Consider the following 144179-nt stretch of genomic DNA (forward strand, 5'->3'; position numbering starts at 1 on the left):
TCAATCGCGTTTTCCGTATAAATACAGTCAGCGTGGCTCCAGGTGACGAGGAGAGAACATCGAAGAGGAGGGCGCCACTTTGTTTTCATTAACTGTAAATTAAATGGCATTTCCCCTGCAGGCTGGAACTTCAATCTGTCCTGATTTATTAGCTTTGGAAACAAACTCTGGGAGCCATGCAACAGATGACCAACCGATCCCCTGGGCCAGGTCCTTCATTTGAAGCGAGCAGCTGTAGCAGCGCTGCGCCGCTGTGTGTCCAATCCGAACGGGTCTTATCTGTCAGGAGAATATTGACTGCATTACTCATTATCAGCCGAGAGTGTCTCTGCTGGTAAACTCACGCTCAATGAAGTCAGCTATCAAAAGCAATACTCAAGAGGGTGTCTGGCCAAAAAGGAGATGATCCCAGCGCAATCATACATCACTCTCCGTCTTCCTCTGTCTTAAATAATCAGTCTCCGTCTCTCTGTCTGTCTCTCCCTCTGTTGCTTTATAGCTTTTTAATCAACTCTTCCCACCGCTGCTCTTCTAGAGGGAGAGGACGAGGGGAAAACACAATGAGGACATCAACTTTATAGCCGTCAGAAATCAAGTTATCACTCAGTCACTCCAATAAAGATGACTCTAAGGAAGAGAAATAATAAACACCTGAAGCAGGTCTATACATGTAATCTACTTTCACAGCAAGAAAAAAATGATTTAGCATTGACAAGGTAGGTAATAGGTTGAAGCTCCGTTATGAACAAAGACAACCTTTCTGGGACAACCAGCATTCTGGGAAATACATTTATTCATTTTCTTGCGGAGAGTTAGGTAAGAGGATCGATACCGCTGTCATGTTTATGGGCTAACTGCAGCGCTACAGCCAGCAGCCGGTTAGCTCCACTTAGCATAAAGACTGGAAACAGAGAAAAAAATGCTCACCTTGTTCTCAGGTAACAAAAGGACTCCTTTGGATAGAGCTAGGTTAACTGTATCTCCCTATTTCCAGTCTTTGTACTAAGCTGTATCCTTATACTTACTGTACAAACGAGTGTCATCAACCTTCTCATCTAACTCTAGTAATTTTCTCACCTTTGGATACAGCTAGGTTAACTGTATCCGGTCTTTGTGCTAAGCTAAGCCTACTAGTTGTAGTTGTGTTTAGTTACAGTAGAACCTTAATATTTACATCCTGGGTTATACATTTATTCATTTTCTTGCAGAGAGTTAGGTGAGAATATCTTTACCTTTCTCATGTTTGTATGCTAAGTATAGCGCTACAGCCAGCAGCCAGTTAGCTCAGCTTAGCACAGAAAAAATGCTAACCTGGTTGAATGCCAGGAAGGGGGCCCTCTTGGATGCCCCTTGTAGATAAAACATGATAAAGTGCCTTCTAGGGTGCCTTTTCTGCTTGCGGTGCCCTTTTTATTTGTTTTGCCCTCGCCCCTTAAACATCCTGAGTCCACCACTGCCAACCGTACACATGCAAGACTGTTATCAACCTTCTCGTTTAACTCTTAACGTGTCCCCAAACTGTTGCACTGTTTTCTTATATATGATGACAGTTTGCAAAAACTTTCTTTATAGCCTCCCTGGGATCTAAAATACCTTTTATTCCAGTACTGTATGGTAAACTTTTCTCTGCCTTTCAAACGTCTTTCCCCTTATTTAAATTTTAATAAAAACACGACAAATTTAGAATCTGAGGCTTAATGGGATGTAATACATCTGTTGTCTGTATTTATAACCTGATTTCCCCACAGAAATGATTGAACATTTATCTTGTCTTGTCTCATCTTTTACCTTTTTAAACTAAATAAGCAGGCAACGTCTGGGAAGTGTGCCACGAAGCGCTCGCAGGAACTTCACGAAAACAAAAGCAGGGTAACATTTTCTTTCATCCTGTTTGTTTTCTGTCTCATGACTGTGCCTATCTGACGTCTTTGTTTACACTGACAAAGTTTGATTTATTTGTGCTGCCTATCCACCAAGGTATCATTGCCTTCTAAACAACAGCGAGGAAGAACAAAGAAAAGGCTTGCGATACACAAATAAAAAAAGGGCGAAGGCAGTAATTACCTTGGCTGTCAAATGAGTCTTAAAATATTTTTTTTTGTCAAAGCCTAAACTTCAAAGAATGATCAGATCCCGGTGTCTCTGTACTAGATGCAAAGTCGCCATGAATAGCATCCTCCAAATGTCACAGAGGAGGGTGCACATACGTACGAAGCTGCAGAGAGCATCAAAAGAGAAGCGAGGCACTTGAATGGTAAAAGAGTCTATTGTTACAATCTGAGCTACAATTCAGGCCGTCACAATGCCTCCTGATGAGTAAACCAAACAACCAAAAGGAAAAAGAAGAATGTGTGAATGATAAGCAGGAGAATCCCTTTCCTCATCCATCACACAAAGCCTTCGCTTTCGTAAGAGTTTGGAAGAGAAAGAGTTTGAAATTGTTCCCTTCCTCCTCCACTTAAAGTGACGCTCTCTGCTATTCAAGTCAGGATTTTGGCTTAAAGGTCCAATTTGTAGGAAAGATGATTTTTGAGTCTCATTCTCAGCTCGTCAAATACTGACGCTTTGGGATTGAAGGTCAGGGTTGACCGTCATCCCATTGGACAGTCTTACTAATTGGTAAGAAAACAATACACTATGATATAACATACAGTATTATTATACAATACATGTATCACGACACAATGTGTTACATAATGATACAATATGTTACGATACATTGTGGAACAATACGATACGATACAATAAATGATAAATGACACGTTACAATACATTATGATTTTTAAAGATAACTGAATGTGATATCACACGTTACAATCTAATGTAACATTACAGTATGCTACAATATATTATGATATAATTCAATACATGATAACATCATATACATATAACTGTCCATTAATATGCAATATATTACGTTTTAATATGATATGTTACAAAACAATTGTTTGATATATGACAGTACGATGCGTTACATTAATATATATTACGATACATTTCAATACATTATTATACAATATCTCATGATACATTGTGAAATAATTTGAAATGATATATCATGACACAGTGTAATAAATTATGATACTGCATGATACAATACACCATGACTCCATGCACATTATATTTATGTGACATGATGTGTATCATATTGTGTCGGATTATATTGTGCAAGAGGCAAAACAACACATTGAAACTCTTTGGATGACCTGGTGCTTCAGTGGTTGTAGGAAAATGGTCCTGCGTCTGAAGCCCACCAATGTCCACTGTGTGTCTAGCGTGTTAGCTGTGTTTCCTCCCTCCTTGAAAACATGTAAGCTAGGCACGGGGAATATGGCTGCCATCGCCCTTGACAAAGTCAATGTTAGATCTTTGGGACCGACTTTTAGGAAGAGTTGTATGTCAAGTGCTGCAATATAGCTGCCCACTGATCCTTAAATATGACACAGTGATATTGTACATGTAGTGTATTTGACCTACTGTAACAATTTAGTATGCTAACTACAAGTCTCCCAGCTGTTACATTCAAAAACTTCATTTTATCAATTTCATTTTAAATAATTAACTTTGTCTCATTTATGTGATTCCAGGAAAAATGTCTTTCAAATGATGTTAATAATAATTGCAGGTTTCTGCTGTGTTATATAAGCATATATGATAATCACCCTTTTCCAATTACCTTAAGTAAGTACAGGTCCGGACGAAGACAAACATCAATCACTAAATCATTACCATTATGCCCAATGTTAATGTGCATTGTGAACGTAACAGAGGCCGTACAATACATTCAATCACTACGACATCCTTGTAAATCCTTGAGCGTTAAGGGTGCTGATTCAAGGACATATTTCTGTCCAAATTGGCTACAATTGATTCATCAGTCGTTGCATGTAGCCACTGAGGAAACACGCAGTGAACAATAGGTACATATTCAGCCAAACCTCACAGATAAATTGCAGGCAACGTCACCAAAAATATTAGTTTAACAAGTAAGCCAAAAGTTTGGTGTGCTGCATGGAAACTATTTGACACAATTGCACCTGAAAACCCCTCAAACGCCTCTGATGGAGATTTAGAAAACATAGTTCATCAACCTCTTAGAGAAGAGGTAGGCTCCAAATTCAAGAGACACTTGAATATTTCACCCCTCTCTCAATTGGTCCAGTCAGTAGAAATTGACTGACGTTAGGTAACCACAGCATGTTTTACCTAAATTGTTTGAACTCCAGCTGTGGAGCACTGAAGGACATGATGAAGCCGTTTGTACGATGCAGAATGGCAACAGCTAGAAAGACTTTTAGTGGAGGAAATAGCTAAAAATGTCAGCCCAACCTTTCACTGCAGAGTTCTGAATATGAAAAATACTTGAAAAATATAAATGCTTCAGGTTTTTAATTAACTGCTCACATAACACTCAGAAAGGACTTGCCATCTTTCAATTATATGCTTGATTACTTTCTCAAAATACAAGAGAGCATAGTTAGACCTAAGTCATGTCTATAGTCTGTACACTGTGTCTGCAGTCGGTATTTAAATGTTGCCTGTGAACTCACTGCAAGCTTCATACAGCTTTTTCCAAAGAGGTATTTATATCTTCATGAACCTGAAGGTGTCTCTGAATGAAAAATAACCAAGGACATGTGTACTTTGTTTTGTGACCGTCTGCTTTAATGATGGTTTAATGCACCTCTTCGTATGCTCTGAATAGACCATCTCTGGCTGCTAAAAGAAAACTGGACAATAACCTGGATTCTGAACTGAAATTAGGTCTGCTCTTTCACTTTCAGGTGGTGGGACCTGGGCGGGGCACGGAGGTAAATTGATCCCAGATTTGATGGAAAAGTCCTCTGTTGCTCAAGGGGATCAATCCAATGTCGCCTTTTGAAGACATAGCAACACTGTTTAGCATTCGAAAGGCAGCTCCCTCCGAGAGAACAGAGGAGTGCAAATAGGAGAATGCTTCATTTCTATGCCCCCATGGTAACACAAATGCACCCTATCAAAAATACCAGACAAAGGCACAGCGAGAGTGCCTGGGGCGTCAATACCTGTCCCAAAACCTGAACCAAGAGAGTTCTGCCTGCCTATCTAATTGGCAATCAATCTACACGCTAAGAAATCTTGAAAATCGAAGGCCTTCCTTTTTCCTTCTTTCCTCGCTCCTACATCTGATTGTATTTGGATGGCAGAGGTAAATACAGGCACTGCATGAGCTTTGAGGGCATTATCAAAACGGACGATCGTTAGCGTCTTAAATTTGTAACCTAAACTAGTCAATCAACAACACATCCTTGTACCAAAACAACAGAATAAGTCAATTGCAAGTGACGCCCAACACCGTGACCAAAACACAATGACGGCCTTCGCCAGGTTTGGTTAGTTTCAGACAACAAAACTTGGTTAGGTTTAGGAAAACATTGTGGTTTGGGTTAAAATAAATATGTAATTTATGTATCTTAACGCAGCTTTTCAATTTTCCCCCCTCCTAGCGTTCCCCTGTGGTATTACTGTTGGCAAGACAGTGTTAGCAGCATGGCTACTGCTAGCCAGTCTGCCTACCACTAGACTGCTTACTGCAACCGTAGGCAGAGTAAAAGCACCCAGTTGTATTAATAAGTCAGCAGATTTTGATACTTCCTGATGTAGTTCCTGGTGGTCAGGAGAAACATATCAGCAGGGGAACAGACTTTGACACAACACCGACGCTCTCCATTGAGTGAATGCCCATCTGTTCAACCTCGGTTTCTGTCACTCTCCCTATTCTCGTTCTTTGTCATCATAGAAATGCATTATCATGAGGGGACGACTTCCCTGTCTCTTCCTCTCTCGTGAAACACTAACTTCTTCTACAGCGTCGGTAGCTGGAGTTTCTCGACTTTTTCGAGGGGCTGCAGAGAGCATCATCTCACGAACACGATGGATGTGCATGAACTCAAGCGAATGGGAAAGTAAACAGCCGCGGGTGGTGAGAGTATTAGAGGAGATTATACAGGTGGTGGGCTGCGGGGCTGCCCCATTAGCATCAATACCGTCTTGGCTTTAGAGGCAGAGGCGACATGCCGCTGCTAAGCCCTGCTTCTAGGGCCCCTCACTCAACTCCAGGTGTTTGGCTCTGCTAAGCTCCTCTACATCCAGTGAGAGGGGATAGAGGCATAGCATCCCACTTTTAATGCTGGCAGTGGGGGATTATGAGTGTGTGTGTGCTACCACCATCGTAAATTCAGAGGTGAGTGTTTATCTCTCATTTCATCAGGTGTCCTCGAGGGAAATGCACATTCGCTGTCGAGTATGTGGATGAAATTTGGTGTTTTCACCAATTTTCATCAGCCTCTCCTGGAACCCCACGCTTAATTTCTTGTATAACACTGCGGCACCAGATGAATACCAAATGTAACACGAGCGTTTGCCACAGCATGTAACAATCTGTGCCGTTTTCTTTTGATTTGACTCACAAAGTGCAGCCCTGGCATGTTATATTGAAACCTGTCCTCATCGGAAAAATAACACTGTAGGCCAGCTGTGCAAGCAGCTTAAAATAAACTATATTAACTTCTCTTGTAAGGCAGCAACCTCTTGAGCAAATTGATGTGAAACCGGTAAATTGGTCATATAAAACAAGCAATTTAAAGGTGCTATTTGTAAAATTGACCACCTGTTGTGTTGCTACTCAAAACAAATAGGGGGCAGCAAATCAACAGAAAGTTGTGGTGGAAATGCACCGTCTCCTATAGGTCTTTCTTTCTCTCATCAAACAATAAACTTAGCAATATTTATGCTAACAGTGATGTTATACTGCTACCTTACAAGCTACCGCTACATAGCCAACGTTAGCATCAACAGCTGTTTACTTACCAGTCCAGAAGAAACGTGTCGAGTTGTTCATCCAGCGCCATCCCTCTCCAGCATTGGAAAGCCAACACCAATGCTAACTCTTGTTTTGCTTCCGTTTCTGTCTTCTGTGCTGCTGAATGTGGTATCTTGGCTGTAGCAGGTATTAAAATACACCCTGCCTCATCCGGTTATGTTGGATTGAGAGCAGACTGAACGCTGCAGTGACTCTTTAGCACCTCTTGAAAAACAAGGTGGTATTGCGGGACTGGACAGACCGAGGCTAGCTGGTTAGCATGCGATCTCCACAACACAATATATAGACTTAAATCTTAAATATAATGTCAATTTTCATTTTTGCATCCTTTAAACTAAAATTCCTACATATATTGTAACTCCTTTAAGGATGTTTCATTGGGCTGGCTTTGAGAAATGATATTGGGCATTTTTCACCAACAATCAGCTGATTAATTCATAAAGAAAAATGTAGTTTTTGTGCCTAAATGTTGTCTCCTGTCTATGGCGGCTGTAGGTGCCAGGAGAATGATCTGAAGAGAGTGAAATGAGCCAGATACTGTTTATTACCGAATGGGCAGTCCAGGAGCAGCTCCCCACTCCAAGGTCCACTGTTATTGTGCTCTGTTGTTTAACAGTCAATAGAGCAGGTAAGTGGCAGTGACTTGATGTTGTGGCACAAGCTACATTCAGCTCCCAGATGAGCTACACAACGGCCAATATCCTCCACACACTCCTCTCCTGGCTGAGCCTGTGCCCATATGTGTGGCACACTCTTGTGGCAATAACCCAGACAAGGATGCGCTCACAAGTGAGTTGAAAGAATTTCTCTCTACAATAACTCAAGACTTGGCTGTCGACACATCGACCTGCAGACTCCAGGAAAAGTCTGCAACTGAGCCAAGGAGAGGAAACTGTAAAACTTAATGCAGTAATGAGACACTGGTGGAGCTGGTGGAGTTTGGCTAACTTGTTTGGTTAGTAGACCACCAAGCAAGTATTTTAATATTATATATATAAGTGTTGTTTTGTAATGAAAGTTGTGGCTGTGCTATCTGCCAGTGTCTGTGTTGATATATCTGAGGTAGGAGCCACAACTTGATCCTTTTTAGTTTGGGTTTTCACATACTTTCACTCCATCTCCGTTGTTCCCTGCTTCCACACCTCCACCGACCCTGTTGTTAGGCAAGCTTTCAAACTGCTGCTGGAGACTCAGTGTGAGAGAAGCATTGAGACAGAATAGCCTCCCCAGCTAAAATAGGTTTCTCTCATCTTCATCAAAGGATCAGCACATCTAAAGTTGGATTTTTTACAGCAATCCAAAGGACACATTGCTTTTATATAAAAAAAGGCCTGCTGGCACAGGGCACAGCAGTGTTTGGAGAAAGGGCTTGGTCTTAAGGGCAGGATCATTGTCTGCTGCAGTGTTTGGGCAGTCTGTTATACTTCTGTTGGCGGGTATATTGGACGTTCTGAGCCCAGCTGCAGAATATACTGTACATATCACATCACCAGGACAAAGCTGGAGGAGGACCTCTACACCCAGTGGTGCAGGAAGAAGGAAATGCCGTTTTTCCACCACCATTTTTGTTCACGCCGAGTCAGTGAGCTGCGCCGATGTGCTTTTCCAGCTTCACCAGTTTTACTGCGCTGACTTGAGCTGCTCTGAGTCTGTGGTGGACCTTTACCAGAAACTTGGTTGTTGTTTAGTCATAAACCAAACCTAAAGGATCTCCTGATGCTGGTAAATAAAAAGGGATCACAAACGCTAATTCATCCTGAGAGCAGTCATGAATGTGTGCACCAAGTTGCATGGCAAACCGTCCTCTAGTTACTGAGACATTTCCCTGAACGCCACAACAGCGTACCTCATGGTGGGGCTAGTGGAAAGGTCAGAGGATCGCCAAATTGATTCTCTGTACCAAGTTTCAAGGCAGTCGATCCAATAATTGAGATATTTGTACGATATATGGTGACGTCTTTTAACAAATAACATAATACTGTCTTTGAGTACGACTGTGTGTGTGAACATCTGTTCGACAGCAGTAAAATAGCATGTTAAAGGTGTTGGTGTATCTTATGAAGAAATTTACTAAGCAATGATGCCGGTGCTACCAACTTAATCCCTCCATGTGCCTGACAGGCCCTTTACACCACATGTGGAGGTAGCAGCCCCGCTGGGATTATGATGCCTGCATTTTTTGATTATGGTTTAATGACATTATAATTACATTTTCGTGTCAATGTGTCTCGGCAATTGTCCCAGTGGCTTTCAAAGTATATGGGCTTCAGTGAGCGCTCAGAGAGAAGGGGGAGCTATGCTGACTAATCCGAATTATAATAAGTGAGAAGAGAAATTGAATACAGAAGGTTATTTACTGCAGGTAGTCCTCTCTGTATTATCATAAATAGAATTAATCCTATTGCCGTCATCAGTTTAAGAAGAGCACTCAAAAAGTTTAAACAGGTAGAAAACTAATAATTTGCCTCTATGAGCAATCAAGTGTTTGTTTGGGGGTTATCGGGGGAAATCTGCATCTTGAATTCATTCACCAAAAACTGAGTCAGCTAATTACTTGACATGCGCTACCATTCTGAAATAACCTTTGCCACCACTCTTTGTATCAATGCCGGTTGATTAAAAGCAATTAAATGTACCTGTCACGTCGACCAACGCGCCTTCCGAGAAGTGGGAGTAAAGTGAAAAACACAAACAGGAGCAGCTCCTCAGAGAAACTGCCAGCTAGTTATCATTTGCGATGCTGTGGCCGGCTGCTAACTACCACCTGCAACACAGCAGCATAACATTATCCCAGTATTCAAGCTTCCCACCCTGATGTCAGAGGATAATGGCCGTCGTGTGAATAGGGTCAGTGGTGCATCGCTGCCCTTTACTGCTTGTTATTAATGTTTCTTTTGACAGTTATATGATATCACTTTCTGCATTGAAGTCCAGTTATCCAGGTTGAGTAACTGTTTCTCCAGCTGCCCTCTGGTCTGTGAACAGCTTCCTACTTTGAAGCAATGGTGGTCAAATTTGACGACTTATCTTTTACAGCTGAAATGACATTTTTGTTATTAAAGAGAGTAAAGTAGCGAAAAAAAGGTACAGTTGGGTTTCGGCACCGATTTCCAGGCACTTGTTCAGTTTCAATCGTGAACGGTACCCAGCATAGTCACCGCTGACGGACTAAAAACAACGCGGCTGGTGTCCCGCTGAGGTCCAGGTCATCCATCACATGTTGAGAGTTGTGTGTGGATGGAGTGGTTGTTGACCTTTCGACTCGCGCACCAAATCCATGGCCGAGATTACTGCCTTCCGATATCAGCCCCCGCTGAGCCACAGTGGAAGATTGCACATAAATCTCTGTGAGAAAATAATAAAGGGCTTGTTCCTCTCATCTCAAAGCTTTTCATCTTAGCCCTGCAAAACACCCACACAATCACACAGCTGCACTGCCACGCACGCATATTTACGTGGACAGACTCGAGCACCATATGTATCCAGACACGCCTACGGTCACATATACACACTGCTCGAGAGGAAGCTATCGATCGCACATTTAATAAATTGAAGAATACTGAATGTGAGTGGACAAGTAAAACCTGACCACACATCTATGCAGAGATGAAAAACCTATGATTTTTTCTTTAGGCGTTGCAGAAAATTGTAACACTTTTAATCCTAAAGGGCCCTAGAGGCGTCATTTCAGCGCTGTTGAGTGCACAGATGACAAGTGGCTCTGAAGATGAGCTGGTTACCAAGGCGCATCCTCACAAATGACTGTAGGATCTTCCAACTGTGGGGATGATGTATGAATAGCCTGGGCTGAACTTGCTGCTGAGTGTAGAGCCATATCACAGCTGCGCTCAGGATCACAGGCTCACACACACATATACACACACGCAAAAAGCTGGCCAATATGTGCCACCTGCACCCACACGGACAAACACAACATCACAGCTGCACCCGTAACACATGCACACAAGCACACATGTGCAGCGTTCACACATGGCTGCACTTAAATACAAACACACGCATTTATGTAAATCTGGGATTTGGCAACCAGATGAATGAATATTGAATTACACCTTTTTCTTTCTCTGCACTTGGTCACAGCATGGCGGCCAAATGAGGCGCTCAGAAGCATAAAAACATGGTATATGTTGACCCGCAGAAATATATACATGTCGTTTTCAGTGGTAACATGCGCTCCTCTCTCCAGCAGTGCCTGACAAGCCTCGAACTGACCAATCAGAGCAGACTGGGTATCCAGGAGGAGGGTGATATGTCTCCTTTAATGGCTATTTGGGGCAGCAGAAACACTGTAAACACACAGTTATCACCTGTTAAGTTAATGTGGCTAACATGTTAGCAAACATGCTTTTTTACACTTTCAGAAGACACATGGCACCATGTTTCTGGCCACCTTGCAAACACGTTTTCTCTCTTTCAGCTCCGCTTTGGTCTCCACCGACTCCTGAGGGAAATGTGGTAATTTAGCTTTTAAATGCGCCTCCGTGTTCACCAGCTTGTCGCCAATTGTGTCTGCCTACCATTTGGTTCTGAGCAGCGAGCGAACAGAGAGTTTTTAGAGCTATTTTGCTGGGAACCACTGCCAAAACAACGGGGCTATGAGAGCAGTGAGTGTGACCCAAAACAATAACGCTGCAGATGGGAAAATCAAAACAATGAGCTGGAAGCTGCTCTGTGAGCTGAGAAGCACTCAGGTGTTCATTCACTGTGGGTCTGCTCTATGAGCAACGCCTCTAATATTACATTAGACATTTGATCCGTTGTAGAAATTATCCTTTCAAGTTTAAATGTTTAAGTAGATTTTGTAATACATCGCTCAGTAGATCTGCATTGCAAAAATAGTGCTTAAACTAAATAAAATCAATTTGCTGAATAAAATGTCAGAAAATAGAAACCCATTTAAATTCTTTACAACATTACTTTCCGAAAGCGCAAGATGGCATGGCAATGGCTTAGTTTGTTCAAGCAACAGTCTAAAACCCAGAGATGATCAGATAAAGAAGAGGAACGAGTCCTCACAATCGAGCTTTCTCATTAAGCCTTAAGCTCCCACTACGATCATGTAAAGGCAGTGGAGGCATACGCTTAATACATATTTTCCTCTTTGTCACACAAATGCTGTGATAATGTGTGTTTAATTCCAACACACACCGCGTGTTGAGAGTTTTTACTGCGCTTCATGTAGGTGGGAGTCAATCTGCTTTTCAGGGAGGGCATGAGAAATGTGACACCGTGCTACTTCTAAAAATTAAGGGAGCCTATTATAACGGCAGTACATCCAAATGAAATGCAGTGTGTGCGCTCGCACAGGCGCTAATAAATACAAGTAGGTATTAACATTTGTCTGCGCGCGAGTGTGTGTAGGCCCGATCTGTCGACATATCGGCATGTGTATGTTTTCACACTTCGACAGCCGCCTCCCTGCCACCCTTTGGCCTCCTTATATATGTGCACAGAGTCTGTTGGGATCCCACAGAGTCAACAGAACCAGACAGACCTCCATGCTGTGTGTCTGTCTGGCTAATCCTCGCACTTCTCATCCCTTATTCCGAGTTAGATAGCAAGCAAATGAAATGAACACACGTTCCCCAGTCGATTGGCTTCCATTTGAAAGCGCGAGGCATTAATGCGAGGCCCCGCTGCACTCCTCCCACACTGTAAAGCTGAGGAGAGAGAACGAGGGTGGGGGGGAAGAAAATGACAAGGCGTAACACCCATGGGCTGCTACTCAAACGATAGATTTGTAGCGAAAGCGCTTCATGCTAGGCGGACGCATAAGGATACGTTTCATCACCAAAGAAATGTGTCAAAATGCTTTATGCCCAAAAAATGAACCCTGCTGTTTCTTAAATAATACAAGATCTCCGCGAGGCTTGAATTCCCCCTTTATAATGAAGCATGACAGAATGCTCAACTGCAATTATTTGGACACGGCATCGGCTTCACAGTGACTGGAAACATAAAAACAAAATGTGGCCAATGGTATCCAGCAACACTGGGCCTTTTCACTGTTTGACATGTTTTTATGTACTGCAAGTAGCATGGGAAGTTTGGTCCCTTCATGTTACATAACAGAAAAAAAGATAAAGAAACAATTTTATACAGTGGAGTGCAGAGCATGATCCCTCATATCCTGAGGGAAGAAGCTGCTCCGTAATCTGGTGGCGCGACAACAGATACTTCTGTATGAAGTATGAAGACTGAGAGGAGGGCAGTGGATATGACAACCTCTGTGGATCTGCAGGGATGATGTTGTTGGACCAGACACAGCAGACTTTTTAGGTATGAGGACGGGGAACAATCTCCGTTGCCACATATATTCACTCTCAGCAGGATATTTCTCACATCATCTGTGGTTACTGACAGTGGCCAGTCCTCTGGCAACAGAGGAGACTGTATGGCTTTCAATGACCTTTTGCCAAAATGCCATGTTCACTTGAATATGTCTTCTTACACTGCCTGCAAACCTGGCGGGTACTGAATCGAATTCTCTAAACCTTTTCTACAAAGATTTGGCTAAGTCAAGTATGGAGACTTGCCAAACGGAGAGGAGTGGCGGCTTCCATCGGCAAATTACTTTGGTCCTTGCAATTTAAAATGTCATGGCACATCATGCAGCACAATGGCAGGATGTAGCCAAATGCAAATCATGTGCCTATTAGCTGAATTCACATATGCTGAAATAGCGAAAGTCCACTCACATGTTTTTTATGCTTAATGGTGCACGATCCCTCTTTTCCTTCCAATTAATGGATCGTCTGCATGCTTCCCTGCCGGGCAGTAGCAGGTTCGCCGCTCAAGCAATGAACGTGGTACGTCCTTTATCCTTTTCTGCCGTCTCTGCTGCCACCATTTTCTAGTGCTATTCTCACAGGCCAAGTTCATTCTGGCCGAAAGGAAACAATCATGCTGTAAGAGCAGTTTTGCTTTAGCCAAGTTGCTTGTTAATTAATCCAGGCTGATTAAACAAACAAACCCATCATACGAGCCAAAGAGCATCAGGTTATAATTTTATTGAGTCATGTGTTGGTAATTGCCGCTGCAGGAAGTAATGCGTCCTCTATGGATGGATGGAGGTTTGCGGGAAGTCTAACTTTATACAGACCTTAAAGGAAAAGTTCACCCAAAAAATAAAAATTCAGTCATTATCTACTCACCTCCATGCCGATGTAAAGTCATGTGAAGTTTTGTAGTCCACAAATATTTTCTGGAGCTTCACAGAAACAGTGTTGCAGCGTTCTCCTGAACAATTGACGTAGACAGGGACTTGTTTTAAGGCGCAAACTTTTCTGTTGTTCTTTAACAATTAAAAACAGCTCTCCATCTCCTTCAGCTTTTCATCTTTGGGTGGACTTTTGTTTGAAATGAACCTTTGTTATGAACTGTAGCTGCACTTCTTTTCACAACCTTCACATAGTTTTTGTTGTTCTTTTTTTTTCTAAGGTTTTCTAACCTTCACCATTACCTTAGTGGCCACGCTCTGATATATATTGAAAGTGAGATCTGGAGAAAACATTGGATGCAAACAACCTTGAAGACGAATAATAATCAGGGTGTTGCAGAATTGTCCAATATCAATGTTCTTGTCTGACAATAGGATTATGCACCTCTGTGCCTTTTCCCCCACCCACTCGCGCTGGATGCAATGCATCACTTTTGTCTCGTGTGTACTTTGGCGTATTATGTAGAATATACCGCATCCCTGGGACGCTCACAGCAGCTGTTCACCTATCCAAACAACAGCTCGTACGTTGGCTATGTGGAGGCCTCGCAGCCAGGAGGGAGGGCTTTGTGCCAAGAGTACTGCAACTTTAGGGGCTCTGTTCAATGCAGCAGCATTAAACAGTAGACATCTGTGTGGCCAGATCTTGGTCTTTGTCTTCCTCTGTAATCTCCTACTATCCGTTGAAATTTAATGAGTCTTTCCAAGGTCCATTATACATTACGACACTGCGGGCATTACAGATAAGAGGATATGTCTCAGCTGCTCGATTGCCCCTGCTTTGCTCCAATTAGCTGGGGGTAGAATATCAGGTGTGGTGGTTAATCTGTGATTGGAAATGAGGTCGCTTTCAGTCCGTGTGGATTTCAAGAGTTGTCATATTTAGAGAGCCTGTGTAATGAAGGATCAAGCTTTACCCATAATGCCTCTAGTTGTATGATGACAGGCGCTGTGTGTATAGAGAGTGGTGGCCATGAGCTCTTTAGGAAAAGACTTGTGCGTGTGCCTGCAGTGGGAAAGCCAACAGAGCTGATGATCACAGGACTGTCCATTGTCCATTGCTGCTGCATCGCTATTTACTCTCTTTCTGAGCTCGCTATTATAGTGCCTGTCTCTTTAAGGCTCCCTAGTCAGCTCTGATTGGTCAGCTCTCACCTCTGCAGGTGTTTTCACAAGCTTGGCTGAGCTGGGGCTGGTGACTGAATAGTTGTGACATCACATCCTTACAGTATTCCCGACGGCTTGTTTAATGGCACAGTTTCTGAATTTGCAGGCTGCTCTCACTCCCAAGTTTGACACTGTAGTAAACCTCTAGCATCACTTCTTGTATGTTAACATGCATAAATTACATGCAACATAAGTGACGTAAGATACACTATGTCAATACACTGACTGAATGTTACATTAAACCCAAAGTATGATCTTCTCCTAAACCTAACAGCAGTTTTTGTGTCTAAACCTGACCAAACATAACACTCCTACAGTCATAATATGTCACCTGTTGACTCAGCAGGCTTCATTTTAAGAAGTCTAACCAGACGTTACATGTTATGTGTTACTGCTAACTTGAGCCCTTTGTGTGCAATACGGATGCCAGAGGAGTTGATAGAGTTTGAAGCCTGAGGCCACTGACCGAGCTGCTAAATTTGACGAGTTGGAAGTGAGAACATGTTGGAAAACAGGCTGTGTGACTTACCCTGTGGATTTAGTGTGTTGATACATCCACAGTATTAATATAACAGCTAGACCTGCTTCATAAAAAAAACAAAAAAACAATACTCTTTCTACATTCTGGGACTTTTAGGCACATAGCTCGTGGCTCAAAGCAATCTCTCTATCGTGTCTCACAGTGTACACCATATGCTACACATAATATCAGGTTGGAAAATATAACCTCTGACGGTCAGCGTAACATAAAACCATCAAACGTATCACATTTTGCCATAAAAAGGAGCACGCCCTCGATTTAATTAATCATCTCATCACATCTGCTTGTTGATATTATAATAAAAGCACCAAGGTTGATTATATCTCGGCTGTTTCAAGGATGTGCTGTGTGTATATTTCCGTCATAATGTTGCTCTTTATTCGATCTGTGTACCAATATGATACTGAGCCAGCTCCAGCGTCACTGCTCAACAACGTTCAGTCGCTTTCCATTAAAAAACTTCCCGGGGCATTAATAGATGAAATTCCTTGATTGTATCAAAGCAATTATTTGAACACAGTCTGATGTTCTTCAAACAAATAAATTGAGTCATTCTGCATTCAAACGAGTGTGAGGTGCTGCGGGGCAGCCGGCAGACACGTACTGTAAGCATAAAAACAGAACCGCGGCGGCGCTGTGAGGAGAAGACATAGGATTAGGCGTGTAGAAACAAAGCCTCTTAACTCGGGAAACACTCAAAGTGTTTCTCCGCCACCTCTCCGGGTTCACGTCTCTCTGTTCCAGAAAAGGCTCGCGGAGCACCGCGAGAAGAGTTGGTGTTTGAAAGAAAATGAAAAGCAACTGAAAGAGAGCGAGAAAGAAAGAAAGGCAAATCCCATCCCTCCCTTCATACCCCTGATTAATTAGTTCCAAGTTATCCATGAAAGTAATACACTGATAAGGCCAGGAACAAACAGAAGCCAATTACTCGCGTTTCCCTGTGAGCTCAGAGCTCCTGAACACCAGCAGCACTGATGGAAAACATTTAAGGCTCGTGGGCTGATTGGACAGGTGTTGGGGGGGGTGTTGGCGGCCGCTCTCTTTGCCTGGCAGCACATCCTTTCATTTCCCGACCAAGTACACAAGCCTTATCAAGCCGTTTCATCGATGATGGGAGATGAGACCTCACATAAAAAAAAAAAGCCATTGACAACAACAGCTGTGAATGAAGGAAACCTTGGGACTGGAGCTGAGTCTCAAGGACCACAAGACGACGCACATAAAAATCACACTCACACACTCAGCCTCACTAATATCTAGCGTGCTTTACCTTGCTGTGATCCCGCTGCTGCAACATCATCAATACATTGATCCGGTCGCCACCGTGCCTCACAAGCACCCTTTGACCCGGGGATAAGAGTTTTTCTACAATGAACCGAACAGCTGGATCCCTCTGCCCACAGCATAATTAAGAATTGATCAGCGGCCCACTGGTCTGCTAATGCATCACACTCGAAACCAAAGCTTTCAGCACGTCTCCATCTGTGTCTCTCAGAGCCTCCGGACTCTAAGAGCGTCTACCTTTTTATTTAGAGATGACGCAAATGTAAAGTCCAACCCAACGCAGCTGGATGGTCCTTAAAGAGCACATCGATTCTCGCCCTCGCCGTGATCATTATCCAATCTCGTAAAACATAACAATCAAGCGCAATCACCCAGCCTGCAATCAGCCTCTTTCACTCGGTTTAAAAGCACCTTTCCACCCTCTTCCTGCAGCGTAGGTTGCGGGTGTCCTCCCTGTGCACGTCCACAATGAGCCTTTTTCCTCATTCTCGTGGCGGACGGGAGACAACGACATGCAGGATTGATTTGTCGCCTGAGTCGAGCCTCGTAAATGCGGTCGCGCCCCCGTGGATGTCAACAAAGCCTTCACGCAGACCGGCTCGCCATTGGACGGGACTGTCATCGGGAGATAATTGACTGTCAATTAGGGACAGAGACGACAACGTGAGAGTGAGCAGGAAGTCAGTAAATCACTACCTGTCTGTCAGACGGCCTTGGCTGCACTCTGCTCTCCTTCTCTATTTCTCTCCTCTACCACCGTCCTGCTCTTTCACGTTCCCCCAGCACTTCCTCCTGCTGCTCCCCCTGATGGTATTTACAGTATGTGCAGCTCCGTTGTGTTTCTCCTCGCGACCTTTTCCGAGGAGTGATCGCCCCATTCACCGCGTCAAGACAGCTGAGTGAGCGGTCCCCCCGTTTTAAAGGTCTCCCACCGCCAACAGGTGATTGTTGCCACTCACGTCTTGCTTTGCTTAAAGGCCAAACAGTCTCAGCAACGTTCCCCAGGTTAGACGCATTGACTCGTGTACACGGCTGACCCCCTTTTATCTCGTCATTGCGGGATCCTGGCAAGCTTGTGGCACTGAAGCGGCATTTATCCTGGTAAGCTCTATTGAGTCACTGGGTTTTTGTCTGCGCTCACAAGCACAAACACAATGCTGTGAGGCAGTCGATACATTCAAGAGCTATTCAAATAGACAAGTTTACCTCCTGGTTCACTGGATCACAGCGGCGAGTGAGCCCCCCGGTCCTCAGGCCCCCAGTACTCTACCCTCCTCTGACGGGGAGGTTGAGGTTACAGCTCCAGACTCTAGCTGTGCACCGTCTTTACCTTCAGCGCTGACTTCCAGGAAAGTTTGCGGTGGCATTTTCTGTTCGACAAAGCTCGTCTTTCGTGTAAGTTTATTTCAAGCATCTGCAGATGAATCAACATCTTCAGGAGAAGACAAAAGAGCCATCCAAGCCCTCTTATCTCCTCTTCAGCTGTGACAGGCCCGGCGTACAGTACGCCTCACAAAGTTTGACAAGAAATTGAGTTCTCTTCTTGTGCACATGGCAGCAAATTCCTTCAATTTTTGTGTGTCGTTGGAGTCCTCATTTGTTTCGAATGGAGCGCCGCCGCTCATCAAAGAGGCTTTACCGCTGTAGCAATTAGCCAGGCTCATAATCATACTGTTGGTGCCAGCTGGAAAAATTCAGAGTGTTAAGCGCAGCCTCCTGCAACAAAAAATCCCCATGTTTCTTGAGCTATAAGCTCCGAGAACGCAGCGAGTCCATATTAATAAAAAGGGACGAACTCCTCGCACCAGTTCACCGTCCGAACCTTCCCGACGCTGCAGGGAGAAACAGTGAGGAGCAGGAGAAGAAGCGAGTGGCGGCTACGGGGCTTATTGTCAAAGATAATGACAGGAACGAGCGTGTGCGGGGTTATTTCCATTTCATGTTGCCTTTAGCTGCGCGCCACTGTAGGCCTCATCTACTCCGAGGAGAGAAGCTCCCGCCGAGATGCCGTTAACTCAATCAAGCGTGAGCGCGATGAAGACGAGGAGGTCCAGATGTCATCCGTCTGAGATGCTGTAATCTTTTAAGAATCATTAATGTGACAGGTAGTGGGCAGATTTATTACTTGAGAGCTCTGCATGTCTTCGTCCTAACCATTTACTGTCTGGCTTTATTATAGAGACGAGGCTATCTCGCATGATCTCTTATCTAATTGGCTCACACGCGCCACGGTGGACATTTAACGACCACATACATGTGCAGATCTTAGAAAAGTCATGTGAGAAAGGAACAGAGTAATTGACTCGTTCTCACTCGGCTGGGAGTCGTATTCTTGCAACCTTGACATTCGAAAGTCAGTTTTGCCTCGTAGACATCCAATCGCTCTCAATTAACACGTGCAGAATCGGCACTACACAGTCATAAAGGCAATGGATGCCCGTATTACCCCTGCAGTGTATCACCGCTTGAGGCAAACTGCTGGTTTGATTAGCAGCAGCTCTGTCACACCTCTGCCGGTGTGAAAGGTCTGAGCCCCTTTAACTGCCGCGCTGATTCCTTTTTAATGTTTCGGTTAATGAAATAACATTTCAATCCAACCTGCGACACGTCGAGACAGGTGCGTCTGACGCCCACGCCGGCATTAAAGGCGTTCGTGTTGTGGACAGAAGGGCCGAGTTACGTCCTTTTTTATCGCCAATATGGAAGAAAAAGCGCGTGCTTTTGAAGGCTGCTGCTCAGGACCGGCATCTGTCACCAGACTACCCGCAGCAGGTTGCTTTGACTCGCTCGGTTTATTACGTTTCATCCACATCCTGCTCCTCTTTTGTCCTGAGGTAGATAGCTTTTGAATTTCATAGTCAGTCGTGACTGCTTGGAAATGTTTATTAGCCAGACGACCCTGAACACACACAAAAGCCAATACTGGGGGAAAACAAAATGAGTTTTCTGTACTGCTAAAATATGGACTGATGTGATTTTGCCACAGGCAACAGATTTTAATGGCTGTGTGTGTTTTTTTCTTGGGGTCAGAATGTTAATCAGTTGTATTTGGGACATGAATTTTCTAATGATCTTAAGTCTGTGCTCATGTGCTCTGGCGTCTTTGGCCTTCGTTTTATATTTTTCATGTTGTAGAGGAAGGCGACGTCTAAGCTGGGCTAAAACTAAACTGTATATTTTGATGACTGCAGACTTTATTTAGTTAATGACTGAATGAATGAAAAACAGAAGATCAATACCACTCTCATGCGTGGTACAGTGGATGTGAAGCTACAGCCAGCAGCTTGTTAGTCGAGCTCAGTACAAAGACTGGAAACGGGGGAAACCGCTAGCCTGGCTCTGTCCATCCGCCTACCAGTGCCACAGAAAGGTCGCTCATTAACAAGTCACATCTCATTTTGTTTTTTTTAATGATACAAAACCCGCAGCTGAGACTTGTGAAACAAACAAGATATAACGTGTTAATTAGTGAGCTTCAAACATGCTGCTCCCTCCGTCCACTCTTTACTCTGGGTTAAGAGAACCAGTGGGTGGCTGTAAAGATTCACAGTTAACAGACAAAGAAAGGGAATAAACATGATTCCTTAAAATGTCACACAAAATTTGGCACGCCAGGTATTAGGTTAAGCATTATAATACGAAAGGCTTTGTCTGTGGATACCACCTCTTATTTAAAAAGGTGCAATATGTAAGAATTGGCCACCTGTCGAATTTATACTTATACTTATACTGTGCTGCTCCAGCTACAGTCAACATGACAGTACATAAACGTAAAGATATCTACTGAAGTTAGCATGCTAACAAGCTAGCTCTGGCCCATCTCGGTCCAAATCCCCTATGCTAGCAGTGTAATATAGACACTCCCTAGCTAATGGGTGCTACGGGAAGCAGCAGATAATGGTTATTACAAAACCAAAGTGTAAAAACAACAAGTTGTAGTTTGAGTTTTACATGGATTTTGTTCCTAAGCTAAGCTAACAGGCTGCTGGCTGTAGCGTCACACTTAGCACACGAGCACAAGAGTGGCTACGGTCATCAAACTGTCAGCAATAAAGCGAATAAGATAAGCTGTAGCTTCATTAAGAAGAAGCATGTTTCCCAAATGTTGAACTATTCATAAGCGAAGCTTCACTTACATTCAGTTTTTATCAGTTTGCAGGCCCGTAACGCTGAATAACATAAGTCGTAGCATGAATCTGTTATCCACAGTGAGAACTGCTTTGTCGCCTTTTTTACTTTATCTTATCTCCCAGAATAAAAAAGATACAGCGTGTTCCCCTCAGCCGCTGCCTCTGACCAACTTTGAAAAGCTTGTACGTACATAGATTCCTCTGTACAATCTCGTGTTCCCCTCCTCTCTGCCTCCCCTTGCTGGCTTTTGAGTTGATAAATAAATCTTTACAGGAGGTATCTGGCTCTCGCTCTCCCGAGGGCTTCAAAAATCCATAAAATTAGTTCCATCTCGAGCCCCGGCCCTCGCCTCTTCCCCCCTTTTGCTTACAGACAAATCGACAAGTGCAGAAGCGAGATAAAAACCCGGAGTTATGTGAAAACATTATTATGTGAAAACACTTTCATAGCATTTGAAAGGGCTTTCCTGGAAACGCACCGCCTATACTCTTTGAGAGGGTGTGCAGAGTCATGGATGAGAGAGTTTTTTTCTCTGCGTGAGAGGTTCTCAGCCAGACCTGCATTATTCACCGGCTTTTTCAACAGTCTGGGTATCCGCATGTTAGAAAGTAAGTGCTGCCGCTGCTGCAAGGTAAACAACGATCCCGACGCTGCACCGAGAAAAACACAGCGCAAACAATCGCTCGATTTAATTCAAAAGGCTCTTTGCACATTACTGTGCAGGCAGAGAAAAGTTCCAGTTAATTATCATGCAGGACATCAAACTTAAAGGTGTCATTTATTTATTTTTTTTACTCTAATGATGATTAGATTCCTCTTTGTGTGTGCACATATGAAATACAAACAAAATAATCACCACAATTCCCACATTTGCATGACTGCCAAATTAAGTAGGGGGGTTTTGGTGCACATCTCTCAGTCTGGTGTGGGTGTTTCAAGCTATTCCTCATGAATAGCTGACAAAATCATGAATAACTGACAAATGCAGCACAGCCTACTAATCAGTGTTATTCATCAGGGAAACAATTTGTCTTTTGTCCACTGAGGATTTCTCGCTCAAAGAGATAACTTAAAACAAATATACCCACGAAGTCTAAATATAGAGGCTGGATATGGGGGGATAGGTAAACCTTTACAGCAGTGTTCAGGCTTTTTCTTCATGACCAGAATACTTTTGTGATCTATAGCGCAGCCGCGGGGATTTGCTGTGAAAAATGGAGCCGAAACAGCCCGAGGCCCGGCTAGTGCATTTAGAAAAACATCTGCGTGCGCCTTTTTGTTTTTGTTTGCAGCTTTTGAGACGTCCTCTCAGTGGGAAAAAGGCAGATCCACCTCCTCTGAATTCCTCTTTGCATTACAAATCCACAAGGTAAGTTTGAAAAGCAGCACCTGTTCATGGAGCTATTTTTATAAAGTGCCTGAGTCACATAAGCTAAATGAGCCTCTTTATCCGAGGTTGCAATCTGTCCAAAAAAAAAAAAACGCTTTAATGCCACGAGCAATTCCATTAAACCTAAAATTAGCATATTTTTCCTATTTTTTCTTGTATCCAGATCGATGACACACTGAGGCAGCGTCATTAACCACGCCAAGTCTAATAGACGAACTACGTATGGATGTTTGAAGAAGGGTTTTGTTTTATTATTCTACAGCTGTAGGGACTGACCTCAGTGGGAGGAGGCTATACTCTCTCTGTTTTTCATAATCCATTTTCCTCAGCTTCCTCGCCCGTATGAAATCCTCATATAGGGGCGCCTTGAAGGCTCTTCATCTCCCAAGACAAACCTCAGAAAGATTTAAGACGAGTTGACGAACCAGGCGTTGTAACCTATCTTCTGGCAGGTAAGGAAAACTAAGCAAACATTCTGCCGTGACTGCTTACTGCAGCTGTAAGGAAAGAATCACTCAGTCAAACAATCACTGAGAGACACATGCATCGCAAGCTTTAATTAAAAATCACAAATGGTACCACCGTGCTGAAGCTGTCTCGCTGCTCTTTTTTTTTTTCCTCGCCTGGTCCACCTGTGAACAATTTGACTGACGCTGTAAAAACTCCTCTGACTCGCAGTTCCTGTCATGTGTGGGCAAAGTGTGAGGGCTCACGAAGGTGGAGGTTTCCAGGGTATTGCACCATCCCCGAGTGAAATACAAAAACCCAATCTCAAGAAAGCGCGCTCGCAGGACGAGACCGTGGTTAAGTGCCGTGGCTTCCGGGGGAGAGAGCGAATGCAGCCAGGCCTCGTGGCTTCTCCCACGTTAATCTTTGGCATGATCCACTAAACGCAGGCGAGAAACGGCTGCTGAAATAATGAAAACTGACTCATCCGCGGTTGATCAGGAGCTGGAGGAGTCAGATGCTCAGCGCAGCTTTCTTTTTAAGTCAAACCTAAAAACAGTCGGCTGACAGCTTGTGATGATTATATTTGTAAGTTAATATAATAACAGGCCCGTTTCCTGAAGAACCCAGAACTTCACAAATTATTTTCAAAAGGAGCAAATGAAATCCCTCTTTCACAAATCAGACAGGACGCCAGAGGACGAGCAAAATATTTTTCTTGTTTGTTCAGGCAAACTCGCAGAACGCAGGGAAACACAACATCCTCCTTTGATCTATAGTGCTTATTAATTCAATCTTCCTGCGAGTCTGCCGTTGAGCATAACCTGTTTATCGTATACTGCTGCAATAAAAAAAGTGGAGCGTGCTCTTTGTTCGGCTTTATTTGAGCATTTCTCACCCCTGATGACTAGCCAAGCATCTCGGCATTGTCTGTGGTGTCGCAGCGTGTTCACTGACAAAGACATCAGCCTGTGACTCACTCCTCACTCACTCCTGTAATGAGAGCTCTTCCCCAGCTGGTGCTGCAGTCACACCCACTGTTGTTGCATGAACACTGGCACAACGCGGCCACGTTAAACCTCTCAAACCTCCAAATCAGCTCTCACACAGAGGGATTTGCTGCATGTAGGGTTTAGTACCTACATGGGATGATTTTGTTATATCACAGTTGGATCAGCATTGGTCAAATACTGTTAGAGATGATGGATAAACAGTTGAAATATATATGTATATATATATATATATATATATATGTGTGTATACCATTTGTATATCCTTTGAAATAGATATACAAAAGTAATACATAAACAGTTAATATAGCTATAAGTAGCCTAATGTACTAGCCTAGCTAGTGGTTGAAATAGAGACCTAAAAGTGATGTATTAATAGCTGAAGTACTACAGGCTATTGTTGAAAGTGATGGATAAAAATATTTAGCTAAAAGGAGGCTAACCTTTGAAATACAGAGCTAAAGGTAATGATTACATAGCTCAAATAGTTCACTAAAATTAAAAAACACTCCGCTGAAATAGTAAGCTGAAAGTAATGGGGAAACATTTATGGAAAAAAAGCTCAAATATATAAAGAAGTAATGGATAAATGTTAAAATATTTTAAGTGATGGATAAAAAGTTGGCTAAAAACAGGCTAATGAAGGAGGCTGGGCTAACTGTTGAGATACAGCACTATAGTGTTAAAATAATGGATAACCAGGTTTGAAATAGTTAACAGCAGTTCATTAACAGAATAACCATTAAAATAGTCACGGATAAGCATTTTAAATTCTTAACTAGAAGTAATAACTGTAGATATTCATGTATCCTTCATGTTGATCGAGAGAGCGGCTACTTGACCTCATCTGAATAGCTGCTAACAAAAAGTTTAGAAACCACTCCTGTAGATAATATGTGACATACCGAGCAGCGAACGCATTTTAGTGGATAGGGATTGTCAGTATGTGGACGTAAGGCTGCAGTAATGTAACTATCACAATGACACAAAGGCGCACTGTATAATGCCGGTTCGTCCTGTATTGTTCAGCCTGTGAAGTGCAGCCCTGCATTTATGTTCAATAACCGTGATGGTGACAGCTCAAAGAAAGCTGCTCTCTTCCTCCACAGCAGCTACGAGAACGCTGCAGCTACACATTTCAGAGCTGCCTTTCCGTCTCTGGCAAAACCCACCTACACTCCATGACTCAATCTGTGTTTGCCTTTGCTTTAAGGACAACTCAAGCATCTCAATTACTCAGCCAGTTCTCTCAGGTTGTGGAGGGTTTTTTCGGATATGAATCCGGCTGCAGAGCTTCACGTTATATAAACCACAGAGAGAAAAACACCTCTTTTTTTTTTTGCTTTTGAGAAAGGCCATCCTTCCTTTCTGATTTATTTGTCATTACATTTGAACATTTCTTTATTTGCACTATGTACATGTTGCCTTCACACAAGATAGGAAAAACAAAAACAAACAAAAAAAAATCCCCAAACAGAAATCGAATAAAAAAAATGTCATCTTCTCGAACTTCGGCTTAAGAGCACGACACAAAAGAGAAACACCATCACCCGGGCATCGAGGAAACGCATTCAGCAAAACGTGTGTACATCAGCTCGTCACAATGAGAAGAAAATAATCGTTTTAAAACACACTGCACAATTACCAGGTTGCCGAAAAGAAGCCAGATAAAAACACATCATTTGAGTGACACGCTACATAACACAAAGCATGTTCATCATCACCAGCAATTTGAGACTTTCTCCGAGAGACGTGAGCAGAAAACGTACAGAGTCTTTCAGTATAGTTACAGTGATGGTCGTGACGTGTGGCTCGTTAGTCACCACTGGAGCACGTGTTAAGAAGGGTGGGGGGGTCAGAGGTCATACGGCCAAACATCTGCAGTGTAATGACCAGCTATTACTCAACCAGGTGGACCCTCAGGGGGCTTGCAAACGAATCAATCAGCGCTCAGCTCTCCTGAATCAAGGTGGCCAAAAATAAAACTCAAAGGAAAAAAACAGCTCCGGAGCCTTCGCTGCAGTTTCTATTTATGCAGAGCACACAGGAGAGTACGGGGCGACGTTCGCTTTTCATTTGCACAACAGAACTGACTTGCATGTTTATTTTAAAAGCGTTCGCGGAGCCGAGGACGTGTAAATGGATTGTTTACTTGCACGCTTTGACAGCGAACCGGCGACGACGGCAAAAGTGGCTTATTAGTGAAATTAATGTGCTCGTGCTATTTTAGGACTATGCTCCAGAGAGTACACATTCCTTCAGAAAAAGCCATTACGGTGAGCTAATTGTGCACCATAAATGTCAGGTATGACTAATGCGGGACCTGTGCAGAGAAACTAAGTGTATAATGTCACCTCTCGAGGCTTCGCTGCTTGAACTAGCGTCTACCTGTCTGCATAACAAAAAACGCAAACTAAAACATCTTTGATTAATAAGCCCTTCAGACAGAGAGGATCAGTAATTTTGTCTGTGTTCTTTTAAACTTGAGGGAGAATTCTTACTTTGTGAATGAACAAATTGAAATATCTCAATGCTTTATGACTTTAAAGGGGCAATATGGAAGAATTCGGGCTGAAAACGTTCAAATTAACTGAGGTGCTGGAGCTATAAGACATCAGATTGAGCATCCAAGGTTAAAAGCGCATCACTTGATTAGCTTGCATGCAGAACACACTGGTTAAACATCAAGGGAGTTGTAGTCCTGACTGAAAGCTTGTGCACATTAAACAGATTTTGGCACAGAGTGAGTGTGCGGATGCTTTTTTTTCTGTTCCAGCTGAAAAAAATCAACAAAAATTACCAACAGATTGTGAAAAAAATGGCAATTTTGACGTCTATGTACTGTTTCGCTGAGATAGCTACTGAAGTTAGCATGCTAACCAGCTTTCCTCTGCCCTTTCCGGTCCAAAGCTCCAATAAGTCCCAGTCCAAACCGCTAGCTGCACAGCTAATCGTGCTAACTAGCTAATGGAAGCTTGAGTTAGCAGCAGTTCGATGCTACCGGTGATACGCTGCCCCCTGTTTGTTTTGAATATGAATTTGACTTTAACAGGTGGCCAACTCTCACATACTGCACCTTTAAAATGCCCTCTGAGCTGAATGGGGAGTCTGTCGGTTAAAGTACTGCAGAAAATATGAGCCCCGTCACAGCCTGATCAATTTCAATTTAAGCTTTTTTTATGATCTGACAAAAACAAGCACTGAATCCGATCAATCATGCGTAGCAGCGTACTGCTGGCATAGCTAGAGTCATGCAAAGAATAATTGATCACAGCTATATTCAAAGCTGTCAGACCGCCGCACTGTGTTTGTGTATGTGCAGCGGCCCCGGAGGATAAGTAAGGCCTGCCTTTTAATGACATTATCCTACCTGATTTATAAACTTCCTCGCCCATTGTGAGGGGCTGATGTTTCACTTCACGTTGTGTTACCGGATTCAGCGGGAGACGCTGTGCACCGCTTTCCCCCTGAATTCCTGACCATCTGGCCGCCTCACTTTCTGTGCTTTACTTTTCGAAGGCTATAAATAAACATTCCTTAAGGTGAGATTAATCAAGGTGCCTTTAGACAGCAGGGAACACAAAGGAAAAACATTAAAACCAAGCACATTTGCATGTATGGAGGCAAACCATATCTGGCGCGAACAGATTTTGGTAGATTTCAGGGCACGTCTTTGATAGATGGACACCTTCTCCGAGGTAAAAACACAAGCCCGAGGCTCCGTTCACATTCGATTCATGCCAGTGCATAATGTTCAATGAAAAAAGAAATGGCCTCTGATTGTATTTGATCATGTTTTTTTCTACTCGGAGCTTTATTCTTCAATCAGTGGTGCTGTGTTTTGTTTTTTTCTCTCTTAAGTTTCATGAGAATCTGAGATCGTGGTCATCCGGAGACGAACGCAGTCTCGGTGTTTCGAGTCGATGAGGGAAGCTCAGTCCTGGGTGGCGAACTGCAATGACAGGAGGAGACAGGACTCCAGAGAGGCTACACTTTTAACTGCAGCTCAAATAACAACAACATAGAGTTGGCTTAAGAGTGGTTTTTGTGTTGACTTCTAACCTTCCTCAACCTCTAATTGCTCAAGTTCAAGCAGGCTCAGTCCGTCCTCCTCAGTGTTTCTGACGGGGTCTTGGCAGTTAGAAAAAAGAGGATGATGCCAACAGGGGTTTAAGTCAATGGGATGAACTCCAACATGGAATATTTCCATTACTCAAACTCTGCTCTGTCTCAACAAAAAAACCTTTGTCTATCCCGAATTCCCTCTCTTCTCACCCTCCAGCTTGACCTCTCTCCAGTCACTGTGGATAATCTGGGCTGACAGAGGGCCTGTAGGGAGAGAAAGCTGGAAAGAAAGGAAGGTGGAGGGGGAAGAAAAAAAACAAAACAACTGTACATCCCCCAGAAGAAAAACTTTACTCGAAGTTTTCAGGAGCACTGCCGTTCCCAAGGGTGTGGGGAAGGGGGTCGTTCTCCACCTGGGCTCCCCGGGGGGTGTGGTGTGGAGGGAGGGTGCGGCTGCTATATGTGTCCTGGTTTAGAAAGGTAGGCGATGAGAGCTACCACTACCCCGACGTACACGCCGGTGCCTATAGTGATGGAGAGGGCGGCGAGGAACAAAGCCCGTCGGGACGCGATGTTGGCCAGCGGGAAGTCACCTTTGTTCACGGCCTTGGTGGTCTGGAAGAGAGGAAATGCAAAGGGGAAGAAGAAAGTCAGATACAGTTTTGAAGGGACCTCGTGAGAGAGACTGACCCATTTTTCAAAAGAGGCGTAATTACAGAAGCTGTCCAGCGTTTCTGCGGTGCTGTGAAAAAAATTTGAATGATGGGCCCATTGGTGGAACGACTCGCCGTGACCCGGGAGAGCTAATCATGCACGGCGGGACTAAAAAAAAAAATGGCAATTAGTGCGAAAATGTCAAGGACGGGAGGTTATGGTCATATCAGCTGCTGGTACTGAATGATAAAAGTTAAGAAAAGCAGGTTTAATCTTAATTTCTCATAGAAATAAAGTAAAAAACAAGATTAAAGCTGTAAGAGATCAAGTCATAGAGCTGCTGTGATTTTGGTTTTTTGGTTATTCATTTCCTGTTTTATTTTGTAGTTGTCACTTCCTGCATCGTGCTCACCTGTGTTCCCAGTTTTCTGTCCCGCCCCCGACACACACACCTGTTTCACATCCGCCTCGTTAGTCTCCGCCTGCGCCTCGTCCCCTCGTTAGTTTAGTTTGTATTTAATCCTGTGTTTTCCCCTCAGTCCTTGTTGATTTATCTGTTCTCGTCCTCACATCAGTACGGTGTCTCCTGTGCTCCTGTGCTCCTGTGCCTGTTCCCCGGCACTTGTGTGGTCCCTGTGCTCCTGATTTGTTCCCTGTGGTTTCCTGGTTTGTCCTCAGCTTTCATATTAATCCTGTATTTTCCTTTGGCTGCCTTTTTATTGTTCACACCTTCAGATTTTGGACATTGCATTTCTTACTTTGGACATCAGCTCGTTACTGCCTGTGTGTCTTGCATTTGGGTCCTTTTATGTAAGTACTCACAATGTATGGACATGAAGGTGAAAACACTGAACGCCTATATCGGGTAATTAAAAAGCTGCTTCCTTGTGTGTCCGCACTGCTCCGGCATCGTTGCATGAGTGTTGCCTACTTATGTTTTCAGTAAACAACTCCCATCTGCGTGACCCAGTTAGCGTATATATAAAGGTTATAGTGCATTTTTACAGCCCACTATAGGCACATATAGATCCTCTGGGTGGTGTTGTGTTAAGCAGCCTGCTTAAATAACAGTTGCTTTTGAAGAAGCGCGAGCCGGTCGAAGGCTTCGTCTGCACTCATGTTAACACACAAAACTCAACAAATCCCAAAAGTTGCTGTTGTTTTTTAAATCATCTGAGCTTAAAACAACACATCAGAACAGCAGCAGAAACAGGCTTGTGTCGAGGGCAGCGGTGGAGCTATGTTTTCTGTCCGGGCTCATTATGTAACTGGCCCTTTGCCCTGCCGTCTCCCTCCTCTGATGAGCCTCTCTCCGGGCTTCAAACAGGCGCAGAGACACACCTGCACACGCTCCCAACATACGGCTCAGCCACTACGCTGAATAACAATCACTACTTAATGAGGACTTGGCTATTAAGAGCATTTAATACCATATTAAATCACGTCATAGGTAATTTACAATTAATGAATGCATTTTTAATAGAGGTATGACAAGAATTAAACTAGTTTTGCAAACTGCCCTTTTTACTAATCATACAGCAGAAACAGGTTTTTGACACTGAGAGCAGAGGGAAAACAAAAACAGTTAACTGAAAACCTTTCGAAACTGTAGAGCTGAGGGGTGGAGGACTGAAACTGTCAGTAGTGGTGTATTACGGTCAATCTATGCAGTCTGATGTCGACCCAACAATGGGTGAAAAGTTCACACTTTGAATAACAGACCCCTCTTTTGCATAATAAAACAGAAATGCATTACAAAATGCAGAGAAAATACAGAAATAAAAACATCCATAAATAGATTTAAACATGCATAAATTAAGAAAATTAAATGGGAAATAAATACAGAAGCAAATTAAAACAGAAATATTAATTAATTTTTATTAATTTTTTAATATTTTAGGTGCATTTCATGGCATATAAGTAAAAATATTTATAACAGCAGCTTTAAATAATTTTCTACGTAAAGCAACACTATGTAGAAATTGGCATTTTGTGCGGTCCGGCGCCCCCCACAGTTTGTGAGTGCAACATGTAGTGCTAACTACAAACACAACTCTACGTCATAACTATGTTAAGTGTTGGAAACATGTATGTTGAAGTAAACGTGTGTAACGCTGTGATCCGACCCTCTCACTGAGGTAACATAGTGCAGAAACAAGTGACAGAGACAGCGTTTACCCTATTACAAGACACTGTAGCATGTTTCTTTAAGTTATAAACTTAAAGACGTCCTCTGAAGTCTTTCCTTCTTTCTTTCATTCAGCATTAATCACAATACAACTGTTTAAATATTCATGAATACAAGTTTTTATAATACAAGTTGTTAAGTTGGACCTGGAGTTTATATTGCATCAAAAAACATGACAATGCTTTGTCCATATTCAAAAGTAAGAAGTGTTTAATGCTTCTTTTCAAACCCATCAGTGGGAGTCACAAAGAAAACTCTCTCCTGCTGAGTCAACGCAGCCTGATCAGCTGTGTAACTGCTGCTGAAAGATGTTCCCGCTTCTTGTATAATTCGATACTGAATCTGAATGACGGATATGAACACTTCTCTTTAAAACACAACAGAGAAAAGTAGCTGAATGATGGTTCCTGCCCATTGTTGATACAGCGCCGGCTTGTCCTCTAGCTATCCGAATGAACTCGCTTTCCGTGAGGGAATCGAGGCGAAGAGAGACGCCAATTTTGATTTCTTGTTTTCATTTATGGAGCTGAATGGAGGTCAGCGCTGAAGCAGAAAACACACACAACCAGACAGACAAACAGTAGAAAAGCATTACAGTGAATCTGTTTGGACTTTTTCCATTTTCCATCTCCATTGTCCTCCCCCGAGCTAATTTCTGTCCTATTTTATTCCGAATGCCGCCACATATTATTCCATTAATTTGTTTTCTAGTTAATGGATGTAAACAGTTTAGCGTGCTGCTGAATCACAATCATAACTCAGTGTACCTAAAACCAAATACACACATTAAACGTGTCGAACTGCACACTTAGCTTGTGAGTGTGTGAAATGACCTTTGTTACTCCGTTGGATTCAGTCTAGTGATAATGGAGCTGATGTGTGATGAAGCTGGTATCGGGGTCGCTCCCTTGAGCTCGGAGGTCACGATCATCTCTTACAAAAAATCCAATTCAGAGAGGAAGTGAGCTCCAAGCAGGCGAGGTTAGGTTTCATATTCCTGACACAGGTTGAGAGGGATTGTGACTGTTGGATGCAGCTCCTGCAGTGATGTGGATTTCATATCTGGCAGTGGCAGTGTATAGAAAACTAAAACACTGAGGCGAGGCTCTTCATAAATCCTTGTTTTTAACCTTCGACTTAGCTCAAAAAGCTCTCAGACTGTGGATAAAAGCGGCCAAAATGAGATTTTCTTTTCAAGATGCCTAACCTTCCTCATCCCAGCAGAATGAGAGGCTCAAAAAAAAAAATCTGGGAGGAAATTGGAAATGAGCCACTGCTTTTCTCACTGAGAGGAGCCAGCTGGTTCCTGTACCTGGCTCTGTGGCTCCTAGTTGTGCTCTGCGTAGTGTACTGCAGGGAGGGCTTAATGTAAAAAGCGCTGGAGAGTCTTAAACTCCCACATTTATCCCGGTCCCGACAGTCCCCACTTGTACTCACCATCCACCTTAAAATGTCTAATTGTTTTCATCGAAATCCACTCATTATTCCCTGGGAAATGAATGAAAATGTCGAACAACGCCCTGTCTTGCAATGTTAAAAAAAATCCCTGGATCCTTTATCCAGATCTGCACCAAAAGTCAAAGGGGTCTATTCTGGGCTGAGACCCAACCTCCATCCAAGTTTTGTGGAAATGCATTCAGTAGTTTTCATGTAATCCTGCTGACAAACCAACAAACAGACACAGGAGAAAACATAACCCCCTCACACGCAGCATACGTTTCAACCTTTAATTTATGCCGCAGCGTTTTGTTATCTATACATACTGTATGTTTCCTAATGAATATTTAACGTGAACTGTTGCCTTCTCATCAACACATTGCACCTTAAATCCTGAGAACTACTGTATTATTCATTACCCTCTTCCCGTTTGCTCTACAGTCATGCAAACAGACCAGGAGCAGCTGCCGAAGACCACGTTCTCCTATCTGCTCCCCGCTTGGCACGACATTCTGGATCTTTCTGTCTGCATTTTCTCAGCAAGTTAATTCAGCGAGAACGATGCAAATTAGATCTGACACAAAGTGCGCTGTGTTAGGCTGTATTCAGACCAAATCGGGTCACTGGGGCGATAAGCGCAGGGTTCTGCAGCTTGTGGGAGAGCCTGGATAGCTCCTGGTCTCCAGTTTCCAGGTTCCCAGCCCTTCTCCATCTCCAACAGGTCTGCAGAGTATTTCTCCTGCCCCGCTGGTGCAGCAGCATGTTGTTTGAGGCATGCGAGCAACATAACAGGAACTCAGGAGACCCTTCAGGACCCTCAAATGTCATTGATGTTGACGTTTCCAATATGCCGTCATCAGCTGCGGTGACCATGGCAATCCTGGTATTATCACAATGCCATTTACCACAGTCACTATTTGCTCACAACTTCACGCTATCAGTTAAAAAGGTGCGATATGTAAGAATTGGCCACCTGTCAAATTCATACACAAAACATATACCGCTAACTGCTGCTAAGAGCTAGTTAGCTTGGTTAGCTATGCATCTAGTGGTCTAAAATAGGAGCTTGGCGCAGCAGGGAGTGTTGTTTACACCACGAGCACAGGGTGGTTTGCACCGGTAGGGGCCGAGGCTAGCTGGTTAGCATGCTAACTTCAGCAGCACAATACACAGACATCATAACATTACTTCTTCACATTCTGTTGATATCTTTAGTTACATTTTCTATGTGTTCAACTTAAAGTCTCACATATTGCACCTTTAAGCGATCTTTAGCTTTATAGGCTAACATTAGCAGTAAAAAGTTGAAGTACTGCTGGACTGTAGTCACATTTCGGGCAGTGATGACAATGTAATGCTAGCTAGCTAATTAGCCAGACATCAGCAAACTAGGAGTGATTGTTTTATGCTTGTTATTAAGAAAAGGGGCATCGTAGGGTTAAGCGGTCGGGAGAAGGGGTGTATTGGGATTGGTCTGAGAAGAAAAGTGAGAAACTGACTGCCACAGACTCGCTGCAACTGTATCGTGCACCGCCAATTACTTCTGTGGTTGAATTGTTTCTCCTCCTGAAGCAGCCACCTTCACCTGCACAATAATAAATAAAGAAAATGGACAAAAAGACTCAATTTACCATCTATCAGTGATGGTTGTTAGGACCGAAAAAAAAACTGCACATGGGGTCTTTCCCCGCTGTGTTTCATTAGCGCTAAGGAGCTTTTAGAAGACAATGCCTAATAGTCCACGACAAAGACAGCCAGACGAGAGCTGCAGGGAAAGACTCTTCTAACAAACGCCTCGAAAGGTCAGGAAGCACATCCAGACAAAAGGATGCGTAGTCAAGGCCGCTTCCATGTCAATACTGTAATTATTGAAAACAAAAGCACTGTTATGGAGGCCTTGTGGGAAATTAGATTTGAGTTTGCTTTCAGAGTTAGACAGAGCACATTCTTCTCCTACTGAGGATGAATTACACCTCCCAGCAAGGTCTTTCAGAAAGAGAGAAATCCTGAAGAGCGTCACAACGTGAAGGTGGACGGCTAGGTTCTCTCCGACGCCGGCAGGAAACGCGGTTCAAGGGCACCGGCCTGTTATTGCATTTCTCCGGTGAAAGCATTCGTGAAAACCCTGTAATTGATTTATCAGTCTTTTCCTCCACTTCACGACAAATAATTGCATCATAGCGTCTCCCTGGGGACCATGACTCTGAAGGACTAAACATAAAAGAAACGCCGTAACGTGGACAAAAGAGACGAGAACAGTAAAAAAGGTGAAAGTGTGTACGTGCGCTCGCTTCTCTGTGTTTAACGTATCATATGGTAATGTGAGGATTTTACCTTGAATCCCCTTGAAAGGGAAATGGTTAGAAGCATTAAGGCTTTATCTCCACAACCTTGACAAAATGATTGAAATGTGGTGTCATAGAAAAAAAGATAACATCTCAGACGCCGCCGTGTGGAGACTTGTATCGCGATGCGCTCTCGGAAGTCAATTCGGCGCCCTTTACAGGTTTGTCTTCAGAATAAACAAAACACAAGGCCCCGAACCGTCCCCCCCGTCTCCCTCCCTCCGTCTGTCTGCGTCTGCCTCTCGACCTCCCCCGCGCAAACACGTATGCAAATGCATAAACTGTTCCACAATAATTAGATCATTCATTTTCACCCATTATGATGAATTGTACGCTGTAAGATAACTTCAGGGGAGTCGTATTTGCATAATCGTGAAAGGAATTGCCGCGGCGCCTCAACTCTGCACTCTCCTAGTGCAGATGTCTCCGAGCATGAGAGAAACATTTATCAGCATCTCCAAACAAAACACTCACCCCATTAGTGGCAATAATTGAAACTCAATTCCGCTTCCCAATCAAATGCTCCGAGCTAATTCTCCCCAGATATTCATAGCATTTTAGTCATTATCAGGCGCGCGTGTGGGCGGTTAACGCTGAATCCTAGAACTGTAAAGCGCTATTTACCATAAAGACGTTACACAGAATTAACAAGGAAGTCTTTGGCAAATTGGATATACGCAATTTAAAAAGCAGCGGATGAATGCATGTCTGTTCCTGTACGCTTGTGTGTCCTTGCTGCAGCTCTCTCTGTCTGACGAGGCCTGACCTTCCAGTGGGACAAAAACACTATTGATCCGCCGTCCACAGACTCTATTACAGTCGCTAACCTGTTTGTTTGTAAATGTCCTCGGAGTAAGTGACAAAGCTGATGCGCTATCATTTTCCAAACTCTCCTCCCCGGCTCATTCTGCTGCCCTTGAGTAATCGTAAAATGCATCTGCTCACGCTGCCGTACAAAGGCAGAGTGCAGGGACGATAAAAACTGTGAAGTTGAGGAAGAAAATGGCAGGAAGTTTTGACATTTAATCAAGATGTACGCAGGAACTGAGGCGGCTGCAGCAAACCCCCTCAAACAAGGCGTTGTGAAAAGCATTAACTGTGCAGCAGCATGCCAACAAGTAAGAAAGAGAGACTGAGAAGAAGAGATAGAAAAACTTTCTCTGATCACGAAGGCTAAAGCTGCTCTACAGTTCTGTGGTTTATCAATCAACTGTAGGAACTACACTGCAGACCAGAGTCTCTGTAAACAGACCGATCCGTGTTATATAGCCTTGTCTCCTCTGTGAAACGTCTGTATCCTCACTGCACTGCATTATTATAAACTATGAGGCTCTTTATCCCCGCGCCTACGGTGATCTGATCACAAGGAGACAACTTGTCAGTTCGCACCTGGCATTAAAATGCTTCTCGACAGGCGTCTCGAGACGGATAAACAGGTACATCGCTGGGACAAACGGACACGATGTTTTAAACACAAAGAAAAGAGGAACTTATGTATAGCATATGCCGAATTTACAAGAAGGCCTGAATAATTAAGAATTTGTCATTGACAGACCTTCACAAAGTTTATCAAGCTTCTCCTGTCTCAACAACTCACAAAATTGAACGTTTTTATAAGGGAGCCTGGCGGATTTATCTCCCTCCTCATCTCCTTGCTGTTGTTGACTGCAGTTGATGTGGCTGTCTACTGCAGTGCAGAACATTTTCAAACAGTATGACTTTCAAGTAGTCTAATTCATTCTGGCCATTTGAATTAATACAAAAACCATGAATGTCTCACACTATTTACTATTACATCATCATATAGACTGACCCCTTCCCACGTCCCTGTCCCAGACCTCAAACAAATCTAGACACTCCACTAGACACTCATCTATTATGCAGTTATGTGCTGACGTTGTCCACTTTGTTTGTATCTGCTTTCATTTGTTAGCAAGCTGCTATGAATAAAGATCACAAGAAAAGTATGCAACTGTATTTGGTGTGGCTATAAAGGCAGCGCTTTGAATAAGTTAAATTAAATTATACGCTCCCAAATCAGACTAATGACCACCTGATCGTCCTGTTCTACCAACATTGCATGAATGCAGCGAGAGGCTGTGACAGTAACTAAGCTAGTCTAGTTAGCCTACCTGTAGCAGGACAAGTTTAACTGCTGTTGCTTCTTTCCACCATCATGAAGGGATTTAGCTACTGCCTTAGTTATGTGGGGTAACACACTACTAACATATCACATTTATGTCTACTGTGTACTTATGGAGCACAGGGAGGAGCAATGTTTTGTTATTTCCTGTTTTATTTTGAAGTTCTGTCCTCATGTGTCATGTCTTGCTTTTGATTTCCTCCCTTTGTCTGCTTTCCTGCCCTGTTTGCTCCTTACCTAGTGTCCTTTAAGTCCTTGCCCGCTGCTCTCTCTTTGTCAGTGTCTCCCTGTCCCATCTTCCCATTGTGTGTTTCCTACTTTTGTTTATTGGTATTCTCCTGTTTTGTTATCTGCCTTTAGTTGCCATATTTTGGATTTTGGATCATGATTTTCAACTTTAGTGATTAAAGCTCATTCAAGTTACTCGCCTGCTTGTGTATCTGTGTTTGGGTCCCCTCTGGGTAACACCAAATAGGTGGGCTTCTGTATTTTGATCAGCACATATCCCTAAAGTCTTCTCTACAGAGGCACGGACGGGCACACACATAATCAAATTCCACTGTGTTCTCCTAAAAACTTACAATATCCTCACGCTAACTCCTGCAGAATTAATTCATTTAGTGAGGTGGTTCCCTGAACGACTGAATAAAATGAAGACCAGTGAAGTGGGTTATTGAGCTATAAAATGAAGCGATCCCAGACTCCCACCGTATCTTTTCCTGACAGCTCTTTCTGGACGGCACCTTCTGAAGGAGGGAGATTGGCAGAAAAGCCAACCATCCCTAAACACAGCCATCACTTCCCCATAATTACCCAGGAAGAATCAAATTAGCCCCTGACAAGATAATTCACTGACTGCCTTAATCTGCCTTGGACCTACGCGCGCCCACAGATAAGGCAGCTAAACGCTCGAGCTTTTGATAAGAGTTTATAGTCGAAGGCGGAACAATTTGTCCATCCTTAGCATGTGTTTGTTTACATGTGCTTTTAAATATAGGTTGCGTGTTTGTGTGTGTGCTATGGCCTTTTTGGCCTTTTATCTCGTTGATGACGCAGGCGAGAGAATTGATTAGCAGCAGGACGAGTAGCGATCCCTTTGCTCTTTTGTTTGACTGACACATCACCACCGGAGTTGTTTCCTACAGAATCGAAAAGAGGAAGTGCAGAAATCAATTAGACAGCCATTATGTGCAGTTTTCCGATGAGGAGATATTGGCAAAAGCTTCAAAATAAAACCGTCCTACTGTACGTCGTCCTAAAATCACATGGTCTTTGGATGTAACTGCTGTCTGTCTCTTTCTTCTGTCTCTAGTTAATAATAGTGGCTTCATCTTTACATCAAAGTTAATACATTTGGCGAGGCGATATTATATTCAAGAGCCTTTTCTTTGTAAAATGTATCATGTTGAATGCCAATTTGTTTCCCATTAAGCTATTTAACACCCAAGCTCTGGATAGACGGGCTGCTCCAACGTTCAAAAACAGTTTATTTGTTCAGGAAGCGAGACAGATAAATAAACCCAGAGCTAGTTTTAGCAAAACTTTCCCAAAGAAAATCAAAATAGACATCTTCTGAAGGTCTTTACAGTGTTTTTTGTGAGTTTTCTTCCATTTCTTCCCACGATTTCTGCTTTCCGAACCGCAGCTCAAACAAGGCTCTCGAATGTGTCTGAGAGCTCAGCAACCTTTAATATGTTGGCACACCTGTAATTGGGTTCATCTTCAATCCTCTTGACACCGGCACTAGTTCAAAGGCCGTCTCTCATCCAAAGTATTTTGAACACCTCCTTTCTTGGCGTTTACAGATAGTGCCTTGAAAGTGATTTATGTGCTCTCCCTAAAGGAGGCTTTCAACCTGTTTACAGAGCATCAAGCAGCCATTACAAATTGGCCTTGAGTTATTGATGGCTAGCTCTGTAAGAAGTGGCCTTGCGTTGGCAGTAAGAGAGTCATCTGTCAGTCCTTCTTTTTATTTTTATTTGTGCTAGCCCTTCTTAACATTTTGGCGATGAGTCCCTGGAGCTGGGGATGTGCATGTATTTTTTTTGGTGCTCGTATGTCAGGGAATTCAGGAAAATATGTTTTTTGACAGGCGCACCTGTTTCATGTTAGATCTCAACAAAACGGAGGCTGCATCACTCAGGTGTGTGCACTTCATGTGTTACTGTGTGTGTGTGTGTGTGTGTGTGTGTGTGTGCGTCCTCACCCCCTGTGAGAAGTAAAATGCTGCGATTCCCAGAGGCCAGAAGCAGCAGAGCATGGAGAAGATGGCCAGGCCCAGGTGGTCTCGCGGAGGGACGACGATGAAGTTGTCCTCGCTCTCGCTGTCGCTGGAGCAGTCCGTCTGCACAGACACAACAGGAAGTCGGGTCAGAACACAAACACATTTCGTGAGCCCTGTACACGGACAATCGGTGCAGTGACATGAAGCGGGAGAGAAATAAGCGCCGGTACTTCCCTTCACACGACAGGTTTTTTTAACGCCATAAACTGTAAAGTGTAGAAAGTAACAAATAGCCTTTGTGTTGCGTTCAAATGATTGTCACAAAAATAAGCCCAGCACTCGACAGGCTCATGTGTCTTCTGTGAGCTCGCTTTGTTCTCTAGTTTGTCTTCCATTTTGTATTTCTCTTTAGTTTTTTCCTTTGACTTTCCTTTGCCTGATTTTTGTATTTGCTTTTTTTTGCGATCATGTGGTACAAGACTTCCTTCTATGTGAACTAATCTGTTAAATCAGCTGCTGTCGCTCAGAGATTTGCTATACAAACATCAGCCTGCTGCTGCTGCTAGTGTCCACGGTTTCCCGATCAGATGCGCTGGGACACACTTAGATCGGAAAAAATCAGCTTCTGACTCGCAGTGGATTCCAGCATCAGACACCGGTGAAGTGTTTGCTGAGACAGACGGATGGATTGAGGAACATTTCACCGTAAAAGATGAAAAAGTTTGATTTCGCAGAGGACAACAATCTCTGTACAGGTGGAGGAGATTTATGTGTCAGCTGCGAGGGAGAAATAATCTGCAGCCAGTGAAAGAAAATGCATTTGTTTACCGGGAGACAAAACAGACGAGTCACCGCATGCAGGATCATTTGCTTCCACGTAATGTCACAGCTCGCATTCATGGACTTTTTGTGTCGGCCCATTAGTTTCTCATTAGTTTGGAGCTATGCAGATTCCTACGTTTCGGCGTCTAAACAGCAGATGGCATAAAGAAGCGCCACGGTTGAAAGTGCACTTCATATCAGATGTGGAATAGTTATGAATCAAACACACCTCTTCCCTCAAGCTTTATGAAACCATTTCACGCTCCGTGCAACATTCCTCACATGGAGCCGAGATGACTTTCAGCAAAAAGACGTCCGTACATCTGCATACTGTTGAGGAAATAACAGATTCTCAGTCCTGATCCACGGCACAAAGCGTCAGCGCTTGTTCTAATTTTGAAGTTTCGTCATGACCACATTTGGCCAAACAACCTTTAAAACACACATGCAACACACAGCGTGTCCTCCCCCACAACAAAGGCAGGACTAAGAACAGAGATTTATTTTCCATGGTGCCTGTAATGAAAAGAAATCGCAGATTGAGGCCACGGTTTCTATATGAGCCATTAAGCTGCATCCTTCACACATCATCCTGTTTGAAGGATGATCCAGCATGAGGGTGGAACATGAAAAATAAATGAGAGAAATCAAGGCTAACAATATATTGCTGCGTCAAAGAAATTTTGTTTAATATATCGAGCTGAGTATTTCGATTAGAGATGAGAGGAACCGGGCAAAGCATGAGGCGTCGCGAGCCGTTCTCTGAAGTCAAATCACCACATTTAAGATAATCATCTTCAGTTTTATTGAGCAATTCTGTCACCATGTAATCTTTATTTCTGTTTGTGTTTCCAGTGGGTTAATCCCTGCGTTTATCTTTCTGTTGTGGTGCTCCTGATGAGTTTGGACTTTTATTTCAAAAACACTAAGATTACAGTGTTTTATCCTTCACCAGAGATTGATATCATACTCCTTAGAGTATGTTGAGCTGGAGCCTACCCTAAATTATTTTGGGTTTGGCCGCAAGCCTGGACTTGGATTGCCAGTGTCAATGTAAGATAGAGTTGTTCTTTTAAACTGCTGCTGTTGCTCTGAAAAAGTATTTTTGCCCGACTTTCATTTTGCTGATGAATCCCTTGACTCGTGAATAAACAGCATGTGACATAAGAAATGTTTTTACTGTTTGAATTGGTACTTTTTGGGCATTTTATTCTTTCATGACAGAGCCTACAGTAAAGAGGTGAAAGGGAAGAGACGTTAGCATGAACATTACTTTGTTATAGCTGATTTGTGTCTGGGGGTCCAACATTTTGACGTATTTCATTTAAGGGTGTCACGATATACAGAGACAATAAATTAATATTGTGTAAATAATCCAGCAGATTTTAAGTCAATTCTCAGTTAATACACATGTTGACGCTGATTGCCACCAGCTATAAAATAAAAAAAGCTAGCTATCACCACACGTGTGGCTACTACTAATAATAATGCCTGAAATTTAACATAAAACATTGGTTTTGATTTAACCGAGGGTTAACCCCAACCCTGCAGGACTGATGACTTGCATGACAGCGTGAAGTTGTGAATGATTTGTCTACATCAGACACATGGCAAATGGCACTGTGATAATACCAGGGCTGCCACATTAACACAAGATAAATCACCAGCTGAAGACGTCATATTGGAAATGTCTGGTTGTGTTCATTTATGTAAACACCATTGACAACTACCGATGATGTATGGAGGTCTTGAAGGGTTGTGTCCCATTTCAAAGGGCGAGATTTCAACCACTACTCCTTATTACTCCGTCCTGAGGGGCACTTGAAAACAAGGGGTAGGGGGAAAACATTGAAAATAGGATAGGGCCGCCGCTGCATTCAGAGCTATTATCTTGTTAAATCTGAAAATGTATTTCTGAAAAAACACTTAAAGAAATTGCATTATGGTCAGCTTCATACAAAAGGTGTGTTTTTGTGGATGAATAATTGAAATAGTTCTTTTTAAAATCGTAATGTTATTTCCATACAGTGTGAGCATTTTATTTCAATAAGCACGAGGGCAGCGCAGTAGTGTTTGTTTCGTATTAAAAGTTAAATTACTGTAAATGGGCGAGAGTGTTGGGAATACATTTGCTTTGAGGGGTGAAACAGTTTTCAATTAGTTTTAATAACATGCAGCCCTTACAGTCGTGTTGCCTGACTGATGGTGGGGATTAGTGGGTGGGTGGTTGAGATGTGTGGGGGGCCCTGCCCACTAATGGTGGGGGCACCACCGGATTAATTTAATCCAAAAATAGACCTCTGGAAGACAAAACAAGTGTAATAAACTCAGTGTTGTCGAGCTCCGCTTATGAATATGTATAAAAGCTGAGAGCACAGATGATCAATACATTTTCATTGTTTTCATAATGCAGTGCTGAAGGGAGAAAAGGTCATAACACATGAGCATAACGCAGCCTACATTCTGCATAATGTCATTCTGCCTTCATGGCCTTAAGCGAAGCGCTATGGTGCAATCTCTGCAGAGCCAGCCCCGCTCTGCTCCGTGCCTCAGAGCTCACTGACAATATCTGCACAGCCTCCTGGCTGTTTGGAGAATGAAAACACACATCATTCAGGGATCCTGGCTGTTTGGTCGGCTTAGGTTACCGGGGAGGACGAAGGGGAAAAGGAAAAGGAGCCGAGGAAGTCAGTCAAGAAGCACGGCAGCAGTGAGATTGGTTGGAGTCGGTACAGGCTGTACTGGAAGCTACGTGTAGACCGGTCTGGATATCCAAGAAGGTCGTTAAAAACCTGTTAAGCTCCGCGGTCAGCCCGCCCACTGTTTTCCCTTTTTGCCAAATGTCCAGTAGATCCATTTTAGGAACAAATCAGTCCAAAACACAGTAATCCATGATTAAGTGATGACAAAATGGTGAAAAAAAACTGCAATCGCGGATGCTCTTTCATGTTTTTCTGTAAAAAGACAGTTCATTTCACAGCAGTCGCCATCATCCCTCTACACGTGAGATCCTGAGACGGCAGCCGTTTGATTGACAGCTCATTTGAGCAGATAGGAGCTTCTATGCCCGCCATAGAGCCTACTGTACAACAGCCAACAACTGCACTTGTTTTTGACCATTTAATAGTCACAAAGTTAGTGTAAATACGAAAAATAAGCACTCACAGAGCTTCTGACAGCTCGGGGCTGGAAAAAATCAGCTTATAACTTTTCAAAAAGAGCCTAAACCCATGGCTACGGTTCAACAGCAGCTTTGAATTTACCTTGGGCTAGACTTACATTTCCAGGAATGGTAACAGGTAAATCATAAACCTTTCCATCCAAAGCAGATGAAAAACAGGTCACTAATCCTTTTGCAAAGCTGTCCCACGGAGAAATTATTAGAGAGCGATCACAACATCATCTTTTTTCCTTTCCTCGTGTCATCCAGGAATTCATATCACACTCTCGAGAAGCGGCTTCGGGTTTACTGACAATCTGTATTTGATTTAAAGTAAACAGAATTTTGTTTACCGATTTTCCCACCTGACTTTTAATGAGCGTGTGTGTGCGTGCGTCGTCGTTCGCTCACCACTTTCTCCTACACTAGAAAAGTCCTAATGACTATGCATGCCGGTGCTGGATCTGCTAGCTGCGCTCAGATATGTCTCGCAGGGCGTAAATCCTGTCAACATGAGGCAACAGGCTGACAGGTAATGAAGAGCTAATGGATGGTTTCGCCACTCCGCCACGACAGAATAACCAAGAGGAGGGCTCGAGTAATTTATTTGAAGCCAAATTGCCTCCACAACATAAAGGAAACGCTGCTCCGTCCACTTATTTTACCCCTTGCTCTCCACTGGCCTCGGAGATTTGTCTTTGTACCTCAGCTGTTTATTTTTGTCAAGTGAATATCTCATATCATAACTCCTGTGTGAGCTCAGAAGGCAGGTAATCACATGAAGATGGTGTGAGGGGTGAACATGAATTTTAATGCATCTCTGAGTTGGATGACTCTCCTGTGCACAAAGCGTCTCACCGGATGTCAGATTCATCTGATGTTCTTGTTATTTGTGATGTGCTCACATGTCTCATATCAAACTGTGCACGGGGAGATTATACTGGTTCATGATTCGCTCATGAGTAGAGGAATACATGAGTACATATTGGCTCAGAAACCATAGTCCACGTTGTGACTGCAAAGAGCCACTGTATCCGGCTGGTGCACTGTTATGTTTGTATTTTATACACCGTCATTGTTCGATTCTGATTCATGGGTGTCCCAGTTGATTCTCAGCTTTAAATTATATAAATAGAAAAGAAGGCACTATTTTTAGTCTCTGTTTCCAGTATACTGTGTGCCAAACCATTCACTGGTGTCCTTAATCTGCTGAAAGACAATATGAAAGACGACTGGACTTTTTTTTAGATAAACGATCTGCAGCCTTTAAACGTTGACGTTATAAATGTTGTTTAATGCTGCGGTGTGTGTTGGTCAGTGTTTTTTGAAGAGGATCTTCATGGTAACTCTGCTGTATATTGTCTGGATGCTGCACTACCCTCACATTTCAGTGCAGTCCAGCCTTTTTCATCCCATCAACATCTCTCTGTTAATTAACATTTAGAAAATCTATTTTTGACATTTGTGAATTGAATCGTAGGAGATAAGATGCGATTCTTATGCAAATCGATTTTTTTTTTCAATCTACTCCTACTTCATAGCTTATTTTGGATATTTTAGCAGAAGAATCCTCCCTATTCTTGGCTCCTGTCACCATTATGTTTCTGTTCCTGAAATAAAACAATAAAAAAAAAATGTATCTGAAGCTCATCGTCCTTGAGGACACGTCTAAATCAGTTGCAGTTCTCTTTATATGTATGTCTTTGATATGCTTATGAAGGTAGAGTCGTGTTATGAGAGCTGACTTCTTCATTTGGATGTCACGAGCCTCAATAGGGGAAAAAAAGTGAATATATTACCAGTATTTCCCGTCGCCATGCTGTACAAAACATCCAACACAGTCAGTGTGGGTCCATAACAACCGCACAATCAAAAAGTTGTTTGCTGGAAAAAAAAGACAGGTTTCTGGATCTGAGCACTGCAGCTGCCTGCACGAAAGTCTGAGAGAGGCGAAAGGAAACTGCGCGCCACAAACTCATCACTAATTAAAAAGCCAGTGACCACACTGAATCACATTAAAGCACCCACAGAAATTAATGTTGTCTTTCCAACCATTTTATAAAGCAAAAGCCAGCGGTTGTGATTACATGAATTAATAGCCTTGCTGTGCGGCTACGCAAAAAAGGTGAAAGTATAGACAAGAGGTCTGGATGCAGACAGGAACTTGTTCACAACCAAAGGGAATTCAATTACGTGGCTGAATGCATAAGTAAAGTTAATGAGCAAATGCCATTAAATATGCAGCATGGCACATAATTACATTTTCAGCACATTTAAATGCTGATACATACAGCAGGTATAGAATAAGTGTTCCCGGGAAATAACACAAACTTTGTACGATATTATCTTGTGAGCGCTCGAGCAATTCTGTGTGTGTAAGAGGACATGATATTTGAAAAGCGAGCAGACACAAGTCATTAGGATCTGTGCCCTCTGAATAGTCTCCTCTCATTACGCTACGTTTCTACAAATGATGGTGAATGTTCTCTTTGCATAAGAGTCATCTGCGGGTCATCTGGACTGATGAGGCGGTTCGAGCCGTGGCAAGTTTCAGTCGCGCCCTCCGCCTCTTGTTACAGTTCAGTCCGCTCGGTCTGCATCCAGATGGTTGTGTTAAGTTATTCCGTGTAAGGAGCCCCCGCCCCGGAGATGTGACGAGGGTGTTGTCTTAAGGGTTTTTAATTTGTCAGGCAGTGTGATAGAGTGCTACCAAAGGAAACAAATGCAAGCCTTACAGCGGAGTTAATAAGACCTCGTGATTTACAAAGTGCCCGGGGGTCAGCAGCACTACGAGGTCGAGCACTCAGAAGGAACCTCGGAGGGACACTCAGTCACCGAGCATGTGATGGCAATGATAAAAAGCCTCGTCACGATGCAGTCCTCTCAAACATGTATAACAGTTGCTGGGGGGGTGGGGGGTGTGTGATACCTGTGGGGAATTAATGAACGATATGTTTGTTGTTTTTCTTTGCATTGCCCCAGTGGCCTGTTGTTGACAGGTGTGCAATTTAGGCTGGTGTAATGAGGCTACAACGCGACACATCACGCTCAGTATTCACATCACGCTCTGTAAACAGGTTGGAACGCACGAGCTAAACCGTGTTGTGCAGTAAAGAAATCACTGATTAATGAGACAAGGTGACAACAGATTCTCGTGTGATATAACCGTTTATATTTCCGTATCGGCAAACCATGGACTTGTTGGAACATTTCATTTCTTGATGTTGCAACTATTGTGACAGTGCTTTGATTGCGGCCTGGTTAGGTTTTAGGCACAAAAACCACTTGGTTAGTGTTCGGAGAAGATCATGTTTTACCTTAAAATACCTGTTTTGGCCACCCTGGTTGGAAATTGTCCAGAGGTTTCTAATATTCAGTGGTGTCACTCTTACAAATGTTGAAACACAGTCTCAAACAGCGGTCAACGGCGGCTTGACAACCTTATTGCTTATAACTCAGGCCGGTGACATTTTTTGCATGTAACTCGCTTCCTCTTTCTCCCCTCGTTTCCGATCACATCTTTACTGTGTACCCCTTATAAACTCAGGCGCAAACATATGTATAATATACTTAGTACAAAATCAAATAAATGCACAAAATATAGTATACACAACGAAACACAACACTTGCTCCCAAAGCTGCAGATGGAAGTGGACGTAAATATCATCTTCAGGACCGTAAACTGTGATTTCAGCCTCAGTAGAACCAAAACCAACACCTTGCTACATGTTTTAAGTGCCCCTCTGACTGAGACAGCAGCGAGTCAAGCAGCCAGCAGCTATAATTTATCAGGTCATCGATCAGCTTGTGCCTATAGACATTTAACATGCGATATGACAGGGCTGTATTACATATTCACACTCGATGAGAAGGTGACCTGACTAATGGAGAGCGGCGGAGTGGATGCGAAGCTGACAGGCCCACAGATTATACATACAACGCAAAAAAAAAAGAGCCTCGTCTCCCTTTGGTTTGTTTTTGAATAAGAAATCTTAATCCATCTAAATCCAACAGACTGCTGGGACAATCATTACACGTCTGTCCTCCACACCCCCGCCCCCCCCAAAAAATGTGTAATCATCCCCAAAGGGCTGATATTACTCAAAACTCATTGCATTACAGAAGCATCGTTCTCATTATTCAAGTTTTAATACTCCGGGCTGCCATTCAGGAAAGGATTAAAGAAAAAAAACAGGGAAGTTTGGCAGAGTAACAATACTGTGCTACTTCATTTCTTTTTCCAGGAACTTCATTCAAAACCAAGAATGAAGAGGATGTATCTTATTTTCTAAATTGACTGATACAAGCGCGTCTAATATTTCATCAGGGTTCTTGCGGCATTCAATTTTACATTTCACCTTCAAATGTTCACAGGCTGATCAAATATATAATACTTAAAAGATTTTCCTCTCTAACCAGAAAAAACCTGGAGATGATACATTACTACAGAGTTAATGCAGCAATCCAAAAATCAAGAGCATTTATTTTGCAGGTGGATTTCATGACACTGCATTACGAATTTCTTGTATATAAAACTGTACAAGAGCCTCTTGAACAATATCAAAACATTTTCAGGCAGCATCAGAGCAGTTTAATAACTTAAGACTGAGTCATTGTCGAATATTACTCCATGTACTGCAGTTAATCACTTTGAGAGAGAGTTTGTGTATCCAGAATGTACTTTTAAGTTTTTAATATTTTATTAGCCAACTTTTTAAGTGCACAGACTGAGCTACCATCTGCTGGATGATAATTCACCTAATTCTGCAGATAAACCATGATTCCAGCGAAGTCTTACAGGGTAACTCCACCAGTTTAATACATTAAGTTTGTTTACAGGTCTTCTGGTCTAAACTATGGTTTTCTGCATCTTCCTGATGCACCGGCTGTATCCTAAGCACTGATGGTGCAGTGTAACGTTCAGAACAACAGGGAGGTTATGGTCTTGGTGGTGGACTTCCTGTTTAAAAGGTGAGATATGATCTAAATGCAGACTGACATTTTGTCTCAGGAAAGACGATGTTTGCAGTATTCCTGTGCATTCTGTGCATCCGGCTTTGGTTTTCCATGTTTTTATGTGGTTCACTGCATCACTGTTGTTTTTCCACTTCCTATCTGAGTAGTACACACTCTCTGTGTTCCTTCATACTGAACAATGACAAAAAAGTTGAATAGAATTGAGTGCTAGTTGTGAGTTTTGTTTCCGGATGAACAAGGACACCTCGTATCAGAGGCGATAAAAAGCGGCAGCTGTGAGAAAAAAGTGCTAAGCGGAGACTCATCACATGTGGGAACAGAGCAGATGTTCGCTGCGTATTTTCCACATCTGAGCATAACACCACCCCATTGTTGGCGAGGTCTGTGCCTTATGCAGGGTTTGACCTTCAAAGTTCTGGTTTCAGCTCCCATAGGAGTTTTCTTTTGTGTGAAATGCAGTATGTAGTTGTTTGGCACTGCCGATTACAACTACCTGTTGTTTAGCTGAAGATATTGCTCTATTCCTCTACTCAGAGACGGTTCTACCCTACACAATCCACAACATGTGAGAAAAAGACAGAAAAGTGAAGACCAGCTGAATTTACAGTCAATTATGGTGTCGTGTGTTGCTGTTCTTCCAGACGTACAACAGGTAGTAATATGGAGATCATGCATAAGTCGTTTTTTTAACCTGTTTGACAAGGCGGTCTGTGTTTGCATTTGATTTTGTCGATCGTAACCTCAATTGTCATATTTTACTTTACACTTTTCCTGCTCACATTTGGCTTGTACATCTCTGATTTGGGGATTTTAGACTTGCAACATCACCTGACCATTAAAGCTTGCTTTGCCTCTTACCTCCCTGCCTCGTTTTGTCTTGCATTTGGGTCCCGTTTTGCAAAACTTAACATCTTGAATTCCTTATGCATTTGACTGTAAAACGATTTTGTGACCCGTGTCCTGAACTAGAGCTGGGTTAATGCATTCAAGAAGGATGACGGAGGGTGCCGATCCTCACAAACAACGCAGCTGAGACAAAATGAAACATCAAACACTCATATCTGACGGGCTGAAAGAAGAGCAGTGTCAGTGACACCATCACTGTTTTGCAGGATTTCCTGCCACAATCTTGTCAAAAAGGTAAAACCACAGACAGCATCAACTAACCAAAATAAATGTAAAACATAAATGTAGTGTTGGCTTCTGTTACTGCATCTTACATCATGCGCATGTTGCTTGCATCTCCCTGATCCCCTTGTTGTACAATTAAATAAATGTACTGATGTAATGATTACACTGTCATGTTGCCACATATACATATTTGGACTCCGACACACTGTTTATTTCTGTGGTCCTCATGCATATAAATACAAATCATACTGTGGCGGTGCTGGCAGTAAAATGCTTACAAACCAGCCCCAACCTACATACAAATATGAACAAAAAATATGTATAGCTACAGGGAATGCCAAATACACTTGCACAAATAAGGACGACCCTGATGCAGCTGACTGGTGACTTTTGTGGTCACTCAACTTGGCAGATAAATCTCAATAGGGGCCTAAACGGACCAGAGTTTCTGGCTGGCAATCTATCAGGACGAGGTCTGCAGTGTGTCTGGGACAGATTCAGAATTAGTGTGAGTCAAACCTGAGTGCCATTCCCCACCTCCCCTAAGCCTTTGCAAAAGGGCTTTGTCACACCCTGATTGACTGGGAGGGGAATGCCCCAAGCTGCTTCCACTCATTAATTAGGAGTCAGTCTCCCCACCCTGCGCACAGGTGATCTGAATCCACTGCAATCAATCCAGAGGGATTTTGAAATCCAGCCCAAATCAAATTTGCTGGAGGACAGACACAAACTAACTAACCATCATCAATCATTTTCCAAATACATTTGGACCTAAAATACATTTGGACCAGACTGGTGACACCTTGATGGAAAGACCTAAATGAAAACGTAGAGAAACACAGATGATAATGAGAATGTAAATGATGTGAATTAATTGAACACGTATGGGAGAATGGAGCGGGGTCCGGAGACCGGGAGGTTTGTGATGCTTTTTCATTTCAATTGTCCCCACCCATCTGTATAATGTGGTAGGAAGTAATTCAGTCTTTTTTTGTGGACAGAGATACATTGAATTAAACAGCAAATGTTCAAGTGGCTGCCGGGTGTACAGCCAAAATTCTGCCACCGAGACAAACCGATAGTGTTGGCAGAGCACGTGGTGACAAGCCACCAGGAGTCACTGATATTCACAGAGAGCCAAGTAACATCTACAGAGGAGGCCAGCTTCAAAGTCAACAGTCACACAATGGAAACCATTATGTCATGTACATGTAAACACTGGCATAAAAACCTGCTCCCGTGTCAGGACTGTTGTGCGGCGTTCAGCCTGATACCTGGCTGGTATAGTCTGTGCCGGACATACAGATGAGGTGTGCCTGGGGCCACTCTGTTGACGGCTGAGGCTGCCACTCAACAGTGACTGAACGCTCAGACTCTGAGCAACAAGCCCAGGAAGACTGCCCCTCCCAGCTCCACAGTTGTCAGGCCACAGAGCATCAGCATGGAAGTGCTAAAAGTGTGGTAGACAGGGACTACCACCACTTTGGACAACATACTCAGCGTGATGGCCCCCTTACCCTGTCTTATAAATCCCCAGTTAAAAGCATTCTCATGTAACAGCTACACAGTACACAAAAATATGTTTCTGAAAACATCTGAGGTTTGAAATAGGCAATGCAGTGACAAAAACAGCTTCATTTTTGTGAGCCTGGTGCATTTGGCTGGACCTACTAATTTGCGTAAAGTTAAGGTTGAGTTGTGTTTATGCAAACACAGATACGGTGACAGTAGATCAACGACTGCTGCGGCATATCCATGTTGTACCACTCTGGTTTTTGTACATACTTTGTCAAGCATGTATTAATGTGGATGTCACATTTGTACAACATTACTGTATTATCTACAATAGCTAACCTACATCTGCAAGGGAAAAGAGAAAGACCTGCTTCAACTACATTGCAACCAGTATATGCAATACAGAACGGGACAAAACACCCAAAAATGAAACATTGGGATGCAACTAATTATAATTTCTTGAGTTTTTTAGTTTTTTTTTAATGAAGGGTACATTCTTGTACTTTTTAATGAAATGTTTGAGTTTAATGTGCAGCCTGTGACTCGTGGGAACGAGGATAAGGGACTTATTTTTTCTTGGTACAGTTCTTCAGGAATAAAGTTATATTCTCTGACATTTTCTCTTCTTTGACACCATTTCCAATACTTTTCCTGAGCCACAGCGTACAGCTTAAGAATTCTGAAGCTCAGAGAGATGCACCAAACCATGGAATAAATATCCCCAGTTAGTAGGGAGGAGCAAGCTTTAAAATCCATTGGACATACCCGCTTACTGCTGAATTGAAATGATCCAAGAGATCGGTTTGTCATTTACTGCTAAATGAGAAATGGGATATCTCTGAAAGATTTCACTAGAATATATGACACAGGCTCAGAGTGGGTGCTGAACCCTTCAGGAAAGGAACTATATGTGTGCACTGGACTGCAGCATGACTACATTTCAGATTTAATGAAGACATGAGCGCTCATGTCCCTCCAGATTTACTGAGAATAGATAACCCCTCCTATCAAACCTGGTCTGATATAAAATGCTGCAGAGGACAGTTAGAAATATACCGGTTTTAAAACTTAGCTCTCGATTGATTTCACACCCACAGCCATGATTTTAGCACTGCAATACCTGTGCTAGAAAAAAAAAAGGTTCAATCAAAAATGCTGAGAAGAGGTAATTTTTATTGAAATGCTGCACACTGGCAAGACTACCACATGCTCATATTATTCTGTGAATATGAAATGTACTAATAAATGCAAATTGCATGCAGTGGAGATGGTGTAACAGATGGCAGACAAATAGAAATGGTGGCTCTTATCCCGAGTTCAAGTGCTATTTTTTTTATGCAGGTTAAAATACATGAGAATTTTAATGGACTGAATGCACTGACAGCAAGATCAAAGATATCCAGGGTCATGTCAGCTGGGGGGCATGTCCTTTAAGTTATAATCTTACAATTTCATTTCATCAAAGCTATTTTTTGATCCAATTTGTGACTGGTATTTATTCTGCCGTAGCTATTCAATGTTTTTCATCAGTTACTTCTCTTCATAGTAGCTTACATTTCTGGTAGTGGAATCTGCCATACAAGCAATCCAAACAGCATCACGTCATTTTGAAGAGAAAGCATATTTAGGTTGATACAACAATCTGATCCATCCATCCATTTGATGCCACTTATCTGGGACCAGCTCAAGGTGGCAGCAGGCTAAGCAAGGTAGTCCTGACGCCCTTGTCCCCAGCAACTTTTTCCAACTCCCCCTGGGGGATCTGGAGGCATTCCCAAGCAGGATAAGATACTATAATCTGCCTTCAGCGTGTTCTGGGTCTACCCAAGGGTCTCCTACCAGTTTCATATGCATGAACCACCTAAACTGGCTCCTTGCGATGCAAAGAAACAACGGTTTTACTTCAAGCTACCTTTCGGCTGAGACTAAAGGAAAACTCATCTCGGCCGCTTTCTGCAATCTCATTCTTTCAATCACTACCCAAAGCTTGCAGCCATAGGTGAGGGTTGGAACGATCGACTGGTAAATCCAAAGCTTTGCCCGCCAGCTCAGCTCCCTCTTCATCACAAAGGTCTGGTAGAATGCCAGCATTACTCCTGAGGCTGCCCCAAATGACCTGTCCATCTCAAGCTCCATTTTTATCCTCATTCATGAGCAAGGCCATCAGACACTTGAGCTCCTCCAATCAAGCAACTCATTCCCAACTCAGAGGAAGCCATTTGTCCATCCATTCTTTCTCTGCTAATCAGGGTCCGGTCACAGTGGCACAGGCCAGGCAGGGTAATTTAGAAGCCCCTCTCTCGAGCACATTTTCCAGCTCTTCCCGGGGGATCTCGAGGCGTTCCTAGGCCAGATGCGATATGTAATCCCTCCAGCCAGTTCTGGGTCTGCCCTGGGGTCTCCTCCCAGTTGGTTGTGCCTGGATGGCACCCAGGAGGCATCCTATCAGATGCCCGAACCCCCTAATTTGGCTCCATCCCACATGAAGGAGCAGCAGCTCTATTCCGAGCTCCGTCTGGATGTTCCTCACCCATTTCAGGGTCATCCAATTGGAAAAAGGGATGGAGCACCTTGGTGAAACTGGGCCTCACCTCTGAAACCAGACTTGGGTGGGGAGGTCACAAGCGAAGGTCTGGTGGCCGGGCCTTGTTCCATGGGACTTGGCCGCACACAGCCTGGCAAAACAACATGGAGTTACGACTCTGTGGGCTAAGGGCAACGGGACTGGTTGCAATTTGTGCCGGGTGGCAGGCCGAGGTGAGGACCTGAGCATCCTCACACCTGGCATCGCATACTGTTTCCAAGTGATCGATACACATGTCTTCTCTAATGGAACTAAAGGAATGGGACTTGTACTATTTATGTGCTTGTTATTGGTCTTCAAACCCAGGCATTAGTGAGGAAGATGTGCAGCAACGGGATCTGGTGAAAATCAAGATAAATCAATTCCTGCTTGTTCATTAACTTCATGTAACCACTCAATCTGAGGCTGCAACCACTATTCACAGGGACGACTGGTTTAAAGGGCAGCCTAGACCTCGGCCTGTCTTGTTCACCCACCTCATACATCCTAGAAATCTTTTATTAGACCAACATTGAGAGGTGTGTCCAAATATAGAATAGAGAAGAGCTCCAGTCACAGACCCATTTCTCTACCGTGACGAACACTGTCCATCTACGGCAGATAAATCTAAAAAAATCTGTCAAAACAGCATCTTCGGATCATTTACTAAAATCACAGAACAAATGGCAAATGACAAACAAATCCTCAGTTGTATCACCTCCTACTCTCCATGATCACTTTCATTGTTCGGCACACACTTTAGTTGTCGTCATTGATATTTTTTCTGATTTTGTTGTCAGACAGCTCAATGCGTGTAAAGCGAAGCAGTAATTTTCCCATGGCTCATAAATGCTACCTGTTAACCATCAGTAATTTGGGCACTGTAGCATTGACGACATCGATCAAATCACTGATTCATGCATGAGACAATCTTCAGATAGCATAAATATAAACCCAGGTTTGCTGCTCTTGTGTGATCTGCGGTGCTGGCATTCAAAATTCCAGCATCCCTCCTGTGATTACAGCAGGGAGGTGAGCTGTACGCCTCTATGGGATCCATGGCCCATAGTTTTTGGGGTAGAGAGAGACTTTTTCAAATGTTTTATTGCTTGTGTGGACACGTTCTCACCTCCCAGGGAGCAGTCAGACGAGGAGGGAGGCAGAGACAGAGGGGGTCCACTTGGCAGACCTCCAGTTCTCACTGTATACTTGTTAAGGCTGATCAGGTGAGACAGATAAGATTTTCTTGGTTGTCCGGCACAGAGGCCTTGAAAGTGGCAGGACTTTAGCTCCGTGTTGGCTTGTCGGCCTCTGAAGTGAAAATTCTATTTGCTTTAATCCGCCGCTTCAGGGGCAGAGTGCACAATTCCCACCTTGTAGCTGAGAGGGATTCAGCGCCGTGCTTAAGGGCACTTCAGCAGGGCTACAGTTTACCACAATGAAGTTCTGCCCACAAATTGCACTTTTGTTCTTCAATAACTGCTCAAAAAAAAGACTACAAAAGTTAAACAAAGGGGGAAGACAAAGACTGAAATTGGTGTTACTTGATACACAAACGGATGAATGTTGTATAATTTAAGAGTAATACAGCGAACAAATAATAGAGAGAGTTGCTATGTGGAGATGTAAGGCATGAACAGGCTCTAGACAAAGAGAATACATTTTGAAGAAACGCTTTCAGAGTTGATAATTGGATGTTTTTGATGCTCGAATAAAAGATTTGTCGTCTGCAGCTATTATTGAACTCTGAAGTGAGAACGAGCGGGTCAGATTGTGTGAGAATCGCACATTTCTCAAGTGTTTTTTTATACGCCATTTCAAGTTTGACAGGTGGGGGCGACAGCAAAAGTAAAAGAAATGTAATTTAAAGTTCCTTGAAGTAATGCCTCTTCTACTTTACTGATCCTCCTCAAAGGCCATCTTAAGCACTTTGATAATTGGAGAATTAGTTCAGTACTTAATAAATCCTTTTACAAATAAAACTCAGAACTCTTTAATCCTCCCGCAGTAGTTTCCCACTTTTTAATGTTTTTGCAATGAATTCTCAAAACAACAGGGTTTTAATATCTGCTAGTTAAAGTGAAAGCAAAACAAGCACATCCTGTACCGCCTGCAGTTAATGCCTTTTAATGAATCAGTGAAGATTTAAGGCTTATTATTGTACAGCTATCCAGGAGTATACCTCTAACAAACCTTCTGTCTCTTCCTCGAGTCCTCGTGAAGTTGACAGCAATAACTGATCACTTTACGCGTTCTTGATTACATATTGCACTGTATTGACAAACTATTTGCTGCTGTATCCACCTCCGAGGGACGTGCCGTGGCTCGTAATAGCAAAAAAGTTTGCCGATCTCATAGAAAGCTGCAGTTCTGCCGTTGTCACTATTTTTGTCTCGTCAAGTTAAAAAAGTGCTGATGAAAACTTTTCACATAGCGTGTGTAATATTATGCATTTGTAATGGTGGTGTCATTCCACATCTCAGGATTAAGATCACTATGGATTAGACGTTGTACAAGAGTCAGTTAAGCCACATGATTGGTGAAAAACATAATTGTTAGCGACACAGACTCTTTTCTTGCTGAAGACTTTTCCGTGCTGAATCAGGCAAAAGCCATTACACCTTACTGATCCCTTTATTAAATCAATACAGCTCACCAAGAAGGAGCTGCATATAAAGAGAAACAGACGAGATGGAGAGGGATTTCAAAAATTTAAACTCACAGTTGAGATGTGGAGTGTGAAAAAAAGCAGCCGCAGATCAATCCATGAAAGACGTCCCTACGGGCCTGGTCACACCAAAATGTGGAGAGACAATCGGCTAGCAGTTAGCTAGGCCGCTACTGGGCCAATAAGTTCACACAGTGTATTTAGGAGGTGGTGCACATTGAATCCAGTCTCATTACTGTCTGTGAACCGTCTCATTTTGGTGGAGCAGTTTTAACGTCAGCTGAGGAGTATCGCAGCTAACGAGCTACGCTAGCTTCCTCCACTGTGGACCCTTCAGTTCCCTCAAAAGATCAGCACCTTCAAGACGACTCACAACAGAACCAATCACAATGTTATATTTATCCAAAATCCATGTTTGATGTTTTAATCTATTAACAATACAATTGTGAACATTAAGTTTGAGACCTTATTCACCTGTTGGGCCACAGACTACAGAAAACCGACAGCTTAAGAGATGTAGGGTTTCCTTTTTCAGAGATCCTTTATTGATTTGTTTGGGAAGAGGGTTTACTCTGGACAGATTTGAGGACCCAAACACTCAGTCCACGAATAGTAGTATGTGTTTATCTTTATTTTACGTCACGCAAAACATGTACGTAGATCTATTTTGCCCACACGAGTGAATCTGTTGACTGATGAATGATGAATGTTGGTGTGACCAGACCAAAATCATTTTTATATTTACTCAAGCAGAGCACATGCGAGGCTTTCAAGTATGCACACTGTCAAATGACAAAATGATCAAAGACGTTCTATTGCTGTCGATTATGTGATGCATCACCATCGCACCTACAAATGTCGCCTCTCTCATGTGCTGTCGAGATGACAGCTCCTTATAATGTTACACCACGCGACATCACCATCATTAAATAATCATCAAATAGAGACCCTCCTAAAATTGCAAACTGCGCGCACATACACACACACACACACACACACACACACACAGCCGCTGCATAGCCATGAAGAACTGAACAGTTTAGACTGTACCAGAAAATTGCCTGGATATAAAGCTATCACGCTCCATCCTTTTTGTCACACTTCCACTCCCAACCTCCTCAGACGAAGCCTCTGCTACCCAAACCTTTCTTGCTTCTTCTTCTTTGTGCCTCCTTCATAAAGCAGGGAGGATATTGAAGTAGGACTGAACCGAGTTTTTAAGTAAAAGGTTTGTTTTTTTTAATGCAGTATCCTGCACTCAATAACTTAAAACACTGCACGTGAACTGATATGGTGACAGCAGGGTAGGTGTTAACAGCGGGAACAACACCAACCTAATTAAACACAAACAGATAAACGCACACGCGCGCAAATTAACTCCCACGTCACACTTGGGGTTATTATGAACCACTTTATGTAGATTAAATTAAACTAAATTAAATTAAATTAGACTAAACTTGAGCAACAACAAGTATTTACAAGGTGCTGAGAAAGTACACGTGAACTTGGAAGAAGTTTTAACTGAACTTTTACAGTCGCCCCCATGTTGTATTCCCATTTCCCTTTTTTTTTCTTTAAACGATAACCTCAGAGTTACTAGCATAGAAACTTGAGACTATCCTGAATGATGTGACGATCATTTACGACCATCAGGTTGAATCTTTCTGAGAAATCATCTTTCGTCTACCCATTTGGCATGCTGCCTCTGCTTTTGCTTTTTTCTTAACATTCTCACAAACTCCTCCACCGTCGCCATGTTTGTTGTGGTCGGTAGCTCTCGACTCCGAGCTACCCTCTGGTAAATGTTTTGCTCCACATCAGTTGTGGGTACATTGTTTGAGATGAACATATTTGGTAGTAAATTAGCCTAAAGGAGACCTATATGACCATATGTTTTGTTTTGTTAAAGGTCCACACCAACCGGAGCTCCTTTCTCCCACAGAAAACACTGCTCCTGAAGTGCCTGAAAAGCACAATCTTCTTTGTCACACATTTGCATTATTTATGCACGGCTGATGTGAAGCTCAACGGAAGCTGAAAACATGACAGAGCCAGCTGAAGACAAGGTGAGCGGTGCAGGCTCGGGCATGTGTGAGCTGACCAATCACAGCAGACCGGGTATTCTTAAAGAGGACATCCTGCACTGGACAGAATGAGAAAAACTGTGGTTTTTTTAAGCATTACAGCAAGTAAATCTCTCCTAGCAGTGAAACAAAATACAATTATGAATCTGAAAATTTGCACAATACGTCCTCTTTAATATATTGCATGAATGCAAATATTCAGAAAATCAGCTTTCTAATTGTCTAATTAGGAAGGAAAAGCATCCAACCGGATTGTTAGAGCTCAAGGACACACAATTCGAACAACTTTTGCTTGTTTACAAGAAAAGTCTACAGGGTACCTTTAAGCTAATTAACATTATTTCCACACAAACCCACAGAACTGTATTTCACTCTCAACTTGTTAGGTACAACCTCTTCGGAGAGAAACTTGAGAAAAGCAAGAGTAAATAAATAATGACTAATAAGAACGGTTGGGAGATGAACCGTCCTGTGTTCGCTAACAATTCAGACTCCGGTTACATAATAACTGCATCGCGTTCGCACAAGGCGCCTTGTTAAATGCCGAACAGTTGTAACGCCAACTACTTCATCAGAGGAGGAGCTTTCTTGTCTGAGGTCTTTGCAGTGTGTCAGACTGAGGGCAGATAATGGAGACACCCTGCACTTTGTGGTGTCAATGGTCTACTGCTGGGAGGCTCCATAATAAGTCCCACTGTGTATTTTCCTCTGTACATCTGGCTGTGGGGCTCGAGGATGCTTTTTTTTTTTCATGTGCTCAGGAAATGTGAGGAAAAAACACAAACACAATATGGTAATGTGTTCACTTAACCTTCGTACAGTTGAGAGGAGCTTCCAGTTGGTGCATAACATTTTATCTAACTCATCCGCTCTCTGTTTGTGAGCATGCAGTTTACAAGAGAGAAAAATGCAGGGAAAGACAATGTGCTCTTTGACATCTGCACATCAATGTTTTTATTTCTGTCTCTGATTGAAGTCAGCGAACGACCCTGAGCCTTTTCTCTTCCCGTTTCTTTATTCATGACGTGAACTGCACTCCTATGCTCTGCAGAGTGATCCCCCCTAAGCTATATGTACCCATGTCACGTTGCATTTCGGCAGCTACATGTTTATCACAGCAATCCAGGTTAATTCTAGTGGACTCGGGGGCGTGTGGCTGTCAGTCCATTAGGTCTTGCAGGACACTGGTCGAACTCAACACCCTACTCTGCCTGTCCAATCCCCCTAAATCCTCTGGAGTACCTTGTGCTATTGGCCATGCCGGTTGAGAGCGAAAAAACACTGTGGCTAATGCTGTAGCACTGTAGCACCTAATATCCCTGGGTGATTTATTATTATCTAACGATGAATTTTAGAGTCGGGAATTGAGGCCAAGGTCAGTGGATCAAATGGGATTTGCGGTTAGTAAAATGTCAGTCTGATCCAGGCGTCGAGCCCAGCATGTGATGATACAAGTGTACAAACACCCCGGGGATACAGGCGAGCTCGCCCTCCCTCTTTATCTCCCTCTTTATCAACACAAACACAATACAGGTGTCCGAGCTCATCACCCTGATACGGGCTCTTATTGGAAACATTTAGATCGCGCATGTTTCTCCCTGACCCCCGAAGAACTGTACCTCGGCTGCCTTAAAATCTATTCATAAACTAAAAAACGTTCATCTGTATCTGTCTCTTTGCAGAGTCGAGCGTCCTTGATGTTTTATGCCGGCGCCACTCAATTACGAATATCACCAAATGGTAAAACCAGAAATGAAGCGTAAATGGACCAGACGTATTCAGTGGGTTATATTTTAAACATTTTGTGGAGCTGCAACAGTTATTCAATGTCAATTGAGAAAAAAAGCTTGCCGGATGTTTTGATTATTAGTTTAGTCATTTTTCAAGCAAAGACGTCAAACGTGTGCTGGTTCCTGGGTCTTAAATGTGAGGATTTGCTGCTTTTCTTTGCCATTTATGGTTGTGAATGAACAGTCTTTGAGTTTTTGACCATTTTTTTTGGACAAAAGAAGCATTTTGAAGACGTCACTTTGGAATCAGGAACGATTCATTGATTCATTGTGAAAATAATTGGCAAATTAATTGATAATCAAAAATGATTGTTTGTTGCAGCCCTGAATAATTTTTTCTTTTTCAGCTGTTGGTAATGAACATTTATAAACACACACAAATGAAGTCAAACTGTGCACTTTTGTCTGGAAATGTGAATATTATCATGGTATAAAATGGTTTTGCCCTTTTGGAGATGGCTCGCCCGTCCAGTCAGGGTTAAACCAACGATTTAGTCCTTAAGAGACACATTTTCAAGAAAGCACTTGTCTATTTTTATTCTGTCACACGTGAAAACCCTGACTTGTGAAGGGTACCCAAACTGTACATCCAGCTCGGTAAGTACTGCACGTGTGGTCGTAGAGATGGGAAGGAAGCGAGACGGCTCACTTGTTACATCATCAGCTCCGGAAAAAAACGACGTGTTTGATCACATCACATCAGAATGTGATGACTACAAGTTTTAATGTCTTCTGGATGCTTTAAAATGAGCTATATGATGTGATTATACGGGGACTTAGCTGCATAATCATTATACATATTTTGTCATATATCAGATTTATGCATGCCTGACCACTAAAACTCACACCGGATAAAAAATCCACTTAGACATGCTAACATCAAGCTTTTGTCTTCAATGTTAATGTGCGTCATTAGCATTTACGCCCACATCAGTTGACTCTGCAATGGTCGCGGCTATTGATCAGCTCCATCTCCAATCGGCACCCAAGTGGACACTGAATTGACATGAATTAATTAAACTCATCTCCTGGCAATGTAAAAAGGTCACCCGTGTGTAAAAAACCTGCATATACTAATGCTAATTTTGGTAAAAAAAGTGGTCCAGTCCAGAGCTACACACTGTACTCTATAGAAACTGGTAATTCACAGCTGATCCTAAAAGAAGAAGAAAAATCCATTCTGGTCAAGCCTGATGTTTCTTGTATTTTCCCTCTTACCTCATACTCCACGTACTCCTCCTCCTCGACCTCGTAGGACACAGTTTGGATCTTGACGTGTTCGCCCTCTTCCAGCAGCTTCGCCTGGGGGTCCTCTGTGCCGGGCGTGTCCGCCCCTGCTGTGTTGGACACCTCCTTCGCCTTCTTCTCCGTGAAGGTGGTCTCACAGCACTCGCTTTTGTATTCCTTAGCCTTGATGCTGCCGCTGTCCTCCTTGTACAGGATGAAGTTGGGTCTGTAGAAGGCCTCCACCGCCAGATGCAGCGAGGTGGCGTCCAGAAGCTGCTGTGATTTCACTTTCCCGTTGGTATTGTAACTACCTCCGCTCACTACGTTGCCGTTGTTCACCTTTCCTCCTCCTCCACCTCCACCTCCTCCGCCTCCCTCACCTCCACCTCCACCTCCAGCAAAGTAGTTAATGATGTTCTCCTGGTACTGGTTATTGGGGAAGTCGCCCCCGTAACCGTTGACCATGTGCTTACTGTTTTTGTCCAACAATGGGTTCTGCAGCTCACTGAGATTCTCCATAGCAACAGGGGGTCACAAGGTGAGCAGGTGGAGTCTGTCAGTGCGAGGAGACGGGAATGTGAAGGGTGAAATTTAAAACAGGACGTGCTCCTCAATAGCTCGCGTCGTTGTCAGCGAAGGTGTTAACGGCACTCAGCGTTCAGCCTTCTGAGATCTGAAGAGGAAAAAGAAACGGGAACAGAGAAATGGAGAGTTTTTAGATTGAGTGTAAAAATCTGGAAGGAGAATCACATTCGACGTGAAGCGGCAGGTAACAGTTTACCAAACACTTGCTGCTCGCGTCAGATCAAAGTTTAGCCGTCGTTCGCTCAGCGGCAACAACTTTTACAGCATCCAGCTTGTCAGGAGCTGCAGCCCGCAGACGATTCAATTAACTTTCATTTGCTTCCTTAGTCCTGGCACATAAAGTAAAAGACACACACGCTACACACACCGCTGCAATATATCAAGGCTTTGCTATCTGGGATAATATAATTTCATTGTTACTGCTCTGTTGTTTGGGTCTTATTAGGTGTCATCAGCCTCACTTCCTGATATGGATTAGTTGAGCCCTCGTTCACCAGTCGAGCTGAGAGGGCTGTAGTCTTCCAGAGTTAAATGTCTTCACTATGTGGATATATACAGTATATACGAGTTAGGAGACAGGTAGAAGATGAGCATCAAAGACACAGTCGGCTTCATTAATCATCATTAATGATAACGAGTTATTTAAGACGGCCACATCTGCCACCTTTCTGTGGAGCGCCACTGGCCAGAGAGATCTGTATCTACTAAGCAACCTAATACATCATTTTAAAATTCAATCACAACTGGCTCAGTTTCATTCAGTCATGATTGCTTGTATCCTGGATGTTAAGATGTGTCTTGTGTCTTGTATTTAAAGCTGGGGTAGGAGCATTTCTGTTATATTTGTGGAAAATCTCTTAACATCCCGACAGCAGTCGATGAATCAGATGCTCTGTCAAAGAAGAGAAAACTATCTGGTAACTTCCAAATGGCTGAGCAGATGTATTCCTAGAGCTATCAGCGAGCTAGCGGCACAAGAATGGCAAATTCAGTGGTGTTTAAATTCTGAAGTATTGAGTCGTGATCCATTTTAATAATTATGTATTCGCTTGCTTAAATAACGTGGATCTTTGTGGTCATCTTCTGCTTCCATACATTTCCCCCCTTCCAAAATAAAATCAGCGCAAAACTTCTGAGGCTGTTTGAAAGAAACGCTGCGGAGGTTCGGGCCTTGAAACTGTTCTGACCTCTCACCTTTAATGTAAACCAGAGGTGCACAGTCATAGACGGTTACAACCTTTAGATCTAGCATCGATCTGACTTCAAAATACCGATGGCAACCGTACGGTGAGGCTTATATTTATTAACTCAGAGAACAGCCTGTGGCAAGGCCGAAATCGGCTGTAAAATGATGCATCTACTTTACATTTAACGATCAAAAGTACCAAAATGAAACTTTTCCCTCCCAGCTATTTGCACGCTGTAAGGCATAACCCTCTGCCCTCTCTGCCCCTCATTTGTCACTGTAACCTTTGTCTGATTAATCTGCGTTTAAAATAGAAATGCCAACAGCAGATTATTTCTCGGGGTCCCGACCTCAATCGTGCATCGCTGGCTTACCGCGCTATTTCCAAATGCTTAAAGGTATTTCCAATTGACGACAACAAGATTACGCATAATATGAAAATATCATTGTGATGATGGGATATGGATGATAGTCTGTTGGTGCACAGGTTAATAACTCGGGGATGATTTCTGTGTTTTCTTGATCCTCTGGTTAATCATGATCAGTAAACCTCCGCTGATTCATTTTTGCCATAGCTCCAGATTGTGTGCCTTACATTGATATAAAAAGAACAGACAGCCAGTGTACATGGCCGTACACAAGAGGTTCAGGGGAAGCAATGAAAAAATCAATATCTCTCCTCCTTATTTCCCGTATTACAATTTCTTAAGTTATTGGATGTTATGGGACTGTACTCTTCATCCTTGGTCCTTCATTTTCAGGGCACATGCATCTTATACACCCTCGCTCTCTTTTTATGTCGCAGTTCTTTCATTCTGTCTAAATCTCCCTTTCTGTTCCTAGTTCCTCCCCAACGTGGGTTTTTTCTTGTTTGCTATACTTCTCTTGTTTTCTGCCCCATGAATAAAATACAAGCCCCGACGCTCCCAGGCATCCTGGAGCTCAGTAAGCACCGGACAAACCAACAAAAGTTTTTTGTGGTTCCCCCCCCCCCGTTGGACCTCCTGCGTCTCAATGCGCTGACATTGTTGTTCCATGCCAGTGCACCCTTTGGGTCGCAGTACTGGCTCGAGGGGGATCGTGCACTCACGCAGCTCTTCAGTCCGTGAGTGCTTACAAATTCTCATGAAAAACTAAAGATGAGCAGGTGCTGAGGTTGCTGTCTGCGGAGGATGCTGTTGCTGCATACACTGCTGCTTTTTTGGGGGGCAGGATGGTCTCCGGCAAATACCACCCTCCTCCTGCTGGCTCCAGAGGTGATGATTTGTTGATGAGAATTAGTTGGGACCTCCTGGGTGGGAGGGTGATAAATAATCAAAAGGGATTCTGTGGACATGAACTGAATCTATTTATTGACTCCAACTGGGCGTCAAAGACAACTTTACGTAACACACCCTTGTGAGTTTTTAAAATGTCAGAAAGCATTTTTTTCAAATCAAAGGACAGATGACGTTAAAGGGGCTCCAGATAGGATTTTAACATCAATAAATCACTCCTACATTAATAGTGAAGCGCTGCTGTGATTAGCATAATCACGTGAGACAGTTTGCAAGAGGACAAGCTACTTCTGCTCATTTTTATACTACAGTTGTGGATCTGACGGTGGAAATCCTGCAGCTCCGAGAGATGAAATATGATTCATTTCATTTTCAATGAAAAAACTCGTTTTTGGGGAAAAACATTGCAGGCAGCCGTTGTATCTGCTTCCTTAATCTGTGTCAACCAGTGAGTTCATTGGCATTGATCCGTTTGGACAGAAGAGAAAACAAAATGGGCATTTTTGCCTGAGGCTCCACCATCTGCCGCTGTTAAAGACGGACGTCTTTAGCTTTGTTTGGAAGAGCAGCATCCTGTTGTGTGCTGGCCAATATCAAAATCACAGAGGCTGCTTTTTTTGACGTTGCAATATGTAAGAATTTAAGTTTAAAACATTCAAGAATGTACTTCCCCCAGCTAGCCCCAGACTTTCCCTTTTTAAAACACCAACCCAGCTAACTAATCTGGACCGCTAGCGACCCAACAGCATGAATTAGCAGCAGTTAGCACTTACTCTGGTGATATGCTGCCCCCTGTTTGTTTGGAGTTCAAGAGGTTTGCCAATCTTTGAACCTGGACGCTATATTTACATGTTGTTGTGTTTAAATGCCAGGTTGTTATTCTACGTGCTTGACTTTATAGAAACCGCTCCGTTAGTTGAAGAGTAACTTCCTTTTGTAACCAGAAACACAAGTCATGATCTGAAATTTCACAAGGCGAGTTGTTGCACTTGTTGCCTCATCTAGACAAAGTCAGGTAAATGTTCAGCCATGACCTTGGGGAAGAAAAAAAAAAAACTTGCTGTCCGTTTCCCTTGGTAAACTCCAACTCCTCTCCAACTCTGAGGATTTCACAGTGAGACTTCTTCTTGAGCGAGACATGTTGTCAGACTCTTCAAACTTCAGCCTGTCAGTTACACAAAAAAAGCACTTTTAGTGGATGTAACTTTCGCAGTTGCCCCAAAGGATTACACTGCAGCCATTGTAGAAGTGTTGCGGCTGCCAGCTGAGGTGATCTACTGGACCGATCCCAAAACATTTCATAATTTTGAATCAATGGCAATTTATAATCATCATTAAATGGTTTATAGTTAAAGGTGCAATATGTTTGAATTGGCCAGCTGTCCAATAACATTAGCTACTGTTAGCTAGTTAGCTCAGTTAGCCGAGCATCTAGCAGTGTTGGTGTAAACACTGCACCACGGGAACTTGGAGCTGCACTGGACAGGCCAGGGATAGCTGGGTTAGCATGCTAACTTCAGTGGACATCACTGCAATACAATACATAGATTAAAATTCTGTTGATACTTTTAGTTAATGTTAATAAACAATGACTGTTTATGAAAAGTTGCAACTGATGTTTATAATACTTCTGTGTAGCTCATCTATAAACAGTATTTGGCCATAATAAAGTATCAACTGGTGTTTACATACCTTTACAAATGCTTAATGCATGGTTTATGATGCATTTTATTGTTTAACAGTGAAATAACCATCAACTAATGTTAAATTAACTATAAATTGACCAATTAATTAATAGCGTTTATCATAAAGTGTTATCTATGAATCATTTACACAGGGCCCAGGTATGAAAATACTGGAATTCCCCTTTAATCAAAATATTACAGCTTCTGTGATTTCGATATTGCCCTCGGCCGCGCTGCAATATAATAGTTTTCTGAATAATTGTGCACTGTCTAGCTTCAGCAACACTTAACAGCATGTTGCTCTTCCAAACAAAGACTCGAGAGTTTCTAACGGCGGCAGATGGTGGAGCCTCCGACAGGAAAAAAAAGCCCATTTTTGTTTTTCTCTCCTGTCCAAACAGATCAATGCCAATGAACTCACTCTGGCTGAAACCGTTGAAGGCTGCAGATACAGAGGCTGTCATGCATATAGCCATAATAAGTATTCTTCTAAGTACTTCCCTGTTTCTGCCGCTGTAACACTCCCGACTCTGCACAAATGCTACAAGCTGACAGCGGATTACTTTTCGTGTCATTACTTAGGGATGCTCGGAGAAATCTTTTTGGTGTTGTCATGCTTCCAAATACTTTGCTGCTGTGTTGTTGGCGCAGAGAGAGGGGGCCGTATTTTCTTTTGCTTGATGGGAATTTAAGTGTGAATAAGCCATTTCGGTGCAGGCTGAGCAATGTAGGACACCTCCAGACTCGGAGAGGAAGAACGTTGTGGAAATAACCGCCGTCCCTGTGTGTTTATCTCTGTGCGCATGTGTTTGTGGGCGTTTGTGTTCGGTGCATGTAACGGCTGTGAGTAAATATACGTGTGTGGTAAGTGGGTGGATGTGTTTGGGAGACAAAGAGAGAGCAACAAAGAGATGGAGAGAGAGAGAAGAGAGAGGGAGATCATACTTATACGTGATTCTCTGGTTGAGTGCGTTCAGGCATGTTGGACAGGGAGGTATGAAGAGCTTGGGAGGTACGGCTGAAAGCGAATGAGGCAGAGCAAAATGCCGTTGCGAGGAAAACATTTCAGCATGACAGCGGCGGCTCGAGCGCAGGGCCCGGCGGCGTGCTGCAGTGTGGGAGAGCCCAGAGGTGTCTGACAAGGGGCTAATAGATTAGTGAACAACCTGCAAGCATCCAGATGCGTGCTGGGTAAGAGCGAGAGCGTGGCATTGCTAACATGCCAGCCACGCTGATACGTCTGTGCTCCTCAACCCCATTAGACTCCAGTCAGCACACTCTATTTCCCTGTGTCAGCCCGGTGCCAATCAACCCCAGACCTCTGACCCTGAAGCCGAGAGCGGGTATTATCAGCCAGGCCTGGAGGCCAGCGTGGCGAGATGCAGCTGAATACCAATGTGTCTTATCTGTCGGCCATGTTTACCCACCCATTTCATCCATCTCTCTCTCTCTCTCTCTCTCTCTGTCTCTCTCGCAGCTTTTCCTGGATACCACATGTGGGGATCTGCTCACCACGCTCGACAACAACAACTTCATCTCCCTGTAATCTCATTTACCAAGCAGAGGCTGGCGTATAATATGCATAATAAGGTAACGTCAGGTAGTTATTGATGATCGCTGGGCGGGATAACGCATGAGAGCTCATGGTAGAGAATGCCAACCAGCCCCCAAACTACTTCTGTCAGTGGACCTTACCCCCCCCCTGGCCCCGGCACATGAAAGTCCACGGACAGATTAAGCCACAGAAAAAAGGATGAAGTGAGTAATGGGCTTAAAACTGTGTTGACTGATCCCTTTATGAACCATTATCATCAAAGGAGACTGTGTAGAATGTCATAATCCACTTGAAATTAATCTGAATCCTACTCCTGTGTCAGCAGCCGGTGCTGATAGTCTGTCCCCTCCGTCGTCTCCACGTCTATCTGTGCAGCTGATAAAACGTTCGACTCTCAGCGAGGAGCCTTCCGCAGAGGACTCGCAGTCGCGCTCTTATCACATGGCTTAGCGCCTTAAACACCTTCGTCAGATGATTCTTAAGTGTTCCTCGATTCAATCCTCTGTTAAAAATCTCAGCCACACGTGTTTGAATGAGTCAATGAGGACGCTGCTGTCAATAGCAGCCAGGTACGCTGTTGCTACAGTGGTTTGTTGTTAGCGTGAGGCACGCAAGGTAGATAGGCAACACAAAGGGCCCCAGCTGTATGAGGTGGGGCACTGGAAGGGCAACCTAAGAGGGCAGTTTACCATGTTTTATCTACATTAGGGGCATCCAAAAGGGCACTTTCGCAACATTTTCTAACATGGGGGCACCAGGGGGTCAGTTGCCCCCTATAGGTAGAGGGTTAGAGGGACAAGAAAAAAAATGAAGGGCACCAGCTTTTTGTTTTGGGGCACCAGGGCATCCTAGAGGGCATGTTTTAGCTCCCATAGGGGCATCTAAGAGGGCACTTTCACAGCATTTTGGGGGCACCAGGGTGGGCGATGGCCCCTCTGCCCACCCCGAGGACCACCAGTGGATAGATACATGGATACAGTGGCAGACTCAGGATGTTTGAGCGAGAGGGGTGGGAAAAAAAGGGGGTCACCAGCTGTATGCAGTAGGGCACCAACAGGCAGAAAGGGCACCCTGGAGGGCACTTATCATGTTTCATCTACCACAGGGGCATCCAAAGGCTTTTGGTGCATTTATTTTTAACATGAAGTGTGGACTGGATCAAGTCTGAAATAAATCTGAGAAAAAAACTGATTTTCCTAAAACGCTGCTGAGGCTGAGTCTGACACCAGCTGCTTTCTAGCGACAGTTTAAGAATCTATCAGACTGCTGTTCAGGCAGCGATCAGACCTGACACCACTTGTGCCGTCCCAATTGTTGCAGGCGTGGTAGGGATTGATAGCTGTGTGTGTGTTTGTGTGTGTGCATACATGTGTGTGTATGTGTTTTAGAGAGAGATGCCATAAGCTCCCTGCTGCATGCCTCTTTAAGCTGCTAACCCTTGACTGAAACACTCTCCCTGGTTTGTCTCAAACAATGACAGACCGCATGCATACAGATGAGAAATTACACAGAAATAACCACAGACCACTCCTATTTATCTTTCTTCTTGGCTTCTTTGTTTGCAGAGTGAAACATATTGTTGAACGCACTCTCTGGCCAAGTGCTCTGGACCAGTCTGTACCCAGAGAAGAAGAAAAAAAAAGCGCTATCAGAGCACACAGTGAGTGACTTGATGACTTCACGCCTGAAGCGTATCTCAGTCACAACACACACGAAGACAAAGTGGATTGGGATTCATGCTCCTCCAGCAGTCGCAGGTGGGAAACTGTGTGCGGAGTTCTTCATCAACAACATCCTCCGTCACAACAGACACAATGCGCCGCGACGCTCCGCCAACACTGAGCTATGACCGTGCGTAAATGTGAAAATAGATGTTCGCGTGAGGACAGTTAGACGATTGTGATCACATGTTTTAAAACAAGCGCAAAAATGTGGACAGAAACAATCAGGCAAGCAGGAAAACAGTTGTTTGAGCTTCACTGGGTGAATTATCTCTTACCTCTGAGTTCTTGACAATCCAGAAAATATTGTTTGGAAGCTGCGAACACTCGCTTGTTTCCGCCTGTACATTATGGCTGGCTATGCTCGGAGGTGTCGCCCGGGGAACAAGAAGAAGAAGAAGAAAAAAAGAAGAGACATTTCTCAAGACTTTCTCATTTGAAGAAATAGCCAATCATTCCGGGCGAACAGGTCTCCTGCTCGGCGAAACGCGCCGCCGTCACACTCCCCTGTAATCTCTCTCTCTCCTCTGTGAACGCGAAGCTCTCCCTCAACCCAGCAAAGCGTTTACCTTGAGAGTCGACTGAAATGTTGTCGCCTTCGGAAAGTTGAAACACCTTCAACACGGAGAGAGAGAGAGAGAGAGAGAGAGAGAAAGAGAGAGAGGTGAGGATCAGACGGCCCCGGATGGAGAGAGGAGGGGAGCAGTCCGATGCGCCTCGCGCTGCGCGTAAAAGGCAGAAAAAACAGCGTCCACCCTCCCTGCATGCGCCCACTTCCACTGTCTACTTGTGAACGAGGTTAATCTTCTCTTAGAGCTGATGTTTGTCTGTTTTTTTTTTTTGATTTCCATGCAAATCACCACCAGGCAGCAGCATCCACACAACATAAGACACCTCCTTATTTAGATTTTTAAATCTTACAGTCTGTATAAGCTGTCAAAATGTTATATAAGGAGAGTAACAGACAGAGCTCACAGTCAGAAAGGATTTTGATTATGAGGAGGGGTGGGGCGGGCTGTCATCTCTCAGGAGTTTTTTTTTTTCCTTTTCTTTCAGCAGCAACAAAAGTAGCTTTCCTTAAACAGCCACTACAATTACTGTGAGAGGGCCTCGGATGTCTGTTGTGAGCCCACTAATTTGATTAGTTCAAGTGGACGACAATAATGTCAGAGAAAGCACCGGCTGACATTTTTTTTTGCAGCACTCAAATTAGCCGCTTTAACTTTTCCTCCGTTTTTAAAAATAGACCCGGAGAGTCTGAACTGATGAATGTTTGGACTTTAAAGGTCCCGAAAAGTTGGCTTCTCCATCAGCTCCTCGCTCTGAGCGATGGTCACCAAACACTCAGCAGGAGCCTCAGCAGCTTTGTTTGTTTATTACACGACTGATTTGTTTTTCTGTTTTTCCACTGGCTGTTCTGAGTGGTTTGAAGTGGGCGGGGCTCTGTTGGATAAAGGTGATGTCACATATGTAGCTGCACCAATCAGATTTAAGAAGCATTTTAATCATATTGTGCTGTTTGTTGTTGCCAGGCCAACTCGGGTCAAAATGCACCAACACAATCAGGCAGATTAGCTGAGTTTTGATTGAATTCTGCATATATGTTTCTCCGAATGTCATATTTTAATTTATTTAAGAAACGGTTTATCAAATATGTTTTTTCTATCTTGAAATGCAGCCCGATATCCCTCAGAAGTTTCCTTTTTCATCATTGTATCAGTTGCTGATCAATTAGTAGGCGCTGTAATGATGACAATTTGTCAGATTCCAGATGTTTACAGGACTTTCAACGTCGAACTGAGCGGTGCAACATTTAAGTCTCCCTGAGCCGGCCTGAGCATGTCTGTGTGAAATGGCTGCTGTGTGATTAAGATCTATAGACTTGGAAGTCGGGTGAACAGTTTCTTGGTCTGACAAGTTCTGTGTGCACATATTTAGCTTGTTTTGTCCACATGAGATGTTTTTAACCAGGTTTTCCAGGAGCTCAAATAAGGCGAGACAGCGCTGCAGAAGACTGCGACTGAGGGAAATGAAATCCCGCCGATATCTCCGAAAGGATTCAGACTGATAGGGAATTCTATTAACGCCGCGTGGAAATGAAAACTGAAGAGCGTTCCCGACTGAACGACGTTATTTACTGGTGCAATTTCGCTGCAAGTGTGATGTGATTATAAAAAGCATTGTTATGATTTAAAGTAGATGAAAATATATGTCTTAACATGTTAATATGTGTGTAAAATTACAAATATATTCTCGTATGTAGGCTGTAACTATTTAAAAGGTGCGGTTCATGTTCCGACTGTTAATGAAGGTCATTATTTAAAGTTCAGGACAGCCTTCACGGGGTTAATGCGCGGTTCAAGCAGCTCATTTAAGCGAATGAACTTCAAAAGGTAGCCAGGCACCAGGTCTGAAATCTCATATCATTATCTGGGATCTAAATCTTCTTTAAGTGGAAGTCCCGACCACAAGCTTGTCAGTTTGATCTTTGGAAGAAGAAAAAAAAAACAGCTCCCACGTTCGCAGCGAGAGGAACTGCGGTATTGACACTTCCTTTTTCTTTTCAAGTGCAATATCGCCAATTTGGCATTTGTGCGCCGCGGAGCAACACGCGGAGAGAAAAAAGGTCAACAAACAGCCAGAAAGTGAGAGGTTCAGAAATAGTCCTGTAACACCGATCACTGCTGAGGATGACCAACGGGGCGGCGGCGGTTGAGAGAAACGAGGGCAGGCACAAAGGGAGGTGGCTCTGACAGGCTGTGTAATAGCCCGAGCGTTCTGAAACACTGATCACACCTCCATCTCAACACTTGTTCCCAAACCGCCCTCCGCTCTCACCCTGCAATGTTTCCTGTTATTTTCCCCACATCGTCGTCTACTGTCTTTTTCTCTCCCCTAACTCGGTACGGCTGCAATCATATCTGACAAATAGATTCAGATCCACTGTCCAGCTGCACTCAGGACCTCATCAGAAACCCATCAATCACAGACACCACACACAGCTTCTCGTACACTCTGAGCCCAGCTTGACCACTGAACTGCCGTCACGCCACAGACTTTTATCGCCGTATCCCGCGCTTTGCTCGTCGGAGGGCGGTCATTCAGCTCGCCGCCGTACCCGCAGGGCATGCCTTGCATTACAGATGGGCTGCAAGATCCAATTTGTTTGTGTTGAGATGAGTCCAATTCCGTTGCCACAGAACATTAGGGCTGCAAATTAATATCCCTGGGCTCGGCGGCTCACACGTCAAGGCGGGAGACAGGCACTCTGGGATAATGGCACGTGCATGGAGAGAATTCTTGAAGACCTGAGGTGCCTCGTCTCTATAAACCCCTTGTTCTCCCCCTTGTACCGTTTTTTTCCCCTGCCTCTCCCTCATGGCTTCATCTGTCACCTTTAGAGACCTTCTCCCACATGAGTTTAAAAGGTATACTGCTCATCGACAGTGTCGTGCTCTGAGTTACAACATCTACAGTCACTCTTACCTCTCGGCAGACGCTCGCAGCGAGAAGCAGAAGGGAATACAAATGAGCAGTAATGTGAAAGTGAAGTTTCGAGAGACAGTAACTTCTATACAGCTGGGCCAGATGATGCAGATGTTTACAGAGGCTGGATTGTAAATCATACATTATACAGTGTTTGTATTGCACGTAATAAGTGTTTAATGTGTGTGCACGTTGTGTTGTTTTCATTTATCTCAGTTAGCCCTTGTACAACACGTACATTTGTAGTGTTGACACATACTACATGAAGGTTGCTAAGTCGCAGATCTAATATATACAGTATGTCATAATTCTGCGAATTTCCCCTTTTGTGACAACGGTAGAAATGTGCTGCTGGCAACACGGTGAAGCTGCCACCATCTGTTGTTGAACATAAACAATGATTATGCTCCTTAGCATAATGAGCTTCAACTGGAAACTGTGATACGGCATATGGCTGTTGCTCTATGGCGTAAAAGAAACAAACAATACAAAACAAAACAAACGTATAAAATGTATTAAAGGTCATATTGATAACATTTTGATGGAGACAAATCACGAAAAATCATAAAAAAAGAGCTTTTAGAAAGGTGCAGAATAAAAGTATCTCTTCCTTAAACACATTATTATGATTGTGAATTAATAATTTGAAAGTGTTTTTGTTAATCTAAGTGTTTTTGTAAGACCCTTGACCCAACCTGAGTACATTAAGTTGGACCAACAGAAATGCTTCACGCTGAAAGAAAGCCATCTAATCATGTGGAAACAGGATTCCTCAAATGGCCCTCTGGCTGTATGTCTGTACAGCTGGCTCCTGCTACATATTTACCAGGCAGACGTTGGAGCGGCATCAACCTTGTAACTCTCAACAAGAAATCGAATGACTGTATTTCCCAAAGTGTTTGAAGGTGCTCTGTGTAACGAATTGTTGCAATTTACATGTATTCACTTTTTTACTGGCTATACGTCAGTGAACTTGTAACGTGATGTTAAAAATGAGACCTTCCGTGTCGCTCTCGGATGCCGATACAAGCCTGTGGACAATCTGTTTAAGTTGTTTAAAGTTGCAATATGTTATTTTGGGGAAAACATTTTAATCAGAAGAGACAGATCTCCATTGACTGGTTTTTTTTTTATGCCTAAACAAACTCAATAAACAACATCTTAGCACAACATTAGCAAAAATTAGTTTAGAAATGGAGTGGACTATTACTTAATCAATCAAAACAAGCAAAAACATTAAATATCAACCAATAATATACACTGCTGTATTGTACTGTAAGTAGCTGTACTTTCGTGGTAGTGGTGGTGATAAGGAGAATCCTCAAATATTAAATCACGTGTGTATAATAATGTATACATATATGGCAAAAGTTTCCCAGAGACTGTTAAAAGTCACGCTGCACGCCGTCAGAATATATTCATGACCCTCAGGCTAAAGTGTTGTCTCATGGCAATAGCTGCAAGCTGGGTAGAGCCTAACCTTTGTTTTCCTGCGTTTAATGCGGCTATTTGAGAAGAGCTGCATGTGTGTATGCAGCATACTAAACATAACCACCTCAAGGTAAACAAAAAAATCTGTTTTTTGTGGGCTCCGTATCCCTTTGAGCCAGCCGCTGAAGGTAAGATCAGTAGGTAAGAACATCAGTCACGTATACTCAGCTATAGCATAGAGCCGACACACCAGCGCTGCAGCTTCTGAGGAGACTATCAGGCTGTGAAGAGAGACAGAATTGGTGCCTGCGTGCTATCAACATACCATTGTCATCCCTCTGAGCTCACAAAGAAATCCAATATTTGGTAAATTTGTTTCATCTTTCGACTTTAAGTCCGCTTAAACGCAACGTGCCTGCATCAGTGGTTTCAATTGAAATCCCATTCATTTTTTTGGAGGTTGCTCTAACTTTGTTTACACATTGGTGGGATTTCACAATCACAGTGAGAGCAGATCACAGTGGCTTTTTCAAACGCAGCTTTGTGTTCCCTGCACCAAACGAAACGGAGAACAAAGAAAGGTCTGAGAATAATCAAGCTAAGGGTGGACCCATCCGCCGTGCTGAGCTCCCCCTGCACTAAAAGGACTTTGAAGGTCTTTCATGAATTTTTGTTCTCGCTTGAATATGAAGAGAGCAGTCATAGGAGATTATTGCGGAAACCAGCGAGACTGTCAAAACAAAACTGTGTCTAAACATATCTCTCCACTCCAGCTATGCCTTTAATGTACTGTACGTCCACGGCCACAGTTTGATTCAGAGGAGCGTCCGCGGTGATGCTTCCTTTCTCGCCCACCCGCATGTCAAACATTAATTGTTTTTACGCTTGTAAGCACCCTTCTGTTTATAGTAACTGGTCTTTCATTAATAAGCTTCACTGGGAATCCATCATGCCTCTCATTTGAATACTTCCTGGGCCCCTTGTGGAGACTGACACTTGCTCATTTATTGCCTGTAAAAAAATCATGCAGAGTTTTTTCATTTTTCAACCAGAGATCCTTTTGTTCTACGTCTATTAGATTTCGAAGAAACAGTAGGAAGAATCCTCTCTTTGCTTTTCTGTCTCTATAGTCTAAGAAACATCACACCTCTGGATAAAAGAAGGGTAAATAACTAACACAGCAGAAACAAATACACTCTGGTTAAGGTTAGGAAAAGATACTTTCAGTTCATTAAACAGTCACAACATTTCATTTGTAAGATCCACTTTGGTTAAGTTAAGGAGAGATTGTGATTTTGGTAACAATGTGAAGAAATGTAACCTTTAAGATTAATGTACATAGACACAAATGTTCCATTTTAAAGTCATGACGACTACATTATATACTGTAAATATATAAGCATGCATGTATCTAAGATAAGAGCAAAGTATGTGATTAAAGGAGACACATTATGCTCATTTTCAAGGTTCGTCATTTTAATTTGGGTTACTTCTAGAATAAGTTTACATGCTTTAAAGTAAAAAAAACCCACATCTGTTCTGATGAATTGCTCCTGTCTCTTTAAGGGCCCCCTCTCGAATACCCAGTCTCCTCTGATTGGCCAGCTGACACATGCCTGACCTATCACCGCTAACAACAAGAACAGAGCAGCTATGCTAAATCAATTCTTACGTGCCAAACTAGCCACTCAGCATAAATCGTGCAAATGTGTGACATGGTGATGTAGTATGATGTCACAAAGTCACCTAATTAAAGGCGGGACTACTGAGGAGGTGTTTCAGGAGCAGCGTATTCTGTGGGAGACGGGAGCTTTTGTTGATGTGGACTCAAGACCTTTTACATGCACAACATTCATACACACTGAAGAAAAGGAAAACAAACCAACATATATATGGATATAATATGTATGTACTGTATTATATATGAATATGTTATGGGTATGTAGTCATGGAGAATGTTTATATATATTTATAATACAGTATGTAAAATGCTTATAAATACATGTGTATATATATAAATTCTGGTGTATAAAAGTGAAGCAGACATAAAAAATATAAAAGAAATGAGTCGAGTTAATTCAGGCACATAGACCTACTCAGACTGAGATTAATCCTTTACCACTAAGTCACTTGTCAGAGCAAAGTGAACATGGTTCGGTAGGTTCAACCGTGCACTGTAATTTCTCACTGTCAGATGTTAATGAATACTTTTCAAGATAAGAGAATTAAGCCTTTTTTTATTTGTTCAGTCAAAAATATAATAAATCTTTCCAGTGTGTAACTAGCTTGACAGGTTCTTAGTGTTACGACTGATAAGGGGAAAGGAGCCAGTCTTGACTTGATAATGCAGCCATTATGCTGCTCAGGAAGATGAACATATGATAAAGTGCATGGAGGAGATCCTTTTAATGATAGATAAAGGGGATAACGGGGCGGAGTCGGCCTGAAGTTGAACCTCCCGGCAGGGTTCGTGGTTCCCCCTTGTGTGGGTCGATGATTGCAGTATACTGCCTGTATTCTCCCCTGAGATACCTAACAACTGTAAATTTTACTGTGATGTATTTTATCATGCTTTAATTGGTAGACAAAGCTGATTCTGTTAGAAAACGCACACACAAAAACCCTCACAAAGGAAGTTTAACATCTATTTGGCTAAATATCAACTGCACCTTGCAGTTTTTGAGTTCCAGGCGTTTCTGTATTACACAATCTTTAATCATTAGTCACGAGGTGACTCATTTTATCATTCACTAAAAAATACACACAAGGAAAACGAAGGTTACTATGTTCCCTTGTGACTGATGACTGGAAAAAGGATGTTAAGAAAAACCTACGCCGTACTCTCACACTCAGAATTTAATTTGTGCTTACCTCAGCTATTTAAGTGCTTTAAAGGAAATTATAAAATTCCACTGTCGACATTAATGGGTTTTAAAAGGCCAATGTATTGTACGTATCAGCCTGAATGGTATTTTGCCTGCATTCATATTGCGTCATGTATGAGATACAGTGAACTGTACTGTACTATGGCAGCTCTTTGGGACTATCTCCCACTGATGACTGCACTCAGCTCATCCCCCTCTTTGATCAGGGCCCTCTCCATCTCTGCTGCATCACTGCCAGCCTTCGGGTGTCCTATTAAGCATCCCTCTCTGGTTCTTTGATTCCACCACCTGCCTGCGCTTGTTGTGCCGCGCCTGGCCAAGACTGTTTCAACCAGCAACCAGCCACAGTGCTGCTTCCGTGTCCTTGGTTAACCCCTAAAGACTGCTTTGCCATCACGCAGAAACGCCCACTGGTGAGTACTGGACGACAACAAGGAGGCACCAATGTTTGAGAAAGACCCACCAACAAACGCCCCAGTGTGCGTTGTAATGGCTGTGATTAATTAAGCTGTACATTTAATCGTCTTAATGGGAATATATTGAAGAAACAGTCGCCCAGCTGGTAGGAATGCAACAGATCGCAAAACTCACGGTTCAGATTGTATCACGGCTTTGATCATGGTGGCAGTGCAAAGTACAGTTACATTACTAAAGTATTACGCAATTACAAGTAAAGTAAACAAGTAAAACTGTTATTTAAACTAGTATTAGTTCATGTTTAACCATTGATGCTTAAGAAATTCAATCAAAGGGGGTTTTTCTCTTTCTCCATATCTTCAGTCCACATTATGTACTGTAAGTATTAATACTCCCAACTCCCGCGCTGTTCTGCTCAGTGGTCCGTTTGTTGTTTTTTGTCCGTATATCAGGGTTTTTAATGACCTGTTGTTTGTAATCGGATAGTCTTATTGGCTACAAAAATGCAGATGAAAGGTTAAGATATAAATTCAAATTGTAGTCAGTTCTCAACTCTGATCTTAAAAGTAACTAAGTAGATTACATGGTGTAATGCATATTTAAGGAAAGTACCCCCAAAAATGACTTAATGACAGTTATTTGAGTAGCTGTAATTTGTTACTTCCACCCCTGGCGATAAATACAACTTTGCTTTAGATTGATTTTTGGAAATTTAAAATACTTGACAGTCAGTAGATATCTCTGCAAGAAGAATTCTAAGTTGTCATAATGCCAAAATTTTTCGAACGTTTTCTACTTGAATCTTACATATTGCACCTTTAAGTCTGCCATTTCTTAATTTGGTGCAGTCTCAGTCATCCAGAGGAGATAAGTCATATATATCAACTTTCAACTTACTTCAAGGGCAAGAAAACCTGCTTCTTTATCAACATGGAGGCACAAATCAAACACAAACACAAACGCTGTACATGTGCATCATGAAATAAGGGTGTCTGTCAGAGCACCAGGCCTAATTTCACCATCCCTTAGTGCTCAGCCAAGCCTCCTGTGGCGGTCTCTGACTTGATCCTGGAAACGTGATTGGCAACTGTTTAATGAGGGCCTGTGTACCTTTGATTACCCGGTCTCGCTAATGAACAGCATGTCAGTTTTGCCCTATTAGCTGAGAATACAGTCCTGGCTACCCTGGGTAATCAGTAGAGCAGCGTGTCCAAATGCCAGTCAAAGGGCACAATTGACAGTGAATGCAGCTCCCCAGTGGAAAATTCAAATCATCAAATCGAACTTTAAGCTATTTTATCTCTGGGGTGATGTCATCTGCTGACACAGGTGGCTGACACATATGCTGTGATAGCATAGTCGTATTCATTGATGTTCTCCCAATATTCATCACGCGCTTGCACACAACCTTGCTGACTTGATGTTTTTTTTTTTTCCTTTCTCTTCTTTTGTTTGATCAGTTGTGACATACAGACATATTTTCAGCTTGCTTTGGAAAAAGAGACTGCAGCTCTGGCAGAATTCAGGACATCATTTCTATACTAGGTCTCGTGAGGGACAGTGGTCTTAGTGTCACGACCACAGAAACGCCACGTCAATGCAGAGTTTAGTAAATATTCTTAAATTCAGAGTGCTCTCTGCCTCCAAAACTCTTCTTTTAAAGATGCAACTCCAGAGCCTGACGGAAAGATTAACATAAAACCAAATTACCATCGACCATTCATCCTAAAAGTCCTTGAATGATTTGTAACTAACCAACTGCTAGATTACCTTGCTCTGAAAAACCTTTTAAAGCATTTTCAATCAAATTAGTCTCTGAAACTCACTGAACCTGCCTGAAATGGCCTTAGCCAAAGTGGCTGACAGTCTATTTCTTTTTTTCATCACTCCTCTGAAACCTCAGCTTTAGTTCTCCTTTATCCAAGCAGTTTTTAACAGCGTCAATCATAATAGTTTACTTCAGGCCGTCCTCACAACTGTGCAAGCTGCTTTTAATGACCCATATTAACATGTATTGTTAAACAACGACCTCTAGTGGACATAGTAATTATGACGTTGGCAAAGGAGGAGGTCAGGTGACGTAGCACAAAGAGAATTCTTGTACGTTGAAGTAAACGTATATGTAAGGCTGTGATCCTACCAGAGTGACTGAGACGAGTGGCTGAGACGGAGACACCGTTCACCCTGTTACAAGACACTGTACCATCAACATGATTTTGAAGCTGTTATTTTCAGGTAAAAAGTTTTGTAATGTTGCTTTAAATGCTCAATACTGATCTGAATTCTTGGTGATTACATTTGCATACATTTCTGTTCGTATGCAGATGACTCTCAGCTGTGTGTTGCTTTCAGAGCTGTGTGACCTTTTGGCTTTCCTCTCACAGTCCTTGTTCTTCTCTGCCTCCAGGATTTAATGCTGCTTTGTTTTCTTGGGCTTCCCAGCTCACATTTTAATTTTTCAAATTTTAACACCCTTAGCAGTACAAACACACTGCAAGTCAACCAAGTTATTATTGTTTTTTATTGAACTAGAGGAACTCTGGCACGTAATCTTCCACTCATTTGCATTTTGCTTCTCATTGGTGTCTTCTTTTCTTTTAGATAAACTTGAAATGTGGTTCAGAAACAGACCTTGTTTTTAGGGAATTTCAACAGAGTCTGACAGGAATGAGTCTTAACTGTATCAGATATTGAGCTAGCAGTATGAAATAAACGTGACTACTGAGTTGAGATCAACAAAAATGTCAAATTCAAAAGGACTGAAACAAAGCTGCATATTTATAGTATCGCCAGGAAGAATGAGAGCTCTGTAAGAGGCAATGTAAAGCTGCCTTATCTGTGCAGAAAGGTGGTTGTTGGAGTCACCTTCATTGTGGGCAGACATCTGAAGAAATCTCTAGATGAGTCAGAATGCGCAATGAGGGACTGCAGGAGGAATATTCACAGCTGAGTGCTAAAGGAGGCAAGGGAATCTAATCACCGACCTGGAGAGACCACATTTTCTACAAAACAAGTCACAGGACCATGCTTCACTGGTCTCTGTTTCAAACTGATGCCAGCAGTGAGCTCATGTTGACATTACTGCAACATTTATGTGTTTTCTCTATAAACTATATATTCATTTCAGTCGCCACGTCTCTAAATATATGTCCTTAATCTGACATATATTTTCAACCTATTAGAATATTAAAGGCATGTCTGCACTTCTACGCTGTGATCATGATGTGGTGAGCATTTCAGACAGACAGGAATACAGAGCTGGAGCGCTGGACAGTATAAGCTATTCTAGTAGTAACCCAAAATAAAATTATGAATCCCAAAATGAGCAAAATATGTCTCCTTTAAGTATTGGAGAGTTATCACCCTGACTTTTATTCAAATTTAGGGACCTATTTATTTATATTTGAACATTTCCGTATCTTTATTGCTTCACTGTGATTGTGTGCTCCACAGAGCGGCCACAGTTCTAACAGCATGTACTGAATGAAATCAACCTCGGGCTTGATAGGAGTGAATGGGATTGTGGCCATGTGCGTCCTATAAATGCTCCGATTCAATTAAAGCCTCATTTAGCATGTCTTATACAGCCTGGTCTCTTTGTAAAAGATATTGATGACTAAAGGGGGGATATATTTATATATATATGGAGCTATAAATTTCCTCTCACTATGCAGAATGTGATGACACCCTCCAGCTACGGAGATTATGACTGAATGACTCAGCCGGAGGTGGATATTGGAAATAAAAACTTAACTTGGAGTTACTATACCGTGCACAGACAATCGGGCTGTCAAGGCCTTTTCTCTCTAAATTCAATTAAAATCTCAGACTTTGTGTTGGCCCATGCATAAAACTGGGGTTGTATTCCATATTTTCTAAGACAGAAGAGTAGAGTGAGCGGGTGGCAAGGTTGGAGCTTCGAGGTTGGAGTGGTTGCCCTGCAAGTAAATTACTTTTTCTATAAAGCAGCTTGTTACATGGTCCTCAGAAATATGGAATAGTGACCCAGGAAGTTGAAGGAAAGAATAGTTGACTTCTCTCAATATGCTAAACTATAACCGTAGAGAGTTTTTCTCCGGTTTATTCAAAAAGAGCATTATTTGATTTGCAAGAATTTGTACTAAAAGTGAAAATTCTTTATTAGACTAAAGAGCACATATTTGTCATCTGCAGTCCTTTCTCTCTCCACAAAGAGAAACAACACATAACAATATCTAAGTAGGCAGACAATTAACGTACTCACAACCTCTTTACTCAATTAGTTTTGTTCCTTTCACATTACCTCGTGGTAGGTCGACAACATTAATTAGGAAGTCTGCATGCTATGGACAAAACCAAATCAATTGCAATTTTTTACATATCATCTTCGCTTCGGTAGACAGACTGAGGCGAAGCAGAGCTCTTTGTGAATATTATAAATCTGCCATTTCTCACAGATGAGGATTGATTAATGCTGCTGACAAACCATTAGTCCTGTCATGGGGGAGATTTATTCATCCGTGTTGTTTTTTCTTGTTTGAAAACAGACTATCATTTATAAGTATTCCTGCACCACCCTCCTGCAGGTACGTCGTACACAATCACTGAAATGATGTTGAGTGCTCTGACATTATTTCTGATAACAAATATACGGAGTGACTGACTAATTTGGTGTATGAGAGAGCACTATATGCATGTAAACAAGGCTAAAAGTCCCTGAGGGTTGCAGTGTTCTGTTGTGTTATTTGTTCCAAATAACATATTGACAATTTCGATACTAAAGTGTACCGAGGACTGAAAGGTCGCATTTAGTAAGTAACAGAAAAGAAAAGGCTTAGGGTTGTTATTTAAGTCTAAATAGATTTTCATCCTGGGAGCATGACTGTGTAACACTATCAAGTGTTAATGCTCCAAAATATTTTAAAAATGTCTCTGCACACCAGAATGTGTGACCAGAGCTCACATTCTGACTTCAGGGTGGCGCAAGAGAGTCCGAATGGCGAGGGTACATCCACTTGGGAGCATGAGTAAGTACAGTTAATGTTTCTTAGGTTGCTATGATTTAATTAACATGACATTACACTAATTTAGAAGTCAGTTTTGTCCGAAGCGACTTTCAGGAAGTGCATTAACCTCACCTAGGAATGATGAGAAAAGATGATAAATGTAAACGTCCTCTCAATAAACATCTAAATGCGAAGATGCTATATGTTCAGATGAATGAATGATAAATTATTCAGAGTTTTTATTCTTCCTTTAGAAAATGAGAAATGGGATTAATTCCTAGCATATTTTTTTAATTGCATATTCATTGATTTCTAAAAGGTCGAACAATTACGTTCCGATGGGGATGATAAGCAACCTTTGCTCCAATTTACCTTTACCCAACACAAACAAATAAATAAATAAATAACCATAGAAAGAAACAAAACTGACAAATAACAATAATAAAAATAAGAACACAGAAAGTTCAGATAATTAGATATCACAGAGGTAATAAGGCATTATGAAGGAATAATGGCATACTAATACTAAGACCCCATTGGAAATGTGTCAGATCTTGGTCCATGCTAATCTGTAGACACTACTTGTTCCAAATGTTGTCCAGAGAAAAGATGAAATAGTTTGTCCTTGAGCCAGAAGTGTGAAGCTTCTAAAGGAATAAGTTCCATTGTACTCAGAGGCCATGTCTGAATATCACTGAAGAAGAATAACACATGTCGTCAGCATATTAGTTGTGAAAAAACTGGGCGTGTTTACCAAATTTTTGAAAGGACATCAGTGAAAACATCCGAAACCATCCTCTGGGTGACAAAGACGACACAAGTATAAGAGTTTGTCACTGGTGGAACTTTGGACAAAAGTCAAAGGGTCAGCAAATCAATGAGATTCATCCTTTGGGGACCATGAACACAACATCTAATGCTAATCTGGTCAGCAATTGTCAAGATGTCACTCTTGACAGTTAAAGATGGACGACGTGACGGCTCACTAAAAGTAAAGCCATTTTAGATTGTTCTAATCCAACTGATGTGTTTATTTGTCTTATAAGTTTAACATTTAAAAATCCTCCGTCCAGTGTCTGAGATTGGCAGATTTTTTAAAGTTAGATGTGCACCACGTTCCCTCCATTCATAATCTTACTTTAGCATCTCAATTGTTTCATCTAAGTAGCACAGTTTGTTTTCAGCTAACAAAAACGTGAGCCAAACTTTCTAATCTACAACAGCTGTTACAACACGGTGCAGGGTTTGTGCCACGCTTGCGAAATAAATGACTCGGGCTTCCCGTCACCACAGTTATATATAGCATTTCTCCAAATCAGCACAATATTGATATTGAGCAATCTGGCCAAAATTAGCGTGTTGTTTATTTGTTTCAGTCAACACCGTCCCACTCTGCTCCTGCCTTCCAAAAATCCCTCATCCCTGAGCAAGCAAGAGACAATTTTCGCTCCATTATGCTGTGAAAAGCCGAACAAGGCTAAATGAACAAGCTCGGAACAAGCCAAGCCATTTAAATGGTTTTGCATGTAAGTCTATTTTTAAAGCAGCACGACATTGTCGCCCAAATTGGCTGTTCAAATCAGCTTGGTGTCTTCTCACGCTGCATTTATAAATAAACACCGGTGACATACAGCATATTATGTGTATTTTTGTAGCTGACGTATAGTCTACAAAAATACACGAGGATGTGAGCACACCGTGCCTTCACTCTTAAATGCGATGTTTTCTCACGCTGTCCCACCAAAATACTGATGACTAACATCCAGTAAAAGGCACATAAATGCAGGCTGTTCTCGGTGACAGATAGAGATTGACAGCGTCTGTTAGAGTCGGGTTAGAATGGGATGTCATGAGAGGTAGCACTCTTGGCATCAGGGTTTGACGTGTTTTGTTTTCTTGTCTTTTCCCTCCCGTCTGGGTCTTTGTGTCTTCGCAGAGCCTTCCTTTTTTCTTCCCCCCTCTCTCTAAGAGATGCTTTTTCATTACAAACAGACGAATCTCGGAGGAACTGCCACTGATGCAAGCTATTCACAGTCATTCACCTGACAGCGGTGTCACATGTCGTCTTTGTGTTCGCCTTGTTTTTCACAGCATGTGTCTCCGTGTAAACATTTTTAGGATGCGCCGCAAGTAAATGAACAGTGTAATCAGCGATTTAACTGATGATCTTTTTTCACGTTTTGTGTTGCTGCACAATTCTGCATGTTATGACACTAATAATGTATTTTAAATATTGGACATTAAACCTTGTTGGCATGAAACACGTGCTCAGTTAAATGCAAAATAATCAGGGGTAGTTCATGATGTTGCAGCAATAAATCAAAATATAACCACAGGAATGGAGGAATCAACCTGTTAGTTTGAATGCAGATCCTGATGAAACATCCTTCACAGGAGACCGTTTTAGACTAATTTGCATGTGCGTCATATGCTAACACTACCGATATGTTCTGGCCCTCTCAAAGGATGAATTTTCCTGTAAAGTCCCATAAAGGCCAGCTGGACGAAAGGAAAATCTATCGAGTTTCATTTTAATTTCCTTCTGACAAGTCTATGATTAAAACAAAGGCGGTGTTTCTTGCGTTACCTTCGCCGTTGCTTGGCATTTCAACTAAGTCGCAGGGGGCATGTTATGGGAACTGACAGACTTCTGCAGAAATGAATGAGCCTCCAGTGTTCTGTGTCTGGAACAAGAGGCGGGAGTCTCTGTGCAGAGAGATAAATTTAGGAGAGAAAATGTCAACTTCTGTTGTGTGCTAGATTTGAAATGCACCGGAGATGTGAAGGTGAGGCTGGTGCAGCAGCTTTTGGTTAAGCATGCACATACGCACCCTCCCCCTCACATGCACACACACACACACATGCACAAACCCACCAAGACAGAAACACCCTTCTCCAAGGTTTTTTGTTTGTGTCTTACACCAGTGTCATGAAAAATGAACCACACGCAACCTAGATTTTTTTTAAAAACATTTTATCCCAAATCTCATGCATTTTGTAATAATTCTCAAAAAGGTCCATTGTGTGATATTTAGTTTAAATGAATACTGCAACAAATAAAATACGCACCCTCCCCTTACGCTTCGTTCAGACCAAACACAAACAATGTATTTGCGTCGCGTGAGTTTGATTGCTGTGATTTTTAATCATGTCTACTCGGGCGAGTAACGCAAATTAATATAACCGTGAACCACATCGGTATGAGCCCAACATGAAGAGATTTGGATCAGAAGGACACCGAAATAACAACATCAAAATGCCGCCTTGTAAAAAAAAGCCTGAATTCATGCTTTGTCAGGTCTGTTGGCAAGACGACAAGCAAACAACTTTAAAGATTCTTGTTCCCTGAATGGAATTCAGATCGATAACAGCTATTCTGTGCTGTGTTGAGACATATTTCCATAACTTACCAGGTAGTCTTACTTTCTAGCTCACTTCCCTCCACAGCAGCTCCTTATTTGTCCTGTCTTGGTACGAGTGGATGTGTTAACATACAGCTCTGGGTGTCACGATTAGTGGCCAAGAGCGATGAGCTTATCAGTGATATTACATTGTGTTTGGTAGTATAAGCCATCATCGAGAGCACTTGGATTAGTAGCTTACCTGTTCTGCCATTGCCAGTAAACAGGAGGATCCTGCTCTCTGCGGGTTCACGAGCAGACAGGACCGCCTCTTTAAGGAGTTCTCTGTCCTGATTGGATAAAGCAGGCGGGGCTACCAGAAAGTCTCTTTGGAGATGAGATGATTAATATGCCATGAGACAGTTTGTAAATCTGCAAGTAAATTCTCGAGCTACCTGCAGATGAAGTTTTGATGCAGCACAGCCAAAGGCACTGGCCTGCACTGTACAGTGAGTGCTAATTAATCTTATTTAATTTAAATGATGAGAAACCCTTATTAGCTTATCAATCAATTAGCTAATCACGAAAGAACACTTTGCGCTCGGACAAAGGGACACAGAATTACAAATAACACAAAATATATCCATGCTAGCCACAAATTAGGTAAGACAAGCTAGTTACCATATCAACATGTTGTGACAGGAGTCTGCAACAGTCTGCTGGCACACTGATTAGTTTAATGGGATATTAGCATATGGACGGTGGCGATGTCCCCGGATGACATGACTGGTGTGACACGGTGGTCAAATGTGTTTTCTGAATGATTAAGCTGTGAGGTCTAGCATATCGCAGAACGAATTCATTATGAGAGGCAGGGCAAAAGGTAAAAATAATACAGCATCCTTTGATGGCTGTAAGCATGCACAGCTCTGTAGAATGGATATATTTTATGGATCCCTCTCTGCATTTACTCCGAGCTTTCATTTCACGGACAGGCCGGGTATATATTAAATCTGATGACGGATTGGTGGTGCTCCCCTTTTATCTGTTTGTCCATCTGTGGATCCATTGGACAGGGCGTCCAATACATTAGATCCTCCCACTGTGTCTATAATATCCCCCGAAGGCATTTTATGTCTGCAAGCCCAGTTAGGAAGAATTCAACCAAGCTTACAAATCATTTTTAATGAATCGCTGCACACCCAGACTCCTCCTTTTCACTCTCCTCCTCTTATAACTTTTCAAAAAAACGAAAAAAACAAACTCAATAGAGATGAGCTGTCTACAAGCCTCCATTACTGTTTCTAAGTCTGCCTCGACCATCGCCTGCGTCAGCGCCATCTGATATGAGAGGCAAGCGAGAGGCAAGAAGAACAAGTGTGATATTTGTTTAATGATTCCAAGCAAATTATAAAGGCGGCACAGGCTCTGAAGCGCCGAAAAAAGTTTATTAAATGGATTGGTTTCATTCGCCTCGGAGGCAGTTCGCATTATCGTTGGCATGATAATACCGAGCCTCTTGCTGATATTAGACTGCCTTGGAGATAAAAGTATGCAAGTGCGCTTTTATGTATTCTCACAAATATTCATCACAGTGTGTGAAAGGAAAACAAATCAAAAGACGCGGATGGAGGAAGAGAAGAATAACTCAGGGATGGTAGCAGCGATATGTGGTATAAAAAACAAGTGAATAGAGTCATTTAGAAAGTTGTTTTTTTATTATGATCCTCAATCCAAACTCCTTGGACAATTCATCATACACCACAAATGCATTGACACATGCAGGGTGCAGCCGCAGTGGCCTAGAAACCCACAAACAAAAAGCATGAAGAGGATACCGTATGTGGCCGGCCATTCAACTCAAGCACGGGGGGACGCGCTCGCACTGTTTTTCCCATGGGGAAATGTAACATGTGTTGCGTTTCAGGAGGACTATAAATAAAACATCGACACTATTAGCATTGCACTTTTGTGCTGATAAAGCAAGGTGATGTGCTTTGCTTTTGTTATCTTAACTTTCCGCCGGCTCTCACCAGGCACACGGAGGGAAACTGCACCCTGTTCTCTGGCCCCTAATGAGCGTGCGGTCTATTGGATGCTACACCGATACACCATCAAAGAGAATGATCATCAGTGGCGCACACTTCATTTACTTCCTCATCTCTCTTCCTTATATTCTCTTTGCCTCCCCCCCCTCTTCCCCTCTCCCTCTCATGAGGAGCAGACCTCACTGCAGCTGCATTAGGACCACTCTAATCTGTGTGGCAGTGTGGAATGGGATGTTCAATGGCTTTTTCTCGTTTCCTGGCTGAGAGGGCCATGTAATGTGCTAATGGACTCTGCGGCTGCTGCCTGACCCCCATGGTAGAGTGTGCAGACTCAGGGCTCACAGCTGTGGCTCCCCCCTCGCTACTATCTCAGCCAAACAAGTGTAGCTTCGCTGAAATCTTTTTATAGCAGCAGAGAGACTGGCCGTGCACTTCTAAGGTCATTAGAGCGTCCCAGGTGAGGGATCTGAACGCTCTCTGCTGCATGTCTGTGTGTCCGACCGGTAATAGGTTTGGATAGATGTGCACTCTGACATAAAACTGTTAAGTTCTTGTACATTATCGGCAGCCACATGGGTCTATTTGTCCTGGATTGATATTTTAGAGAGGAAAAGATATCAGGCTTGTTACTTAGTGCAAGTAGGTGCAATAAAAGAAGAGCTTTATGGATCCAGGGTTAGTATGGCTCTTGACTCGGTCACGCATTCATCCAGAACTTATCTCCTCTGAGTGGCCATTATTAAGGCAATGCACAGCCACATCCACTCATACTGTGTTAAAGGAGACATATTATCCTCATTTTCAGGTTCATCATTTTATTTTGGGCTCCTACTAGAATAAGTTTACATGCTTTAATGCTCAAAAAACACATTAGTTTTCTCATACTGCCCCTGTGCTCCCTCTCTGTATGACACGCTCTGTTTTAGCTCCTGTCTCTTTAAGACCCCAGTCTGCTCTGATTGGTCAGCTCACACACGCCTGAGCCAGCACCGCTAACTTTGTCTCCGGTCGGCATTGTCCTGTTTTCAGCTTCCAGTTAGCTTTATTTCTACCGTAATACAGGCATAAATTATGCAAATGTGTGACATGATGATGTAGTGTGATGTCAAGAGGTCGCAGAATTCAAGGCGGGGCTACTGACGAGGCGTTTCAGGTACAAGAAAAGATTTAAAAATCACTAAAGGAAAGGAAAAACATAAAAATGTTCTTTAATTGTTCTTATTCTTATGGATAACCCTCACAAATTAATGATGCAGCATCTAGTCAATTATCTGTACAGCTACAACAGTGCTGACAGCTGAAAAATGGCCGACATTTCAGAAAGTTTCTGGATCCTGAGACGGATTAGCCTTACATTTACATTCATGATTTTTCATCAGCATTCGACCATCATTAACATAAAGAGGAGGCTGTGAAAGAGACAGATGCAGCACTAATGATTTTGTCTCACATCTGTATCAGTTTTAGTCCTATTGAATTTTAAACACAAACACACCAGTGGAAGGGTTATTAATGTGAAGCAGCTGCAGAGTCTACGTGTTGAATGAGTTTAGCCACGAAGGGCTAACTTAGTCCAAAAAAAAGTAAAGTTTTTACATTCTTTACTGTCAATATCACGATTTAAAAATAAAAACATACTGCATTCAAAAGGTTAGTGTGCTTAAAGGTGCAGTATGTAAGAATTAACCACCTGTCGAATTCATACTAGAAACAAACAGGGAGCAGCATATTGCTACTGCTGCCGTTAGCAGTTTCACATGTTGCTTCATCAGATTCTCTCTGTGCTCGATCGCCAGCAGGTGTTTCTTTGAATAATCTGGTGCCTTGTAGCCAGCGAGGTCACATTCCCCGATACAAAAACACTTACAGAGGTCAACAACAAGAGGTGAAGGCTACCACAACTCTATTGTACAGAACTGTGTGGGTTTGACCATTATAGAAAAAAAAAATCTTACACCTATACAGCGATTAATGATGGATGATTACATTGGCCTGGAGCCTGTTTTATTGCATTTTATTACATTTTATTGCTGTAAAAAAATGCTTGCTGAGATGTAATGTAGGTGTTCTTTTACCTTAACAGCTCCCTTTAAAAAACCCCATCACCTTTAAAGAGCTCGAGGAAACCATCATCACACTTCAGAGCTGGATTTCTGGCTGAATGCGTAACCTTGGAACATCCTGTCAGAGGGCTTGAAAAACACCAGAAACAGTACTGACGCAGGTATAACACACATTTTATCGTTCTTTGACTGCTCTGAAAATGTCCACACTATTTTAGTTTGTCCCTAAAGCCACTCTCATGACCACATGCAGTGTGGAGAACCAAATGGGATGCTGGCAGCCAGGGGCGGCGTGACATTTTCAAACTACAGGCAGCAACGGGAGAGTTAAACTGAACTTTTTGAACATTGATCACAAAATCTTTACTCTATTATACAAATGTTTTATGGAGAGTATCCTGTGTTAGTGTATTGTATGATGGTATGGACTCATGGGGAAAGAGCAGGTTGATACAGATGTATCTGACCAGTCGGAGGTATAGATACCCCAAGATCAGAACCAACAGAGCAATAAACTCATTCACTCCAATAACTCAGTTAAACAGGGCGTGTGAAACATATGGACCAGGGGATGTGATACAAAGGGTACAAGGGGGATATTTATGACACTTCTTTAAAATAAATGTTGACATACACCGTTAATGTCCGCCTAGTCTGTGACGGCTTTGATGATGGCTGCTGCAGATTATTTTAGGCTACTGTTGTTTTTGTCTGTCTGATGCGATTTTAAATGTGTCTGTACGTTCTGTGCTGGATCACAAATTGCCTCTCAGAGGACATTAAAGTTTCTTTTCTAAATCTATCTGATGGAAGGGTGGCGGAGCTTTGTTTTGTGGGCCCTCTTTCCCCCTCACTGCACAGTACGATCAGTAATATTGTTCACAAACAGTCTAAAAATTGCCTAAAGTGTGCCTAGTGAATCATACAATCTGGGGAAACTAGTTCAATTTATAATATTAAGTCTTGTACCAATATCATCTCTCTGAGGAACACTTTGATAACACAGAATGAGCTTCAAGGTGCAATATCAAAAAGAATTTTGGTTGAAAACATTAAAAACTTGAAAATGTGAAGGAATAACAGTTATGATGTCTATGTATTGTGTTGAGAGCGGTCCAAAGCTCCTATGCGAGCGATGTAAACACCACCACTTCCCCGGTGCTATGAGCTTTCGAGTCTGGTCTGCTAGCTGCACGGCTAACTGAGCTAACTAGCTAACTGCAGCCTTAGTAAGCAGGAGTTAGCGGTTACTCTGATGATATGCTCCTGCTTAATTGTTTGGAGTATGAATCCGAAAAGGTGGCCAATTCTTACATATTGAACCTTTGATATACCTAAAAAATACCATATTTTTAAGTTTTTAAATATCCATATTGTAAGTTATTATTCTGCTCTGTTGTCATAACACCTTGTATCGTAGAGACAGTTGTCCCCTTGTCCTCAGGTTTATTGCTGTTGCAAGAAAGGTGAAACTAAAACATACAGAAGCAAAACCAACATCATGCTGTCTTTTAACATGTGCATATTTCACATTTTATATATGCACTCAATCTAAATTCTCTTTAATATGAATTGAATCCCTTCGTATTTTACTTTTACTATATGGTCTTATGAGGTCCTTTATGGGGGTCGGCCTGCCCTCCATAATACCCATCTTTTCACGATAACGCTCGCTTAATAAGAAGTTATTCTTCCCTTTGACTGGACTTTTTCATCTTCACAGGCGACGGGAAATTGAGCCACAGGGGCTCTTTGTTGTTATCTGGCAGACGCTGTAAGTGGCATCCAGCAGCAAAATATTTGTGTTTTTTTCCCTTGTTTTTCCTTGACCTTGAGAGATAAAAAACACATTGGATTTCAAAATATGACAAATAAGGCCACAGTTAAAACATCATTTAAACTAGTAATATATCTATTTTTTCAAAAACGATTTAGGATTATGTTGTGAAAAAGAGATAATCACACAGCATTACTTGAAATGTAGCAAAAATGTGCTTGCAATGAAAATTATACAAACCAACAATGAATAAATGATCTTGCTGTGCTGTAAATGCCATGCAGAAAATGTTGTATGTATACTGTATATACAGTATATTGTACAATATATATTGTACTCTCAAGTTTGAGTTACAAAAGTATGAATAACACCAAACTCAGTGTTTGCTACTGTGCACTGAAGAATACCATGAAAACAGCACCTGGGTCAGATCATCTGTAGTTTATTGGTAATTCAAAAACCTAATCTCCGCAAAAACATAAATAAATAAATAAATAAATAAATATGGTCTGGTTTTTCCATTTAGTTTGTTTATTGGTTCAAACGAAAAATAAAACTATCAAAACATTTCTTAAAAAGTTAGATCTTTGGCAGTTAGTAGCACTGTAAATTGCTGTGGAAGATCAGCCTGTTCACTTTGCCTAGCCAAGAGTCACCGCAGCGAGCCGAAGATGTTGGTGTCTTTACCGGGGAAAGTAGCCTACAGCTGTCAATCCGCTCTATCACCAATACCAGCAACACAGACACGCCACCACATGTATAATAAAAGCCCTCAGAACGGTGTCGGCTACTTGTCTATGTTATGGCGTAGGCTCTGTGTTGAGCCTACGTGACTCTCTGTCTGAACGCTCTGTTTTAGTGTCCATCTCTTCAAGCCCTAGAATGGATCCTAGACCGCTGCAACACACACACTGATGACAGGACCAGCCCAGCGAGGAGTCTGGTCTTAAGATCATACACAGCCCACCAGAATATCTGTCAGTCCGAGTCAGAGATGATGTGCATATGTTGTGTCAGCTGCTTGTCAAAGTCGGGCTAAAAAGTCCAGAATGAGGCAGGGTGGTACTGACATATCCCCAGGTGATAAGATAAGTCTCAATTAAAAAATGACCTTTCATCATATTTCTACTTTCGAGTGTTCCACCTCTTCAGTCTTCATCTTGAAAGTCACTTTTCACTCCCTGATGCTATCATGCAGTCGAGCCCACAGAGACGCTCCCTAAGGCCCGTCTGCCCCCAGAATCACCTGCTCCCATGGGAGAAGATGCAGAGCTGATGCAGAAGAAGAAAGGAAGCTGACCTCTTTTGTCTTTTCTCCGCAGTCAACAAACCCTATGATTTGTTTTGTGTGCGAGCCGAGATTCATTAGCGATATGGACCCTGGTTTGTATTTCAAAGCCTCTCGACGGTGTAGTGGCCAATACATGTGGTGAAGGACGGGCACTCATTTTCTACTTTTGATCATAGCCTTCAGCGTTTCTCTGCCCTCAGCAGTTCATTCAAATTCACAACATTGTTGTACTATTTATGATTTGCATGATGTGTTCATTTTTAATATGCTCATTGAGCCAACAATATTTACCGGGGGCTGTCATCAGGTAGGCCAACATGTTTTAAATAAAGTTGTGGCCTTCTGAAAAATGGTGTTGTATGTGTTGCCTTGAAACTTGAGATTAAACTGTACCATAATAATAGCATGAGCTCCTGAGTTGCCAGGTAACTGATTTCATCCAATTCAATGAATAAAATTATAAAAGTTGCGTTATAATTTCTGGTCCCTAGCAACACACCGCTCTACTGATGTTCTGTTTTTATGTATAAAATAAATTAAGCGTTTATGGGACAAGTTATAAACTTTAAAATTCCACACTGGCATATTGGTGAGATACTGAGCAAGACATATGTCATAAAAACCTTTGGTGGACGCAGTTTTCGCCCTAGGACTCTGAAATTTGGCATGGATGTGGAAGTGTGTGTTTGTATCAATAGACCATATTCACGAGGGCCATTTTCCTCTGACATGCTCAGTGTGGGAAGCTCAAATTTCGTACTGCTTTGCTCCTGGTTTTATATAATTGTGGGGAATCTGACAAATTGTTACCCCTTAATTGTTTCCTCACTGATCAGCAACTGTAAAGAAAATTGGAAAGTGCAAATCTGGAGGGACATCGGGCCATATTTCAAGGTAACCCACCATCTTCTGTTAGACAACAGCTAACATTAGCATTGAACCACGTCCTAACTAACACTAATGTTTGAAACACGTTATGCAATACGTTGGAAATGCACAAATTAATAAATCAAAATATCAATGCACATTTACACACTGGATTTAGTCAAACGCTAATATTAGCTGTTCTAGGAAGTGGTTGAATGCTCATGTCCGCTTGCAGGTTATCAAAAACGTTTCACCTTGAAAAACATTCCTCCAAATTTTCACAGTCCATCGTCTTTTCAGTTGCTGATCGATCAGGAAGCAGTGAAATGATGACAATTTGTCAAATTCTCTACTTTTTATACAACTTACAACCCGGAAAAATTGCTGCTGTGCAAATATGGTCACATTGGAAAAATAAAGAGGGTGTGGTGATGGGAGCGGCTAACGCAAAAAGACAACTTCTAATATAATAAATATGCTTCATAAATAAAATTGACATTAACGCCTGGTCGCAGCTATTGCAGCTTTGCACTCGTTTCAACGTAATACTTTGTTTTAATTTGTCAGGCTTGAAATCTAGCCTTCACTCTCAGTTCAGAGGAAGCATCATCAGCCCTCTTCTAGTTTCCTCTCTGTCCTGTCTCACTGAGCACATTCAGCCCAAGGGAGCGATTGGAGGTGTGAACTGGTCCTTTTAGAGGAGAAAATGGAGTTCACACGAAGCGGCTGACATTTAAATTCTCGGAGGAACAGGCCGGAAATACTTTTAGTAGAGACGAACTTTCCCTTCAGGATGAGGATTTTGGAAAGGTTTAAAAGCCAATGACTGAGAAATAGAGAAAAGGTCAAATAGTAATATTGTTTTATATTTGCTGTATAGTCTGTAAACTAATAAGAGCGACATCTACAGTATTGATTTAGACGTTTTCTTTCTATTAATTCTTTAATATGGCTGTAAATGCTAAGTAAACATTATCATCCTTATAGGAGCTGTGCATCTCTTTAGATCCCACAAGGTTCAGTTTACTCATTGTGGGAGCACAGCCCAGAAATATAGATTAACCTTCACCAGTCAGGGAGGCTCTATGAAAGAGGCTATTGGGTTTACATTATAGAAGTTGTAAGATTCATTGTTTTTGTATCTTAACTAGATTAAAAATGAAGATATCTCAGTTTTTTGAACATTTGTGTTTTAGGCACACGTCCATGTTATACGTTAGGGTCACATACAGCACACGTAATCCTTACAATGTGGTTAATGTGTGCTGAAGGCTCTAACACTTTAAATGTTTCAGTTCATACAGTTCGCCCTGTAGTGCTCAAGATATTTATGAATCTGTGCTGACGCAAAATTAGAACATTTGATTCAACATTTTGCCCTTTAGTTTCTCAGTTAATTACAAAACAGTAAAGGTTTCTTGAGGACATCAACACCGAGACTAAAAATTAAAAACAAAAACAAAATGAGCATATTCATTTAATTTGTTTGTTTGAAGGATTACTCGGTCTCGGTCTCATGATGGCTTTATTTTCCTTTTACTCCTTTTCTGTCTCGTATGATGATATTTGAAATTGAAATGGCACCTCAGGAATTTTCTTATTTGCGGTGAGGGCTTTCATTATCAAAACTGCAATGCATTTTGTATTCTGTGATGAAGGCTTTTATTAAGTTAATGCTGTGTGGTCTGTCAGCGATAAAAAAGTATGAGCAGAGAATCACCACAAGGCTATTTTATAGGTGGAGATGCGGTGCACCCTAAGAGGAATATAAAGCATTTCGATGAGCCGCATTTGACAGCTTAGACCCCGTTGGAAACACGTGAAAAGAAACGTCTGCTGCTTTCAAAAGACTAATCCTGTAACACCACCTCATCGGGATTTCTTTCTCTGTACTTCAAAAATACAAAGCCGATTTCCAGAATTGAACGGAGGCGAATTAAAGCCTCTGGGTGGACAGACATGCATTTGGTGGAAATTCAATTCCCTGAAAAAAAACAGTTTGGAGTTAATGATTCTGAGCAGGTTTCTCATTTTTGAAAAGATATGACAAGTGACATGTTTTCTTCTTCACTTTTCATTCTTCTTTTGAAGCGTACTCACTTCCTGCCCTCCATCCTGAGAAACCTTTTTGCTCACATTTTGTCTTTGTGTCACCTCGCTCCTTTCAACCCCCCAATTCATTTTGAAATGGCTTCTCCTATTTTTTCATTGCATTTTCTTTTATCTTCCTGTTCCCACACTTTGCCCTCTTCTACCGGGTCAGATCATCCTCAAAGACCCTGTGAAATGATTCTTCAACACACTGAACGTTGGTTATTATACAGAACATCTGTCCATTCTAAGTATTTCCTGAAAAACATCAAAGTGCAACGTAAGACCACTACAGCCAAGTTTACACTTCAAAACTTCCCCAACAGCTGACCTTTTTTCTCCAACGATCTATCAAAGGTCTTTCCCTTTGTATGTTTTCTGAGCTGTCACTAGAGCTGTCATTCCTCTGTCTACATTTTTCCCCAGCTGGGAGTGTTGTGCTTTGCATTTCGGGACGACGGTGTCAATCCAAGAATTGCATTCATCAAAGACACAGCTCTGTTTTTCAGACACTTATGTCTGTGCTTGCGTTATGGTGGAAAGGACTTTCTTTGTTTCTGACAGACTGCAGTTGGTGTTGTGACAACTGTAAAATGCAACTGTAGATTCGATCAGCTATGCAAAGCTACGCAGCTATTTAAAGCTAGGCTCGGTAAGTTGTTCGAGGAGAATGTTTTGTCATACCTGTAGACAATCTCTCCAGACAGTCAATAAATCAAATGCTCTGACAAATGAAAGAAAACCACGTCTGTTGCTTTCATGATAATATTATGGGTTATGTGAGACAACGATGCACTGCACTAACAGAAGGCCTACGCAACCACTGAGCCTGCTCGTCAGCAGCTTGCTAACTCAGTAGCACTAAGCACACAGCCCCCGACCCAAAGAACGAGTGAGCAGCAGTGGCAGACCATCATTCATCTGCTAACTGAGTAACAAAAAGCACAAAGCCCACAAGCCCAACCAAATAGCTGCTGCGGCAGCAACACATTCTTGTACCAGCTAGCGTTAGCACAAAGCACACGCCCCCTGAGCCAAACAACGCTGTGGTGGTAACAACAGCCTCCTTCGTCAGGTAAAGTGAGCATAAAGCACCGGAGTAACTGCCCTGCTGCCTTTTTGAAGTGAAGTATGTTCATTACGGCTGTTTTACTCATGTTAACATGGCATTTAAAACAGTTCTTTATGTAGATATGCTGATGTGAGTTTGTGTTAGTGCAGATAAACAAAAACTATTTACTCCTTTCTTTGCACTTTAGCTCTTGTATTTTTGGTTCTGGAGAGGCCTGACAACAGAAATCAACATTCAAAGTTTGGTATAACTCTAACGACAGCCCCACTGCGGAGGAATCCAAGCTCGGCAGACTGCCTGTTACTAGACGCTGTTGCTATGATTTGCAAGATTGCTGCTGAAGCGAGGGGTCGGACCTTGAAATCATGCTCCGTGTAAACTTTAATGATGTACCAGCTGTAGCATGGGATGTTCAGCGCTTCAAGCACAAACAAAGATTGGGAGACAGTCAGCACCTGATGTTGAGGTGATGGAAACGACAGGACAGTCCGCCCCAGCAACAGAGAGCCATGACAGCTTGATCGACGCGGGGACGAATGTAAATGAAGCACCAGCGTAGCCTCTGAGTATAAAGTGGCAGATTCAGCCCTGCTGTCAGGCCCTCTCAACCTCTACTCCTTAATGCGATTATAGACTTTAATTAACCTCAATAGCTTCCTCCCATGACTCTCTAACAACAGGCTCACTAAACAAACTTGTTCTTTATTAGTTTCTCTGTTCAGTGTGTATGATGTCTTTCCATTTACCAGCTCTCTCTCTGTTTATTTCTCTATCTGCCTGTTGAGAGTGTTTTTCTTCACTCAGCTCATCTCTCATTCATGAGATCTGTTCTTGTATTTTTCCCCTATGGAGTCCATTCTTTGGCCTGATGTCATTTTATTCCTGAAAAATGTGTCTTCTCTGCTGCCTGCACAAGGAAAAGGGGGTTTTGAATGCGTATCCTCCTGTTGGCCTGAGTATATTTTAACAGCTTTAACGCTCAATACAAGAGGAATGTCTGATCACTACAAATGGAGTGTGTTATCTCATACATATTTACTTACTTAATTATTTACTAGTCTACATAGCAAGGGAAAAAAAACAGCTGTGCAGCTGTGATTCATTTGACTTTCTAAGAATAGAGCTCTTACGTGTGTGCTTTAATCACCTGGTAACTGTGATTGATTCCTCTGTGTTTTCATGCATTGGCTGCTGTAATGCCCCGAACACCTGTCGTACACAGCAGAACATATCTGCCCACTGGTTCGTCTGTAATGCTGCTAAGCAACAGCAAATTAGCTTCCAGCATAGGATTGATTTTAAAGTTACTTTCATCATTTTCAGGGGCTCATTTTGCAGAAGAGCTTGATTGTATCTCTGTTTCGACCTCTCATGAGGACAAATGCAGCTTGATGGTCATGGACAGAACCAAAACATCGTCCAGTTTGGGGCCAAGATGTGCCCTTGGGCGGCAAGTGTCCGATATAAAGACCATACATTAGGAATAATTATAATTGCATTTTATGAGAAGATAATTGTTTGATCAATTTATTGGTAGAGGGGTGGTACACTTGGTTGTCCTACTTCGCCACAAAATATTGGAGATGAAGATGCAGTGATATAAAATAATCATTAAAACAGTAACTGTCCTGGTGCCTTTTTGAAATAAGGTATGTTATTTTGCTAGTGCTTCCATTATTGTGGCATTTAACAGAGTAGTTTATGTATTTATTTGTCGAAAAAGCTAAGAGAGCTTGTTTATGTAATGAGCTAGCTGCTTCACAACATACTAAAAAATTCAAATCCTATTGCCAGAAAAGAGCCCAGATTGGAAAATTCTGCAAAATCCCTGATTAGATTTTATGCCATTGTTTAGTTTTGTATACTCGGTTTCTGCGATATCTCCCAGTGTTTGCCACTCCAGATTTAAACTGAGACTCATCCTAAGACTTGAGACTGGGATTGGACTTGAAATTTGCTGCTGTAGCCAAAGAGGAATGTAAGCAACATCTGCTATATCCAACCCAATAGACAGAAATAGCAGACCGGATAGATATAAAATGACATGAGCATCTCTGATATCTCCACATGGGAAATACATTTTACACTGAACATAAATTTTATGTTGCAGAATCTTCCAATATGAACATAAAGCGTAGGGCTACTGGGATTTATGTGAGTATCTGTGTCCATATATAAACTGAACACGAGGCCATGTGTCAGCTACGTGTCAGGTCATTTGTACCTGTTTTATCCCTTCCAGCATGGCAGCCCGAAATAAATCGACAGTTGGAAGCAAGAGTGAGCCGGACATGTGGGCTGTCCCATCATGCCACCGTCTAACAAGCAGACAAGTGGCTGTAATGGCTACCTGCCGTGATTTGTCCAAACTGGCACTCAGACATGCACCTGCAGAGTGCCTCCACACCCACAGCTCTCCCGTCAGTAGGCACCAGACGGACGTCAGAGATGGCAGTGAAGGTAGTGTGTGACCCAGAGCTCCAACCATCCGTGAAACCGGCTGAGAGAGAGGTTTTCTTCAACAAATCCGGCAGCAGAGAGGAGCTGTGAGATACCCGCTGGAGCCCAGTGTGCAGTGTGATCACATGTTTTGCATATCTAACCAGATAAACGTATGAAGTACAGTACATCCATTATCCCCTGCTGTAGGAGGACTTGAACATCCCCAGCAGTGAAACTGAGGCTCTCCGTAGCTCATCGCTCCAGGCAAGGCTTATGAGGCCGGTTGTCCGGGAAATAGATGACCCATCATGCCAGATTTCATGCTTATACTATGTTTCCCGCTACAGCCTGATGATAAGAAACATATATGACTATGACTATCGGTTTTTGCACAGATATACAGAGCTAATCTGGTAAGATGGAAGCATGGCAGGCCATTCATCACTTCAGCTGTGTCTGGATGCTGTCAATCCACAACAAATTGAATCGTTAAAGGAAGATGATTGAGAGAGACAGTCAGACATGTCACTTTCTGACAGATGTGGTGAACCTCACTCTTAACGGCAATCGGAGCAGGAGTGAATGCAGCAGGATGAAAGAGCGCACAGTAATGTTCGAGGACTTGAGAGTGCACAGGATGGATTTCTTCAACGTTTAAAGAAAAACCTTACAACGTCCTCTTTTTTTACATAGGCTTATTATAAACGCTGCTTTTCTGTCCACACACTGTCAGTAATCAGTAATCAAGAGTGAAATCCCAGAAAGATATTCTCAGTGGTATTAAATGACCCATTATTTGCAATTAGATGCATTAGATGACTGGTTGGTCATGAGTGCTAAATACAGACACAAAAAACAAACAAACAAAGCAATGAAAACATGTTGTGTTCATAATTATCTTCTTACAGTACAACCTTTCTCTAAATGTTGATCCAATCAGCTGTTAAAGCAAAGAAATTGATGAAAATTTAGCTTTGATTAGACTTTTTTTTTAAATCCCACCGTTAAAAAAACAAAAAGTAAAAATTATGAGATTAAAAGTTAAAAAAAAGTCACAATTTTGACTCCTTATTTTATAAGTTTGACTTTTTTTTATCTCATTATTATGACTTATGGGATGTTTTTTTTCCTTCAAGCTTAGTTTTCATCTTATCTTTTTTCTTTAACTGACAGAAATGGGCTCACATACCTACCTACAGAAGCCTTAACGGTCATGGGCCAAACATAATATTTCCTCAGTTGTCCTTTGATAACAAGTAAAATGTAGTTTTCTCGAGTTATTTATTTCATTATCATGGAATAACTCGCGCTGTTTTCCCAAGATAATTTTCTTGAGATCTCAAGAAAACAAACTTTGTTCATGTCATTATCACAAGATAGTATAAATATATTTATCATGAGAATACGACTTCTTAAGAAGAAGAAGTAGTAGACCGCCACATACACATGACCTTTTTATGAATCTTTCCATTAATGATGGGTACTTCTTGCAGTGGCATGCTGGCGGATCTGATAAACATTAAGCTGATAAACCCACACGAAGGCCGGTTGAGTCAACGACCCACAAGTGGCCCTAACGACTCTGAAACTACGAGTTCACACGTGACCTTAACGACTCTGTGAGGACACTCCCACACAGGGTTAAAAGCCTGCAACTCCCCTCCAGTTAGTTAGAACTGAAGAAGCCTCTTGGCTGAGAGGTGAAACGTCTTCAAGAGACTGAAACAAATCCAGTACAATACAGCACTTAGAATAAAGCTATAAGGAATAAAAGGGAACAACCTTTTATTCTACCTATGGGTTCATATGTACTGATATTTATGAACCTCCAGTAATGACAGTATGTAGTACAGATAAATATAAACCTGACAATAACACAGGCTTCTTAAAGTGGGCTGAGATGGAAGTAAAGCAGAAAAAAGCTCTAACCCTGAGTCCTGAATCCTTTTCATCTGAACAACACAAGTTGCGGCTCTTGTCCATGTGGGTGGTGAAAATCTAATGTTGATGGGTGCAAAATAAAAGAGACTGCATGCAGTGCAAATATACAGAGGGTGTACAGACTATAACATTAAAGCAAATATTGACAGAAGTGGGTTGTCGAGTGGGTTGACTGGAGCATTAAAATTCAGACTTTGCCAACAAGCCCCACTGGAGCTGAAACATTAATTTGAAATTAATGATTGATAATAGGGAAAAGTTAAAAAATATGAATATGCCTAACTTTGCACCTGTGAAGCAAATTAAGAGAGACATTACCGTGTCACGCTGCAGCAATCAACTCAATCATCACACAATCAACATGAAATTGTATCCAATTTAGGACATTACACAGTGACCATTTCCATTTAGCTCAAATGTAATCTAATAAATAGCTGCGGTATGAACATAAATCAACATAAACCTTCACACTGCGAACATGCTGAAACACTGTCGTCATAATGATGTTTCAGTTTCCTAGCAACAGAACATATTCGACACTCTTCTTCTGTCTTTGTTTTTTTTTTTCTTAATGGAAGCTGATGACTGCAAGACCAGCAGCGAAACCAGCCGCTGATTAAAATCAGACACTACATGGCACTTCAGACGCGGGAGGGAAAACAACACGTGTGTTCTCTACTAAAAATACACCCAATGTGAAATTTCTTCTCCGACACCACCGCTCCCCTGACAGCCTACCGTCACATTTGAGCATGACTCGCTGCTCGAACAGAAAATCAGTATCCCCAGGTGAGGGAAGAAAACGGCTCGATGGGTGGAGCTGCAGAAGGGCTTTTATGACCTGCCCGTCCCAGGGTCATGAGCTGTGGGGTTTGATTTCACAAGTTTATATTTTATAAGCTTCTGTGAGAGTGAGGGAAAGTTCAATAAAGGGAGCTGACAGTGCTGTAAGTCACCGTGCTAATAGTACAGTTAAAGGAATAGTTCAACCTTCTGGGTAATATATGCTTTACTTTCATGTAGATAACCATACCATGTCCGGTAAATACGTAGCTATAGCCAGCAGCTTTACTTCAAGGTGCACTATGTAAGAATTTTACTACAACACATTCAAAAACTAAAATATCGTTAGCTAACCAGCTAGCACATACACCTCAGTAAGTGATAGCATGAAAACAACATCGAGACTACACAGTTGCTCTGAGCTCCCAGTCCAGGCAGTCAGCTAATAGGAGTGCTAGCTGCACAGCTAGCTGAGCTAACCAGCTAATGGCAGCTAAAGTTAGCAGCAGCTAGCGGTTACTCATTTCTTTGGAGTTCAACAGGTGGCCAGTTCTTACATATTGCATCTTTAAAGGTCCCATATTATGAAAAACACATTTTCTCTGGTAAAACGGGGCTCCTACAGGCCGTTCAGGCCGCGCTCCTCTGCGCGAAAACACGCCCCCTCTCCCCGGAGATACCCGAGAGGGGCCGTTCATCCCCGAGGTGAAGGTCGGTGTGTCCAGCGGTAAGCTAGCAGTGTCGTCGCTCAGAGCTAGACACGCAAATTGCTCTGTTGTTGGTTGTAAAAATCAACATAAGTGCCTATACTCTGTCCCAGCTACAGAAGAGACAGTGGCTGCGTTTCATTTTTAACGACAACGTGCCGGCTACAGTTCCTGTCAGTCTGTTTGTGTGTGCTAACCACTTCACATCGGACTGCTTCAGTAACGAGGGTCAGTACAAAGCTGGCTTTGCCTCGACACTGACCCTCGTGAAAGGATCAGTCCCAACCATACGGGACCCAGCAGCTGCACCCGAGCCACAGGTGAGTGTCGCCACGGTTTGATAGTATTTACAGTTGCCTACGAGTTTGGTGAAGTCAGCTTGAAACTGGCTAACTAGTTAGCTCCGCTTCGGTCGCTATGCAACGGCGTTTGAAGCGAGTTTAATGTTAATAATATTACGAGGGAGCTCGGTTGTCACAGTGAAAAGTCTGGAAACATGTGCAGACTGGAGACAGAGACTATGCGAACAGTGTCCAAGAGTTTAGAGACTGTGTTGGAGACAAACGCAGCTTTCGCTAGCTGTTTTTAGACGTTACCTGTTGCAGTTCAGTGGGGGATGGGAGCCGGGTGGTTGTGTTGGGGAGTCCTGCTGCAGCCGCAGAGTCTGTATTTTTCTGAGCCTCTCCTTCTGGGTCCGGTTCTGGGTCAAACTGGTGTGGTTGAACGACAGCATCTCGGCGAGCCATAGCAATACATCCACCGTAAACATTAGCACATGCTACCGCTAGCCTCAGCGGCATCCTCTCCCCGAGAGGCGCGCGTAGCAGGCAAGGCACGCGCTGACAGACGGAGCTCATTAGCATTAAAGGTGCAGGCACAGAAACAGCTGCTGTCAGTGGAGCTCACCTGAGCGACTTTCAGACAGCTGAAGTTCAGGACCAGGATGGGTTTGGGGCGATACATTTCCAATACAGTGTTGTTGGACCTCTGACAGCTGTGTCCCACCTGTTTTTTATATCCTAGAAAAAAGAAATAGCTTCTACACTAATATCCTGTCAGTACTGAGAAAATATTACCTTGATACAACCTGATTATTGTGAGCAGGTGAGCCTGTTGTCATTATGTCATTACCCTCCTGTAGATTAAACACCAATATTACCACCAGTGTCATTCATTACCAAGATGTCATAAGGTTATTGTAACTGTAACTGTAATGTAAGTACCATGGTTTTAGTACAGTTTTAACCTTAAATTACCTTCATGAATAATTTATAAATGACTGAGCTGGAATGTAAAAAGCAATACCAACAGTGTGATTAAACCGCCTCACTTTCTTGTCTCAAAACTTCACATAACCGGAATATTTACAGATGTGAATGATTTTCTGTGAGTTTGCCAAGTGACCACCATGTCCTCTCAGGAGAATCCAACAAATTGCTCCACTTCCTGATTTCCATGGCAACCTCCATTTCCATCACAGTGTGATTTTGGATAGGAGACTCAGTTTCACCCCGTCTGCCATCTGTCTCTCCAATATGGAGGTTTGTTTAGGTTTTTCTTTTTTTTACATGGAAAAAAAAAAACAGCCTTTCAGGTGGAAGTAGAAGAGGAAAGGCTTGGCAGACCACCAAACAGATTCCCTCCACTTGTTTATGTAAATTATTCATGCTCTTGATGCATTATGCATCCGGGATGAGACACACGCAAATCAAGCAGCACTGTTTCATGTTTTGTCTCCATGTAAGCAAGTAATAATTTGGCATAGCCATAGTCGTATTGAGGTCTGTCTAGCACCCATTCACAAGCTATTCTGGGCAGCTGAGGCTCGCATCCGAACACAAAGATGAAGCTGTGATTTTGTCCGTGTGTGATTTGGCAAAACTATAGATGTGCCTCTTACGCAATGTTGAAGGTCATTCAGAAACTTTGGATGCGCTTTGTAGCTCCGACTGTAACGTGTAAACTGAAAGTGACTGAACAGTTGGTAATTTGACCGGATCTGCGAGGGAGAGGGAGATTTTCTCTGCCAATCACGCAGAGAGGACATAAACTGTAATTATAAAAACAAATAAACACTGCTCAAACATTCACCCGTCCGGTTATTTATTTCCTTTGTGGAGACTATACCTGGACCAGTGCGCCCGTGTCCTTCACATACACCTTGTCCCTGCTGGAGAGAAATGAAACAGAGATATGTGGTTTGTTGTTTCAGGCGACACAGCAACAGAGGCAAAGTCTGGTCTCTTCTAGCGTGTGCCTCGAAGCAATAACCTCACACAGCTCCATGCATCTGAGGCCGTCCTATACTGTTCAGCAGCGAGGCAGAGTGAGGCCGAGTCAGTCCTCAGTGACTGCACTGTCTCCGAGGTGCTCGGGGCCGTCCCACTGTGCGAAGTGTGAAAGGTCCGTCTCACCGACATTTATAGCCCCTTTGCGCAAATCCTATAACTCCACAGACCAGAAACCAAACATGGTGTGTTTTGGCAGGAACAAACTCACTTTATTAGGCACTTTAATTGTTGCCATGATAACAATTTCCAATTATATTCTCATCTGATTTCATTTTTTCATTTAAAAATTTAATTAGGGGACAAACTTTTTTGAGATGCGCTGTTTTGTTTTTTAAGGGGGGTCCTCGGGCACAAATCATAACAATTAACAAGCATTTAAATAAATAAAACTCTGATAATGATAATTACAAAACAATCCACACAACATCAATAAGTGTCTTAAGAAAAACAAACAGTCCAGTTGTTTGCCGATGGATCCTGGTTTAGACTGTAAAAATCGCAAGGGACTGTTTACAGCCACTAGAGGCTGAAACAGAGGTGAGTGATGTGAGCCACTTAGCTTGTTAATAAATCAGCCTCTTACCTCTGCCAAGGAGGCTTTTTTTGAGCCGTGTCCATTTGTTTGTTGGCTAGTTGGTTTGTAAGCAGAATTACACAAAAAGTACTGAATGGATCTCCACAAAACTTGGATGGAGGATGGGTCTCATAGAGCTTTTGGTGCAGATCAAGATAAAGGGTCAGATCCTTGCAAGACGCATGGATGGAATCTATGAGTGAGTACAACAGGGGACCGTTGGGCCTCAGCAGAGGTATGCGCAGGGGCGGACTTGCCATTAGGCAAAACTAGGCGGTTGCCTAGGGCCCCACGTTCCTGAGGGCCCCATAAAAATTCTCATACACTTATGGTTAATACAGTTAATACTTATTAGCGCACAATAATTATGCGCACATTATTGTTGTACCTGCATTTGATCTTGTAACTACACTGGCTGCATGAGATACGCCACTTGTTTTTACATTTTACATCTTTTCATATTTTTTATTAATTTTTATATGTAAATATTAGCATGTTAGCTCAATAGCTTCCAGGTTATGTGACCAATTGACTCAAAATCAGTGTGGGATCATGTAACTACACTGGCTGCATGAGATACACCGCTTGTTTTTACATTTTACATCTCTAAATATTTTTTTATTAAGTTTTTAGTAATTTTTATTATTTTTTGTATGTACATCTTAGCATGTTAGCTCAATGTTGGTAAAACCCAAATGTATTACAGCCGCCACTGGGTATGCGCTCTACTGAGTGCCATTCTAGTTTCCCACCAAAAAGTCTCGGGTGAAATAAAAACCATACGCTGTATTTGTCATTCACTTAAGTCGTCTTGGAGAGCCAGGAAGTTTATCCGTTGTTCCTCGTGCGCAGATGTGCACGTTAAGGGCAAGATACACACATCGTTTCCACTGCTTGAGGCTCGCTGCAGGTGATGTCATTAATATTTTCCTAATTAAAGACGTGTTTCACACACCTGCATTGCACCTGCTATTGATCAGGATGATAATTTTTATGAACCATCCCCCCCTCGATCCATGGACTGATGACACACAGTGAAATATCAGTCAATTGGAGTTGTCGATGGGAGAGATGATTGTGAAACAGCAGACACAGAGGACCACATCCCAGCAACCTGTTGAACAGCAATCAACAGCTCCTAATGCACATGGCTCTTAAAAGAAATGGGAGATGACACCCTGAACTGCCCAAAAAAGCACCCATGACTAAGGAAGAGTTGAAATACAACCCTTACTTTATGCCCAGATTATTTGATGTTTAACTACTGTAGCAAGATGGACTTGGACACGCCCTAAATGTATTTGCGCTTTAGACCAAGCACCATAGCCCGCTTTAAATAGGGCCCCAGGGCTCCACATTTGTGATGAAGAAATGGTTGTTTTTGTCTTCAGTTGTAGCCATGTTGCTAACGCTGCCGGCGCCAACAGTAAAACCGCAGGGAAACTGAGTTGTTAACTTAAATGTCATTATGCATCTCTAATTTCTCGTCACAATTTTCCCAGGCTACAGTCATCGGCATCTTTGGTGCATAATTGACTGCAGCGACTGCCGCTTCGAGGCTTTTCCTCAGATGTTTGTTTTGTAGCCTCTTTCATTGTCTCATTCTTGCACGGACAGCTCTGACATTACTAGAAGAGACACAATGCCTCTGAAAAGCGAGACGCTGCTTGTTAGTGCAACAGGTCAAGCATGTAGCCAAACACAGTTCCAAAGTGGAGATACTGAGGTGGAAGAGGATGTTTTCTTCAGAAGAAATGCATTCAGGCTGATGTGAATAATGATTAACTTGCCCATTTGTCTTTGACATTTTTTCATTACTGAAGTTACTCTTTTCTCGGTCCCCGTCTAATTTTCACGGTGGAAGAAACGCTGCCGATGAACGCCTTTCATCATAGTCCTCATTGACGATTTAATCCTGCTCTGTATTCCAGTCAGTGTCCGAGGGCTCTGACAGAAAAACCTACAGTTTTAAGGCGACGCCGAGCTTTCCAACGTGAGTTATCACCTCTGTTCAGGAAAAAAGTGGGGACAGCTCGCGGTCCCCAATTCATCAGACTGTCCAAATACAATTGCTCAGCCGGCCCCAGATCAAGCACACCATTTATTAACTCGAATGTCTTGGTGTCAGGCACAACACCTCATTCATCCCACCACTGTGCTGATCCCATGGGCCTTTTACTCGAAGACAAGTGGATAGATCCCCCCCCCTGTTCAGGACCTGTGGGTGTCTGGCACATATAAATTGCAACTCTTTTGGTTTGGATGTAATGTTTTTTACCTGTGTAAGACCTCTCACCTCCTTTGCTTCCTCGGGGAGGCAGAGTGATCTTTCCTCCATCCCTTTGCCTTTCAGACTTGCCGTGGATTACTGAAGGGGGAAGGGCAAATATACACAAGTCGAGTTGAAGTAAATGTAATTCATGCGTACATTTTTCTTTTCGTGTGGAGCCATTTTGATATTCTTAGAAGGGGATTTGATATTTATGTTTTTCCTTTTCATAAACCTGTTCAATTTTCAGAAAATGACTAAGGTACGTCCCCCTGAGTGCATTTCAGTTTTAAAGCTATTGCTTCACCCGATTTAAAACTACTGTCAGTGCATAGATTTCTCTTCCTCTCCTCCTCGCCTTCCTTGATTTAGTTGTTTTCTCTATACGCATTGATTGCTCGTCACCTCCGTGTGTGCAATTACTGTGTCTTTCAAACTGGAAAGGATTTTACATAAAGCTAGAGAAATCATGCCATTAGAAGTGTTTGCGGGAGCACGGGGACATTTTTGACAGGTACCGCTGATAGGCATAGGAAGACTTGGAGAGAAACAGCAGGGAATGCATTTATAACAGCGCAGAACACCTAAAGACATTCACTTTGGACATTATCCAACTCCATTAGCTTCGAAAGTGGTTTCTTTCTTGGTGGCTCACTGAAGCATGACTGCTGTAAACTGAGTCCCAGTAAGCTTAACTGAAGTTTTATAACGGTGGCATTTACAGCGTCTTATATCACGATCATTATTCTAGATTGGTGCGTCACATCTAGTCATCACGTACAATACGGATTTATGTATTATGTATCAAAGAGAAAACTTATATTATTAAGTACATTTTTTATTTTTTTTGCTTAATTTAAAGTATAATTAAAATGTACTTTTAGTGTACTTTAAAAAAGATGTTAAGTTCAACTCCAATGTACTAAAAACAAATATACTAATTCAACAATACTTCAAGGGGTATTTTAGTGTACTTCTAACCAGGAGTGGTTAGAAGGAGTATACTATTACTACAATAAAAATGTATGTGTATATGGTATATTGCTTCTATATATATATACGAGACTCGCAATACCTGTTTAATGAACGTACAACACAAATAAACAGACTTTTACTACTCGAGCATGCATATTAGTAGATACACAACAATATACTTAAAGTGTACAAAGTATACTTGAAGTTGTCCCACTATAGCACATAAAAGTACACTAAATGCAATTCAAAATGTGCCTTTCTACAATTTAATGTACTGTGTACTTAGTGTACTGATGGTTATTCTGGCTAAGATTTGATGTACTCGGTATATTTTTTCGCACAAGGACACAGCTTCACGATCAAAATCAAAGTTTTACATTTCAAATAAGTCTACCTTTATTTCTGTGAGCTGAATACACTTTAGATGTAATTGCTAGACAAAATCCATGCAGCACTAAATCAGCTCTTCACTGGGGTTTAGTTTAGTGCATTATAGAGATAGTCGAATCGTTTCTCTTTAGTTAATGTATGCCCAGATGACTGCAGAGGTTTTTTAGGAAAATCAGAGGTTGGAGTCCTCCTCACAACAGCCGTCATTTTGCATGAAAATACTGTTGACAAAAGGACAAAAAAACAACATCTTGATAACTGATAATTCAATTCCCTGGTCTCACTGGGTCACCCCTTAACGTTGACTCCATCTCATTTCTCATACAAGTCAAACAGTTGGACTGTGAGCCCCGAACATACTCCCCCAGCAGTCACTTATACCAAGATCCTAATCTATTGTATTGGCACACACACACGGATCTTTCAAACTTTTGTTTACAGCCATAAACAAGCCTCACACCAGCCATCTCCTCCCTCCTTTCTCCCTGCGTCTTGTTTTCCCTCTGTTTCTCGGGATCCAAACGTGACAGTTATAAATGGAAATGTCAGCAGCGGAGCAGCTACCCAATCCTCGGCACAGGATAATGGCTGATCTGCTGGGGATTTCCGATGGGGCCTCGTCTCTAACCCCCACATCCACAATTACCAGCCCTCCAACAGGCTCCCAGATGGTCTCCACGCAGCATAGATGAGCTCAGGAAGAAGGGTTCGGCAAAGAAATAGATATATTTCTCATAGTGCATTCTCACTACCGTCCTCAGGAGCTCGAACATAACCAACCATGGAATGGTGAACTCGCCTGTTGAGACACAAACAATCAGCAATGCTCACACCATGGATGCTGTTGGAAGTACTCTTATGGGAACATCATGTCGCTGTGCTGGTTTTGTTTAGTATCCAGTCCTAATGCAGGTGTTGAACACCAGCGGCGGAGGTTTAATGCTGGCGTGATGTCTTTTAACTAGGTATAAAGTTAATGTAGCGCTCACATGATGTTGGTTTTGCATGTAAATGAACCGCTGCTCTATTTTTCCAAGGCAGTGATTTCAGCAGGAAGACATTCTCGGGTACCTTTTTTTAAAAAAATGATTGAATGTGGTGTCACTTTAAATCCACCTAAAGACAACTTTTCTGCACCAAACACTAAATGTTACAAATTCCAGTTTGGGTTTCCCTTTTGTCATGTTACAGTTCACTGCTACACATACACAACACCTTCCACAGGCTGTGTTTTTGTTCTGTAAAGGAACTGTGGCTTTCACTTATCTTCAGAGAGCACTGCTGCAGCTTCACAGATGCATCTGTGACAGTAAGCTTTGTTGTCACAGTTGCCAACGTGCAACACTGATGAAACACTTTGGAAAATGTGCTTCGCTGTGATTGGACTAAAGAAAGCTGGCTGCCAACATCTGTTCCTCTGATGAAAGTCTGGTGTCCTCTCTTTTGGAAGGATACCGCTGGCAGGTTAGGAGAAGGTGTTTCTACACTGGAATATCTCGCTCATTATTAATGAAGACTGCAGACAGAAGAAGAGTGCATATGGCAGTGGTGTTGGTTCATGTATTTTTTCCAGTCGTGTGAGCACGGACATCTCGTGTCACTGAGGATGTTGGAACGGTCTAATGAAGAGGAATTGTTCCTGTCGACTTGCATTAGCCCACACGCTGTAGAATGCAAGCTGTGAAATCCATCATATTGCAGGAGGTAATTATGCATGGATAATTTAATCGTGTACAGCGGGCTCTTACAAAAGCAAATAAATGCTTTTTTTTATACCAAGGAAACGTCATGTTCTACATGCCTCTGGAGCACAGGAGTCACACCCATAGATTTATAACCAAAGAAGCTAATTGTAAGCGTGAAATACCTTGTTTGTTTGCGCAGTATGACTCTGTTGTATGTTCTAGGAAAGCACGCATAATGTAATGTGAAGGAGTACAACCTTAGTCAGAAGGCAGCATGTGTTGAGGGCCTTCTGCTATTAAAACTAGACTGACAGTCTACCACTACGCTCACAGCTGTGTAAGACTCCACTACTGCTGCTGTCTCCGGGCTCATTAGGTAGAGCAAACAGGCCAGCTCTGCCCACCGCTACTCCACCACCTGGCCCGTTTGCTCCACCTACAATGCCAGAGACACTGCAGCTGAAACAAACGATAGCTATTGTGACTTGTCGCTTGAGGTGAGTGAGCAAGAGTCAGCTTGAGGCCTATTGTCCAATCGAAATGTAGACAGCGCCCTCTGTTGGAATCAAGCTAAGTAGCAGTGCAGACTCACTAGTCGTTGGCCTCGAGATTCATTAACGGGCTGCCTCTTATTGATTTTTTGGAGATCGTCTGCAGGCCAGAACCGGTTTTGCGGGCCAGAACCAGGCCCCAGGCCGTATTTTGCCCATGTGTGATTTAGCTAAATGCTAATGTCAATGAGCAAATATGCTTAAAATGACATAGCAGATGTTAAGCAGGTAAAATGTTTTCCGCGTGCACCATCTTAGTTTAACATGTTGGCATGCTAACTGTTGCTAATTAGCATTTAACAAAAAGTATAGCCGAGGCTGAGGAATGTTATTCGTTTTGCAAAAAGTGGAGAAACTGGATCGACTGACTCAATTATAGGCTAAATATGTGCAAAAATACAGGCAATCGTCGGCATGACGACCTCATAAAGACTTGGATCAGCAGCTAGTCTACATTGAAACAAGTTTAAAGCCAGGCGCTGATCTTCATTCAAGTCTTTCCGGTATTCTTCACGCCACTGAATGCCTGTAATATCGCACACATCTACATGTTCTCACTTCTCTGCATTTGACAGCAGCTCCCCCATCTTTTCTGTTTTACTGCTTGCCGAAACATATGGGAGGGTGTCATCTTTTTTTTTTTGTTTCTCTGGAGATGAAATGTCCCATTTGTGTTCCTGAGCTGAAAATGAAGTGAGATGCACCTTGGGTATTGCCAGGGGCCCCTTACCTTTTCTGGGTTTGACATCACGAACAGATATTACCACTATAATGGAATCCTATAGTGTGGCAGAGGCATTTGTGAAAAGTGAAAGAGCGGCTCAACATTTTGTGCAACCTCAGGATAGATTATGCCTCGCTGCTTTGCATAAAGTCACAGCACGGGCTCTCTGGTCCAATTCTATGTTCACGCTTTTCACTGAACATTACGAAATGGAGTATAATCATATGTGCTTATCCTCATTACCTCCCTTGGCCTGGGTTAAACCAAATCACACATCCATTTGAAGAGATTATACAGCCAATATATTAACTGAAAACTACATCCAACATCCCCGCAAGCATACTACAATACTGTTCTACAATTTTGGGGAACTTGTCCCCTTCATAAAGGGCAAACATTGTACATTTATGTAGCATGCATTTTTTAATAAATTCATTTTATTGGCGAATTGGATTTTTTTCTTTAAATAAAGAAATAGCAAATAAATAAAAATACCTAACTCACCCTCTCACCACTCATTAAGTCTTCCTGATGGGTCACCACATGCCTCACCTGAGAATCCACGACACTGGGTGACTAAAAGTGCTTGTGAAGTGCACAGCGGCTGCGTTGCTGAACTGCTGCTCACACTGTGTCCACATAGGCATCCTGCCTGTCCTATCTGTTTACATGGAGCTTGCCTTTGATTATTATCAATAAATATGATGACGTGATTTTCCTTTTCTCTCGTTAAAAGAGTGAGAAAGGGGTAGAGGGAAAGAGAGTGCACAGGAAGAAAAGCTGCCCCATAGCTGCCGGTATGATGTAGATACGACTGTCTACAGATCGTTTTTTAGGATTATTTTTGTCTAGATTCACAAGCGTGTCGCGGTAACAAATCTCTAGATGGAGCGCCGCTGCAGCCTCGCTTCACGCAGCCAGCTGGCTGCTCTAACCTGTTACGATGGAAGCAGAAATAAAAAAGCAAGACGTAATGCCACGCACACGCGCTGCTCACGCATCCAGTGTGGCCAGCCTGGAAGGAGACTCACTGCCTCCTCCGTCACTCCTACACTGAAATGGTAAAAGGAACGAGGGTGGATCAAACAGGACGACTTGTGGCTTAACATCCGCTTCTAGGTCCGAGGCAAGCAGGAGAAATTATGATTTACAAAGCAATGATTTTATAAACGGGTTAAGGAGAAAGTGTTATGGCTCATTTGGAAGCAGACAGTTGAAGGTTGAGGTCAGATAAAAATTACATTGGCATGGAGCGGTTACTATTGGCCCCGGCAGCAGAATACTAAAACCTAAATTGGATGGTCACTTTAATCCCTTTGGTGCTGAAACCAGCTCTGGCTCTGCACAGATTGATTGGTGGTTGTAAAGCATAACAATATCAGGCAGGAGCAAAATGTTCGATGGAGATTAGTGTTTGTGTGTGTGTTTGTGTGTGTGTGTGTGTGTGTGTGTGTGTGTGAGAAGAGTCCCAATTCTCACAATAACAATAAACACGCCAACTCTGATATTTTCCTTTTCACTTAGAGAGCACACACACACGCACACATGCACACATTCACACATTCACACATTCACTTCCAAGTGAACTGGTTTCCATTTGGGATGGGAACAACTTTTTGATCACCACCTGTGGGGATCACTCACTCACACATTCTGGAGGATCCACAGGAATAACAAAAACATGGGTGAACTTGCCATTACATACAAACAAAACACATTACAGTCATAGCAATAATATGTGTTGAAAACTTATATGTTGAAGTAAACATGTATGTAAGGCTGTGATCCTACGCACTGAAGTCACATAGTGCAGAAACAAGTGATGGGGGCGGAGTGGCTGAGACAGATATGGTGAAAAGTTTGCAAAAAGGTGGTGCAGATACACCACATGGATGAACCTTCACCCATCACGTCCTAATTTTGCAGGTCACACGAGAAGGTCTTCGTCATCCAACACCAGAAGCGACTGGCATGGCTCTTCTTCTTCTTGGTCCTGATCTCATCTGAAAATCAAGGGAAGTTAAATACCTCAACTGTCCTCCAAATGCACAACAATTCACCCTCAAGCTGACGTGATTTTTTTCTTACCACATGCAGTGGAGTCTTGAGTGTCCCTTGGAGGGACTTCCACTTTGGACTGCAAACTGAACACACACAGAAACACAATCAGTCCCTGTATTTGACAGACATCTTAAAAGATATTAATCGCTTGAACCTGTGGATTAAGTTTTAGGACCAGAGGAAGTTATCTCACCTCTCCTCATCTTCCAACACCAATGTGTTCTCAGCTGTCGCAGGCTGAACCCCAATCATACGTGATGGTTTGTTTGTGTGAAATGATCTGCGGTGGTCTGGTTGAATGTCGGCAGCGTAATCATCCGTCATAGCAGTGGCAGGAGGCTCGCACTTAAAGGTCAAAGTCCCGGGAGTCTTGAAACTAAACACACACACAGTCGGGTTAATATTCCTGTTTTTGTTCTGACATCAGAAAAGAGAACTCAACCTGAAGTTTTAGGATCAGAAAAAATGATCTCACCAAGAGTTGCTGTCTGATTGCGGGCTGGGTGGGGCTGCTGCAGGACAAACCATAGTCCTTCTTGATGGTTTCTGTTTAGCAGATCCTGAAGCATCATTACTGCTCAAAGTCAAAGTTTTGGGTAATGAACGGATGTTTGAGGACTTCACTGGGAGTGATCCTCTCCTTTGGGTCCAGTTTCAACATGGCCTTCAGGAGCTTGATACATTGGTCCCGCTCTACAGCCTCAGCTTTGTTCCTTTGCTCCAGGCGCAACTAGTTACAGAAACAATGGTCAAATCCATGATCAGCCAAGTCATCGTTATGTTACATAAAAAGAAAATCAATCATAGTTATAATATAAGTTACTTAGTACTTGCCTTTTTGAAATCATCCAGAATATTTCTTAAGTCTCCGTAGTTCGTTTTAGGGGTACGTCCAAAATACTCCACAGGTGTCTAAAGGTGCGTTCACACCGGACCTTTTATTTTTGTCGCTGTCGCTCATGTCGCTCCAAAAAAATCGCTCGGTTGCTCAGCTGCAGTCGCTCGTCGGCACAATTCAACAGATCGCTCTGATAACGTCATTCAAGCGATTCCAGTGAATTTCACGTCGCTCGGAGGCGCTCATTTCTTCCCGTTTTCAACGGTATACGCGGCTGACAACGGCCCAGTTTGACGAGCTGTTGGCGAGAATCGGAGGCAGGAATTGCCCGGTTGGACACCAACTACAGGCGCTCCATCCCAGAGCGCCTGGCCATTTGTCTCCGGTGTGTGTGTGGGTGTGTTTGTGTGTGTCAACGTAAAGCCGGCTTTGCGCTTCCGGACCGGTGGAGTTGTATTACGTTTACATGGTTTCAGTAGTTGTCATAATTAGGCCTACATATAGATTACGGCAGCCAGTCAGCGCTGAGCGACAAGCGACTGACGGCCAGAGAGTTGGGGTTTCTCAACTCGAGCGACAGAGCGTTTTTTCGCTCCGTCGCTCGGACGCTGTCGCTCAGAGCCCCAGCGACATTTCGCCTGAGCGATTAATCGCTCAGTCGCTCGTTTGCATTAACTTAATATGTAAACTTGTCGCCAGCGACAAAAATAAAAGGTCCGGTGTGAACGCACCTTAAAAGAAGGTTCAATGCAGTGTTATTCTTGTATTCTTAATAAATCTAAATGAATAACTGTTGTGAATTGTAAACACGTTATCTTAATTAGAGGAAAGTCTGGAAAAGATTAAATAACTTGGAAAAGTAAGAGAGGGTTCATTGTGGTACCTTGAGCTTCCAGCTATTGGTGTCAGTTCTCTTGAAATACTGCTTTGTCCTTTTCCCATTATTAAGAAGATGGTCCGCCGGCTGACCAAAGAGTTTAACAATAGACCACATCTGTAAATAAAACACAGCGTCACATCAAGACATGCAACATGCAACTCCTTTCTCATTTGGTCAAGATGCTAGGGCTAATAACATCATAGCTAATGTCAATTTAGAGCATTTTCATCAGTTTGAACGAAGGACTATCCTAATCCTAACCCAATGGATGTATTGTTTTTTTTCCTTCCCTACTTTATTTGTCACTTTTTAATTCCCTACTGGTGGTAATAGGGATCGATTTATATGTCAGAATATGAGAATTAACCTTTTCTGCTACTCTGTACCACATTTATTTGATAAATTAAGTTACTACAAATTATTCAGTGTTTATAGGCTTTTACTTGTGACGTGTAAATAGTGATGAATTAACTATGTTGTGGGCAGGATACCGAGGGAGACCATAGAGTAATGTCTAGAGATACAGAGAGGCAGAAAATTGGTCTATCCCTAACTGGTAACTTAGCAAGGTCCTCACATTCCAGCACCTTTCCAAAGAGACCTTCTCCCAAAACTTTCAAAAACTTATATTTCTTGGGGAGTTCGAACTCCATTTTTCTTCTCAGAAAGCTGAAACAAAATGGGTGAAAACAAGACAAGGGAACTTCCGTTCCATTTAATCCCTTTCAAAGGACATAACAGTGTTTCAGATCTTCTCCAGATTGTGTATAGTTCATTATTTTCACTACCATCCAGTGGTTTCCATCCCGTCACCAACAGTGCTTGTAAAAACACTAATTTGGATGTGCCTTTCCACTAAGTGTTAATGTTCAGTATCAAGTTTTTAAATGTAAGCTTCACTTTGGTTAACTTTACATGAACACTTGATTCTCTTTTTGAGCTTGAAGGCAGTAAAATATTCAAGAAACAGTCAGGGATGACTGAGATGACTGAACAGATCTCTATCTTCTTTCCAACTCTGGTTGTCAATGACAGGACATCTGGAGCTCTGAAAGTTAGACTTACCTGTATTACAGTACTTGATCGACAGTCGTCTTCTTTGAATCCTTTGGATGAAGTAATTTTTCAACTTGAGAGATGTTGCTTGTCCAACTGCTCACAGGAACAAATAATCAGCTCAGACCTGCCTCTAATATGTGTGAGAAAACATTATGAAGCGCTTTGATTTTACCGGGGGCAACCGTTCAGCTGACTTTCTCTCTCTCACCAGCCTCAGATGAAAGATAAACACTAAATTTAAACAATTTTTTAGTGTTATCAGGTTATTTGAACTAAGTATAAGTCAATTGAACTGTATCTTTAGATCAAACCTCAGTCTCTGGGATGCTGAGGCCTCTGCAGTATGCTCTGTCAGGGGACCAGTGTGTAATTATAAGGATGTATGTCATCACAAAGCACACACACACATTCACACACACATTGGATGGCACTGTTTCTGTATATTTGTGTATTATGGACATTAGCACTAAGAGAAACAAAAATAAGCCAAAAACTTTGACAGTGTTTCCGTTGTAGTATAATTTCTAGACAACCTGTTAAATCTAGTCTAGTCTACCTCGAGTAATCCATCCATTCACTCAGTCCCAGCGTGCAATTTATTTATTAAAGTTTAATCATGAATATCCTCAAAACAAAATAGCTGTCTAGCTCGCTGACGTACAGTCCTATATTGGTGTCCTGATTAATTTTGAATTGCCTAAGCCCTTGACTGTTGCTGAAGGCAAGGCTTGCACAATATATCAAAAACAAGTGAAATCAGATGTGTGTAAATACCATTCCAGACAAAACAAAAATGACAGGGAGGTGAGGTTACCGCGGTTTATTTATCCTTTATTTGTGCAGGAAGACCTTGTGATTTATGTTTACTTATTAAGTGTTTTTCAGTCAAAACAATTAAAAAAGTGTCCTCTGTGATTTGTTTTCTATAAAAGTGTTATGATATTTTGATGATTATTGAGATAAGATCGTGAATTGCAATTATGTTGGACAAGATAATTGTGACATGACATTTCCATATCATCCCATCCCTAATAGGTTTAATAGATATATTCAATCTTAAATATTGAGAAAAACATACACTTGTTGGGTTACTTTCTTTCTAAAGAAAAACCTAGACCCAAGGCGCCTGTAAATAATTGCACTTTACTTCCTTGTGCATGAACATAAAAACATTTGCACAACTGTTTGGTTAAAACTATTGACATTTCTACTAAACTTGTCGTAATACGTTCACCTTACATGTTTATGACCGGACTTTCATATCGGGAGGTGGAGGGGATGGTGGTGCAGTTTCCAGCCATGTTTGTGATGAGAACAAATATATATTTTTGTTGAGAAGTCAGGACATTTCAGGTATTTTTAGTCCAAAAATGATATTTTCCTAACTCCAACTAAATGTTTTTTACACCTCAACCTAACCAGACCATAAGTACATTGTTATCACAAAATACAATAGGGAATTCAACCTAAAGAGACATAAAGTTGCAACATAAATAAATGTAAACTATAAAAACATCAAAATCTCCAAAGTCTTTGCTGGTGATTGGGTCATTTAATCGAGGACAGAGGACTGCTGGGTGCTTCTTGAGGCTAAAGTTGGCTAAAGCCAGTTATAATTGTGCACACACAGACACACAAAACACATCAGCAGTTTAATCAACCACTATTCAAGCAAAAAGCTATTTGAGTTGTCGGACGTAAAAAGATGAAATCGTGATCTGTAGTATTGCTGCCATATTTTAAGTACAATAAAAGTGCAGCTCTGCCAGCTATTGATTTGAGGCATTTCATCACTTTTATGCTCCTAACCATACATCAAATCAATCTTAATAAGGCAAAACTACTTTTATAGGGAAAAAACACACCAACAACTTAATGAAAAGGAATAAGAAAATTAGAAAAAATACGAAGCATAACAAAAGATATCACCTTGATGAAACTTTAATGAGGGAAATCTTTTAGTGTTTTGCTCTTACAGTTTCTTTATTGCCTTAAATAAGGTCTGCATTGACTGAATACAGATGTGATGCAGCCTCTTTTGTCTTTTTTCTTCTTTATGTTCTCTGGCAGGAAATTGCAGGTCAACACAGAACGAAAATAGAAATGCAAAGCGGTTTGTTTCCTACGACTTTAATGTGATTGTGCCAAATTCTCCCGGCACATTTCCCACTTTCATTATCATTTAAATGGAGCCGTTACATTCAGCGTATCCCTCCACGTCTGGATACTTCCTTCACCTGAGCCATTTCTCTTATCTCCTGCTCATCTTTGATCACACCTGACCAGCTTTGCTGAGTCTCGGCACTGTAAGTTGTTTTTTTTTTTTTTTTTTACCTCTGAGGAGTTATACTTTCTTTTTAATCAGTATTTGAAGGCCTGAGAACTGCCACTGCCTTGACAATATTTACAGTTATTCTATCAGTCAAAGGAACCAGCGGAGACATTGTTCAGTTGCCTCAAAAGTTTCTGACAAGGCAAGTTTATTTTACAACGGTCGTCTAGACAAACATGTCTCCATCACGTCAGTTTCTCTATCTCGTTTTTTTTCCCCATAATATCTGTATTCGACACCCTCGGTGCACCATCCACACAACTTTGAGGTTCAAGAGGTGTCAGTCACAATCCGGGGAAGAGATATCGCAATTTGGTGAAAGAGAGATGAAAACGCAAGAAGAAAAACAGACAGAGAATAGAGGGTTATATACAAAGAACAGGAGGGCTTCTCTGCGTCTATAGTCTGAGTGTATCATTTTCTAGCTGTCTCCTCCCCTCCGCACCATATTGCTGAAAGCGTTCAAATGCCACTGAGCTGTGAAGTGCTCTGTAATTCCATTTCAGAGGTGATTGGGACCTCCATTCTTGAAGTGCCATATCTGCAAGGCTTCTACCTGCAGACACTAAAATGACAAAGGACATTTTCCACTCACTGGTTTGTGACACAGTCCAACTCCCCCCCCTTTTTTCCAAGAGAGCTCCTATTTTGAGAGGCGGAGAAAATGCATCTGATGTGATGCTTTTTGATGGACTCAAATTTTCTCCTTGGGGGGGGGGGGGGACAATAGACAGGATTTATGCTGTCACAAGTTGAATCAACCGGCCAATTGCTTTTAACTTTTCAGAAGAATGACAGAGAAAGGATGATAAAAAAAAAAAAAAAACCTTGACAGTATCCCTCTGCGAGTGCCAAGTGAATACATTTTGTCTCTTCCTCTCCTGTTGAAGAGTCCTTGAGGAGAACCTTATCAATTTAGAGAGTTTTTCAATCCACAGGACGAACAAATACCCCATGCATTACTGTAAAATAGGCCTTTCTTGTGATGTATGCCATCATTATCGTTTGCAGAGTATCGATGGATCCGGCCTTTGTCTATTTAAGCGGCGCGACAGAAACTTGACTTTCCCAGCTTTACATCCAGGCCGCCGATTCAAAAGGAAAGGCGTTGCCCTGCGCTTGCAAAAGGCTTTTCTCTTTGCTAAAAGGGAACAGTGGAGGCTATAAATCGCCATGCAGTAAAGGTGTGAGCACAAGGGGACTGAAAGAGAGAGACAGAGAGACGAGAACAAAGGGGGAAAAAAACAGGAAGAAAGAGACAGAAGGAACATTGAATTCTCACTGGAGCATATTATGAGTGAAATGGAGGAGTGGCTGTAAATTACAGGTAATTTGTGTCACGAGCTGGAGGATTTAAATCACTGGAATCAATGTCAAGGAGGAGAGGAGAGAGATTGCGCCCAGTCAACATCACAGAGCAAAGAGGGAGAGTTGGGCTGGCGTTAACGGATGGGTGGAGACGGGGAGGTAAAGGAGCGAGAGCACGGGAGGAGGTCAGGAAAAGGGACGGATGATTTTTCACTCTTCTCTCTCTGTCTGCTGGCAGCTGTATGCACGCATCATTAAAGAGGAGAAAAATGTGCGAGGAGGAGGCCGTAATGACTCACTAATGACCTTGACCGGCAACTTTAGCGAAGGGGGCTCTTGTCTGCTTCTACCTGGGCAGCGAGAGGAGTGTCAACATGATTAACTGCAATACTGCCAAGGACATGAGTGAGGGAAGAACCAAATCATCCAGACTATTAACGCGCTCTTTGTTCATTCATGACCACATACGGTTTTTTTTTCCTCCTGGATCTGAAAACAAGGACATATCCTTTGTCAACATGTTTTCACTCACAACTCGTCAAATATGGCCGCTTGGCCAGTGGCCTTGAAGCTGTTATAAGTGATATAATTCAATTAAGAGCAGTGTTAAATAGCAGTAGAGTCACTAGAGTGTTTGACATCTTCTGGTATCCCTGCCTGCTTTATCCAGTCAGGACAGAGAACTCCGTAAAGAGGCGGTCCTGTCTGGTCATGAATGGAGAGGAGGGAGGGGATTGCTGGCTGCAAAACGGACAGGAAGTTAGCTTAAACAACTTCAATGCTTACAGCAGCATTGAGCTTCAACATATGAAGCTCTCCCCTCGCCACAGTTTTGCATGTGAAGGGCTCTGCGGTCCAGTTAAGCATAGAAACTACTCGCAATGTCCGGTTAGAGTTTCAAAATAAAGGTCAGGTTAGCTCAGTTAGCCTTGCAGCTAAGTGGTCCAGACTGTGAGCTCGGGCACCAGATGGGAGTTGACGTTCACACCACTAGCACAGGGGCTTTAGAGCCAGATGGGCCGAGGAAAGCTGGTTAGCATGCTTACTTCAATGCAACACAATTAATAGACGTCACAGGGTCATAAACTTTACTTCTTTACATTCTGTTGATGCTAAATGATTTGTAATGTTTTTAACTAGATTCTTAAATATTGCTGCTAAAGCTTATCTACAACCCTTACATTTCTCCTGCTCCCTACTCTTTATACTACCAGGCTCGAGGGGAGCTACAGAGTCAAACTTTGAAGCATAAGACAGCTGACTAGGCTGCTGTATTTGACGTGTTCAGAGTAAGAATGGTCTGGAGGTTTTTCTTATTATTTTTTTATGGTGCAATATGTTTGATCCATCCTAAAGGTTTCCTGTCATCTGAATTGGAAAAATAAAACCTCAGACCTGCAGTCTACCCTTTGCTCTCTTTCAGAAGGATATCTCCCAAAACAGATAGATTGCAAATGCAAATGTGCACCATGTTCTGAGAAAGCAAAAAAAGTATGGCCAGCTTGCATTGCCATCCACTCTGCCATCCTGTGCCGGCTGCTGGTGTTTGTGCAGAGCGTGTCCCGACTTCACCCGTCATTTACAACTGTTGCAATGAATTGCACTTTTCTCACTAGTTCCACAGCATTTGTGTAACTGGAGATAATGAGATGGTGCTGCGCTGGCGCGAGGCCCAGAGGCTACACCGACAGACCACCACACTGAAGCCAGTAGCAGTGTCTGTGTGTGTGTGTGTGTGTGTGTGTGTGTGTGTGTGTGTGTGGTACTCGATAAGCGTAATTCTTTCCGAATGCAAATGTTAGATTATAAACACAGCAGATTAGCATACAGGCATAAATCAGTGGGGCTGATAGCACTGCAGAGGCTCTTCTAGAATTTAAAAATTAAAAATTATCTTCCTCATTTGCATGTTAAATAATTGAAAGTGTGTATCAATTTTTAATTATTAAATCAAATTTGGACGCTCTCTCTAATCCTCTTTTCTGTGTCCAACTTTGCTTTTTAAGAGCTCGGCGGATGGCTCGTCGCATCGCGTCGCGTTCGCACGAAGTCGTCAGAAAACAACCGGCTCGCACCGCTTCTTTATCTATCTCACCTGTCAGAGAGGAAGAATGTGAGGCAAAGAGAAAGCCCCGGAAAATGAATTAGAGAGCGAACCGGAGAGAGTCATCTATTGCTGCTGACAGAATACTCTCAGACTACAGATAAGGAAATCCCATTTGTAGGAAAAGGCCACTCAGCACTTTCTCCGGCATAAACCCGTTAACAGAGCAGGTCAGTCGGCGGGTCAACGGGGAGATAATGCTGCTTTGATGTTGGTCGGCAAAAATATGTGTAACGGGATATTGTCACTGTGTGAACGCGGTTATCTCTCTAACATGGAAAATGAACCTGGGCCGGTGGCACGCCGCTCAACGACAGTGATGTCAGATTTAACACTGTATTATATAAACTCACTGCAGCAACACACGAAGATAAAAGGAGGATTGGAATAAGGTCTTAGTGGATATTTCAGTGTGTTGCTACAGATTCAACAGTTCGTGAGCAGCTCCAGCGTGTCTTCAGCTCTCTACGATGACAGGCAGCTTCCAGCTTCGTCGTCCCAGTGGATAAAGTTTTGATGATGGGTTATTTGCATGCCGCAGGGGAAACAAGGAACTTATTTAATGTTGTTGCCTTGTTGACAGTAGCACTCGGTCTGGGTGAAATACTTTTCAATACTTTCCAGATAATATATCTGTAAATATAAATGTCGAATTATGTGCATACATACACAAGTCATTATTGTTTAGGGAAAAAAATAAATTGGTATCATTATCTCTCCTCTGTCTGTATCTCTTTTGATTACAGGCCCTGCTTGGTAGGAATCAAACAGAAACAATCAAAAGAAGAGTGTTTCCAAACCACTGGATCCAGCTAATGAATGGCCTCAGAATACAAACTAGCTCCAAACTTTTAAAAGGAGCAATTAATTGGGTTGGACTCAGGGAGATTATGTTTCCGACAGAGGATGCTGTTGGTAAGGATGCATTTTGCATCTTAGATTGAGGAAAGGGTGTTTAAGCTTGGCTTATTATTCAATACTCTCATATAAGCTGACATGTGATGTATTTAACGGCAGAGGCCGAGACTTTGATGCTGTTTTAATCAGCCTCGATAGCAATGGGCCGGTTTGCCTGCGATCGCATGAACTTCATTGGGGGCGACAGATGATGAGTGAAGGGAGGGCCCCCTGTCAGACATGGAGCTTAAATGAGGGAGAAAACCCCGATGCCTCGGATGCATGGCAGCACAGAGGAGTCACATCAGGTGGCTGTAAAAGGTGGCGTAGCAGAGGGAGGTTTCAAGCCTGGGAAGCCTGCACAGACGCCTGAGTTTGATAAATTGATATACCGACCCACAAGCCTAAACCTGATGTTTGCAGGTCCGAGGCAAATCAATTACATCTGTGGTACCGGCAGCAATCTCAAGTGAGTCCTTTGCAATCAGCAACATGTCAACTGGACATAAAGCCTATAATTATTATTTTTTCAGTAATCAGGCTGGTATCACAAGCCTGAGGATCGAGGATTCAATTGTGCGATGCACAAACTAGAAAACAAGGTGAGTGTGGCTGCGTGTGTGTGTGTTTATCTCTTGAAGACAGTGCCACCTACAGGTCAAATATATGCGTGCTTACGTGAGCGACAGCTGCGATCAATACAGATTGAAAAGGAGATTTCTGGTTGGAAGTATTTCTGTGAAATTTGGCTCAGACATTCATGTCCCTCGTGAATTTTAATAACCGTAGTAGCATTTAACTCTTTGTCTCGTGCTGTCATCAACACTTTAGTTGTCTAATACTTTGATTTATGACCAAATACAGTAGACTACCTGCAAAACTAACTCGCAATTTTTAGCCTGCAATATGCTAAGCCAGAGAGGAGACAAACCGCTTAAAGCATTTTAAATAGAAAAGTCTGGCTAGAGATGGCGGTGGTATGACACATATCCCGTCCCTAACCCCCAAAAGCCGATCATCTGCACTCAGGCAAGCGCACAGTGAAGATTCATGAGAGCTTCAAGAGATCTGGTGCGGCTGCAGATGGACTTCTAACAGGCTATAAGTCTCTTTTTGACAGAAGCGGGCCGCATCTGCGTCAAGCTGCACGGAGCAGATAAAGCCAGACAGGAAGCCAGACAGCACGCTGGCATGGTGGATCCAATCAATTTTCAAAATAAAACGCCCTCCGCAGAGGCGATCTATACACAGCAAAACAAAGTCAGAAATATTAAGGAGAAACACTCTTCAAACGGACACAGCAGAAGCAAGGGAAAATGACAAGATAATCACAAGATAGCCAACAATGTCAGGCAGGCGTGACGCTTCTGAAACACAGCGGGATACGAAGCCACGCGGAGGACGGAATAAAACGGCGTCACGCACGCCAGGTAAGAGAGACGTGTCCAATGGGATCAAGGGGTTACACAGCCAAGCGTGGCCGTGGATGCACAAGCAGCGTCGTTCTGCAGAGCGCTGACGTTACGCTCACGAACGATCCGATTCATTTCCACGCTTCCTCGGCACAGACAAAAGGAACCGAGCTGCACTTGGTGAGAGCTGGCCTCAACAATCCAGTCACCTTCACATGAACAGTTCGAACATTAAGTGTTGCACTAATTGCACTCAATGCAAGACGACTTCACATAACATGTTCATACAGAAGGTAAATTCAAAGGAATACGCCATCGGATCATTGACATTACGTCTGGCGATGAGGGTAATTTAGTGCTTAATTCTGTCCACACGTGACGAATCAATTATATTGGTGGGATGTCTAATTTTGAGTCTGATCCGAGCCTCACCCTATCATTATCCCAGTGATTATTTCGCAGACAAAATCCAGCGCCGAGGAACGATGAGCAGCTCTTGGAAAGTAACAGAGCCACAAGACCCGGCTTGCAATCAAAGAGCCGTGATTCCCTTCACTGCTCCGATGCCTAAAACCTTAAAATATCTCTGATAAAAGGCTGAACCTCAGCTCATCAGCTTTCCAACCGTGCAGACGCTCATGTTTCAGAGCAGGCCATCACTGTAATGGATGAAACTCATGACAGTAATAGGAGGAAGATTTTGTACCTGCACAGAAGGGATGCATCAAAGACCAGACATCATACTGCAGGTAGCTCATCAGCAGACTTCTCAGACAGTTTATCTGGATGCTTTCATCAAATCCGAAAAAACTATTCCCTATGTTCTTTGAACACACCGTATGCACTGTGGGCATTGGAGATATAGTTTCAAAATGGCTAATGTGATAGCTTAGCATGCTTTTGAAAACATGCAAACTGAATGAGACTGAGTGGGCGTGGGGCTCGAGGACGATAAGCACAGAGCTTTTTAATACGCCACGTTATACTGGTCTTATTTCTGATGCTGGATGATTGAACAATTACTAAAATGACATGTTTTCAAACCAAAAGGAATCGGAAAGTCAGAGCTTCGTCAAAAGTATTTATTTAAAAATACAGCCAGAGCAGAACAGGTACATAAAAAGGGCTGTGCACGGACGGCCTTTTCCCCAAGCACATTTTCACAAATAACAAGTCTACCACAAAAACGTGAATGACGCCGCGCAGCTCTATTTGCCAGTCACCATGGTTACACATGTACACATGAGGCATCATGAATGGCGCCGGCGGCAGGAGAAAGAGGAGACGGAACTGAATGGGAGTGAATGCCGGAGTCAGAAATTGCATAAAATGGGAGTGAAAGAGGGGAGCCGTGTTGAATAGGACAGCGTGTCGTAACGAGGAGGTAACTAGAGGCAGATTCACGGATGGGAAAAGTGTCTACTTAGAGCTCTTTCACAAGTGGCACCTGCAATGTCAGTAACATAGGCAAGGTAGTGGATTTGGTGTTGACACAAACATGGGTCTGCTCGATGAAAAATGTCTCTTTTCCAAACTTCCAAACAGAGATAGACTGAAAAAGCCCCTGGATGTAAGATGAAACTGAGATTGTTGCTGCGTGCGTGGAAACAACAACACACGTAGCCTTAACCCCGACCTGGTGTAATGGAGGTTGTTACATGTGTAGTGCTACTCAGATGTAGCCGTGCCTCAAGCATCTGCTCAGCACTGGCTGAAAAAGAAAAAAGATAATAAGGCAACTAAGCAGGAGGGTTCATGTTGGCTGTGTCGTCAGAACCTTGGATTATATTCAATGCCAGATGCTTTCATGTTCAGTGCGATTGGTTTTACAACGTATTTCTCTCTACTTACTCTCTAATATCTGCTCATGGCACTACAGCATCTAGGAGAAAATAATTGTGGTTGTGATGCGGCGAGGGCTAGTGTAGCACTGTAGATGTTCACAGATAGGTAGGACCAGACTCTATAGCCAGACCACAGAACAGAGGTTGCAGTATTTTTCCGTTCCTTTCTCTCACCTGTCCTTCGCCCGACCCACTCCACCTGCACCCCATCTCCTCGTTAGTGTGTGTGTGCATAGTATTAGTGAGATCGTTACGTTTTCTCCTTATCTAGTGTTTCTCCGTTTGACCTCCAGTACGCACTAGTTTTTTTTGTTCCTTGTGTTTTCTTTGATTTGTCCTTTGCTTTTGTTTGTTTTGTTTTGTTTGTTTGTTTCCTTTGTTTAAGCTCTTTTGTTGCTACTCTGTGTTTTTGTCCTTTTGACTCAGTTTTGGTTTTCCTTGATTCTTGTTTTTTGTTTTTTTGTATCATTCAGCTTTTGTTGAATAAAGCTCGCTTTGAGTTCCTGAATCCTGTTGCTGCATTTGGGTCCTACTCTTCTCTCAATCACAATAATGTTTTAAAAGGAAAGAGATGCTTTCATTCTGCACCTTTCTACAGGCTCTGCAGATGAATCAGGCTGTTCTTAAAAAATGATTTGTCCACACACAAATGTTATTAATATGGCCTTTAAGCAATTGTTTATTGCAAAGTTGCAAATTACGTTTGTGAACCTTTTTATATTTGCTTAATGAAATGATTTATAAAGCATTGAATTACACATAATAGGCAGCGCTGGGGAAAGACTTGTCACCACTTAAGCTCCCAAAACAGCTGTCTCAGCACCCCGACTAAAATCTCCCAAAGTTCGTTGCTTTGCTTATGTCAGTATGTTTTACTGTTTGCTGACACGGTGCTCTCGTCAAATCAGCCAGCAGTTATAACAATCCTGAACCTACAGTATGTGTTGGTATGCTGCTTTATGTTATACTGTAACGGCAAAGCACCATCAATGAAATGTGACCGGTGACATCATCAAATCTATCTTCGTCTTCTTTTCCATGATGTTGACTTTCATTAACAAACAGCCCTGACTCCGGTGCGATACTGGAGACGGGGTACGGCTCGGTAGAGGACCTTTTATATGAATGTGGCTCCTTTTGTCCACGCTGGAGAAAGAAGTCCTGCAGTAATCAGCTGCTGCAATAACCTTGATGCAATATTGACTCCAGCTTCTGTTTTCCAGATGATGCTGATGTGTAAACTTCACGCTGCAAGAGGAGCAGAAATTACATACAGTGCAGTTTAAAGGATAAATTCACCTAAAAATGAAAATGTTCAAAAAAGTTTCTGGAGCTTCACAGCAAAAACAGCGTTGCAGCATTCTCCTGAACAACTGAAGTAGATGGGGACTTGTTTTAAACGTAAAGAAAACAAAACAAAATGGCTCATCTGGTGTAATATAAGTCTCCGGAGATCCCAAATTAATTTGAAAATGCAGTATTTAAAACCTCGACACCCAGTCCAGCTCGTGCAACCACTTGACACGGGGTACGTGCTTTAGCTTAGCAGCTACAATGAAGATTTTGGCCTTAAAAGGGGTGTAAATATTGCCTGGATTATGCCAGAGGATCTCTGTGGAGCCATTTTCTTTCTTTTTTTCAGTTTTTCTTACTTTTTGAAACAAGTCCCCATCTATATCAGTTGTTCAGGAGGATGCTGCAACGCTGTTTTGCTGTGAAGCTCCAGAAAAAACTTCACCTGACATTCCCTCTTCATGGGGGTGAGTAGATGTTGACTGACTTTTCATTTTTGGGTGAACTTACCGTTTGAGGAGGGTGGAGACAGTCCATCAATTTGCTGAATAAGAGTACTAAGGCATCCTCAAAACCACAGACAAACGCGCACACACAATTTATTCCTTTCCAAAAAGCAGCAACACAAATATCATGATAGAAAAAACAAAAAAAGCATTATCTCCACCACTGCAGGAAGTGCCCCTGTGGTGTACACACAGTTAGCTCATGGTTTGCTCTGGTTCACTGGTGTGTTTTATCCACTCGCCTCTGCATACATGATCCAGCCTGTCATGTAAGATGGGGGAAAAAAAAAAAATGTGACTTTCCTTCAGTCCAAATTATCTCCACAGCAAGCTGTCCTCGGTGGCGGAGGGCTCTGCTCCAGCCTGATCATATTACACAGTGAGCACTACCGCTCAGGAGCCTCGGAGGCTTCTGGGGGAAGAAGATGGTTCGGTCCCTACAGCTGGGGATCCGAGCGGAGGTTGAGGATTAGCTGGGTGCAGGGGGCCAGGATGCAGGGGCCATGGGGGAGCTATGGGGTGGGTGGGAGCATGTGAACGCACGCTTATCAAGAAAGCAGGGGCTCTGGTGTCAAGGTCCCATCATCACCGGCAGCAGAGCATGAATGAATATGAGGCAACGTTCATGAATATTCTATTGGGTGTTATCTTTCTCTTTCAACTTTCTTTTTCTCTCTCTTTTTTCCCCCCTTTTCAAGCACTCTCAGATTTTCTCTCTGTCGCTCTAATCTTCCGCTCGCTCCTCCTCGTTTTATCTTCCTCTGTCTCCGTCTTTCTCTGTTGCCGTGGTGTGTCTGAGGACATCGAGTCCTTTCCCACCAGGGGTAACAAGCGCTCCCTGATCATATTTAAATCTAGCATGTCCCAAAGTCTCGCGCAAAGCTTCAAAAAGACAAGGACTTTACCAAAGAGCGTCTTTTAAATATTTCTTTCTTCCTGTCTCTCTTTCCTCACTTCCAGAGACGTTTGGCTATCCTCTCAGTGAATCTTGGCATGCATCTTCATGGGAGATAAACACAAGGATGGAAACCAATTTTGCTTCTCCCACAGTAGTCACAGTAATTAAGCATTTTCTTCTTTTTTTTTCACAGTGTGATTTTGTTGTTTATTTTCCACCGCTTGAAGCGACGTCAACACCTTTATCTCTCTCCTGCCTCTCTTCTAGCATCTTGGTGAGATAAGCACACAGCCCATGACAAAGAGTAAAAAGAAAAAAAGAAGTTACTTTTAAGCAATTGTCTCAACAAGCTTAGTTCAGGCTGGTTTCTTGTTCCAAAATGCTTCTCCCTGCCATCGTAGATAAACAATCACCAAACACGTCGTTCAGTCTGGGGGCTCATGCCGGCTCAGCTTTGGTTCTTTGGTTTTTCATTGTCCGATCGAGGCCAAAAAGGCGGCAGTGTTTGAGTCATAGGGCTGCGGCGTCCAGCTTTAGTTGGCACGAGGGCCCGACCAATGGTGCCACGGTCCGTGGGCCATAAAATGAGCAGAAGGGCAAGGCTTTGAATGTCTCCTCTACAGGACCCCTGGGCACGGCTACAACAATAAGTTGCTCGAAATGGAAGTGCAATTGTAGGTGAAAAGGGCAACAGCACTCTGGCAGACACAGAGAAGAAGGCGGCAGCGGCCCCGCCGGACCACTCTCCGCCTGATCGGTTCTGGAGTTGGCAGGGTCCAAGCAAAGGTCATTGTTTGGGAAGAAAAGAGGAAGGAAATGGGATTGTGTTGTCGGTTTCGCTCAGTGTTCTGATACAGTTAATCTTTTCAGAAAGATGATTTGAATGATAGTGAGGGGTGTGTGTGTCTGAAAACTCAAACTGGCAGACGATATTGTTGTTCTGATCAAATGGGCACATGAACAGTAAACCTGACTTCAGCAGTCATCACTGTCTTGGCACATTCAAGCAGGCAAGATGATTTCTTAAAATACTTGGCCTTGAGGACTGATCTAAAAGCCTTGAGCGCACTGGTTTTGTTTTTATTCAACTTCCCATCCAGACTTTTGTGACAAGACTGCTTAGCTGCACAGAATAAGAGCGAGTGATAAAGCCTTTTGTGTAGGGCTCGTTGTGCCACCGCCAAAAAATATTTCTTGACTTATTTTAATTACGTTCTACATTTTCAATGTAAAGGGACACAATTGGTTAAGATAGTTAACCCTTACATTTCCTGAAAATGTATGTAAAATGATCTTTAAATGCTCATACAAGTCGAGTCCGAAGTCAATTCAAAGCTGTTGTTGAACAATTTAATGTACACGCATGGTTTTTAGTGTCTTTTGAGAAGTTACAGTCTAATTTTTCATTTTTTCACCCAACAGCCTGATTTTTTTAAATTGCAAAAATAAGCCTGCAGATGACCTCTAACTGCCCCTATTAGCTGGAAAACACAATGGGTCCACATCATACAGTCTTACATGGTCCAAGACTGAAAATAAAAACTTAACACACGTTTTTTTAAGGAAATATCAAGACACCTGTTAAAAGAAATGGCATTCGGTGACCTAAAAATACCCCTGCCTGAGAGTAACAGAAGCATAAACTCAGCATAGTTCTTTATGTCCTTATTTACATTTACCTTGTGCATATAAAATACTCAGAAACAAGTGCTAAGGCCTGAAAAAACCCTTAAAAACTGTATATCGCCAGACTTGAAATCTCATTGATGCGCCATTCATCCGGCGGCTCAGGAGAGCTGTCTCCTGTCTTACAGTTACCACCAAAGAGAGACATTTAACAACAAAGCGCTTCACAGCTTCAACAACAATAAAGAATAAAAGTATATCAAAATGCAAGTGACACCCTCCGCATATTACAAAGATGTGTTTAACAGAGTTATACTGGAAGGTGTAAAGGATCTCCGGGCTCGAGCATCGATCACTGAGGATTGCTCGTCCTTTTCCCGCCTGTCAAAGTATTTCTATTATGTTGAGTCGGTGTGTATGAATTAAATATCTTGCAGACTTATACATAAACATTAAGTGTTTTATTTTCAATTGTTTAATATAAAGTTCAGGGGAACTTCTCCATAAACAAGATGAGTTTATTACTCAAGTATTAAAGGTGCAATATGTAAGAACTGGCAACGTGCCGAATTCAGACTCAAAACAAACAGGGCAGCATGTCGTCAGAGTAACCGCTAACTGCTGCTAGCTGTAGCTGCCATTTGTTATTTAGCTCAATTAGCCGTACAGCTAGCGGTCCGGACTTTGAGCTCAGAGCAGCGTGGAAATGTTGGTGGTTACACGTCTGGCAAGGGAGCTCTGCCCCAGGACTAGCCGGAGCTGGCTGGCTAGCATGCTAACTCCAGGAACGGTTTTTCACATCACTCAGAAATGTCTTGAGATCCTTTAATGGCGGGGACATCTAAACCTCCCCAGAAATTATTGTCAGCGCACGCTGTGTGGTGCCACAGCAGGGATACTGGCCAGATGGGGAACAGGTAAAAGACAGATGAGTGGATGTGTGTTTCGCCTCCTTCAGTCTCGAGCAGCACAGTGGGGCCGTGAACCCTCCTGCCGGGCACGGAGAAGCTGAACACCACATATCCCATCAGGAGGCTCTGTCTATGAAATAAATCCTCACAATCTCTGCATCCCTACCTCTGTCTCCTTCTTTTTTCTTTGCTCTGTCTTCCCACACACGCATCTCGCAAACAGTAATCTGCCGTCCCGCTCTTTTTTCCATATTGGCTGCGAAGCAAAAGGAAGAGAGCAAACATGGCCTGGCCGAACCCGAATCAAAATCTAAGATAGGCAACGGGAACGGGGAGATATATGTGTGTGTGTTTGCGGTGCGGGGCTGTGGGAGGGTTATGAGTGAAAATATAATCATGAAGCAGCTGGGGGTAGAAATAGATGATCTCCAGTGACAGATAGGTGCAGATGGGGAATAGTGGTGTGGGGGGAAAGAGAGTAAAAAGCAAACAGTGATGAAAGAGCAAATCTGCAGTAATAGTTTCAGCAGCTGAAATGATTAAAATGGAAAAGTGATTCAGACCAGTCTTTGCTTTGCAAACAGCCACTGCTGGCTGAACTTTATTACAGACAGTGTTAGAGTGACAAAGAAGCAAAGAAAAATAACCTTAACCTTTAACATGGTGGATGGCAAAGTTTAAATATATATATACAGTGTATCAGCCGTTCCCAAACTCAAGAATAACCCGGCCAAGTTTGAAATTGGAAAAATCTTCTGGGGGCTACCCAAACTTTTAATCATAACTCTGATCAACTCCACATTACGATTAAATATTTCCTCTTTTTTTTTTTTATTTCATTAACAGAATAATTCTGTGCGACCATGGGCCTGAGGCCATGCACATTAGTAACCCACTCATTTACATGTGAGAATTTATAAACTTGCATATATTACAACACATGCAAACACATATATAAGACACGTTCTCGTGTTGTGTCGAAGTCAGTAGGTGGCAAACACATCAATAGGAAACAGACTTCAACACATCACCACATAAAAATAGGTCAGATAAATGATGTAATTTACTCTGTTTAGTCAGTTCTTATATACTTTTCAAATATTAGTATTTAATCATAAACATTTATGTTACTCCTTTGTTTTAAAAAAAACATACATATATTGTGTGTAAGCTTATGAGAAAGTGACCCCACTTCTCACTTGATTTATGACCTCAGTAAACAGTTTATGGTCTCAGTTGCTTGTTTCGTGTCTTTTTCAATACAACATGATGTTTATTTTGTTAGTCATGGCCTCATTAAGAGTAAAATACAGTCAAATAACAGGGTATGCTTTAGGACGTGGCCACCTTGTGATTCACAAGTCGCCAAGATATCACCGTCTTGTCCAGATATAGTCACTTCTGACGGCCATGATGCCAAACTCGAGGCTTCAAAACAGTCGTACACAAACCAATGTGGGAAGTCACAGTGGCCTTACACTTGATCTGATCAGTGCCTCTCTGACGCTAGCTAAATGCTAACATGTTCACAGCAACAAAGCTAACAGTGATGTTTAGCAAGTGCAATGTTTACCATGTTCAGCATCTAAGTTTTGGGTATTAACATACTAACATTTGGTAATTAGCACTTCAGACAAAGTACAGTGGAGTCGGATGGGATTGTCATTTATTTGTGTGTTGGATGCATTCTGACCTGATGATGGCGCTGGATGAAAAGTTAAGAGATCACCAAAGGTATGACAGTTCATCCTCAGGGGGACAATGAATGTCAGTATCTAATTTCATGGCAGTGCAACTAATAGTCGTGGAGACATTTCACCCCAAAAATCACAAATATCAGCCTCATTGGTGGCGATAGAGTCAGAGTCAGGTGATCACCAAAGTTATTCAGATGCATAACCTGGAAACCATGAACGTCTGTCCCGAAATAAGCGCCAATCCATCTGGTAGATGTTGGGTCATTTCGTGAAAGTGAAAGTCAGTAGGATTCATCCTCTGGAGACCATGAATATCTGTATCTAAAATCTAATATCTAAACACATCTGAATGAAAAACGGCTGCAGGTCATCAACCATCATGTCTAACAGAATCATTAAAATTCATCTATCACAATCTCCGGCACCACTTATATGCACTGAAATTTAAATTGAAATGAGTCATCCACGTTGTTCCTAATAGAGCAATTTAGCGACAGTAAACTCTCACAGCGCAGAGACAACACCTTCTCGAGGTGTAAATTGACCAATCCTTGTCTCGGCCTGTCTGAAAGCCCCAGAGAGCTTTTTGCCTGATGAGCTGATTTTTCTTCCCCGGTAGCCATGCAGAAAAGTTCGATACACTCAGCAGTTTCCAAAATGGTTTGTTCCCACCGCGGGGCGGACTCAAATTGAAAGGGAGCACACAATGGCCTGAAAGCAGAGGGGTCGACCGGGGTGAAGCCAAAGCTTCGTGACAGCTGTGACTGCAAGGACGCACACATGGGTACAGACTTTGTGTGTCTGTGTGTGTGTGTCTGCGTGTGTGTGTGTCTGAGAGAGAGAGAGAGAATGAATCCTCTATCTAACCCACTAATTCGCTCCATGAAACTCCATTCAGCTGAAGCCCATGGGAGTATTTCTGTCATTCCCCTGTAATTAACACTTTACCTGGTGATGAGCCACCGTGGCTCCAGTGGTAATTTAGCCTTAATGTATGCACACAGTTACACACATTATTCTATTACGATCGGAACGGCACAAAAATGCAATTACCAAGTAACTGATGATTGCGTTTCCAATCAGAAACAATTCGATGCAGTGAGCACTACTTCTTTCATCTTCTCCTTTAAATCAGATGCAGGTGCAGTCGTTTCATAGGCGCAACGCTTTCGCCTCAGGATTATGTTGTAAATAATCAACCTGGATTATTCCCCCTCCAACTCCAGCTCCTTGTAACTCCCAACGTGTCAAATACGCATCATGTAAGTACATAACATACGTAATGGCGTAACGTTTTTGAGGTGGTTTTTGTGCCTAAACTTAACCAAACTGACCATTTCACCACGTTAACAACAGTCCAGAAGTCATGATATGTCATATTATGTGAGCTGAAGCTTTATTTTGAAAGTCTAAGTGGATGTAACATATTACGTTTTAAGTACAGCGGCATAGTTTGAAGCTTAAGGCCAACGTGTCGAGTCATGCTCATCGCTACAATCCTATCGTTTTCTATTCAGTAGTTCACCTTGAATACATCAGCAAAGTATGAAGCGGCCAAGTGGTCACAGAGACAGCGAAAGTTTTAAAATGTGTTTTTGATTTTCTTTTACAATCCATTTTGTTTTCAAAGCAGCACAAAACCGATTCAAGCTGATCTGCCGCTGACCACGGCGGCTGGAATTGAGATTTATCTGTGGTCGCTGTGAAACCCGTCTTTTGAAAGATACTGAAAAGGCAAATCTGTTTCATCTCACCAATTTGTTATTTTTTTGTGGCAGCGCTTTTCAGCGTGATAAGATGTAGCAAAAACTTAATTACCCGCAACAGCATCCAATCATTTCGCTTTTAGAAAAGGTCATTACTTGATAAATTGAAGGCTCTGTTCTTTCAAATGTGAAATTAGTTAAAAAAACAGAAAAAAAAAAGCACAACTTCTCCTGAAATGAACCCCTCGCTGTGCAGTTTTGTAACCCTTCGTGCCACTTAAGAATACCAATTTTCCACCGTCTCCTCTTCATAACTATGGCCAGTGTCTCGTTCTTTTCAAAGTCTTCTCGAGGCAATAAACTGCTTTATTCTGAATGTGAAATCAGCACGGCCATCTTCAAAGTTGTGCTTCGTCATGGACAGAGCGGAGAGAAACGAGAGTTCAACAGCTTTCATCCCTTCATCTGTGTAATGTCCTTACAGCTCTCTTTGTTTTTCTCTTTCTCTTTGTTTTTCTCTCTGCTTCTGTCACTCTCCACCTCTCCGTGCCTTTGTCTTTAATCATACATTCATCTTTTAATAAATATTAATGAGGCTCAAAACCTGAAACAGTCAGTTAAAATAAAAAAGATGGGGGTTTTTTTCCCTCTCTTATGTTGTTTAACGCATGCATAATATAGTGATCATGTGCACTTTTTTAAGGGGTCATGATAAGACAGGATGCCCTCTCCTAATTATAAAGTATATAAGATTATAAAAGTTATAACAGTTATGTGCAATTGTGTCGGCATTGAACATCCACTTTGAGTTCTTTCTTAGGTAACAGACGAGGGACGGCGAGCTTTTCTTTAATTAGGACTCTCTGTTCTTCAGAGGAGCTGTATTTTCTCGAGGTGAAGGGTTTTGGTAATTTCTTTGAGTGACTGTTTAAGATTGACTTGGGGGTTGACGTCGTCCTCACAACGATGACCCCCACGTTCCACTTTTGTACCAGCAAGAGGGAATAAAGGTGCAAAACTCGCCGCCTTGCACGAGCTGCATAAAAGAGGCTACATCAGGCACTAAATCAGCACCATGGACAGCAACAGTTAAAGGCGAATGTTAACAGCTGCAGCACAATAGAAACTCACCCACACACTGGAACCAGAGCGCTCTACAGCTTTTATTAGAAACGTTTTGAACTCTTTGCCAGAGGAAGACCTGTGCTGGTGTGAAACACTGCTAATAAACACTTCAGATGGCTCTGATTTTCTGTTTCACCGCTGTACTTAATTTAAAAGGCTTAATGCTTAACTTCATCTACCGTAACGAGAAAGTAAACAAGAAAAAAACCAATCGTCTCAAGCTCAACTGTACTTCAAAAAGTCAAATCCATGCCTGTGCGAGATCAAGAGATCAAGTAAGAAAGTAAACTCCTGCCTGATGGAGATCCAACATGCACCTTAAGGACATGTTTGCTCTTGTTCGGCTGGTTTTTATCTTGAATCTTAATGCATTTTTTTTTATCTGCCGTGCATGTAAAGAGTCATCGGCCGAGGCCGAAGAATAGTAAAAACAAACCAGCCGCGGCCTTTTCACCCTGCTGCTGTCTGGCAAAAGATACAGAAGACAGTGTCCTCAAGTCATCCTCCACAGCCCACCATTAATAATCATTGTTTTGTTTCTGTGTATCATAAAGGCAGCCTTGTGTTGTAGAATAAATGTAGGACCTTGAACTTTGTGGAGCTGTGGAGCGAGCACTGAGAAAACATAATCCTCATTAAGTCGTACATCCAGCTGGAGTTAAGATGAGGCTGCAGCAGTCTGACTGAGCCAAACTGAATGGCTCATCTTAATGTCGTCTTGGACCCGTGTAGGTTTGTTGCAGCAACAGAAAATGATCCATAACGAAACTTTTTTCTACATCAGCCAGTCACTCTATGAATAACATCTAACTAGAAGGCAAGAAATCTCTGTTTGTCATTCGCGTAACGCAAGAGCCGTTCATCCGATCTACTTCACAGCAAACGCCGCTCTGTGCAGCAGCCGGGACACGGCTTTCTGGCTTTTTGGCTTTTTGGCTCTGCAGACTGAGGCTCACACCTGATCCCTCTCCTGTGCTCTCTTGGGGAAGCAGACATAAACAAAATAGAGATTAGCGTGGTGCAACAACTTGTATAACAAGAAGGCTATACAAGTCTGACTGAGTGGGGAGATGTGGTGTTTACTGGTTTTCTCTTTTTTAGCGAGAACTGGAGGTGAGATTTTAAGTTTTGGTCAACGGTAGTATGCTAGCTAACGTTAACCTTAAGGCGACGATGTTTATCGTTGCTCGGCAGCGTCCATCAGCTGCTCCGGGATGCCTCTGTCATTGGTTGTTGTGGTCTGGCTTGGAAAGTACGGACAAACCTCTTTCCAATTCTTGCACAGATATTACCAAAACAAAAGTTGTATTTTAAGCTCGGTAGATCATTATTATTATTTGTATACATAAAAATGTTCCCAATATGACCTTTAACACTGGATCTGTAGACCCCTCACATTACCAGATGATCCGCCCGTTCAAAATATGCTGTTCAGCACGGATCATCAGCTGCACTAGTCTTATAAAATGTTCATGCACATGTCAGCATGTTACAGGCTTTAAAAAAAAGAGTGTGTATTGTACATGAGCTGTTCTGCTGAATTTACAGCCACAGAGACAAAATCGAGCCTCACTCCAGCTTTACAAAGACTGTGTTGCTCTTTTTTTTACTTCTCAGCCATCACATCCACGAAGCTCAGCAGCACCAGCCTTAGAACAAAGCCGAACCACTTGTTATCTGTTTTCACATGACGTGCACCGACTCTCGACTTTTTTTCCTTTCATTTGCAGCACGAAGGTCACAACGGAGGATTCGCTCCGTATAAACGCGGAAGTACCGTTCGTAATGAAGCTCAACTGCGAACCATCGCCAAGGTCAAGACTAATACTCCAGCCCTGCCCTCTCCTCTCCACAGTCACCAACCAAGGTAAGTGTGTGTCTGTATGCCTCGAGGGCCACCTGGGGGCTTATAGGCACAAAAATACACCACACACAGACACACACATCCACGCAGTCCCCAGATGGTCTCGGTAAGGTTGAGCGATGGAGTGTGTGATAACACTGCTGGCTGCTCCTCTGCCGAGACAGGTCAGAGATGCATGTTCCACTGGTTTGGTTAATGACCTGCCATTCTACCTGATGCAGTTTCCCTGTACTCCTCTCCACTCTCTCAGGTGTGTGTGTGTGTGTGTGTGTGTGTGTGTGTGTAGCTGAACAATGAACCACCTCGACATCTTTGTGTGTGTGTGTGTGTGTTTGTCTATGCATCAATCTGAGCGTGACATTTGTGTGAAATACAGAGACGGAGAAACAGATGTGAGAATGTCAGACAAAAAGAGGCGAGTCAATTGATTTGTAGAGATTGCCTCGACACGGCAGCCTTCGCCATTACACAGGTTCCCTCTCACCTGTAGCTGTAATTAGCGAGAAAAAACAAAGAAGAAACGGCGGAGAGAACGAGGCCGGGGAGGGAGGGGAAACAGCCACACAGGAGGGAAACGATCGTGACGTGCAAAAGAGACTGTTCTGTTTAACTAATGTGTTCGTCGCCACGGGCGAACCGGAGACTAATTCCCAAGGTGCTCTGTTTCATTGTTTGAGTTTATTGGGCTGAGTGTGTGCATGCGGTTACTGTGTGTCACCATGTGGGCGGTGCTGCGTTTTATAACCCTGTTCTCTGGTCTTTGCTCTTATAAACGCTAACCTTAACAGTTTTTATCATATTTTTTATCACTCTTTCAGTGTTAGTTGTGCATCTGCATCCGTATGCTGAATGTGCATGAATATAAAGTGGGAAGCAACAGCTTGAATACCTGTAAAATGTAACCTATAGTGCGATAGCCGCGCATAAGCTTAGCAGGAGGTTATGACTGTGTCAGCCTCAGCGGTTTTTGTTGTTTGCGAGGTGGTACCACCTTTATAACATTAAAATATAGTATGATAAAACACCATGTAGCTGTATCAACACCAGCATCTTCATGCAGTTAATTAGATGCATCACTGATGTATGTGGAGGTGTTAATTAGACAGGTGATGATTGTTACAATAATGAAGGTGGTAACATGATGAAACATGACTCACATGTGTACAGAAACACACCGCTTCCCTCTGTTTGACTATAACGGCTGCACACATACAATAAAGAACATGTATAACAAATATAAGCTATGTCAGGTTTCTATTAATCCTTTACACAGCCAGGGAAATCAGATTTTGAAGGTCGCTTTGCTATTTTTCGCATCGTCTCCTATTTATTACTGGTTTTCATGATCTACTGTATAAAAGCCGGGTCTGCTTCCATGGTAACAATGTCCTGTTTATTGCTGGTTATATTTAGGGGCAACATATGAACACGCACTTTATTTTAAACACCTCGATTGACGGAGCGGTGAATTATTATCGTATGCGCGCAGAGAAAGGCCGACCCTCCTTCCAAGTTTAACGGGGAATCCAAATAGCCTCATTTCTCACCTATAAAACATTAGACTGCACTATTAAAGTCCACACAAGTGGCAAATTGCCTGTCCGCCTCTCATCACCAACGCCACCGGTTTTGCGGCACCGCAGGCCTCATTGTGTTTCTCAAAGTTAATTGATTTGGAAATCGTTTTCGGTCGACGCCGAGCAAAGAGGCAGAGAAGAGGGCAGGGAGGTAGGGAGCTGGTGAGATGAGATTACATGTTGTTTTAGGTGATGAAACCAACTTAATTTCATATTTTTCTGCCTTTAGCGTACAACAAGGCCTCTGCCTGCCGGTCTACTGTACGTACAGTCATCTTCTGCCACTGACGGCAACTTTCTCTGAGAACCAGAAAGATTGCCAGATAAACGACAGAAAACCGAATCTGTTTGAATATGAGGAAATAATTTTTTGCAGGCAGATTGCAAATCATGATCTTGATTCACTGCAGCCTTGAGCAAATTTTCATTAAATTAACTTTTTCCATTTGAATTACCGTCTATAAACAACTCATTAGATCAAATATTCCCTCCCACAAAATGAATCTCTGCAGATTTGTATCAAAAAGTGAATGTTTTTTTTTTGCATATTTGCCTGCTTTCCTCTGCGACATCTGTTAAGAGGAATAACATTTCCACTTGGACTTTTTTAGTTTTGATGGGTTTCTTTCTATGTAAGGATTCAAAAAAAAAAAAAACAATTTTCCCATCTATTTCATCAGAGGGACAGTTAAATGAAATTAACCATGCATGGAAAGGACATGAAAGCTAAAAGGTAATCCAATTTCCATTAAATGGGATATTCTTAAGTTCCTCTGCAGACCTTCTGGGGGAAAGCCATGATTAGAGACCGTGAATGCATGTCATTTTACTCCACTATTTCAGAATGGGAGACCTATTAATAAACGTGGGTCTTGGAGATTAGTCGTTTTCCCCTCCATCGAGTGCCGGAGCCTGCCGAGATGTCAGGTATTAATGAGAATTCGGGAGTCGGCATGTGACAGCTCCCACTCATCAACATCACGATATTTTATTACTCTTCTGATTAAAATGACAAAACATTATCCGGACTTCACTAAGACGGATAGCGCACAGATGTTCGAGTTCTTTCTCAAAAATTAAAATCGACCCGGCGAACGCCGTCCCTCTGATATATAAGCTTAAATCTCACATTACATTCACGACGCAGAATCTTCTGCTGCTTGAGATTCAGCTCTTCGCTCAGCCAGTGAATGTCAGCTTATCATTGTCCCCATCATCATGTGCATCAAAAGGAGACCTTTTGGGATTATACGTCAAGAACGCTCTTTATATTTGTGAAAGCACTGAGGAGCAGGACAAATAAAATGAGTCGCTAAAGGAGGGGAATTCCTCTAAGAGTTTGGACATACATAGAGGTAGTCATACAGATCAGTCCTGAGCCACTGCAGTGATATCTTTGATTTATATCGCGGAGATTCAGGCTGGAGGCTCAGACTGCTGACAGCTATACAGCGGCGCTGACCTTTCTTAACACGCCACACAAACTTGAGTTTTGTTTATAAAAGCATTCACCCAGACTGTGTTATAGGTCTAAGTGAAGAACAGCAGGGTTGTACAGAACTGAGAGAATGCAATTTATAATGTTCCTTTTTCTCCTGAGCTCAAAAGCCTTTCCCAGAAAGCCGGCCCGTGTGTGCAGAACAGGGGTCTGCGAGGTGACGCCGCAGTTAGCCGTGTGGATAGCAATGCAGAGTGGAAGCTCAAACCACCAGGGGAGTGCAGGGCTAGCTGGTTAGCATGCTAACTTCAGTAGACATCGCTGCATAACATTACACAGCAACATAACATCCACATGTATTTTTTTTGTTTTTTTTTGTTTAATGTTTTCAACTCAAATTCTTACATACTGCAGCTTTAAGATGGCACTCATGGAAAGCATATGAGATATTCTTCTATTGCTATTTTCTTTATCATCCATATCGCCAAAGAAGTTACCTTGGAAACAGTAATTACCTGCTTAACATCATTACAACATATTCACCGTAACTATATTAGCATGGTGAAGTTAGCATTTTGTTCAAATACGGCCTTCGTGGGTGTAAAATTGGGCCCATAATTCTGTTTTAAAGGTGGAAATAGTAGAATATTGCCTGAATTCAAAGGTAGCTCCAAAAACATAAGGGGCAGCTTTGCTGGCGATCCTTGGCTGAAGACAATGAAGACGATGAGTTAACAAGGCAATTAAGATGGTCTTAGTTCGGTAAGAGGAAAACTTGAATTTAGAAAGTTGTAAAGTTATTTTTTTCTGTATAGTAGTAAAGTTTATTTCTTGACATGTTATGAGTTTAACACATTCCTCCCCTGTCTTTCACCAATACTATTCATTCTTATCAATATCCTATCTGTAAATTCAAGAATGTACCATAACTAAATACAAATTCTCAACTAAAACCCATTTTTACGCGTTTTAGAAGGTGAATAAATACATTTGGCATGGAAATAAAAGATGTCTTACCTGCAAAGCCTCTCATCCACCACCTGACTCTGGACAGCAGGTGCCTCGCTACAGGGGGCTCCAGCACTAAAAGGTCAGAAGAAGTTTTCCAGCTGATCAGGTATCCAAGATTTCATCTTTCCAACAACAGGTCCGCCTCGGGTCAACTTGTGAGGCTTGCAGCTTTTATAGCTTTATTCTGTTTCCATGACTTGCAGCGATGCATGCGTGACCGAGTGAGAGAGATTATATGCAGCAAATTGATATATTTAGTCGTCAAATCATTCAATAATATGTAATGTACATGTACAATAATGTAGCAGGTGTTTCTACACATAAGTGATGTGTATAATCTTTTTATTGGGTCAATAGACTGACAGACTCTCCTGATGTGTCACTGTACCGACAAACAGCCACTGCAGTTCACACCATCTTGACTCAAAGTACAGTTACGAGGTTAAATCAAGAATGAACCATATAAGCATACATTTACTGCATCAAGTTCAAATGTATGTAGTATTATGTACTGTCTTGTTTCTTGCATGTTTTAATCAACTATAAAAAAAAATCTATCACCTCAGAGGACATGACAAGATGAAGTAATTAATAAAGCAGCGAATTATACTGAACATTATTTAACTGCTGCTCCTTTTTTCCAAATGATTTTATTGAGGTATGCACTTTAATGAATTAAAAATACATGCATGGAGAGTTAGAGGTTTTCTTGCCTCAGGGTGGCCTAGCAGGTTCATCTATTCATACCAGTGACTTCCCTTTCATTTTCAGGTTTTCTGGTGGAGCGGAGGCATGAAATGTTGTGTGGCTTCGTCTACTGTAGAAGACGAACTCCATCTGCCAACAACTCCACTGAAACACGCGAGATGTTGCAATATTTTGTCTTCTTGATCAAATTTATACTCGTTTAAGACTGCTGAAGGCACGTTACTCACTCACTACTGCAGGCAACATGCTGATGTTTTAGATCAGGGTTGCTGCAACATGGACACGGTTTTGATTTGACCAGATGTTTTTAAGTTTGTTCAGTTTGTTAATCTCTGTATATTTGCCATGATGAGACAGGACAGGCTGAGGCTAGCTGGTTAGCATGCTAACTTCAAAGATATTCAGTATGTCTTTCACATAACGCCAACACTGTTGTTTCCTCACACTCAGTTGATAATGTCAGTACATTTTTTGAATGTTTTAAACTAAATTTCTGGCCATATCTTACAAATATCTCCTCTAAACATCATGCCTCCACTTCCCTAAAATCCTACAAGGGTTCGTTATCTTCCACCATGTTTTCATGTAACTTATATTTATCTCCTATATGCATAAGTCCTTAATTCCTGCTTATTAGCAATCCGCTAGGTCTTACATTATAATTAGTTGCTTAATCAAGTTTCAAAAACTCCTGGAAGCCTTTTCAGTCAGTTTTATTTCGCCGAGCCCTCGATCAGCAACAGTCTGTGCTTCTTTTCATGGAGGGGGTTAATTTCTTTTTGTTCTGTCAATCATGAGTGGGCGTTCGCATGATCAGCGACCAAACAGACGACCCGAGGATTTACAGGAGGAGAGAAGTGAGAGACGGCGTACCGACCAGGGTAAACTCTGCACAAACACCCGCGGGGGGGATGTGTTTAAATGCTA

The 144179-nt window shown here is 42.4% G+C and overlaps 2 protein-coding genes across 3 annotated transcripts; both read right to left on the reverse strand.

The window, feature by feature from the left end:
• Positions 1 to 27908: 27908 nt before the first annotated feature.
• syndig1l (synapse differentiation inducing 1-like) lies at positions 27909 to 103488 on the reverse strand. Of its 2 annotated transcripts, none has more exons than XM_084378418.1 (4): positions 103295 to 103488; positions 61054 to 61735; positions 39108 to 39245; positions 27909 to 28749 (listed from the first exon to the last, which is right to left on the reverse strand). In XM_084378418.1, the coding sequence occupies exons 2-4, from the start codon at positions 61579 to 61581 to the stop codon at positions 28591 to 28593; spliced, it is 825 nt and encodes a 274-aa protein (XP_084234544.1). In that variant the 5' UTR covers positions 61582 to 61735; positions 103295 to 103488; the 3' UTR covers positions 27909 to 28590. The 2 variants fall into 2 exon arrangements, with proteins under 2 accessions (XP_084234544.1, XP_084234543.1); XM_084378417.1 differs by lacking the exon at positions 103295 to 103488 and adding an exon at positions 69350 to 69827.
• Positions 103489 to 113903: 10415 nt separating this feature from the next.
• On the reverse strand, positions 113904 to 114761 carry LOC311271612 (uncharacterized protein). Its single transcript, XM_084377365.1, has 4 exons — positions 114694 to 114761; positions 114412 to 114594; positions 114246 to 114301; positions 113904 to 114160 (listed from the first exon to the last, which is right to left on the reverse strand). The coding sequence occupies exons 1-4, from the start codon at positions 114744 to 114746 to the stop codon at positions 114072 to 114074; spliced, it is 381 nt and encodes a 126-aa protein (XP_084233491.1). The 5' UTR covers positions 114747 to 114761; the 3' UTR covers positions 113904 to 114071.
• Between the last annotated feature and the right edge of the window lie 29418 nt (positions 114762 to 144179).

The sequence above is a fragment of the Pagrus pagrus genome, assembly GCF_965226575.1.
Source record: "Pagrus pagrus genome assembly, chromosome: 16".
NCBI classification, from domain to species: domain Eukaryota; kingdom Metazoa; phylum Chordata; class Actinopteri; order Spariformes; family Sparidae; genus Pagrus; species Pagrus pagrus.

Bases quoted from the DNA above. Each gene is read 5' to 3' on its own strand.
- syndig1l (XM_084378418.1), bottom strand. From the start codon at position 61,581: ATGGAGAATCTCAGTGAGCTGCAGAACCCATTGTTGGACAAAAACAGT. The intron at 39,246-61,053 runs GTAAGAGGGAAA...GTGTCTGTGCAG, and splicing joins AGGAGTACGTGGAGTATGAG to ACGGACTGCTCCAGCGACAG. The intron at 28,750-39,107 runs GTGAGGACGCAC...CCTCTCTTCCAG, and splicing joins CATTTTACTTCTCACAGGGG to ACCACCAAGGCCGTGAACAA.
- LOC311271612 (XM_084377365.1), bottom strand. From the start codon at position 114,746: ATGGTTTGTCCTGCAGCAGCCCCACCCAGCCCGCAATCAGACAGCAAC. The intron at 114,302-114,411 runs GTGAGATAACTT...GTGTGTGTTCAG, and splicing joins GTGTTGGAAGATGAGGAGAG to TTTGCAGTCCAAAGTGGAAG. The intron at 114,161-114,245 runs GTAAGAAAAAAA...CTTGATTTTCAG, and splicing joins TCAAGACTCCACTGCATGTG to ATGAGATCAGGACCAAGAAG.